The 111,786-nt window shown below is 47.5% G+C and overlaps 2 protein-coding genes and 1 long non-coding RNA gene across 13 annotated transcripts; 1 reads left to right on the top strand and 2 right to left on the bottom strand.

Moving 5' to 3' along the window:
* The first annotated feature begins 16,229 nt into the window (after nt 1-16,229).
* Nucleotides 16,230-32,838, top strand: RNF44 (ring finger protein 44). Of its 9 annotated transcripts, none has more exons than XM_031010677.3 (11): nt 16,230-16,484; nt 27,221-27,371; nt 27,544-27,733; nt 28,107-28,274; nt 28,716-28,889; nt 28,994-29,155; nt 29,339-29,463; nt 29,727-29,814; nt 29,901-30,022; nt 30,158-30,257; nt 30,455-32,838. In XM_031010677.3, the coding sequence occupies exons 2-11, from the start codon at nt 27,265-27,267 to the stop codon at nt 30,515-30,517; spliced, it is 1,299 nt and encodes a 432-aa protein (XP_030866537.1). In that variant the 5' UTR covers nt 16,230-16,484; nt 27,221-27,264; the 3' UTR covers nt 30,518-32,838. The 9 variants fall into 9 exon arrangements, with proteins under 9 accessions (XP_030866537.1, XP_030866534.1, XP_063563060.1 ...); XM_031010674.3 differs by lacking the exon at nt 16,230-16,484 and adding an exon at nt 21,806-22,014; XM_063706990.1 differs by lacking the exon at nt 16,230-16,484 and adding an exon at nt 21,808-22,014 and having other exon boundaries at nt 28,725-28,889.
* LOC115934563 (uncharacterized) lies at nt 20,537-21,603 on the bottom strand. Its single transcript, XR_010134013.1, has 2 exons — nt 21,271-21,603; nt 20,537-20,673 (listed from the first exon to the last, which is right to left on the bottom strand). It is a non-coding gene; the product is annotated as an uncharacterized lncRNA (long non-coding RNA).
* Nucleotides 32,839-49,556: 16,718 nt separating the features above from the next.
* FAF2 (Fas associated factor family member 2) lies at nt 49,557-111,435 on the bottom strand. 3 transcript variants are annotated; one of them, XM_055386317.2, is made up of 12 exons: nt 111,162-111,262; nt 106,468-106,520; nt 80,488-80,556; nt 73,216-73,350; nt 70,680-70,756; nt 67,375-67,513; nt 65,624-65,709; nt 65,433-65,524; nt 63,042-63,219; nt 60,621-60,792; nt 59,563-59,706; nt 49,557-52,865 (listed from the first exon to the last, which is right to left on the bottom strand). In XM_055386317.2, exons 2-12 carry the CDS (start codon nt 106,471-106,473, stop codon nt 52,683-52,685), a joined length of 1,281 nt encoding a protein of 426 aa, XP_055242292.1. In that variant the 5' UTR covers nt 106,474-106,520; nt 111,162-111,262; the 3' UTR covers nt 49,557-52,682. The 3 variants fall into 3 exon arrangements, with proteins under 3 accessions (XP_055242292.1, XP_004043102.1, XP_018883731.1); XM_004043054.5 differs by lacking the exon at nt 106,468-106,520 and having other exon boundaries at nt 111,162-111,435; XM_019028186.4 differs by lacking the exons at nt 59,563-59,706; nt 106,468-106,520 and having other exon boundaries at nt 111,162-111,279.
* Nucleotides 111,436-111,786: the final 351 nt, after the last annotated feature.

The raw sequence follows: 111,786 nt of genomic DNA, 5'->3' as shown, positions 1-111,786 counted from the left end.
GAAATGGAAACTAGGAGAGAAAAATAAGAAATTAAAGGATTAATCCAGGAGGTCCAATGTCTGATTAATAGAAGTCCCAGAAAGAGAAACAGAGAAGGAAAACAGGGAAACTATCAAATGAGTACAAACAATAGATTTTGTATAAGTGAATAACACATTTCCAGACTGAAAGAATTCCAAGAACAAATTTTAGAAAGAAAGGAAAAGAAAACCCAAGCCAAAGCATTTTGAGAGTACTAGGGATAAAGACAAGACCCTGAAATCTTCTGCAGAGAAAAACAAGTGACATACAAAGGACCCAGAATCAGAAGGTTATGGGGCTTTTCAGTAACAATCCTGGAGTTAATGGAGCTATGTGTGGGAGATTAATGGTGTCACAAATTATTTGATATTCCTTCTATTGAGAAGGGAAGTCTAATTCCCTCCTCTTGAATCTGAGCTGGCCTTAGTGACTTGCTTGATCAACAGAATGCGGCAGAAATGCAGCATTCAGAAGCTTTGCAGCTTACACCTGGGCCTCTTGGGCCACTTTGCTCTAGGAACCTGGAGATACTTTGTTAGAAGTTCAACTACCCTGAGGCCGCCATGTTATAAGGAAGCCCAAGCTAACCACGTTAAGAGGCCTGTGCGTTGAGGGAGAGCAAGATGTCCAGCCAGTCCCCACTGTCCAACCGCTAATCTTTCACATAATCCCAGCTGAGGCCCCAGACACCATGGAACAGAGTTGAGCAATTCCTGCTATGCCCTATCCAAACTCTTATCCTATAGAATCAGGAAATGAGATTTACACCTCTGGCTAGGGTGAAGGGATGAACTTATGATACCATGTAGAAAACTAAGCAAGCAACCGGGTGCGGTGGCCCATGCCCGTAATCCCAGCACTTTGGGAGGCCGAGGTGGGCGGATCACAAGGTCAGGAGATCGAGACATCCTGGCTAATACAGTGAAACCCTATCTCCATTAAAAAATACAAAAAAATAGCCAGGCGCGGTGGCTCACGCCTGTAATCCCAGCACTTTGGGAGACTGAGGGGGGTGGATCACCTGAGGTCAGGAGTTTGAGACCAGCCTGACCAACATGGAGAAACCCCGTCTCTACTAAAAATAGAAAAAATTAGCTGGGCGTGGTGGCACATGCCTGTAATCCCAGCTACCTGGGAGGCTGAGGCAGGAGAATTCCTTGAACCTGGGAGGCGGAGGTTGCAGTGGGCCGAGATCGCACCATTGCACTCCAGCCTGGGCAACAAGAGGGAAACTCCATCTCAAAAAAAAAAAAAATTAGCCGGGCATGGTGGCGGGCGCCTGTAGTCCCAGCTACTAGGGAGGCTGAGGCAGGAGAATGGTGTGAACCCGGGAGACGGAGCTTGCAGTGAGCCGAGATGGCGCCACTGCACTCCAGCCTGGGCAACAGAGTGAGACTCCGTCTCAAAAAAAAAAAAAAAAAAAAGAAAAGAAAACTAAGCAAGCAAAACCAGTGACCATGCAGGAAAGGAAGGCTGTACTAGAAGGAGCCCAGGAACATCATACACCAGTGGCTCAGGGGGGCCCGTTCCTATGGTCGATGGACTACAACCTTACCGTGCGCGCTGGGGAAGCGTGATGGGCTGTAAGATAATAAAATCCTCATCTTTCACTTTAAGAAATTAACAGATAGGCCAGGCTCGGTGGCTGACACCTGCAATCCCAGCACTTTGGGAGGCCGAGGCGGGTGGATCACGAGGTCTGGAGTTTGAGACCAGCCTGGCTAACATGGCAAAACCCCGTCTCTACTAAAAATACAAATATTAGCCGGGCATGGTGGCGGGCTCCTGTAACCCCAGCTATTTGAGACGCTGAGGCAGGAAAATCGCTTGAACCTGGAAGGCAGATGTTGCAGTGAGCCAAGATCGCACCACTGCACTCTAGCCTGGGCAACACAGCAAGACTCCATTTCAAAATAAAAAAAAAAAAAAGAAAGAAAGAAAAAGAAATCAACAGATAATGACTTAGCCCAGGAGGTCGAGGTTGCAGTGAGCAGAGATTTCGTCACTGCACTCCAGCCTGGGCGACAGAGCAAGACCCTATCTCAAAAAAAAAAAAAAAAATCTAAGAAGGTAATAATAAAAAAGAAATAAACAGATAATGTCTTAAAAATTATGAGGCCAGGCACAGTGGCTCATGCCTATAATCCCAGCACTTTGGGAGGCCAAGGCAGATGGATCACTTGAGCTCAGGAGTTTGAGACCAGCCTGACCTACATGGCAAAAACCCATCTCTGCAAAAAATACAAAAATTAGGCCAGCATAGTGGCACATGCCTGTAGTCCCAGCTACTTGGGAGGCTGAGGTGGGAGGATCACTCGAGCCCAGGAGCTTGAGGCTGCAGTGAGCCATGAGCACACCACTGCACTCCAGCCTGGGTGACAGAGTGAGATCCTGTCTCAAAAAAAGAAAAAAAGCAAAACGACAAAATATTATTAAATAACAGGCCAGGCACAGTGGTGCACGCCTGTGGTCCTGTGGTCCTAGCTACTCATGAGGCTGAGGTGGGAGAACTGCTTGAGCCCGGGAGTTTGAGGCTGCAGGGAGCCAAGACCTTCCCACTGCACTCCAGCCTTGGGCAACAGAGCAAGAATCCATTGCTAAAAGAAAAAAAAAAGAGAGAGAGAGAGAAAGAAGGAAGGAAGGAAGAGAGGAAGGGAGGAAGGGAGGGAGGGAGCGGGGAAGGGGAGGGAGGGGAGGGGGCCAAAGGAGGTGAAAGTAGTTGCTTCTAGAGAGTGGATACTGGGGATGCGGGGTGTGGGTCAGGAAAAGGTCGGCTTTTGTTATAAACCTTGTAGTATCATTTGATATTTTTGTTTGTTTGTTTTAAGGCTAGTCAAGTGAAGCAGTTTGAGTGGAGAAGGAAGAAAGCAATCTAACCTGTTGTGATAAATTAGTTGTAAACACCACTGCACTTGGACCAGCCTGTTTAGGTGTTTTTTGTTTGTTTGTTTGTTTGTTTTTTGAGACGGAGTCTCGCTCTGTCGCCCAGGCTGGAGTGCAGTGGCGGGATCTAGGCTCACTGCAAGCTCCGCCTCCCGGGTTGATGCCATTCTCCTGCCTCAGCCTCCCAAGTAGCTGGGACTACAGGTGCCTGCCACCACACCCGGCTAATTTTTGTATTTTTAGTAGAGACGGGGTTTCACCATGTTAGCCGGGATGGTCTCGATCTCCTGACCTTGTGATCCGCCCGCCTCGGCCTCCCAAAGTGCTGGGATTACAGGCGTGAGCCACCGCGCCCGGCCTGTTTAGGTGTTTCTTGAGACAAGGTCTTGCTCTGTCACCCATTCTGGAGTGCAATGGTGCTATCCTGGCTCAGGGCAGCCTCAGACTCCTGGGCTCAAACGATCCTCCCATCTCGGCCTCCTAAAGTGATGAGATTACAGGTGTGAGCCACCGTGACTGGCCTATTTGATATTTTTAAAAATTAAATGCCCATATTGCTGTGATAAGGTGAGCACTGTTATGCGGGAGTCCCAAGTAGCACAAACAATATGAGAGATGGCCTGGGCCAGGGAAGAACCAGGTGTATTCCAGGAGTTCAAAGAAGGTCCCTGTGGCTGGGTTGCAGGGAGAGAGGTGGGGAATCATGGGAGGGAGGCAGGTTCAGAAATTTGGCAGGGCCAGAGCATGCTCTACCCTATGAGACACAGGAAGGATGTTTCATTTTATTCTAAGAAAAACAAAACAGGTCATTTCAGAGGGGGATTTTTTGTTTGTTTTGAGATGGAGTCTCACTCTGTCTCCCAGGCTGGAGGGCAGTGGGGCGATCTCAGCTCACTGCAACCTCTGCCTCCCGGGTTCAACTGGTCTGCTGCCTCAGCCTCCCAAAGATTACAGGCGTGAGCCACCACACCTAGCTAATTTTTGTATTTTTAGTAGAGACGGGGTTTTGCCATGTTGGCCAGGCTGGTCTCGAACTCCTGACCTCAGGTGATCCACCCACCTCGGCCTCCCAAAGTGCTGGGATTAAAGGCGTGAGCACCCACTGCACTTGGCCCATTTCAGAGTTTTAAGCAGGGGAGTGGCAGGGAGTAATTTCCTCTTAAGACCTTTCTGGCTGCTGTGTGTCGCCGGGCTGAACTGGGGGCAGCAGGGCTGGAGAGGAGGCAAGAGCAGGGCTGTAGTTTGGAGATAGAATATTTGGGATTCATAGAATTTCATCTTCACAGCAACTCATTTTGCAGATGAGCAAATGGGCTCTTGCTGGGAGTGTTCCGCTGAGGCCCTCACAGCTGAAAGTGAGTGGGATTCACAGCCACTCTCCGAGCCCAAGGCCCTCGCCTCTCCCTGAGGCAGGGAGAAGGAGGCAGCCCTCCCGTGGCCCCAGGGCCCCAGCAAGAGGAGAAAACCCCAGTTCAGGTGTGGACCCCAAAGCTTCAAAATGTTTGCCCTGTTGACCTACTCATCCAACTAACATAGAATAAGAAGCTCTTTTTGCAGAAAGTTGTTGACCGTGAGTGATTATTTATAATCATGGGAAGCTGGAAGTGACCGTAACATGAAACACAGGCAATGATGAAGAAAGATGTGGACAAGCCCTGGGTGGGATGTTCGGCAACCGTTAAACATTACAGCAATGAATAGCAAGAGACCCGTGGAGGAAGCACCTCCTGCCTCTCAGAACTTGAGCCGGGCACTACGTAATGCTCACAAAATCCCTTCGAGGCTGGGTGTGGTGGCTCACACCTGTAATCCCAGCACTTTGGGAGGCCAAGGCGGGCAGATCACTTGAGGTCACAAGTTCAAGACCAGCTTGGCCAACATGGTGAAACCCCGTCTCTACTAAAAATACAATAATTAGCTGGGTGTGGTGGCACGTGCCTGTAATCCTCAGGAGGCTGAGGCAGGAGAATGGTGTGAACCCGGGAGGTGGAGGCTGCAGTGAGCCGAGATCGTGCCACTGCACTCCAGCCTGGGAGACAGAGCGAGACACTGTCTCCAAAACAAAACAAAACAAAAACAAAAACAAAAAACCTTTCTAGATTGGTACCATTTTACCCACTTTACAGATGGGGAAAACAAAGCTCAGAGAGGTGAAGAGCCTGGCTTGAGTTTACAGAGCCAAGGAGCAGCAGAGCTTAGCTGGGCAGTTCACTGCCCTTCTCTAAGCGTTCCCTCCCCTGTGAGAATAATAACCCCCGGGTGGGCAGCGGGGAATGAGTGGGAATAAGAATGTGCCACCTCAGCGCCTGGCACACAATAGGCGCTCAGCAAGTGCAAACCTTCTTCCTTCTGTGGGGTTGTCCTCACCTTATGGCTGCTCCTCCCACTGCCATCACCATGGAAACAGCTTCCTCCCTCCCTGGTGACCATCCACGCTCCCCAGGGTCTGAGACTGCTTGCAGAGGTCAGAGCTAAATGGGCAGGGCCAGGGCTGTGTGTGGAGGAGCCCTGGGGCTGTTTCTGATGCTACCTTCCATGTGACTCTAGCCAGGGGAACCTTGGGAAGTTGCTGTGGAAAATGCTGGCTTGCCAAGAACCCCGGAGATGACAGCTGGGGACAGCCCACATGCTGAACGGCAGGGCTGCACTCAGCCAGACTGATAAATACAGATGTGCCCCACCGCTCATGGAAATTAGTAAGTTGTCAGTCCTCAGAACCCCCAGCAGTGCTGAGCCACAGTCCTCAGTGAGACAGGGACAGTGATGTGGGTACAGCTACACCCTGGAGAGTGACATCATAGCGCTGGAGTCAAGGGCAGGAGTGAGGTGGTCATGGAGGCAGGGTCCAATATCAGGATAGGGATCCCTCGGGGGTAGGGGTGGCACTGGTGGTGGTAAGTAGGGATGGACATACTGATGATGTGTGTGCTGATGAAGGTGGAGACGCAGGTGGCGGTGGTGGAGGTGACAGTTGGGGGAGGGAGATGGTGGTGGTGGCGGGGGGCTGGCGGTGAAGATGCAGGTGAGCTGGGCATTAGCGGTACTGCTAGACTGCAGGTGTCCACTGTGTAAGGAACAGCCAGGGGCTGGATGCCTCCAGCCCAGGCATCCCTCTGAGGCTGTAATCTGGGACCTACCTCCCTCATCACTTTTCTCTCTCATGTTCTGTCCTTCAGAAATGAGTCAACTGCCATGGGGCAATTAGTCACTAGATATGCAGCCAGCAGGTATCAAGATGGATTCATCATCATTACAAAGTTCCCCTGGGTCCAGCCTGCAGGACAGGAGATTCCTGCCCTCAGGGTCCCTCCTCCCAGTCCCAGAGGAAAATGGGAACTGGCAAGGAAGGGCCGTGTGCCGAGGCTAGCACTTTGCCCCCATTACCATTTAGTCCTCAGCAAACTGAGGTCCAAGAGGGGAAAGGGCGCGGCCCAGCCAGTAATGGGACCAGAACCCAAGCCAGGCCTGTGCCTTCTCTCTTTTCTAGGCTCCTGGGTTTTCCTTCTTGAGCTGCCCGATTTTCCCACAGGTCATGCTGAGCCCACAGACATGTGATGTTGAGAGAGAACAGCCCGAACCAGGACCTTCACCCAGTCCCCGAGGCGCCTCCCTCTACAGCCCCTTCCCCATACACGCCACGCTTCTCCCTCATGGAAGTGTCTCCCAACTCCCCCCTCCCCATCTCACAGGGCAGGATGGAGGGCCTCAAGAAGCCTGTGGACCCTCACTCAGAGCAACAGCGACGCCCCTTTGCATTTGTGTGATGCACACACAGTCTCTCCCCTGCATGTGGGCCCAGCCATCTCCCTGGAAGGAAGAGCTGGATTCATCAATCCCCTTTATGCACACAGGCATGAGTGCAGGAGGCCAGGGTTCCTGCCCAGCAGCTCCAAGGCTGTCAGAGGCAGAGCGGGGGTGCCACCCTGTCTGCCTCCCAGGCCAGTGCTCTTTCTTGCCTCATCCCTGCCTCGCCTGCCTCCTGCTCTGCTGGGGTTGGCCCCGGGTTTCTCGCAGTCCTGCCTCCTCGTGATCATGATGGGGCTGGCGTTCTACAGTCCAGAGCATCTGCCTCTGGATTCAGTCACTTGGGGAAAAAGCACAGTGTCTGTGTGGGCCGGGGAAGGCGCAATAACGGCCTGCCCCAATGCTAAGCCTTCCCCATGATAGGTCACTCCCAGGCTCAAATCTCCTCCATGGCTCCCACTGGCTGCAGGACACACTGCCTGCCCCTCAGCCTGACAGGCGAGGTCCTTGGAGGTCCTGGGTCTTGCTTTTTCCACACAAGCTGCTCTCTCCCACTCCTGAGGTCCAGTGGTGTTGAATGCTCCTGTTCTCGGTCCACACCCTGCATTTTCCTTCCTCCTTCATTTGCCTAAACCATTCCCTCTGCCCAGAATGTCCTTCTTTGCCTTCTGCCTACGTGCAAATCCTCTCCATTCTGTAAGGCCCAGGTCAGCTGTGGAGCTGTGTTCAGGCAGTTGGTGGTCCCCACTCTGGGCTCCTAATTTCCTGGTACCCCAGCAAGGGGCAGGAGCAAGGCACAAATGGAAAACGAGTGAACGGAGTTGCCCCTGGGCTGGGACTTGCGGACAGGCACCCGCTTCTCCCTGCTGGGGCAGCCTCAGGCCAACGCATGGGTGTGAAACAAGGTCCCAGTCACTGCACAACCGCACCCCCGGGCTGTTTTCTCTGTTTGCTCCTTTTAAAAATGGGAGCTATTAACCAGGCGCGGTAACTCACGCCTGTAATCCCAGCACTTTGGCGGGCCGAGGCGGGCAGATTACGGGGTCAGGAGATCGAGACCATCCTGGCTAAAATGGTGAAACCCCGTCTCTACTAAAAGTTCCAAAAAAAAAAAAAAATATTAGCCAGGCGTGGTGGCGGGCGCCTGTAGTCCCAGCTACTTGGAAGGCTGAGGCAGGAGAATGGCGTGAACCCGGTAAGCGGAGCTTGCAGTGAACCGAGATCCCGCCACTGCACTCCAGCTTGGGTGACAGAGCGAGACTCTGTCTCAAAAAAAAAAAAAAAAAAAAAAAAGAGAACTATTGGCTAGGTGTGGTGGCAGTCCAGGCCAATACCAACAGTTCTCATTTTTTAAAGGAGCAAACACAGTCCAGCACTTCGGGAGGCTAGAGTGGGAGGATCACTTGAGCCCAGAAGGTTGAGGCTGCAGTGAGCCGAGATCGTGCCACTGCACGCCAGCCTGGGCGACAGAGCAAGACCTTGTCTCAAAAAATAAAAATAAAATAAAGTAATTTAAAATGGGGACTATCTATATTCCAGAAATTACTGCTTCCTTGTTCTCAAGCCCTCCGGCCACTGCTGTTGTTTCCCTGCTCTCAAAAAAAATGCCTGGACCAGCCTGACCAACATGGTGAAACCCTGTCTCTACTAAAAATACAAAAATTAGCCAGGCATGGTGGCACACACCTGTAATCCCAGCTATTCGGGAGGCTGAGGCAGGAGAATCACTTGAACCAAGGAGGCGGAGATTGTGGTGAACTGAGATCGCACCACTGCACTGGAGCCTGGGCGACAAGCAAGACTCCATCTCACAAAAAAAAAATTAGCCAGGCGTGGTGGCATGCACCTGTAATCCTAGCTAGTCAGGAGGCTGAGGAAGGAGAATCGTTTGAACCAGGGAGGCACAGGTTGCAGTGAGCCGAGATAGCACCTTGCACTCCAGCCTGGGCAACAGAGTGAGAATCCGTCTCAAAAAGAAAGTGCTTAGGGAAGGACCAAAAAGGACACAGAGGAGAATCAGGGAGACTCTGGCCCCCACACCATGAGATGTGTAGTCTCCAGGAATCCTCACTGGTCCCACCTGGCCCAGGAGGTGCCAGCTCTTCAGCCTTGGCTGAGAGGAGGCTTCAGCCGCATCTCAGAGCAGTCCACGGCGCCAAGATTTTCTAGAATTTGGAACCACTGGGAGTGAGGATACCCGGACTGCCCAGGGCCTCCAGGAGGGTCAGGGTGGGGAGGTGGGTCCTCCTTCAGTGTGGGGAGCCCCCGGGGTGCACTCAGCCACGATGCTACAGAGCTCCCCCAGCACCACCACCGCTACACGGCCAGCTCGCCATGCACTTTCACTTCTGCTTTGTCATTTACTTCTCACAGCTGTTCCCAAGCAGGAATTATCCTATCCTATTATTCCAAGGAAACCGAGGCTCATAGATGCCCAGAGATGGGTGAGCCAGGGGCAGCAGGTTAGACCCAGGCTGCCTCCAAATCCAGAGGCCCCTGGGCAAGCCTTGGTCTGGGCTCCGTTGATCCAGGAGGCCGTGCCTGCACCCACAGAGCAGACTCCAGCCGAGCCTGGGTGCCCGGAGCAAGGATGTGGGACCTGAGCACCCAGCCCCCCGCCACGGGCCCTCCCAGTGCCCGTGGCCCAGGCCACCTGGCCCAGCAGACACATACAGACTCAAACAGCCCTGGGTTCAGATGGCAGCATTTCACATATTTGTTGTGCAACCCCAGGCAAGCCCTCTCCCCTCTCCAGGCCTCAGTTTCCCCTGCTGAGAAGCAGAGTGAGGATAAAAATCAAGGGGTCTACACACGGGCCATGACCTGCTTCCATCAGTGGGACCTCGGTGCTCACTGGGACCCTGCCTTGTGCCTGGTGCCCAACCCAGCACAGGCCTGCCTGAGTGATGCAGCGTGGCCCCGACTCTCAGCTGGGTCCCCACCTCCTCTACTAGGGCAGAGAGATGTGCAGGGCCCGGACTGGGCAGAGCTGGGGCCAGACTGGGTCAGTCCCTGCCTGACACTTCCTAGCACTGGCTGAGGTGGCACTGGGCTCGGTCATAGGCCACGTGCCCACCTTTGCCTCAGGGCTTTTCAGGACCTTTCTGGAACTCTTCTCATCCCCATTTGATAAATGAGGAAATGGAGGCCCAGAAGAGTTAAGTAGCCCACCAAGGTCAGGGTGGAGCTGGGATGTGAACCGAGCAGCTGGGGTAAGAGCCCAGGTCAGCTTCCCCGTCCTCAACCCCTGAGCATCCTATGAAGGGGCCAGGCCAGTTACCTCGTTTCCCTGGGGTGCCTGCCTCCCTTCCATCCTGTGAAGAATCATCCCATGAGGACTTGGATGGGAAGGGGGCCATCAGCCCCCAGGGAAGGAGGTATTATTGTCCCATGTTTACCAAAGAAACAGGCCTCACAGCAGGCTGGGACCTGACCCGGCTCTGCCCCATCTAGCGTGCGACTTCCCCTGTCCAGCTTCAGGGGAGACTTTTAAAGACCCCCAAGCTTGCCTTGGCTCTAGGGATCCCCCCAATCCCCACATATCTCTGGCCCAGAGACCCCCGATGAACTGGATAGTCCCTACCTGTGTCCCCTTCGCCACGGAGGCGGCAGGCAGGCGCCGGACAGGCGCCGGCGCACAGGTGGGCACCCTCTATGGCCTGCAGCTATGTGGCCAGCAGACTTTGGCACCATCTCCACCTCCACCGAGCAATCATTAACCCTGCCAGAGACCACACCTCCCAGGAGGGGGCTGACTCCTAATGAGGTAGAGTACAGCTGGGGGCCCCGGACAGGAGGAAGGGACCAAGGCGCCAGAGCTCCTGGTGCTCCTGGGGCTGGAGGCCCACACCACAGGAGAAGGGGCCTGACCGACCCTGAGCCCAGAGGACCTGGGAACAAGGCCCAACCCTGGGGCAGGCTGGAGGCGGGGACGGTGACAGTCAGAAGGTGATGCCAGAGCCCCCGTCCCCTCCCTGCTACGAGTATTCAGTGACAGGGCATCTGTGGACAAGTGGGGGATTAAGTCAGGAGAGGGAAGTGGTAAAACAGCGTAACAATCAAACACTGCGTGGCCAGACCAGCCCCTGTGAGGTTCTCGTGGAGGACTGGGGGCTAGCTGAGCCTGGACAACCCACTTTCGAGCTTGTTGACACTGATCTCACCCCGCATTGAGACCCTCAAAAGGCATCTGCCCGTCCCCAGGGGCTTCATCCACTCCCAAGTTGCCTTTTTTTTTTTAATTATTTATTTATTTTTGAGTCAGAGTCTTGCTCTGTCACCCAGGCTGGAGTGCAGTGGCACAATCTCGGCTCACTGCAACCTCTGCTTCCCGGGTTCAAGCAATTCTCCTACCTCAGCCTCTTGAGTAACTGGGATTACAGGCATGGGCCTCCACACCTGGCTAATTTTTTTTTGTATTTTTAGTAGAAACAGGGTTTCACCATGTTGGCCAGGCTGGTCTTGAACTCCTAACCTCAGGCGATCCGCCTGCCTCGGCCTTCCAAAATGCTGGGATTATACGGATGAGCCACGGAGCCCGGCCCCCAGGCTGGCTTTAAGCACTGCCTGATGTGGTGGCCTCCCGAAGGGGCTCAGCTACAAGTCCTCCTTATCCTCACTTTGGCCGAGCCATCACAGTTGACACAGAAAGGGGACCCGGGGCACAACTTTCTTAAGGCACACCATTGAGTCGTCACCATTGGGTGGCCCTCTTCTTGTGGGCAGAGGACATGTCTAATTCACAATAGATATATAGTCATGCACCATATATCTGTGTTTTGGTCAACAACGAACCACACATATAATAGCGGTCCCATAAGAGTATAATATCACATTTCACGGCACCCTTTCTGTGTTTACATGCACAAATACTTACCACTGAGTTACAGTTGCCTGCAGCGTGCGGTACAGTCCCAGGCTGCATAGGTTAGCAGCCCAGGAGCACAGGCGGTGGTACAGAGCCTAGGTGTGTAGTAGGTGGTACCGCCTAGGTTTGTGTAAGTCACTGTATGATGTTCACACAATGACGAAATTGCCTGATGACACATTTCCCAGAAGGTGTCCCCGTTGTTAAGGGTTGTGTGACTGTATATCAGGCAGTTGCTATAGTCAGGCATTTTAATAGTTTGCTTCCCAACTCTCCAAATGTAAAACATATTAACAAAATTTATATGCCACCAGCATAAAAAGGAGAAGAAACCCAGATGAAGGGAAGTCAAGTGAGAAAAATAAGGGTAATCTACGCCTGAATTGAGGCCATAAAATACTTGTCTTGAGCTGGGGGCACTGGTGTGCACCTGTAGTCCCAGCTACTTGGGAGGCTGCAGCAGTAGGATGGCTTGAGGCCAGGATTTCTGTGCTGTAGTGCACTATGCTGATGGGGTGTCCACACTAAATTCAGCACTAATATGGTGAATCCCAAGGAGCAGAGGACCACTGGGTTGCCTCAGAAAGGGTGAACCAGCCCAGGTCAGAAACAGAGCAGGTCAAAATTCAGGTGCTGATCAGTAGTGAGACTGTGCCTATGAATAGCTACTGCACTCCAGCCTAGACAACATAACAAGAGCTTCTCTCTCAAAAAATAAACAAATTATATATATATATATATATATATATATATATATATATATATATATATATTTGCCTTCAAGTTCTGGGTAATTGTAGAGATGGGTCATGAATCAGGTTCTGAGCTTCCCCGCAGGCAAAGCAAAAAGGGAACTGAGATCCATTGAGTCCAGCATCCATCCATTTTAAAACATTTGCATAGGCTGGACATGGTGGCTCGCGCCTGTAATCCCAGCACTTTGGGAGGCTGAGGTGGGTGGATCACCAGGTCAAGAATTCGAGACCAGCCTGGCCAAAATGGTAAAACCTTGTCTCTACTAAAAATACAAAAAATAGCTGTGCACGGTGGCAGGTGCCTGTAATCTCAGCTACTCAGGAGGCTGAGGCAGGAGATTCACTTGAACCCGGGAGGCAGAGGTTGCAGTGAGCCAAGATTGTCCCACTGCACTCTAGCCTGGGTGACAGAGCAAGACGCCATCTCAAAAAAAAAAAAAAAAAGACCAAAAAGACCACTTTGCATATAGCCAGGCTCTGGGAGCTATGATGCAGTTCTGAGTTTTGATACCCAAGAGGCTTTTCCTCTTTTTGAGAAGTGTTTCTGAGGAAAGGATGCTGCAGACACTGGGTAGCACTCGATGCGACTATTACAATGCAGGGGTTAAGAGACCAGAGACCAGGCTCCTCTGGGGTCAGACTGCTGGGTTCAATTTTTTTTTTTTTTTTTTTTTTTTTGAGTACCATGTTGGCCAGGCTGGTTTCAAACTCCTGACCTCAGGTGACCCACCCATGTCGGCCTCCCAAAGTACTAGGATTACAGGTGTGAGCCGCCGTGCCCAGCCACAATTTCTAATTTCATTTTATTTTTATTATTATTTTTATCTACTGTATATTCACGATGGGTTCAATTTTGGCAGGGCAAGTTACATAACCTCTCTAAGACTATTTCCTTATCTGTAAGTTGCAGGTAATACATGATGCCTACCTGGGCAGGTGATGGTGAGGATGTAATGAAGTCACCCATTTGAAGTCCTGAGCACAGTGACCAACACAATAAGGTCTCAATGAATGTTAGTTTTCATGGTGGCATGGTGGTGACTATTGCATTACTATTACTAATATCACCTCATTTAATCCTGCCAATAACTCCAGGGATGATTTTTTTCCCCATTACAGATGGGAAAATAGACCTTAGACAGATTAGATCACCACCCGAGATTACAGAAAGTGGCAGAACCGAGATATGAGCATATCTGTGCAACAATTCTTGCCCCTGACTTTCCTGCCACAGCCGTCAGATTCCTCTCTGAAGGAAGTAGGCACTAGTCATCGCTGGTGGCTTAACTGGTAAGAAGAGAGGCAGGTGACCCCACCCAAGGCTCCAGGCTCCCCGCTCTGCCTCAGACCATGGGAGTCAGCCTGGTCGCTCTGCTGTGCCCCAAATAGGGCAGACCCCAACCCAAACCCCTGCCCCCCCTCCCTGCCCTTACGGCTGAGGCCGACAGCTCTGAGTCACTGCTCTGGTTGACAGAGGTGTGTCCTGGCCTGCCCAGACCTTTGGACCCATCACGATGAGGCACGTGTGGCCACATGGTGCCCTGCCCATCTCGAGGGGCACCATCCACCTGCCACAAGGCAGCCTGGGAAGCACACAGGGATCTGGGCTGTGACGATCCAGGTCCAGGTCTAGGTCCAGGGTTGGCTTCATGGAGCAGCAGGCAGCCAGGCAGAGTGGGACTAAGAGCCCAGGATATGGACTCAGGTGACCTGGGTCCTAATCCCCACCACCACTTACCTGCTGGGGGCTTGGGCAAGGTACACCATCTCCCACACTATTGGTGTCCTTGTCTAAAATGGGCCTAATGCAGACTCCACCTCATAGGCCTGTTCTAAGGAGTAATGATGTAATGCATGACAGCACTTAGCACAGAGTAAGTAATGGGGTGATGTGCACGAGGCGACAGTTTAGATACACATCAGGGTTCCTTCACAGCCACTGTCTGAAGTGTGTGCCTTAAAATTTTTTTTAATCAGAAAAACTTCTCGGCCGAGCGCGGTGGCTCACGCCTGTAATCCCAGCACTTTTGGGACACTGAGGCAGGCAGATCACTTCAGGCCAGGAGTCCAAGACCAGCCTGGCCAACATGGTGAAACATAGAACATGGTGAAACCCCATCTCTACTAAAAATACAAAACTTAGCCCAGCGTGGTGGCGTGCACCTGTAGTGCCAGCTGCTCAGGAGGCTGAGGCACAAGAATCGCTTGAACCTGGAGGTGGGGTGGGAGGAGATTGCAGTGAGCCGAGATTGCACCACTACACTCCTGCCTGGGTGACAGAGTGAGACTCTGTCCCCACCCCCCCAAAAAAAAGAAAAGGAAAAAAGAAAACTTCTCATTACCTGTCTTTGCTATGTGCACCCACTGCATACTCAGAAATTTATCAAGTTGAAATCAAGTGTTGGCTTGCCCTGAAGTTAGGCAAGTCTCTCCTTCCCTCTGAGCCGCCATTTCTTTACCTGTAATACCTCTGACGCCCACCTAGTGCACAGCCTCAGAAGTGACCCGGAGAGTCTGGGCTGAGAGTGACTCTGGTGTGAATGCATTCAATCCCTCAACTTCCCAATCATCCCCGGAAGTTGCACTTTGCAGGGTACAAAGTCCCTTCATTGCTCTTACAGACAAGGAACCAGCCCAAGAATATTCCCGTGATGTCACAGACTCACAGCCTCCCGCCCTAGAAAGAACTTGGGGCTGGGCGCGGTAGCTCACGCCTGTAATCCTAGCACTTTGGGACGCCGAGGCGGGCGGATCACGAGGTCGGGAGTTCAAGACTAGCCTGGCCAACATGGTGAAACCCCATCTCCACTAAAACACAAAAAATTAGCCGGGCGTTGCGCCATACACCTGTAACCCCAGGTACTCGAGACGCTGAGGCAGGAGAATCGCTTGAACCCGGATGGCGGAGGTTGCAGTGAACCGAGATCGCGCCACTGCACTCCAGCCTGGGCGACAAAGTAAGACTCCGTCAAAAAAAGAAAGGAAAGAGAGAAAGAGAGAAAAGAAAGAAGGAAGGAAGGAAGGAAGGAAAGAAAGAGAAAGAAAGAAAGGAAAAGAAGAAAGGAAATAAAAGAAGAAAGAAAAAAGGAAAGAAAGAAAGAAAAGAAAAAAGGAAGGAAGGAAAAGAAAGAAAGAAAGAAATTGGGGACCCATGAGACCAACTTCTCCCCACCCCAGAGCCTCCTTCCAGGGCACTCATTCCCTCTAAAGCTCTCCTTTAGGTGGCTGTTCTGTCAACAAATGGCAGCTTTAAAAACTAAGTAGACCCGGAGGCAGCCGCTCCACCGTCTAATCAGCCCTCCGCAGAGGAGCTAAACCTGGGCTAAGCAGACGACCTGGTTGTGCAGCTTGTGGGAGGCGCGGTCTGCAGGGACTACCACCATCTGCATGCCAGCCAGAGCGCGGCCCGCGGCGGGGTGCAGCCCTCGCTGGCCTAATGCGCCCAGGAGGCGGGGACGGTGGGGCTACCCTCCGGGGCCGGGACCCGCGGCCTGAGCTGGTGCCGGCCATGCCCTGGTCCAGGTTGGCTCTAGCGATGGGGACACAGGGGTTGCGGGGAACGTAATCCCTCCCGATGTCTCGGCCGGCCGCCTCGTTTTGTTGTCACTGGAGTCTCCCATCCTCCTCCTGAAGAAGGTATCATCAATTCCATTCCGCAGACTTGAAAACTGAGGGTCAGAGAATGGCCCAAAGTGGGGAACCAAGATCTGCTGACCCCAGACAGCTATTAGCTACCCCCGCGCCCACCGGGGCTGGGGGAGGGGACACACTCTTCGGGAAGCGAAGATTCTCTGAACGACCATGGGGTCGTATTGTTTCCCGTTTCACAGGCGAGAAAACGAAGTCACTCCTCCAAGGTCACGGAGGCTGCCAAGCCCCAGGCGCCGCGCCCTTACGCACCCCTGGCCGACTGACGCTGGGCGGGCGCGGCCGAAAGAGGCTCCGCCCCGCCCGCGCCACCCGCGCTCCCGCACGCGTGGTGCGGTCCAGGCAGCTCCATTCGCGCGGGGCCGGGGCGGGGGTCCTGGAAGCTGCGCAGCCGGTGTGGGCCCCGCGCGCCCGGGTGGAGAGGTCCGCGGACGGTTCCCCTGCACCGGGCCGGAGAGGGGCCGCGGCAGGCGGCGCACGGGCCGCAGCCGCACCGCGAGCCTGGGCTGCAGCGGGAGCGACGCGCCGGCCGCCGGGTGGGGGTGGAGCCCCGCCGCGGCCCCAGGTAACGCCGGGCCCGGACCCTGCGCCGAGCGCCCCGGGCGCAGGGCCGGCGAGCACGCGGCGGTAGGGGGCGGCCGCGGGCCGGCGGAGGAATGCACGCGGGGTCTTCCCGCCAGGCCTCTGCCGGCGCCCGCACGGCGGGAGCTCGCAGTCCCGGGCCCGGCAGCGGGAGCTGCGCCGCTCTTCTCCCCGTCCGCTAGGTCCAAACGCCCCAACTCGGGGAGCCTCGGGGAACTCCGAGCCCCCGCGTGCCCTTCGCCCCGCGCACGTCCCGACCGCCACCCCCGGCGGGTCCCGGCTGCGGCTGGGACCCAGGCGTCCGGCACCGCGAGCCGGAGACGCGCTGCAGTTCTTTGGCCTCGCCATGTCCGTCCTAAACATTTCCCCGACGCCCCCTGTGCCAGCCGCCGGGGAGCCAGAGCGGCCTAAGCCCTGCCCTGGAGCGGCTGCAGGTCCGGGGAACAGACCGCTGCACTTCAGCGCCGTCCTTACTGCATTCTGGATGTCGGAACGCCGCGGGGTCCGGAGAGGGTCCGTGTCTTGCCCAAGGTCACACAGCTTCCGTTGCCTGAAAGCCACTAAGCTCGAGTCGAGCTGGTGCCGGGGGCTGGGAAGTGGGGGAAGGAGGACGAGTAAGATGGAGGGACAGTGGGGGATTCGGGTAGACTTGTATTCCTGGATCTTCCAGGGACCGCACTCCTGCAGCCCTCGGTTTTCATCACTGAACAATGTGACGGTTCCTGCCCCCTTTGCAGAACCTGGGGGTTCCAGCAGTGAGAACTGCGGGGTGGGGAGGAGGAGTCAGAAAGGGGAACGCCCCCACGCCACACCCACACAGCGCACACCTCCAAATGCGGACCCAGACCCGAAAAGTCGGCCGGCACACACACACAGAACCACTGTTGACCCACCGAGAAGGATGCTTTCACCCAGCTTCACACCTGGACAAACAGCCTCACAGACCTTACTGACTTCCCCAAGGTCACAGGCTAACCAGAGGCAGGGCGGGCTGGCCTCAGGGGCTCTGTCTCACCCCTCAGTGTAGTCCTTTCGCCCCAGTGGCCTAGTTATTATCGATCACCCGATTTACAGACGAGAGATTGAGGAGAGGAGCCATAGAACTCACCCAAGGTCTCAAAACTGGAGCCTGAGTGCTGAGGGCCAGAGCCCCAGACGGGGAGCACCTCTCCAGACGCCCTGCCCTCGCCGCCATCTGCACGCACAGCCACTTAAGGGAGCCAGAACTCGGGGCTCAGGACTGTTGAGGCTAGCCCTGAGTGGAAAGGACTTAGCAGGGCTTTGTCTACTCCGTCCCTGGTGTGTGAGGCTCTGGGCCCTGCTCTGATGCTCTGGTGTCTGGGAGGTGTGAACCCTGAGCTGGCTCTGCCATGCTGTGCTGTGTCCCTGGCTGGTACCCCAGCCTCTGTGTCCCGCCAGCTCCATCCTGGGAAGGTGACTGGGCCCTGCCTCTTTGGAGGGAGGTTTGAGGGGCCTTGGAAGGAAGAAATGGGGTACTTTCTGACTCCGAGGGAGAGAGGCAGCCAGTTGTCCAGGCTCTGGGGTAGGTGAGAACCCTAGTCGGGCAGGGCCCCAGCAGGAAACATGGCCACGCCCTCCTCTTCCTGCCTCAGCTTGCCCAAGCCCCTCCTCACTGCAGAGGAGGCCTGGGGGAGGAAGCCGGAATGTGGCATCAAGTGCTTTGTGCTGGAGGGATCAAACTTTGGATCCCTCTCAGGCTCCTGTCCACTCTGATCTGGAGCCATCCACTAGTCCCTGAGCCTCTGTGTTCTCCCCTTTCCCTGGGGACATCTGCATTTGGTTGTTCAGCAACCACAGGGCCCCTGTGTTGGCATTCATGGTTCACAAACCACACTTAATGTGAGATGAGAATGGGATTCCAGGTTTGCCCCTTGATGGCTGCATGACACTGGGTGAGTCCTGTCACCTCTCACCTCATCTGTAAAATGGGGCCAATGCTGGTGGCCAGCTCTTAGAACATGATGAGGAGAGGATCAGGATAGGACTTGCCCAGAGCTTGTAGAAGACTCTAGGACCCCCATTTCCCCCATAGAACCTCACAGCAGATGCCAGAGCAGAGGTGGGCCACTCCCATCTGAGGTTTCACACTTCTGGGCTCTGTGGCGAGGGTCTGCCCCTCCATGGCTCTGAACCGCTTTCCTCTGTGCGATGAAAGTAAACAACGTCTCCCTTTGAGGGCTTGGGGTGTGGGGAGAACAAGGCTCGCACAGTAGATGTGCAGGCCACGTCCCCACAGCAGGGTTCCAAAGCCTAAGATCCATCAGTGACCCTGAGGAGGGATTTGAAGAAAAGTTCAGATTTCTGGCTTCATTTGAAAAACTGGAAAATTCTGGGAAAATTGTGCCTCCCTTCCCACTTGCTCCAGAGTGATTTCACATCCACGCGTGAAGGTTTTTCAGGTGGAGATGTGTTATTGGCCTCTGGCGCTGAGGGGAAACTCAAATGACTGGGGATTTACTGAGGGTTTCCTGGGGCAAGGACAGGGCAGGGGTTTCCTGGTCCTACAGGAGAAGAGGCAGATCCAGAGCCCCATTCCTGGGCATCTGCCACCCAGCGTGAGCCAGGTCCTGGACTGGGTGTTGTGGGCCCTGCTGGGAGCAGGGGCAGCAGTCACATGGAGATGGCCTTCTGCTCTCATGATGCAATGTGATGGTAATCCTAACACTGAGGAAGCCAGTGCAAGCCGGCAGGGCAGGGAAGGCACCATCCAAGGGAGTGGTCTTTGAGCTAGTCCCAAAGCATGAGCAGGATTTTGCCCAGTAAGTAGGGGATATTGAGGACATATTAAGCAGGGAGAATGCCACAGTCAGAGGCTTGGTGGCTTAAAAGTACAGGATTAGATTGTGGCTGGAGGGTCGCTTTCCTGGGGTGGGGATGGTAAAGGTGGTCTCACTGTGTGGCCTCAGACAAGTCACTTCACCTCTTTGAGCCTCAGGTCCTCATCTGTAAAATGAGGCTGGGGTACCCGTATATGCCAGTGAAGGCTGGACGTCTGCGCACTTAAAAAAGCCAAACCCCTTCAGCCAGGAGGGGAATTACTGAGTGAGACACACAGCGATTGTGACAGGACTGTGTGCAAATTAAATGGCATGAGGTAAAGGCTGGGGTGCATCTAGCTCTGCGTTCAAAAATGGGGGATTCAGCACAGCTGGAGATGTCACAAGCAGCTTCCTGTAAAAGGCGAGATAGGAACAGAGCTTCAAACGGCCGAAAAGTGAAATGGATTGGCAGAAAGGAAAAGAGAGGGCATCCCAGGCAGGCAGTCTAGCCTGAGCAAAGGCAGGAAGGTGGCAGGGAGAGAAAGCCAGAGGAAGCACCACCATGGTGTGAGAGGAGGGACTGGGGAGAGGGGAGCCTGAAAAGTTTGGGCAGGAAGAGCTTGTTAAGTGCAGCCCCAAAACCAGGCTTCCATGCAGTTGGCAGTAGGGAGCCACTGTAGGCCCTATCCATAAGGACAGGCAGGCAGTAATCTAACAAATATGTAGGTACCTTCGAATGTGGGGAGGGTTTTTTTTTTTTTTTAGACGGAGTCTTGCTCTGTCACCCAGGCTGGAGTGCAGTGGCGCAATCTCGGCTCACTGCAACCTCCACTTCCCGGGTTCAAGCGATTCTCCTGCCTCAGCCTCCTGAGTGGCTGGGATTACAGGTGCATGCCACCATGCCCAGCTAATTTTTGTATTTTTTGTAGAGACAGGGTTTCACCATGTTGGTCAGGCTGGTCTCAAACTCCTGACCTTGTGATCTGCCCGCCTGGATCTCCCAAAGTGCTGGGATTACAGGCGTGAGCCACCGTGCCTGGCCATGGGGAGGGTTTTCAAATTGCTTTTATGTGGTGGGGAAAACAAAAGTTTGAAGGAGACATTGGAGGTAAAGGAACAGTTGATGATAAGGAACTGGGTAAAGACATAACCTTGTATAGCCACACTTATTCTCATGCACATGTAATTTTTAACTGTGATGGATAGAGTTTGGCGTTCCGGGGAGCATCGATAGCACTGCATCATGACCTTGCTCTTGTGTTGCTTAGAGATCTGCCAACAGCCGGCTCAGTTCCATCTTCAGTCATTGTGTTGCACAGTGATACGATCGTTGCTGGTCTAAACATTGCCATAAACATGTCTGTTCCCCAAGCTGAAAGGGGGTTTCTGATTCTAAGGGAACAAAAGGTTTTCTGGCTTAAAAGGTTTAAGACATAGTCTTTATAATAGCTTTCTTTAAAAATTTCAGTGGGTTATAATGCATAGGGTTTTTAAAAAAGAGCTAATGTGCAATATATACAATAGTCTATCCTCCTGACCCAACTTCTCCCTTCCAGTTCTCCCTAAGGACAACAATTGTTAATCAGTTTCCTGTATACCCTTCCAGAAATATATGCAGATGTGGCATATGTCCAATTAAAGAAACCTGATACATACTGTTAGACCTGTTCAGCATCTTGGTTTCAATTTTTATATAAAATTTAGGATTATGAAATATACCAAAGCAGCATAGAAAATGAGCCCCCCATCCCCCTGCCCCATGGCCCACCACACAGGTTAACAGATGTTAACATTTTGCATTGGCGCCTTGTTTATGGCTGTCTTGGAGGTAGCCCTGTGTCGCCTCCAGCTGCCTCTTTGTGGTAACTGCCCAAGAGTCGTTATTGATTATATGCATGCACCCAATATTCATTATTCGACCTGTTCCAGCTCTTGGATATTTAGGAAATTACTGATTTTCTGCTTATATAATTGTGGTGGAGGTAATACCCCATTTTGTATAAATTTTGCCCGGGTGGGTGGGCTTCGAGGCAAAGGAGAACGAGGCTCGGCTTTGGATTAGGTTCACATGCCTGCTCCGCCACACTTCTAGTTGTGTCATCTGGAGTAAGGGAAGGCCCTCACTTTCCCCATCTGTAAAATGAACTGGCTATAGTAATCCCTCCGTCTCATAGCTGCTGAGAGGAATAGAAAACTAAAGTATAGACGCTTCACTGGGCTTAGTTCCCAGTTTCCCTGGCTAGGGAGGTCTCCGCGGGGACACCAAACTCTCAAGCCCAGCCTAGCAGCTAGAGCGCCCGGCGCCTGCAGTTTTGCTTTAAACTACAACCTGTTCCCCGCCTCTCTTCCTCCGCCGCCACGCTGGGGGCGGGGCGGTTAAATATCTCTGTGACGTCAGCGCGAGCAGGGCCAATCTCCTTGCCCGGCAGACGTTAGCTCGTTTGCATGGGTGGTCCGCCATTGGTCTGTTGGGCAATCTGGGCCGTACCAGCTTTTTAAAGACGCCGTGTAGTATAAACAAGGAGAAGTGGGGCGGCCGGGCCATGATGTCAGCGCGGTGCTGCAGCTCTTGGGGGTGACGTCATCTCCGGGAAGGTGGCCGGCCCAGGGTTGTTAGAGCCAGCATAACCACTTGGGCCGGTTTGAGGCCGCTCTCGCCCCGTCAGAGGTCAGACCCATTGCACTTCAGTATCTCAGGCGGCACCCTGTCCCCGAGGAGGGGACCATGACACAGTAAGTCCGTACTGCCGGTTCTCCTGGCGGGACCCATTTCTTCGGCAGGGAAACTGAGCCTCAGAGGCGCGAGTAGTTAGCGAGTTTGCATAGCAAGTTCGAGTTGCAGCCGATCGGTTTTGCCCACCCTGGAGTCTCCCCATCTTTATGTCAGGATATGTGGCCCCGCCCCTTGCTTTTGACTATGGCTGCGGTCACTTTAAGTGCGAAGGTGGGGGCGAGGAGGAGGTTAAAAAATTCAAGATGGTGGCCCACTAGTCACGTGCGTGGTCGCGGCGAGTGATTGGCTCTCAGGGCGGAGCTCCCGGCGCGGGGCGGGGCCCCCGCGGGCTTGCAGCGGGCTACTGTTTGCCGGAGCCTCCCAGCGCGCCCCCGCGAGCCCCCTCCCGTCCGGCGCGCGACCCCGCCGCTTCGAATGTTGTGAATCAAATGTGGGGTTTGTTACATTCCGCTGCCGCCGCGGACAGTTCTTAAAGGGCCAGCCGCCGGCTGCCGCGCAGACCCAGCTGCGTCCTGCGCCGCCTCCCGCTCCCTGAGGGCCTGGGCCGAGAGAGACTGATCGCGCGTGGGCCTCGCGAGGCAGACGCCGTCGGGCGGACAACAAAGAGAGAGGCCCCGGAAGGAGCCGGGCTGCCCCCGGACCCGGGGGTGGGGAGGGGAGCACATTGTTCCGCAGGGCGGGAGCTCTTAAAAGATCCAGACAGGCACCCCCCCCTCCCCCGCCCCCTGCCCAGTTTGGCCGTCCTAGATCGGGAACAAAGGAGTCAACGTGTGGCCGGGCGGCCAAAGGTGAGTCGGTGCCAGGGCCCCCAACTTCCTATTCCCCCACCCATGGACCTTCTGTTCCCCTCCCCTGGGAATGGGGGCCGTGATCTAGCTGGCTCCGTAGGGGTTAATCACGGGCGGTCCAAACTGCGGGCAGCGAGACCCCAGGGATCAGGAACCCCCCCAAGGCCCCCCGTGGCCGGGCCGTATCTCCCCTCTCCTGCAGCTGAGCGCTGCGGTTGGAGAGGAAGGAGCCGCCCCCCTCCCCCTGCGGCCGCCACTTCCTTTGTTGTTGCTTTTGTCTCACGCCGAGCACATGGTCCGGGATCCTCGTCTCTTAAAGTCGCAGCGTTCCGGCCCCTGCGCTGCAGTCTCGCCTCCCGCCCCCGGTGTCCCTCCGAGAGCGGCGCAAAAGAGTAGGAAGCGGACGAGGGAGGCCCCTCTCGGGGCAGATGTCCGCGCCTCGGCCCCCCAGCACTATGCCTGGGGAGGGGTGGCTGGGTAAGCTTCCCAGAGCCCCACAGCGTGCACTTGGCCCGCGTTGGGGAGCCCCCCCCTTTCCCAGGACACTGGTTTCCTCCCCCACTAGTGTGACCACCTGGTTTCTTCTGGACTCTTCTGGTTTTATTTGGGCGCTGTGGGAAGGAAAGATTTCCACCCCCATTTTACAGCTGTGCCAACTGAGGCTCTCAGAAGCAAAGGGATTTCCTTGACCAAGGTCACCCAGGGAGTCTTCTCTCCTAGTCTGGTGGTCCGGCCCTCAGCGGCCTCCAGGCACCACACGTTGGGAAGCTCTGCTTGCGCTGGGCAGAGCCTGCTTGTTTCGGGTGGGGTGTGGGGAAGTAGGAAGGGGGGCTTCTCTTCCTGGCTGAGTCTGCTCATGCCCCCAGGGTCTGACTTTGTTTTTATCTGCAAAAGGGAGTGTCTCTTCCTGCAAACAGATCCCTGGGGCTCTTAGACCAAGGTCAGGGTAGGTGCTTGGGGCACTGGACTTAAGGGGTTGGCCGGCTCTCATGGGTGGGTGTGGGGGGGTGATGTTAACTGCAAGATGCATTGCAATGCCTGGGGCGGACGGGGCTCAGCGACGGGACTCTCAAGACCCGTTCACACAGAGCTCCGTGATAGGACAGCACGGAGTTGTGGACGGGCAGAGCAGTTGTTAGGGGAGGCCACCTGGCCACCCTTGCTATTTGACCTTGAGCAAGTTGCTAGCTCCAACTCTGGGCCTTGCTTTGCTTCTCTGTACTACAGAGCTAAAGATGGGTGCCTGAAAGAGAGTGCTCTCCCAGCCTCCTGTATGGCTTGGAGCCTCGGGATTAGGTGATTTCCTCCAGCTACTGATGCCACAGGAGTTATGGGTTGGGGGAGTTTGGGCCTAGGAGGCCAACTAGGACCAATTCCGTTCTCTCTGGTCTTGTGGCTTAGAGTAACTTACTTCCTTTCTCTCAGCTCCAGTTTTCTCAGCCATGAAGTGGGTGTAACCCTTCTACGCCACCCCTGTTCCTGGCAGGGCTTAAAGAACCAGGATCCACTCTTAGCAGCTGAGGTATTCCCCTAGAGTGGCATATCTGCCTGCTCCCCCGGAAGTGGCACCCTTCAAGCTCTGCTTGAGGTTGGAAATGGAGGTCAGCGTGTCGTATTCTCTAATAATGATCATTCACACCCAAGCTAAGTTCAAACTTCACAAGTTGCTTCTGCTGTTGCCTTGGAGCAGTCCTTGATGGGAAACTGGGAGGTAGTTATTGGGCTATTCCCATTTTACAGATGAAGATACTGAGGCTCGGGAAGGGAAGCCCTTGCCCACGGTCTGTAGGCAAGAATCTCGCTAGAAGTCACTGTCATGTGTGAGTCTGTGAGGGCTGACACTCTTACTCACGGCTGGAGGCCCTTCTGTCTCCTGGCTTGCTTTCACAGCTCCTTACCACCTTCCCTGCCCTGGGGAGTGGGTGCCTTTGTAGGGGGCTGGCCACAGAGCAGACACCCACAGGCCTGGGCCTCTGCAGGAGTGCCTTGGGCCTGGCACTACTCAGCCATCTGCAAGACATCCTGACATAAGAGGAGCAGTCAAGGCTGCTGGCTTGGTGGCTAGTCATGGGTGCTTTATGGCCAGACTGCTTAGGTCATGCCCCTGCGCACTCACGATTCCAGCTGACTGGCCTTGGACCTCACCTCTCTGAGCCTTGGTGTCCTGACCTGCCAGTGTTGCTGGAAGGACTCACCAAGTTGGCGCTGGGGAAACAGCATGGTTATTATGGTGACCGTTCTGCACCAGCAGAACTATGGGCTCCCCAGCTTTCTGAGGTTAGCTAGGGTAGAGATTCCCAAACCTAGCTGTGCTGTGACAACTTCTGGGGAATTTGTTAAAAATCTAGGTGCCCTTGTTCCCCATCCCTCCAAAGTGTCTGGTCCAGGAGGACTGGGATGGGCCAGGCATCTGCTGTTCCAGTTATTTGGGGATTTCCTGAGTCTCCCTTGGCCGTTGTTTGCTTGGCTGGTTTGTCGGCAGGAGTTCGGGAGGCTGTGTGTGTAGACATGCCTGTCAGGGTGTGCACTTGGCCCAGGCCAGGGGTCACAAACCCAGTCCCCGATGGTGGGCAGGCAGAGGTTGGGCCTGGGTGACCTGGAGGGAAAGCTCTCGCTCCCAGTGAGGGGGCCAGGCAGAAACAAGTGGGACCAGGCTTGCCATGAGAAGCCAGGTGTTTTGTAATCTCCCAACTGTCAGTTGTTGGCATTGCTGCCACACTGGGTGACCTTGGACCTGTGTGATTGGCTCTGTTCCGTGCACATTTCTCACATCAGGCCTGCCCTGAGCTGGACACAAGGTGGTGCCTGGCCCTGCCCACACCCTCTGCTGGTCGGGCCCCGGTCTCCCATGCGGGCTAGTAGGGCCCAGGCTTGTGAAGTGCAGCACAGAGGAAATGGTTCTTGCCGCTGTTGGCAGGAAGGAACTAGGTGTTGAGCTGACAGTTACACTGGCTCCCTGGCTGTGTCGACAGGGAGGTGACATTGAAAGGTGGGTATCAAGGATGCATAGGAGTTTTGTTAGATGGGGAAGGGATGGAACGAGCCTCCCTGTGGCAGGAACAACAAAGAGCTGGTCCTGTTGGTCGCATCCTTCAGCTTTGCAGGGCCTGACAGGTTCTAGAGCTTTTCCTGCCAGGGCTTCTTCCCAACTTTGAGTTGAGCGGAACCCTGAGGTTGAGCCAGGTCCCTCGACATCCTCCACCTGGACCCTCATCTCTGACCGGAGGCAGGAGACCCTGCCCCAACCCATTCCTATTCAACTTCCTCTCTCGGGTTCTTCCTTCCTTTTTTTCTCAGCAGGCACCACCTCCCACTTTGAGGGCTGGGTTGGGGGCCCCAGAGCAAGGGTCTGGCTGCATGCCAGACTCCACAGTCTCCCCAGGCTGGCTTCCTTCATCACCTTCCATGAAGCCTGGGGCTGGTCCTCTCCGTCGGCAGCAGAGCACAGGGAGAGGCTTTCTTTGGCCCACCTCCCAGCTTTAACACTTTACGGTGTGGCTTTGGGCAAGTTTCTTCTTGCTGAGCCTCAGTTTCCTCCTCTGTAAAATGGGCCAGCTATACATTCCTTGAAAGGTAGATGAAGTCACTCGTGGATAGGCACAGTGGGAGCAGGTTAAGGAAAGAAAGAATAGTGTCTTGCTTTGGACTGGAAGCCCCCGAGGGCAGGAGCGGGTTAGAACCTCTTGCCTGGCACCAGTAAGAGGAGAACTGGGTCCCAGGCCTGTTTGGAATCCCTGCTGGAACCAGCCAGAGGGAAGGGAGGATGTGGGCCCTCCTCAGGAACCCCCAGCTGCCGCCTGGAGGCCAAGTTGTAGCCCCTGGTGTAAGGCAGAGAAAAGTCTGGCCCTAAGCCCCTTTCCAAGACAGGGTGCCGTGAGACCCTGCCCAGAGGGAGCCTACCAGGAACCCACTGGCTTGGAAGCATGCTGGCCAGCTCGCTGAGCTCCGCAACTCAGGGGGACTGGGTCCCATTTCACACAGCAGGAGGGTGAGGCCTGGGTGCTGGCAGGCTGAGCTGTCCTGGCGTGTCAGCACTGGACCCCAGGGCTCGGAGGAGGGGCATGGCTGAACACCATTGGTCCCTGGGGTCACACTGCAGAGGTTTGGTTCTGTCTCCTGACCCCTCATGGCACAAGCGCCTGGACTTCTCTCTGCCTCAGTTTCTTTCTTTTTTTTTTTTTTTTTTGAGACGGGAGTCTTGCTCTGTCACCAGACTAGAGTGCAGTGGTGCGATCTCAGCTCAGCTCACTGCAACGTCCGCCTCCCGGGTTCAAGCGATTCTCATGCCTCAGCCTCCCAAGTAGCTGGGATTACAGGTGTCCACCACCATGCCTGGCTAGTTTTTGTATTTTTAGCAGAGACGGGGTTTCACCATGTTGGCCAGGTGCCTCAGTTTTCTTGTCTCCTTGCCTCCTAGGGTTGTGAGTCCCGGCCCAGCCCCTCCACCCCCCTGCCCCCCCGATGCGACCATGGGCTCTGGCAGTGACTAGGTGGCCACCCTCCGCCCCCGTGGGCCAGCGGCGATTCTCTGCGGGACCTGGCAGCACCCCGGGCCAGCTCTGGGGAAGGTAGGAAGGAGCCTCCCAGTCCTGGTGCTGGGGCACGGGGGCCAGCAGGGGTGGGGCGCAGGGCCCTGAGCTGCCTTCCCTCCCCGTGGGGGGAGTCACCCTGGCTTCTCTCCCTGCTCTGTGCACGAGTGGCCCCCCTCAGTCCTATCGGGGCCTCCTCTCTGTGGTGCAGCCCTGGCCTCGAGGGCCCCCTGGCCAGCCCGCCTGCCCGGGATGAGCGCTTACCCTCCCAGCAGCCGCCGTCCCGACCTCCACACCTCCCCGTAGAGGAACGCCGAGCCTCGGCTCCTGCCGGCGGGAGCCCCCGAATGCTGCACCCAGCCACCCAGCAGAGCCCGTTCATGGTTGATCTCCACGAGCAGGTAGGCAGAACCCCATCCCCTGTGCCCCTGGCCCTGTGAGCCAGTCTGAGAGGCAGAGGCAGCAAGGCCTAGATTTCACCTAGCTTGCTTCATTTCATGTTCCAGGGAGGCATTATTGGCCCTGCTTTACAGGTAGGTAAACTGAGGCCCGGGGAAAGGGCCACACTGGGTGACTAGCAGAGCTAGATTCCCACGGGGCTTTCTCTGCCCCGGGGGCCTGGGAGTAGAGGCACAGTCTGGTCTGCACTGAGGTAGGCCGCCGTGGAGAAGGGAAGGGAGCCGGCAGCTGGATGTGGCAGGATGATTTCTCCTGAGAGTAGCCCTCGCGGCCAGCTTCCTTCTCACACTTTCCCGGCGTTCTCTCCACCCACAGGTGCACCAGGGACCTGTCCCTCTGTCCTACACGGTCACCACAGTGACGACCCAAGGCTTCCCCTTGCCTACAGGCCAGCACATCCCTGGCTGCAGTGCCCAGCAGCTCCCAGCATGCTCCGTGATGTTCAGTGGGCAGCATTACCCCCTCTGCTGCCTCCCGCCCCCGGTGAGTGAGTGTTTCCAGCTCCTCCTCCACCAGCTGCAAGCCCCAGGCACAGGCCAGCGGCTTAGCGGGCCCAGGGCAGCCCTGAACTGGGCTGAGCTATCCAGCCATCCAGGCTGTCAGAGCGCCTGCCTGGCCTCCCCAGGAAAGCATACGTGTGTTCACATTTGGTGATAGAGTGTTTCAAGGTTCAGGGACCTTCCAGTACCCCTGTACCTGCCTCACACCTTGGCAGAGGCCCAGGAGTTGAGGCTGTGGGCCTTAACAGTGGAGTGTCCTGCCTGGGTGGCCTAGGACAGGGATGGGCCTTCCACAGGGTTTCTTGTGCAGACCCTGGAGCTGCTGGGTGTGTGCCCAGTGGGGGCCTTTTGCTGGGTGGCATGGCGTAGACCTGGCCCAGAGCCCAGGAGAACATTCTCAGCCCCCTGCCCCCTCTCTTGGCAGCTTATCCAGGCGTGCACCATGCAGCAGCTGCCTGTGCCCTATCAGGCCTACCCCCACCTCATCTCCAGTGACCACTACATCCTGCACCCCCCACCACCGGCCCCACCCCCCCAGCCCACCCACATGGCGCCCCTGGGGCAGTTTGTGTCTCTGCAGACCCAGCACCCTCGGATGGTGAGTCGGCATGGGTCTGATGCTGGAGGGAGATGGCGTGGGGGGAGGCGGGGTGAGGACAGCCTCGTCTCACTGACTTGCTGACCCGGCGCTGGTTCTTCCAGCCCCTACAGCGGCTCGACAACGATGTGGACCTGCGTGGGGACCAGCCCTCCCTGGGTAGCTTCACCTACTCCACCTCTGCACCTGGCCCAGCCCTTTCCCCGTCGGTGCCCCTGCACTACCTGCCCCACGATCCGCTGCACCAGGAGCTGTCCTTTGGTGTGGTGAGTGCCACCCCGACCCCCACCTGGGCTCCAGGGCAGCTGGGAGGCAGACCTGCCGGGCTGACCTGCATCTGGGCTCCCGGGCAGCTGGGAGGCAGGCCTGCTGGGCTGACCCCCACCTGGGCTCCGGGGCGGCTGGGAGGCAGGCCTGCTGGGCTGACCTGCACCTGGCCCCTCTTGCAGCCATATTCTCACATGATGCCACGGAGACTGAGCACCCAGAGATACCGCCTGCAGCAGCCACTGCCCCCGCCGCCCCCACCCCCACCCCCACCACCCTACTACCCCAGCTTCCTGCCCTACTTCCTGTAAGTATCCGCACATCCGCCCCAGGTCCCTGATGCCCTGTTCTCCTGGAACCTCCAGTGGTTAGACCTAAACACAGCTCCAGGGGCCCCAGGGCCTCTGAAGCCATCTGGCGTTCCCCCCTTAACCTGACAGGCACGCCAGCTGGGCTCCCTTCCCCGCTGCAACGTTCTGGGCTCTGTTTGCAAGGAGGGAGTCAGGAGAGCGGCTCTGTGTGCCCCACTCCTGACCTTGACCCTGGGCCCCCACACTTGTCTTTCTCTAGCTCGATGCTGCCAATGTCACCAACAGCAATGGGGCCCACCATCAGCCTGGACCTGGACGTGGATGATGTGGAGATGGAGAACTATGAGGTCCCATGGAGCCCCATGCTGGGAGGTGGGGTTTGGGAGACCTGCAGCCCTGGGCGCCGCTGACCCCGTCTCCTGCCCGCATGCAGGCCCTCCTGAACCTGGCCGAGCGGCTGGGAGATGCCAAGCCCCGGGGTCTCACCAAAGCAGACATAGAGCAGCTCCCGTCGTACCGCTTTAACCCGGACAGCCATCAGTCAGAGCAGACGCTGTGAGTAGCCTGCCCCACCTCCCACCCCTCTGAACACAGCTGGCTGCCATGGGACGCCCCTCTCAGGGGAGTCACACTCCACTGAGCCTTCCCATGGCCCTCAGCATGGAGGTGACGCTCCGCGCCCCTCCACAGGTGTGTGGTCTGCTTCAGTGACTTCGAGGCGCGGCAGCTGCTCCGAGTCCTCCCCTGCAACCATGAGTTCCACACCAAGTGTGTTGACAAGTGGTTGAAGGTAACACTGCCCAGGCCGGCTCCTGGGTATTCCTCATGCAGTGACGGGGGGATGGGCTGGCCTGGGCTGTTTCCCTCCTTGTCCTTGTCATCATCTCGGAAGTTCTGGCTCCAGGGGACCAAGTCCTCCCAGGCGGCTGCACAGATGTGGTGGGTTGGGGCTGGTGAGAGCAACGCCTGACGTGCATGTTCCCACAGGCCAACCGGACGTGTCCCATCTGCCGGGCCGACGCCTCCGAGGTGCCCAGGGAGGCTGAGTGAGGCCACGCAGCCGCCTGCCCGGGAGAACCCTGCCTGAAGCTCTGGAAACTTGTGGGTGGGGGCCCAGGGAGGATGGGGAGGGAGAGGCCCAGGCCTGCCCCTTCGCTCCCGCCTGCATCTCCAGAGCTGGTGCCAGGGTCAGCCCAGTGAGGAGTCCCTGCAATAAGCCCCTGCATTTGCCAAGCTCCAAAGACTCCCTCCCTAGTCTGCCTGCCCGCCCGCCCGCCACGGAGCTGCCTGAGTGTCTGTCCCTGATCGGGTCTCCCTCCTGTGCACCCTCAGGTCCCTCCTTTGCCTGCTGGCACTGAGTGCCAGGGGTCCGCTCCTTCAGTGGGGCTGGTGGAGATCCTTGGCCCCAGGATGTGCAGACAGAGCACCATCCTGGGTCAGAAGGTCTCGTGCTCTGAAATGGTGTGCCCTCTGCCCAGGTGGCACTGCCAGGTGCGTAGACAGACGGTGTCACGAGCCATTTCATGAGCCCCAGGGCTGAATCCCCCCTCCTTGACCCCAAACAGTGGACTCAGGCAGCTGGCTCTGTGTTGGCTGCTGTGAGGGCTGGGTCTGGTTCCCCAGGGGACCCTCATCCCAGGAACAACATTCCAGCCCCACCCTCAGGCTAGAGGGCATCCCAGCCTAATCCCGAGCTGGGGCACACGTATCCTGAGGGGCTTGGGCCATACGGGGAGAGGGAGCCCTGTGTTCCCGGTGGTTGTCCCTCCCAGGGATGCAGCCAGACCCGTGCCCAATCTCCTCTCCCTCTGTCGTTTTGCATGAACGTGAGGAGCAGCAGTTTTTGTTCATTCATTTGGCCCAAAATCGCGTGTAGGATTTGGGGATGTGGATATTTAAGACAATTTCTTTTTTCTTTTGGTTTAATAGGGGCGGGTATAGGGACCAACTGGGACGGAGTGCCCAGGGGGCCGAGCACGGTCATGCTGGCCGGCCTGCATGCATGCGTGTGCTGGGCTGGGCTGGGCGGCCGGCGGTCGTGGGGCAGGGTTGGGGGTCTGTGCTCAGCTGATAACTGCCATGCACTGTACTGCACACGTCCCTAGAGCCTACCGGGACCCGACGCTTTTCAGGGCATTTCTCCCTCCAGCCAGGGCCCGTCTCCCACCTGCCTGGGCGAATCTCCTCCAAGGAAGTCCCAGGAGGATGGGGACCAGGAAGGCTGTGGACCCCCATCTCCAGGGGGCCTTCCCAGCCTGATCCCTGTCCTCCAAGTTCTGGAGGAGGCCGCTGTAGGGTCTGGCTGAGCTTCCCACCCACTTTCCCTGGTCCCAATCCTTTCTTGTCCTATACCCAGCTGGGGTTGCTGCCCTGAACGAACTGCGTGTGGGGCCGGCACATCCTAGCAGGCAGCCCCTGGCGCCTGCTGCCTCAGGGATGCTCCAACCACCCTCGTTCTCCCCGCAGCGGCCCTGGCTCCCACCTCCCGCCCCAGCCTGCCGTGGGGCCCGTCAGCCTGGTCCCACCCCCATGGAGAACCCAAAGTCTTACTGTATATAACTCCAGGTGACGTTTCTATATTTATAGCAGTGTTGAAAACCCACGTGTTCTACACAGAACCACCCTCTCCAACCCCTCCCTTCCCGACCCCAACAAAACGTTTTCAAACCCCTTACAGTTCCTGGGGCAGGCGGAAACAGGCTCACAGATTGTGTGTCGGCTGCAGCAGTGATTCCAACAAGCAGCTATTGGGGGGGAAACACAGCATTTTAAAAAATCATCATTAAAAAACAAGATTTATACAACAATTACTTAGGATGTTTGTGATCTGCCGACCTTGCTATAGATGCCATGTTACCAATGATTTCCTGTGGTGGGGGCTTGCCATTGTTTACTCTTTTATTTACCAACTTCTGGCCTAGGCATGACAGTGGGCACCTTCCCCCAGCCCCGGCTGGGCCCAGCGCCTGTGTTCTGTGTTAGAAAGGTTTTATATATATATAAAATTACATATATATGTAGAAATATATGTAATTTTGGGGGCCCTGTTCCTTGCACATTTTACAGTTACCTCATTTTTCCCATGTATGTATTTGAGAAAATGCTAATATATAGAGAAAAAAATGGTTCTTAAAGCTTAAATGTGTGGTTTTTTCCATTCCATGGGATTCACATTGGTTTGTAGCATTTAACATAACTAGTATGTTGTATTATATATATGTGTATACTGATTGAAATTTTTAACAGATTTGTACTTTTTTTAAAATGAAAGTTGCTAGTTCTGCTTGACCAAGTAGTGCAATCATTATTTTTTTTAATATTGTTGCTGATTTCAGAGGGATATTCACTAATAAATGTATGATGTATACCAACGACCGCCCACGCTGCCTTTGGCTGCCCGTGTCTTTTTGGTGGGAGGTGGGATGGGGATGAGGCTTAACACCTGTAATCCCAGCACTTTGGGAGGCCGAGGCTGGTGGATCACTTAAGGTGAGGTGTTCGATACCAGCCTGCCCAACATGGTGAAACCCCTTCTCTACTAAAAATACAAAAAAATTAGGCCGGGCGTGGTGGCTCATGCCTGTAATCCCAGCACTTTGGGAGGCTGAGGTGGGCGGATCACGAGGTCAGGAGATTTGAGACCATCCTGGCTAACACGGTGAAACCTTGTCTCTGCTAAAAATACAAAAAAAAATTAGCCGGGCATGGTGGCAGGCACCTGTAGTCCCAGCTACTTGGGAGGCTGAGGCAGGAGAATGGCGTGAACCTGGGAGGCGGAGCTTGCAGTGAGCCAAGATCGTGCCACTGCACTCCAGCCTGGGTGACAGAGCAAGACTCCGTCTAAAAAAAAAAAAAAATTAGCCAGGTATGGTGGCACAAGCCTCTAGTCCCAGCTACTCGGGAGGCTGAGGTAGGAGAATTGCTTGAATCCAGGAGGTGGAGGTTGCAGTGAGCCAAGATTGCACCACTGCACTCCAGCCTAGGTGACAGCGGACTGTGTCTCAAAAAATAAAAATGAATCTCAAGGTAGGTTCTTCTGTCCTGACTGGATCAGGAGGCTCAGGCCTGTCATGAGGAAATAAGGTCTCCCTCATTTCACAACTTGGTTTTTTCAATAGGAACAAGTCTCACTATGCTGCCCAGGCTGGTCTCAAACTCTTGGGCTCAAGCAGTCCTCCCACCTTGGCCTCCCAAAGTGCTGGGATTGCAGGTGTGAGCCACCGCGTCCAGCCTGCAACCTTGCTTTTCTCTGCGCGGTACGCTTGGTAGCCCTTGCTCAGTCTCCTCTAATTTAGCATCACCTGAGGCGTGTCCCACTACAGCCTGCTAAGTTTTTGTATTTTTTTGTAGAGATGGGGTCTCATGTTGTTTCCCAGGCTAGTCTTGAACTCCTGAACTTAAGTGATCTGCCTGCCTCAGCCTTCCAAAGTGCTGGGATTACCTGCGTGAGCCACCGCACCCGGCTTAAAACACAATGATACTATTTCTAATGGCTCAAAGAAAAACGAAATACTTAGGACTAAATCTAACAAAACGTGCAAGACTTGCATGCTGAAAACTACAAAACTGTAATGAAAGAAGTCAGACCTACATAAATGGAAACAAACCATGTACTTGGATTGGAATATCCAACATAGTAAAGGTGGCATTTCTTCTCAGATCAGTCTGTAGGTTTAATGCAATTTCTATCAAAATCTCAGCAAGGGTGGTGGTTTGTTTTTTAAGATGCAGACATGCCTAGGCTGGGCACCGTGGCTCGAGCCTGTAATGCCAACACTTTGGTTTGTTGTTGTTGTTGTTGTTCTTGTTTGTTTGTTTGAGATGGACTCTCGCTCTGTCGCCCAGGCTGTAGGGCAATGGCGCGATCTCAGCTCACTGCAACCTCCACCTCCCGGGTTCAAGTGAGTCTCCTGCCTCAGCCTCCTGAGTAGCTGGGACTACAGGCACGCACCACTACGCCCAGCTAATTTTTGTTTGTTTGTTGTTTTTTTGTTTTTTTTTTTGAGATGGAGTCTGGCTCTGTCACCAGGCCGGAGTGCAGTGGCATGATCTCAGCTCACTGCAACCTCTGCCTCCTGGGTTCAAGTGATTCTTGTGCCTCAGCCTCCCAAGTAGCTGGGATTACAGGCACACACCACCACGCCCAGCTAATTTTTGTATTTTTAGTAGAGGCGGGTTTTCACCATGTTGGCCAGGATGGTCTTGATCTCCTGACCTCAGGTGATCCGCCCACCTTGGCCTCCCAAAGTGCTGAGATTACAGGAGTGAGCCACCACACCCAGCCAATTTTTTGTATTTTTAGTAGAGAGAGGGTTTCACCATGTTGGTCAGGCTGCTCTCGAACTCCTAACCTCAAGTGATCCACCTGCCTCGGCCTCCCAAAGTGCTGGGATTACAGGCGTGAGCCACCATGCCTGGCCCTGTTTTTGTGGTTTTTTTTGTTTTTTTCTGAGACAGATTCTCGCTCTGTCACCCAGGCTGGAGTGCAGTGGCAACGATCTTGGCTCACTGCAACCTTTGCCTTCTGGGTTCAAGAGATTCTCGTGCCTCAGCCTCCCAAATGGTTGGGACTACAAGTGTGGGCCACTACGCCCAGCTTTTTATATTTTTAGTAGAGACAGGGTTTCTCTATGTTGTCCAGGCCAGGCATGAACTCCTGGCCTCAAGTGATCCGTCCGCCTTGGCCTCCCAAAGTGCTGGGATTATGGGTGTGAGCCACCACGCCTGGCCTAACGCCAACACTTTGGGAGGCAGAGGTGGGAGAATCACTTAAGGCCAGCCTGGCTGGTCTCAAACAAGACACTGTCTCTACAAGAAAAAAAGGATACAGACATGCTTATGCTTATTCTAAAATGTATATGAAAAGGCAAAGGAATGAGAGTAGCTAAAACAATTTTGAAAAACAAGAATAGGTTGGGCGTGGTGGCTCATGCCTGTAATCCCAGCACTTTGGGAGGCCGAGGCAGGCAGATCACCTGAGGTCAGGAGTTCCAGACCAGCCTGGCCAACGTGGTGAAACCACATCTCTACTAAAAATACAAAAATTAGCCAGGCATGGTAGTGGATTCCTGTAATCCCAGCTACTCAGAAGGCTGAGGCTGGAGAATTGCTTGAACCCAGGAGGTGGAGGTTGCAGTGAGCCGAGATCGCGCCATTGCACTCCAGCCTGGGTGACAAAAGCAAAACTCCGTCTCAAAAAAAGAAACAAACAAGAATAGGCTGAGCATGGTGGCTTTTGCCTGTAATCTTTGGGAGGCCAAGGGAGACCGATTGCTTGAGCTCAGGAGTTTGAGATCAGCCTGGGCAACATATGTGGCAAAATCCCATCTCTACAAACAAAACAAAAATTAGCCGGGCGTGGTGGCACATGTCTGTACTCCCAGCTACTTGGAAGGCTGAGGCAGGAGAATCACTTGAGCCCAGGTGGTGGAGGTTGCAGTGAGCCAAGATCATGCCACTGCACTCCAGCCTTGGTGACAGAAGCAGACCCTGTCTCAAAAAAAAAGAAGAAGAAGGAAGAAGAAGAAAAGAAGAGGAGGGGGGGAGGGGGAGGGGAGGAGGAGGAGGAAGAAGGAGGAGGAGGAGGAAGAAGGAGGAGGAGGAGGAGAAAAAAGTGGGAAGATCAACTGTACCTGATTTTAAGACTTACTGTCATCGCTGTATTAGTCAAGACAATGTGGTATTTGCAGAGGATAGAGAAATACATCAATGGAACAGAATTAAGAACCCAGGAATACAGCCACACAAGTATAGCCAACTGATTTTTAAACATTCAGTGAAGGATATTCTTTTCAACAAATAAACCCCACAACTTACACAAAAATTAACTTAAAATGGGTCATAGATGTAAAGGTAAAACATAAAGCTAGAAGACTTTCAGAAGAAAACAGGTGAAAACCTAGGGCTAGGTGAAAAGGTCTTAGACATCACACCAAAAACAATCCATAAAAGAAAAATATATAATTGGACTTTATCAAGATTAAAACTTTTAATTTGCAAGCCACATATCTGACAAATAACTCACATCTCAGATATGTAAAAAACCCTCAATTTCAACCTGAGAAAGCTGAAAAAAGAAACTCTCAAAAACCCAAAAGATCAACATACATTTTACTAAAGAGATATTTCATGTACTCACAAAAATATGTTCCACACCTTTAGCCATTAGAGAAATGTAAATTAAGCCACAATGAGGTATTTTTTTACACACCTATTAAAAGGAACTAAAATAAAAAATAGTGACTATTGGCCGGGCATGGTGACTCACGCCTGTAATCCCAGCACTTCGGGAGGCCGAGGCAGGGGGATCATTTGAGTCAGGGGTCCAAGACCAGCCTGGCCAACATGATGAAACCCTGTCTCTACTAAAAATACAAAAATGAAGGCCGGGCGTGGTGGCACATGCCTGTAATCCCAGCTACTCAGGAGGCTGAGGCAGGAGAATTGCTTGAACCCAGGAGGCGGAGGTTGTGGTGAGCCGAGATCGCACCACTGCACTCCAGCCTGGGCAACAAGAGCAAAACTCTCTCAAAAAAAAAAAAAAATTAGTCGGGCATGGTGGCGCCCGACGGTAATCCCAGCTACTCAGGAGGCTGAGGCAGGAGAATCACTTGTACCCAGGAGACGGAGATTGCAGTGAGCCAAGATTACGCCACTGCACTCCAGCCTGGGGTACAGAGCAAGACTCCGTTTCAAAAAAAATAGGGGATGGGAAGAGGGTGGCATGACTTTTAAAGAGGCAGCACGAGGAAGATCTTTGCACTGATGGAACAGATCTGTATCTTGATCATAGTGTGGGCTACACACATCCACATGTGATGAAATTTACAGAGCTACATACACACACACCACACACACACACAAATGGGTGCATGTAAAACTAGTAAAATCTAAATTGTAGCAATGCCAATTTTCTGGTTTTAAACAAGATGCTGCCATTTGAGGGAAACTAAGGGCACACAGGTCCTTTCTGTAATGTTTTTGCAATGTCCTATGAATCTTAAATTATTTCAAAATTTTAAAAAGGTCATTTGTGCCAAACCATTCATTCAGCAGAACTGGCCAAGTGCTTCTGCCCAAGCCGGGCACTGTCCTGGGTATCAGGACTACCCCAGTGGACAAGATGGAGCTGCTGTCTCCAGGAAACTGGCCCTCCCAAAGGACGGCGGGACAATATGGAAGTCAGCAATTATTTCAGAGCATAACGAGGGCCGTGAAGGAAAAGTAACAAGCCACAGAGGGTCTGTGGACCCTGACACAGGAGTGGCCTTTCAGAGGAAGCAACCTTGAGATGAGTGAGGCCTGAGTGGTGGGAAGGAGCCGGTCAGGAGATGAGCATTCCACACAGGACACAGAATGAGCAAGGCAGAGGAAGGGCAGTGCTTGAGCGGGAGCTGGGAGCCGGCGAGGTGGCAGAGGGGACAGGAGCAGGGCCAGGTCCCAGGGCCTCACAAACCCTGGCATTTCATTTGCATCTCGGCATCCAGAGTTGAGGTGTGTTTCTATTTGGAGAAAACGAGGCTTAGAACAGCCTGGGTCTAGGCCCAGCTAGAAAATGGGAGTATCAGGTAGTTCTGTAGTCCCCATTCCTGCATTCCCCAAGTCAGAGAACCCACTTTTGGAAAGCCTGCTTGGAGGTCCCCTGGCTTGGTTGGCCTCTGCACCTCGGAGGCCCCCTCTTCAGCCTATCCCTCCTGCCTCCTGCAAGCTCCAGGTGTGCCCTCCCTTCCCGCCACCACCATTGCCACTGCCACTGCCCTGCCGCAATAGGAAGCGGAAGGCCTCTGGCCCAGGAGGGATCTTTTGGGGGCCGTCAGCAACAGAATACGTTTTTCCTTTATTGAATGAGGAGACTGAAGTCAGACTGAATCCAGCCCTGAATTTAAATCTCCTTTGCCATTTCAGAGGAAGGTGCAGGCTCTCAAAGCGGTAAGTTTGCAAGCTGGGCTCTCCCTCCTCTCCCGTCTTCTCCAGCCTCCCCGCGGGAGGGATGGAGGTGATGGAAGAACCAGTATCCTAATCTAGTCACACTTTGTCAGTTCCCACCTCTCTCCTCCCTTCCAGCCATGCTCCAACCCTTGTGGTGCCCCAGTGCCCGTTCCAGCATGCAGGGCATGTGCTCCCTCTGCCCAGGGCCACTCACACTCTTTGTCCTGCCATGCTGCCACCTCACCCCTGCGGGACCCTTCTGCTTTCTTTCTCTTTCTTTCTTTTGCCTTCTTTCCTTTTTAGAGGTAGGGTCTCGCTCTGTCACCCAGGCTGGCGTGCAGTGGCGCAATCATAGCTCACTGCAGCCTTGACCTCCCAGGCTCAAGCCATCCTCCCGCCTCAGTCTCCCAAAGTGCTGGGCTTACAGGTGTGCGCCACCATGCCTGGGCTCTTCTGTTTTCTTGACAGTAAAACTGTTATTACCTTCCTTCTAGTTCCCATTGAAGAAACAGAGGCTCAGAGAAGGAAGATGACTTCCCCAAGGTCACAGAACCAACAAACAGCAGAGCTGGGATTGAGACCCAGGTCATCTGCCCCTGCACTCTTTTGCCCTTTTATCACCTGCTTTGCCTCAAATGCCTTCATGTGTCTCCTCCTCCTGGCAAGCATGCTCCTTTTCCAGAGCCCAGCGCAAATGTCCTCTCCTCAAGCGAATTGCCCTGACCCCTCCCTCAATCCCGAGCAGCCGCGCTTCCACCCTGGGCTCCAGTGCACACCTGCAGGTGGCTCTTCTCTGTGCATCTCACCTGTCAGGATGGATCCTGCTGACTGCCTGCACTCACTAGACCAAAGGCCATCATGTTTGCCATGTTCCCAGACCTAGCAAGAGGGAATGGACACGACGGGCATCAGGTGACTGAGTAAGCGAGCAAGTGAGTGCGCCGCTGGGAGAGAAAGTCTGTGCGGAGCTGACTCCACCCCTGGGCCCAGGTGCCCTCAGACAGGCCCTGCCCTCTCTTTCCAGTGCCCCAGCATAGTGAAATGACCTGTTACCTTTCCCGTTTCCGATTATTCTTTTTTGCATAATGATGACTCCTTACACCCCTCCTCACTGCAGATCAGACAAGCTGGTTCACATCCATGGGCCTCTGCTGCTGTTTCTACCTGAGATGAAGGCTCTGGAGAGAGGGCACCCTGGAGAGACCCTCATATTGAAGATTCGTGGCTGATCAGTGCCCAGCATGCTGGCAGGCCTGCCCAGGGGCAAGTGCCAAAGTCCCGCTTGGCTAGATATTAGCCACATCTGCTGAGCATGGATTTCTTTTAGCATATCTATAAACATTTTCTGTGATTTTTTTTTTTTTTTTGAGACACGGTATCACTCTGTCACCCAGGCTCGAGTGCAGTGGCGCAATCTTGGCTCACTGCAACCTCCACCTCCTGGGTTCAAACAATTCTCCTGCCTCAGCCTCCTGAGTACCTAGGATTACAGGCGCCTGCACCACAGCCCGCTAATTTTTGTATTTTTAGTAGAGACGGAGTTTCACCATGTTGGCCAGGCTAGTCTTGTACTTCTGACCTCAGGTGATCCACCTGCCTCGGCCTCACAAAGTGCTGGGATTACAGGCGTGAGCAACCGAGTCCAGCCCACATTTTCTGTTATTTTAACCAAAGTATATCCATGAAAAAAGCTGGAAGCTGGCTGGGCACGGTGGCTCACTCCTGTGATCCCAGCACTTTGGGAGGCCGAGGCAGGCGAATCACCTGATGTCAGAAGTTCAAGGCGAGCCTGGCCAACATGGTGAAACCTCATCTCTACTAAAAATACAAAAATTAGCCAGGCGTGGTGCGGGCACCTGTAATCCTAGCTACTCGGGAGGCTGAGGCAAGAGAATCGCTTGAACCCGGGAGGCAGAGGTTGCAGGTGAGCCGAGATAGCGCCGCTGCACTCCAGCCTGGGTGACAGAGTGAGACTCTGTCTCAAAAAATAAAAAAATAAAAAAAAGCTGGATGCAAATATGCCAAAATATTAATGTTAATCATTTTGGATGGTGGGAATAATGGTTATTTTTTCTTTGTATTTTTCTGCAATTCTCTTTCTTTTCTCTCTTTTTTTTTTTTTTGAGACAGAGTCTCACTCTGTCACCCAGGCTGGAGTGCAGTGGCACAATCTCGGCACACTGCAACCTCCGCCTTCTGGTTCAAGCGATTCTCCTGCCTCAGCCTCCTGAGTAGCTAGGATTACAGGCATGTGCCACCACACCTGTCTAATTTTTTGTATTTTTAGTAGTGACAGGGTTTCATCATGTTGGTCAGGCTGGTCTCGAACTTCCGAGCTCAAGGGATCCACCTGCCTCAGCCTTCCAAAGTGCTGAGATTACAGGCGTGTACCACTGCGCCTAGCCCTCTTTTTTCTTTTTAGAGACAGGGTCTTGCTCTGTTGACCAGGCTGGAGTGCAGTGGTGCTCACTGCAGCTTCAAACTCTCAAGCTCAGGCAATCCTCCTGGCCAGGTGCGGTGGCTCATGCCTGTAATCTCAGCACTTTGGGAAGCCAAAGCAGGCGGATTACTTGAGGTCAGGAGTTCAAGACCAGCCTGGCCAACATGGTGAAACTCTGTCTCTACTAAAAATACAAAAATTAGCTGGGTATGGTGGCAGGTGCCTGTAGTCCCAGCTACTCGGGAGGCTGAGGCAGGAGAAGGACTTGAACCTGGGAGGCAGAGGTTGCAGTGAGTGGAGATCACACCACTACACTCCAGCCTGGGTGACAGAGTGAGACTCCATCTCAGAAAAAAGAAAAAAAAATCAGTTCTCCTCTTCAGCCCTCCAAGTAGCTGGTAGTATAGGAACAAGCCACCATACTTGGCTGATTTTTTAATTATTATTATTATTTTTTTTTGAGGTGGAGTTACACTCTTGTTGCCCAGGCTGGAGTGCAATGGCGTGATCTTGACTCACTGCAACCTCCGCCTCCTGGGTTCAAGCGATTCTACTTCCTGACTCAGCCTCCCGAGTAGCTGGAATTACAGGCATGCACCACCACGCTAGGCTAACTTTGTATTTTTAGTAGAGATGGGGTTTCTCCATGTTGATCAGGCTGGTCTCGATCTCCCGACCTCAGGTGATCTGCCCGCCTCAGCCTCCCAAAGTGCTGGGATTACAGGCATGAGCCACCGTGCCTGGCCTTACTTGGCTAATTAAAAAAAAAAAAAAAAATTCTGTAGAGATGGGGTATCACCATGTTGCCCAGGCTTGTCTCGAACGCCTGGGCTCAAGTGATCCTCCCACCTCAGCCTACCAAAGCACTAGGATTACAGGTGTGAGCCACCACATCTGGCTTGCCTACAACTTTTTAATAAAGCTCTGCCCTTGTCTTTTTTTTTGAGATGGAGTCTCACTCTGTCGCCCAGGCTGGAGTGCAGTGGCACAATCTTGGCTCACTGCAACCTCCGCCTCCCAGGTTCAAGCGATTCTCTGCCTCAGCCTCCCGAATAGCTGGGATTACAGGCGCCCACCACCATACCTGGCTAATTTTTGTATTTTTAGTAGAGACTGGGTTTCACCATCTTGGCCAGGCTGGTCTTGAACTCTTGACCTCGTGATCCACTCACCTCGGCCTCCCAAAGTGCTGGGATTACAGGCATAAGCCACTGCGCCCGGCCAGGTATTTCTTTATAGGAATGAAAACAGACTTACACACCTCCCTTCTAATCCCCATGGTGACAGAATTACCTATAACCCATGTCTGATAAAGCCCTTCAATGGCCCTTGGGGCAAAGGGTGATTTCCTTAACCTAGTTCACACAATCTGTCTCTGGGAACAGAGACAAGGGGACTTACTCTGTGTCAGGTACCAGCTGGGGAACTTTTACATTCAAGAAAGTTTCGTAAGAAGCCAATGAAGATGGTAATTAGGAGGTCACAGGTGACCATAAGAGATGGTCAGTGAAGGTGAAAGTTCAATTACAGGAGGCTAAGGAGGAAGTGGAGGCTGGTTGTGTAAACGATCCTGGCAGCAAAACTTGTGGGTAAACTGGGATTGAGGTTTTGTAAGGGAGGAGACTCCAAACAGTTTGAGAGAGAAGATGAAGAGATACAAGTGGTTTAGAAGGGGATGATTGTTGGTGAAGGTTCTGAACATGGTGACAGGTGGGAGGCTGAGCACACACTCGTACACCGCTGGCAGGAAGAGAAATGACTTTTCTGGACTACAATTTGGAGATAACACAAACATTAAAAAGAGGAAAAAATTGTATCCCTTTTTGACTAAGCAATTCTAGGATTGTTATTTTTTTCTCCTAAGGAAACTAGCATGGATGTTCACATTCAGGTGTGGGGATGTTTATCAATTTGCTATTTTAGAAAAGAGAAAAAAAGTTTAGCATGTCACAAGATAATTTTCATCAATATATGGTACATCCATTTAGTGAAATGCTGTACAGCCATTTAAAAAGATACAGAAGAGGCCAGGCATGGTGGCTCACACCTGTAATCCCAGCACTTTGGGAGGCCAAGGCGGACGGATCACCTGAGGTCAGGAGTTTGAAACCAGCCTGACCAACATGGTGAAACCTCATCTCTACTAAAAATACAAAAATTAGCTGGGCGTGGTGGTGGGCGCCTGTAATCTCAGCTACTTGGGAGGCTGAGGCAGGAGAATCGCTTGAACCCAGGAGGCGGAGGTTGCAGTGAGCCAAGATCGCGCCACTGCACTCCAGCCTGGGCGACAGAGCGAGACTCGAAATAAATAAATAAATAAATAAATAAATAAATAAATAAATAAATAAGATACAGAAGAATGTGTGAACTTGAAATAATACAGTATTTATATTATATCCCATTTCTGTCTCATTCTGTCACCCAGGCTAGAGTGTAATCTTGGCTCATTGCAACCTCTGGCTGCTGGGCTAAAGTGATCCTCCCACCTCACCCTCTTGAGTAGCTGGGATCACAGGCCTGTGCTACCATGCCCCACTAATGTTTGTATTTTTTAGTAGAGACTGGGTTTTGCCATGTTGGCCACACCGGTCTCAAACTCCTGGCCTCAAGTGATCCACCCACCTTAGCCTCCCAAAGTATTGGGATTACAGGCATGAGCCAGTGTGTCCTGCTTGAAAAGTTTTTATATGCAATGAAAAGTCTAGGAACATAAACATCAGAATATTAACAGTGGAGACCGGGCACGGTGGCTCACGCCTGTAATCCCAGCGCTTTGGGAGGCCGAGGCCGGTGGATCACTTGAGATCAGGAGTTCAAGACCGGCCTGACCAACATAGTGAAACCCTGTCTCTACTAAAAATACAAAAAAATTAGTTAGGTGTGGTGGTGGGCGCTTGTAATCCCAGCTACTTGGGAGGCTGAGGCAGGAGAATCACTTGAACCCAGCAGGCAGAGGTCACAGTGAGCCGAGGTCGTGCCACTACACTCCAGCCTGGGTAACAGAGTGAGGCTTTGTCTTAAAAAAAAAAAAAAAAGAATTTTAACAATGGACATTCCTGGCCAGTGTGGCATTATGAATTTTTCCTTGTCTTTTTTGTTTCTTTGCATGTTCTAAGTTTTCCTACATGAAAAGGAATTAAACTCAACCAGGAAAACAATTGATAAATCACCCCCCCCAACCCCTGCAACACACATACACACACACACACACATACATATACACACACACACACTTTAGTAAGAACAGGTAACCTGGGCAGCAGTGAGATCCTATCTCTACAATTTTAAAAATTAGCTGGGCATGGTGGTGCCTAGCTACGTAGGAGGCTGAGGCAGGAGCATGACTTGAGCCTGGGAGTTCGAGGCTGCAGTGAGCCACGATAATGCCACTGCACTCCAGCCTGGGTGAAAGAGTGAGACCCTGTCTCAAAAAAAAAAAAAAAAAAAAAAGCAGGCCGGGCACGGTGGCTCACACCTGTAATCCCAGCACTTTGGGAGGCTGATGTGGGTGGATCACGAGGTCAGGAGATCGAGACCATCCTGGCTAACATGGTGAAACCCCGTCTCTACTAAAAATACAAAAAATTAGCCAGGCGTGGTGGCAGGCGCCTGTAGTCCCAGCTACTTGGGGGGCTGAGGCAGGAGAATGGCGTGAACCCGGGAGGCGCAGCTTGCAGTGAGCCTAGATCGCGCCACTGCACTCCAGCCTGGGCGACAGAGCAAGACTCTGTCTCAAAAAATAAATAAATAAATAAAATAAAAATAAAAAGGAGGAACAGGCAAAACTATGGTGAATAGAAGTTAGAAGAATGATCTCTGAAGGCACTATTGACTGAGCAGGCTCCCAAAGGAACTTGCCTGGGGCGATGGAGGTATTCTGCATCTTGATTTTGGTGTATACATAGTTAAAAAATTATCAAACTGTGGATTTAAAATTTGGGCATTTGTAAAGTATGTTTCATTAAAAAGATATATCCACAAGACAAAAGGGAAAGAGGAAGTAACTAACAACAATAACAATTTTTTTTTTCTTTTGAGACAAGGTCTTGCTCTGTCGCCCAGGCTGGAGTGCAATGGCGCAGTCATGACCCATTGCAACCTCCACCTCCCAGGCTCAAGCCATCCTCCCACCTCAGCCTCCTGAGTAGCTGGTACCACAGGCACACGCCACCATGTCAGCTAATTTTTCCATTTTTTATGGAGACAGGGTTTTGCCATGTTGGCCAGGCTGGTCAAACTCCTGAGCTCAAGCAGTCTTCCCACCTTGGCTTCCCAAAGTGCTGGGATTACAGACGTGAGCCACCGCACACAGCCCACAAAACAATTTTGAGGTGAAAAAGGAAGATAAAGTTCTGTGATGTCAATTTTCTTCAGGAGGCGGGCTCTCACAGTAATGAGCTTGGAGTGAGGATGCAGGTGGGCTTGCATTTGAGAAAGGCGGACATGCCGGAGCCGTTCCTACGCGGCAGCGGTACAGGAAGTGTCCTAGAGCCAGATTCAAGGAATGGCCACCCACATTCAGGACTCCCAAGTTTGCTGTGATGTATGCTGGGGTTCTCCAGCCTGAGGAGTAGGGGGAGAGAAATCAAACAGTTGAGTTTACTTGAGGAATTGTGGCAGTCAGTACTGGCTCATGAGGGAGACGGGAAGGAAGGCAAGGAGTTTCTAGTGGGAAGAACTGAGGCAACTGCACAGGGACAGAATGGCTTTGCGGACGGAGCAGGGACAGTGGGGGCTGGAGAGAGAAAGGCTGTGTTCGGAGGGATTGGTGCTGAGGTCTCGAGGGCGAAGCAGTTCCAAGGGAGGCATGGCCCCGCTGGGAGAGGGCTGCGAGGAAAGCAAGCTAACACTGACTAAGCAGCCCAGTGCCCGATGCCAGGCACTCCAGTCATCAGCTCACTTAAACAGCACCCCAACTTTACAAGGATGTGCTACTGTAATATTTATGGGTGAGCAAACAGGTTCCGAGGTCAACAAATATCATTGTCAGCAAGCAGCGGAACAATTTCAAATCTAGATTTGACTCTGAAGTCTGCACCACACTTTAACACAACTTAAATCAGAAACAGCAGAGCCGGAATTTCAGGGAATCCATGTATGCAGATGTGGGAGTCATCTAGGCTGCCAGTGGAAGTAAAAACACCTGTTGTTTTGAGTAAGACTTTCAATAAACATAAAAATAAAAAAGGAAAAAAAATCAGTTGCCAACTTCTAGAGAATGGCTAGTAGCAAGCAGAACAGGACAAAGTAGTCCAAGCAGATGGCATGCTCTTCAGCACCGTCCTTCAAGACCACGCACCAAAGTGGCAGAAAAGAAATACAGACCCTGGCCGGGCACGGTGGCTCACACCTGTAATCCCAGCACTTTGGGAGGCCGAGGCGGGTGGATCACGAGGTCAAGAGATTGAGACCATCCTGGCCAACATGGTGAAACCCCATCTCTGCTAAAAATACAAAAATTAGCTGAGCATGGTGGTACACGCCTGTAGTCCCAGCTACTCGGGAGGCTGAGACAGGAGAATCGCTTGAACCCGGGAGGCGGAGCTTGCAGTGAGGCGAGATCATGCCACTGCCCTCAGGCCTGGGCGACAAAGTGAGACTCCATCTCAAAAAAAAAAGGAACGAAATACAGATCCTGCCTCCTGGTGTCAAGATTCATGGGAAAATGAGTGGCCTTTGCTTAAGGGTTTTTTGAAATGGCATCTTCAAGGGAAAACCAGGTTTCAGTTAAAAGGGAAGAAACCTGGGAGTTTTGGGGCATCATTCTGTTAGTGAGGACAGACAGGCAGGGGAGGGCAGAAGGAAGACTGGGAGGGGCTCAGCAGTGCAGTGGCCGAGCTCACAGGCATGAGGGACCCTGGGGGCCCGAGGTTCCCTCAGGATAAAAGTGCACATGGAGCTCTGCCTGCCACGCCAGAGAGAGGTGTGAAGAAAAAAATGCCAGGCACTCAGCCACGTCTAGGGTAAATCTTCAGTAGTAAGCTACAACTGTTTTGTAAACAGCAACAGGAGGTATTCCAAACACCTACTACGTGCCAGGCATTCTGCAACAGCAATTCATTTCAACTTCACAGCAATGCCACAATCAACCCTATTTTACAGATGAGATGTAGGTCTAGGGAGTTGAAGCCAGTCACTTGGCCACAGTCATGGCCAGAGCCAGGATTTAAACCCAAATGTTGGCCAGGCGCGGTGGCTCACACCTGTAATCCCAGCATTTTGGGAGGCCGAGGCAGGCAGATCACTTGAGGTCAGAGGTTCGAAACCAGCTTAGCCAACATGGTGAAACTCCATCTCTACTAAAAATACAAAAATTGGCTGGTCATGGTGGTACATGCCTGTAATCCCAGCTACTTGGGAGGATAAGGCAGGAGAATTGCTTGAACCCGGGAGGCGAAGGTTACAGTAAGCCGAGATCACACCACTGCACTCCAGCCTGGGCAGCAGAGCAAAGACCCCATCTCAAAAAAAAAAAAAAGTGTAATCTGGCCTTGGAGTTTTGAGTCCTCTGATTCTGTTCATTGATAGCAAAACTTTGTGGGTTTTTTTTGAGATAGAGTTTCACTCTTGTCGCTCAGGCTGGAGTGCAATGGTGCAATCTTGGCTCACTGCAACCTCTGCCTCCTGGGTTCAAGCGATTCTCCTGTCTCAGCCTCCCAAGTAGCTGGGATTACAGGCATGCACCACCATGCCCGGCTAAAACTTTTATACTCAAGTTTCTTTTCTTTTTTTGAGACAGAGTCTCACTCTGTCGCCCAGGCTGGAGTGCAGTGCGAGATCTCAGCTCACTGCAACCTCCGTCTCCTGGGTTCAAGCAATTGCCTCCTGAGTAGCTGGGACTACAGGCATGTGTCACTACGCCCGGGTAATTTTTTTATTTTTTAGTAGAGATGGGGTTTCACCATGTTGGCTAGGCTGGTCTCTAACTCCTGACCTCAGGTGATCTGCCCACCTCAGCCTCCCAAAGTGCTAGGATTACAGGCATTAAACACCATGCCCAGCTTATATTTAAGTTTCAAAATCAATTGTGAAATGTTTTTAGTGGCTTCTCAGCTTAAACTCTTGCACACTTTATTAAACTGAGCAATAGAGTTCTAGTTTACACTTAATGCACATTAAAAAAATCAGGGCCCCAAATCTTTGGCTAGTAACACGGGGACAACTCTGAAGGTACCAAGAATCTGTACCCACAAAACTGAGTATCTGCACAGGACAAAGGCAGAAAACTGAGGCTTAAATTTCCTCTCAGAAATGAAAACATGAGGCCAGGTGCAGTGGCTCATGCCTGTAATCCCAGCACTTTGGGAGGCTGAGGCGGGCGGATCACGAGGTCAGCCTGGCCAACATGGTGAAACCCCCTCTCTACTAAAAATACCAAAATTAGCCAGGCATGGTAGAATCGCTTGAAACTAGGAGGCAGAGGCTGCAGTGAGCTGAGACCACACCACTGCACTCTAGCCTGGGCAACAGAGCAAGACTGTATAAAAAAAAAAAAAGGCCGGGCGCAGTGGCTTACACCTGTAATCCCAGCACTTTGGGAGGCCGAGGCAGGAGGATCACGAGGTCAGGAGATTGAGACCATTCTGGCTAACATGGTGAAACCCCGTCTCTACTAAAAATACAAAAAATTAGCTGGGCGTGGTGGTGGGCGCCTGTAGTCCCAGCTACTTGGGAGGCTGAGGCAGGAGAATGGCCTGAACCTGGGAGGCGGAGCTTGCAGTGAGCCAAGATCACACTACTGCACTCCAGTATGGGCAACAGAGCGCGACTCTATCTCAAAAAAATAAAATAAAATAAAATAAAAATAAAAATAAAAACATGAGGCCGGACGCAGTGGCTCACACCTGTAATCCCAGCACTTTGGGAGGCCGAGACAGGCGGATCACGAGGTCAGGAGATCAAGACCATCCTGGTTAACATGGTGAAACTGCGCCTCTACCAAAAATACAAAAAATTAGCCGGGCACGGTGGCAGTCGCCTGTGGTCCCAGCTATTCAGGAGGCTGAGGCAGGAGAATGGCGTGAACCTGGGAGGCGGAGCTTGCAGTGAGCCGAGATCCCGCCACTGCACTCCAGCCTGGGGCGACAGAGGGAGACTCTGTCTCAAAAAAATAAATAAATAAAAATAAATTAAAAAAAAGAATAAAAACATGAGCAAAAATACTTAGGAGAATGCCAACCATCCAGAATCTGTAAATCAGAAGAGGCTTTTTCTAGACACTCCTTTGCAAGGACACAAGTTGGTTCCAACAAATGTGACAAATTCCTTAAGAAAATGTTATTGCAAGAAAATATTCTTACAAAATACACTCCCATAGAAGGGGAACAAACACTTAATGACATCTACATATCAGGAGCCTCATATACATTTACTTGATTGAATCTATAAACCTATCCTGAGGTGGATGGCATTATCTTCATTTATAGTTGGGGAAATTCAAGTTCAGGGAAGCTAGAGAATTTGCCCGAGGTTGCAAACCTGACAAACCAGAGAGCCCAAATTTGAACCCAGGCCTGTCTGCTCTCTCTCTCCATCATACTAAGTTGCTATTTTTCCACAGGGATACAACAGAGAAGACCTAACTCCATCCTTCTCTTTGACTCTCCCTTCCTTCTTGGCAATGCCATGCCATGCTGTTCTCTCCCGGTGTTTTTCAACCTCTCCTTCACACATAGAAAATTATCTACCACATCTGTCCCACACAGAAAGATCCACAGCCTGTTATGAAGTTTTTGTTATAAAACATTTAATGTTAACCTACAATACAATGTAAACTTTTATGAAAAAATTTAAAGTACACTAGATTTCTTCAGGAAATTATCACGTGACTATTCAGGCGCAGTACAAGTTGGGGCACTGCATCCTTTGTGGATGGATTTCCGTTGCTGCATTCCTCACGAGTCCTAAAAAACCAGTTGTAGAGCGGAGCTCCTTGTTCAAGCACCGGATAATGATGCCCCTGATTTTGCATTCTGGGGGTTATCGCTCCTTCTCAGTCATTTTCTGAAACTCTTTGCTTGGCCTTGGCACCATTAGCAATTTTCACAACTGCTCAGTTGAAGGTTCTAGGTTCTTTTCAGCTTAGTTTTTAAGAGACAAGTGTTATCCTCTGGCCATCTCTTATTCAAATATCATGGTGGAGGCAAGCAAGGAGAAAGAAGTATTTGCTAGAGGAAATTCTGCAGAAGTGGAAGAAAAGACCAGAAGGGCTCCACTGAGGGTATAAATATTCAACTGACTCCAATCGAGTGTCTTTGCTTGGTCACTTCCCATGGTTATTCAGCTCAATCTACAACTTCAGTCGTGGGAGTGCAGAACAAAACTTGAAACAAGTGCTTGTAGTTGATGACTTGCCATTTGGAAACAACAGCTGAAATATCCCAGAGGTGATGTGGAAACAAGAGCAAATGCTTGCAGATCACCGGCTTCTCAGTGTCTTCTCCCTCGCAGGTCTCATCAAAATCCCAAAAGTCCTTAGGAGTAACACAGATTGTACTAGCATTAAGTGACAAAATGTGCAGCCTGTATTTGACTGAGGAGGAAACGAAATGGCACCTAGGCAGCAGCGCTAGGGTCAGCAAGGAGACCGGCCTAGGGTCTCAGTAAAGCAGAACTGTTTCAAACGGGACTAGACCGGGGCATGTGCTTCCGGTGAATCCTCTTGAAACCTAAAGTAAATGGGAAGGCCGCCCTAACAGTTGTACTGACATAAAGGGAGACCCTTCTTAATATTCTGGCAGCTGACTTCCTTCACTGAACAACTATTATCAAAAGGCGAGAGGCATAAAGTGCACACTGTAGAGTAAGAAGAGACTGAATTATGATGGAAAAAAAAATCGTTAACTTCCCCAAAGAGGTGTGGACAGTGTACCTAGCCTCACAAAGGTCCTTAATACCCTCCCGTGTGCTGCCAGGGAACAGCTGTGAATTCCAGATGGGGAGGAAGGCTCTGACTTAAGTGGAAAAATTCCTCTGCATGGTTGTCAGCAGGAAGGTTTCACGTAAGGTTATCCTTATGTGGAGAACATGGGTTATCCTGCTGTTCACGCCAGATACATTTTACTGACAACAGTCAGATGGTGATTCCACTCATCTGGCCTTGGGACAGCAGAAAACGAAGTGGAAGAACAATAGCTGGCCAGGGACAGAATTAAATTTTCCTAGAGATGGTGCTCTAGACAGCTATGCCAAGGCCACTGGGAATTTCTCAGGCTCTCCAAGTTAATTTCTGTGGGGTGCCTTACTCTGCCATGTGGGATTTACCCCAACAACTGAGGACTGCAGTGGATAGTAACCATATAATTGCTACCAAAAACAGTGGTCCTTAGGTTTTAGTTAAGAGAGAAAGCCTTGAGACTACAACTCCAGCAAGTTAGGCTTTATGTTGATCTGAACCCCCCTGCCCTCACAGCATTCTAGGAACTACAGTAACGTCAGTCGGTTGCAGTGGTACAACGAGCCTGCACCAGTCTAGCTACAGAACACTTTGGAATACTTGTCAGAGCGCACTGGCATCTGTTAATACATGGCCTGACCCATGTACCCATTACCATAAACTCAACCACAGACGAGACATCCAGAGGTTAAAAAAACCCTATTACTTCAACATAGCAATAGAGAGAAAGGATAAAAGCTGCCTCCAGAAGGTGGCTGCATCAGAAATGAAAATGTGCCTTCCAATAGATTACACAGGCTGGGAGTTCTGTCTTGGCTCCCTTCAAGGCCTCTGGTTCTTTCTATCCTTAAAACAATAATACACTTCCACTGAGACAGGCAGGGCACTCTCCTGTGGTTCTGCTGGCTCCACCACAGGCCCTGCTAGTCCTTTGGAAAGGCACCAGGCTTGGCAATTCAGGAAAGCCCAGGGCTGGGAGGAGCAGCATGCACATGTCAGAAGAGGAATGAAGAGCTGCTATCCTTTGGTTCAGACCCCATAACCACCACCTGGTACAGACTCCAAGGAAAAGCTGCAGTTGTGTGTAAAGGTGAGTTCTACCACATACATAGGTGTATCTTTACATATACAGCCTTTGTGGGGCCACAAACCCAGATTTCCTCCCACTGCTCCAAGTGGGGTGCACAGGTGGTAAGAAAGGACAGCAAGAGTTGGACCAAAAAGAATGACCTCTCTGGGAACGTGAGAGGGACAATGGCAGAAATAAGCACAAACCAGCCCGGGGCACTTTTATTACACTATTGTGGGCTAAGGAGCCCAGGGCATAAACTCATGGGTTTAAAGAATTGGCTCTTTATCAAATAAAGGAAAAATATATATATATACCTATGTCAGCCTCATTCCTTTGGTCATTACAAAACAGAAATAAAAGTTATTGAAAACTTGTGGGCAGTTCAAGGAACATCTCTGCTTCTCTGCTCTGTGCTTTCTCTTCCCTCTCTTCCCCAGAGGCAGGAGAAGCAAGTCCTCAGGAGATGCTGCAAGTAGCTGGTTGATGGAGGTTTTTCACTTTTATTTTTCATAAAAGCAAGAATGAATGAGAACTAGTGGGAATGTCCCCTTCCCAGCTGGGACAATGGATGGGTCGAAGGTGAAGAGTCTCTGTTCACTGGAAGGTGCGTGCACAGAGGCCACAGGAAGGGTGGGCTTGCCGAGTGGGTACGTTTGTTACTAACTTTGCGCGCACACACAGGTTGTGACTCTTACGGGCAGCATGGTTTCTGATCCTTCCTAAGGATGCAGCAGTCTTTTAAAAAAAATATTGTATTATAATAATAATAATAATATGAATTTCTCTCTCTTGTTTTTTTTTTCTGACTTGTTGTTGTTGTTTTCTTTTTTCCCCATTTCTTTTAGGGACTGGGGTAGGAGGGGACAGGAAGAAAAAAATGTCATTCGTCAGTTAGGTCCTGAACAAAAAGAACTTCTGTGTGGCTGAGTCCGGCCTCCTGTAGCGTAGGGGGATTGGGCCACTCCTCTGAAGGGATGCAGGGCAGCACTCGCCTGGGAAAATTGGCTTCAATCTGAAACTTTTCTGGGCTTTCCTTCAAGGAGAATAAGAAGTCATGGATTACCTGCAGAGGTCATATAGAAAAAGAAGGGTGGTGAGAAAAAGAGAAATACACACACACACACACGCACACACACACACACACAACTCTGAAATCAAATTTCCCCCAACTCTCCCCAGGATGACTCTATAGGAAAGAATCACATTACACTGGAATTCTAGATCTTTTCATTTCCCATGGCATATACATGGGGCAGCCCTTTTAAAAGAAATTACACAAGCCCAACACTAGTCCTACTCTGAATTAATCTGTCTCTTCTTTGAGGTGTCTGATAAAATGCTAACTTAGAAATAATCACAAAGTTACAGAAAAGTTGGAAGTATAGGACACTTAATTTTTTTCTTTAACTCAGTTGAGAGTGAAGTGCTAACTGTAAGACACATAGCCTCAAGTATTCTGAGGTGATCACGGACTAATAGGACAATCTTCTATATAACCACAACTTGGCTCTCAAAATCAGGAAATGTAACTGACACATTATTTCTATAATATATTATTATTCAGGCCCTATTCAAGTTTTGCCAATTATCTTTTATATAATAGCAAAAGGATCCAGTTTTTTTTTTTTTTTTTTTGAGACAGAGTCTCGCTCTGTTGCCCAGGCTGAATGGAGTGCAGTGGCGCCATCTCAGCTCACCGCAAGCTCCGCCTCCCAGGTTCACGCTATTCTCCTGCCTCAGCCTCCTGAGTAGCTGGGAGTGCAAGCGCCCACCACCACGCCTGGCTAATTTTTTCATATTTTTAGTAGAGATGGGGTTTCACCGTGTTAGCCAGGATGGTCTCGATCTTCTGACCTTGTGATCCTCCCGTCTCGGCCTCCCAAAGTGCTGGGATTACAGGCGTAAAGTGCTGGGATTGCAGGCGTGAGCCACCGTGCCCAGCCAAGGATCCAGTTTTAAGCCCATCAATCAACGTGTGGATAAAGAAACTGTGATATATATTTATGATGGAATACTTCTCAGCCATAAAAAGGAATGAATTAATGGCATTCACAGTGACCTTGATGAGAGTGGAGACTATTATTCTAAGCGAAGCAAGTAGAAATGGAAAATCAAACATTATATGTCCTCACTGATATGTGGGAGCTAAGCTATGCGGATGCGAAGGCATCAGAATGATACAATGGACTTTGGGGACTTGTGTGGAAGAGTGGGAAGGGGTGAGGGATAAAAGACTACAAATAGGGTGTAGTGTATACTGCTTGGGTGATGGGTGCACCAAAATCTCACAGATCACCTCTAAAGAACTGACTCATGTAACCAAACACCACCTGTTCCCCAATAACCTATGGACAAAAAAATACAATACAATAAATGTGTTGCACCTTATATGAATCTCCTGTCTGTGGGAATGCCCTCCTTACCCTGCTCTGGCTCTGACAAGGCACAGCTAAAATCCTTACTGAGAAGGGAGGCAGTATTAGGAGAGTCCATGATGCTAAAACTTAAACTGTGTGTGAGATGCCTGTGGAACAGGCCACTGTCATCTCTCCCTGTCCCTGCTCTGTGGCCTCTCCATCTAGCATTCTACTTCTAACAACAATTCTGCCAACCTCATTCAGATCAACCCCAAAGATGACGAACATGCCATTCAAGTTATTTTTCCTTTTTGGGAGGAATCTATTCCATTTTCTTTTTGATACACCTCTCAAAATGATGAATTCTCTGGGTTTTATACCCCTCTGTGTAAAGCAGTCCTTCATTTCTTAAACTTACTGCTCTAGGGAACTTTTTGTTTTTTTTCCCAGACAGGTCTCGCTCTGTCGCCCAGGCTGGAGTGCAGTGGCGCAAACACGACTCACTGCAGCCTCGACCTCCCAGGTTCAAGCAATCCTCCTGCCTCAGCCTCCCAAGTAAGTGGGATAACACATGTCCAACACCATGCCTGGTTAATTTTTAAAATTTTTTGTAGAGACAGAGTCTTGCCATGTTGCCCTCTTCAGGGATTTTTAAAGGGCTATAATCCAGAATTTAAATAGTAAATCCATGTTCCTCTTATCTAATCCATTCATGATTTTATAAACTTCTCATATTTTAGTCTATCAACGTAACTCGTTTTCAGTTTCCTTCTCTCTTTGCAATTCCCATTAATGTTCACTCCTTCTTAACATGCATCAATTAGACTTACACCAAGTATTCTTGGTATGAAACCAATATGAGTGAAAAAAATACCTTTTTTTTTTTTTTTTGAGATGGAGTCTTGCTCTGTTGCCCAGGTTGGAGTGCAGTGGCAGGATCTCGGCTCACTGCAACTTCTGCCTCCTGGGCTCAAGTGATTTTCCTGCCTCAGCCTCCCGAGCAGCAGTGACTACAGGCACGCACCACCATGCCCAGCTAATTTTTGTGTTTTTTGTAGAGATGGGGTTTCACCATGTTGGCCAGGCTGGTCTCGAACTCCTGACCTCGTGATCTACCCACCTTGGCCTCCCAAAGTAGGCTGGGACTATGGGCATGAGCCACCAAGCCCGGCCAGAGACAGAGTTTCATTAGGCTGGTCTCAAACTCCTGACCTCAGGTGACCCACCCGTCTCGGCCTCCCAAAGTGCTGGGATTACAGGCGTGAACCACCACGCCTGGCCAAAAAAATACTTTCTGATTTCTTTTTAATCTCTGCTTGAGAATACCTAACACTTGTACAAACTTGGCTTTTGTTTTTCTTTTTTTTTTTTTTTTTTTTTTTGAGATGGAGTCTCACTCTGTCGCCCAGGCTGGAATACAGTGGCATGATCTCGGCTTACTGTAACCTCCGCCTCCCAGGTTCAAGCCATTCTTCTGTCTCCGCCTCTGGAGTAGCTGGGATTACAGGTGCATGTCACCATGCCTGGCTAATTTTTGTATTTTCAGTAGAGACTGGATTTCACCATGTTGGCCAGGCTGGTCTCGAACTCCTGGCCTTAAGTGATCCGCCTGCCTTGGCATCCCAAAGTGCTGGTATTACAGGCATGAGCCACCGCACTCGGCCAGCATTTTTTATTACTAATGGCAAAGGGTTGATAACCATCAGGAAACAGATTACATTACTACTAGAGGTCCCTTTTGGTTTGCAATGGACAGAAAAATTAGTTCTGGGCTTTATCTCTTACACATTTGTTTAAAACAAAGTCAGCTGCCTCTTTTATGACCACTCATGGGACCTGGAGATTTTTCTGCAGCGTACCCCTTTTATCTTAGCATCGCACTACTTTCCAGAGCTGAGCATTACCTACAAATCTGTCACTCCTGGAGATTATTTACAAAGGACCAAGTTCACAGGAAGGTGATACAAGGTCTTTTTTTTTTTTTTGAGATAGAATTTTGCTCTTTTCACTCAGGTTGGAGTGCAATAGCATGATCTCCATTCACTGCAACCTCCGCCTCCCAGGTTCAAGCGATTCTGCAGCCTCAGCCTCCTGAGTAGCTGGGATTACAGGCCCATGCCATCATGCCTGGCTAATTTTTGTATTTTTAGTAGAGATGGGGTTTCACCATGTTGGCCAGGCTGCTCTCAAACTCCTGACCCCTGGTGATCCGCCCACCTCAGCCTCCCAAAGTCCTGGGATTACAGGCATGAGCCACTGCACCCGGCCGACACACGGTCTTTAAGGGTACTAAAAAACACTACAGCATTATTTGGTTTTATGTAATTATCTCTGTGAATGTTAAATTCCAGGCCAGCACCACCAGGGCACTGCTATATTACACACTTCTTTCCATCTCTAAGACCCATTTATGACCAAGCATTTCTCTTAGACTAATCTCATGTGGCCATGATACTCTTTTTTATTTTTATTTATTTTATTCATTTTTTTTTGAGACACAGCCTCACTCTGTCACCCAGGCTGGAGTGCAATGGCGCAGTCTCGGTCCACTGCAACCACTGCCTCCCGGGTTCAAGCAATTCTCCTGCCTCAGCCTCCCGAGTAGCTGGGACTACTGGCACCCGCCACCACACCCAGCTAATTTTTGTACTTTTAGTAAAGACGGCGTTTCACCATATTGGCCAGGCTGGTTTGGAACTCCTGACCTTGTGATCTGCCTGCCTCGGCCCCCCCTAAGTGCAGGGATTACAGGCATGAGCCACCACGCCCAGCCGATACTCTTTTTTAAAAAACAGCTTTTAGTGATGAACCCATTTAAAAGTCTTCAAGGATCAAATAGTTAATGAATGGTTGGTTCCCTTTTGGCCACAAGCCTATTCTGTTCCACAGTTCTAACAGATTTTTCCTCCAAAACTCTCAGGAGAGTAAATCTTTGTTAGGTTTTTCATTCTTTTTTTTTTTGAGCCAGAGTTTCACACTTGTTGCCCAGGCTGGAGTGCAATGGCATGATCTCGGCTCACCGCAACCTCTGCCTCCTGGGTTCAAGCGTTTCCCCTGCCTCAGCCTCTCAAGTAGCTGAGATTACAGGCACACGCCACCACACCCGGCTAATTTTGTATTTTTAGTAGAGACAGGGTTTCTCCATTTTGGTCAGGCTGGTCTTGAACTCCCGACCTCAGGTGATCCGCCTGCCTCGGCCTCCCAAAGTGCCGGGATTATAGGCGTGAGCCACAACACCTGGCCTAGGTTTTTCATATATAGTTTTATCTATCAGAATTTTTAGGGTAGAAATTCCATGTAATTCCTGTGTACAATAGCAAAATTGCTAGTGAACATGAAAGCTAAAATACATACACAAACCCATAGTTAAGAAATGGGACACCAGGGGAAGGAAATTAACGCTAATAACCACCTACTACATGGTGGATACTGTGTTGAGGCACATCCATGTTATCTCAATTTAAAAATCCAAAGTTAGAGACATGGGGCCAGGTGCAGTGGCTCATGCCTATAATCCCAACACTTTGGGAGGCCAAGGTGGGTGGATCACTTGAGGTTAGGAGTTTGAGACCAGCCTGACCAACATGGTGAAACCCCATCTCTACTAAAAAAAATACAAAAATTAGCCAGGCATGGTGGTGGCTTCCTGTAATCTCAGCTACTGGGGAGGCTGAGGCAGGAGAATTGCTTGAACCCAGGAGGCAGAGGTTGCAGTGAGCTGGGACAGTGCCACTGCAATCCAGCTAGGGTGACAAGGCGAAACTCTGTCTCAAAACAAACAAAGTTAGAGACATAAGCACTTCCCCCCAATATAAATAAATGCATAAACGAGAGAGAAATAAAACAAGGAAGCTATTTGCTTCTCTCTTAACAAAATGTTTCATAACTTTAATTCTGTATTAGTTCTCTGAGTCTTACATTCTGTACTGGCCAATAAGCTCCATGAATTCCAAAACCATGTCTCACTCATCTAAATGATCCCTAGAGTATCTAGCTCACTGCATGACATACCTATGTTCAGTTTAAACTTATCAGAGGGCAGATTACAGTTCTAGTTCACTAATGGGAAATCTGAGGCCCTGTAGAATTTTGCAACTTGCCCAATGTTGTCCAGTTAAACAAGCAGAAGCAATGAATGTACTACCCAGCCTCACCTGACTACAGTGCATCCTCTTTTAATTATGAGGTTTACCCTTGATTATTCTGAGTGATCAGGGAAACTGCAGAATCCACTATAGCTATAAATTTGGAAAGGCAACATACTGACTCTCAGTTTAAATAAATTTTCTTTTGGTTACAAATACCAAAAATAGTAGTTAGTATTTAAGCACTTACTAGGAGCCAGGCACAATGTTAAGAATTTAATTCTAACAACAATCCTACTAGGGAGTGCCTATTATTATTATTATTTTTTTTTTACAGGGTCTCTCTCTGTTGCCCGGGCTGGAGTGCAGTGCTGCAATCTTGGCTCACTGCAACCTCCGCCTCTCGGGTTCAAGTGATTCTCCTGCCTCAGCCTCCCGAGTAGCTGGGATTACAGGTACGTGCCACCACGCCCAGCTAATTTTTGTATTTTTAGTAGAGACGAGGTTTCACCATGTTGGCCAGGCTGGTCTCAAACTCCTGACCTCAAATGATCCACCTACCTTGGCCTCTCAAAGTGCTGGGATTACAGGCATGAGCACGGGGTCCAGCCGTGCCTATTATTAAACCCATTTTACAGATTGAAGAAATTGAGGCTTAGAAATTAAATAAATTGACCAAGGAAACACATCTAGTAACCCTGGAAGAATGAAAATTTGATCCTCATGCTGTGAGGCTCTTGAGTTTCTGCTTTTAATGACTTCCATGTGGAAATGACAAACACTATCACATGGCTATCATATACATAAAGTAGCCTCAGAAAATGGGGCTTCCTTTGGGCTGAGTAGAAAGAGAGAGACAACTGCATCCAAACTGCAAGTGCACTTATATTCAGATAATGTCACTTCAGTGCTTTTAGGTCACTGGAGACAGAGCTTTTCCTACAGAGCAGGGGTTCTGGTGGGATTCTGAAGCCAATGCAGGAAGACAGCATGGAAGAGCCTCCCATCTTCAAACACACAAGTCTTTTGAGGGACTTATGTAAGGTACCTTTTTTTCTTAGCAGAGCCGAAACATAATTAAACAAAAACTTAAAAATTGCTTTGAGTTGGAAGCTAGAACTGAAGGAGCCTACAGCAGTCCACAGTACTCTTCCTGGTGTCCACGGATGGCATACCCATCTCTCTCTCTCTCTCTCTCTCTCTGTTCCCTGTTCATCAGAGCAGCAGATACACCAACACCACTCTCAAGAGTCAGTAAAAGCTCCAAATCTATAGCCCAGATGCTACATACACTTCACAGAACTTAGGTGGTCCTTACTGTTAGAGACTGTGAAAAGTGGAATCGTCTCTCTACTCGAGAATCATTAGGTAATTTGAAGATGATCTTGACACTTTCAGGGTCATCAGGGGAAGGTTCAGGGGGCAGGCATTCCAACTTCCTTTCCTTTTCCTCCTGTAAATTCTGCAGAGACACAAAGCAAAGGTGAGGCTACAGCTCAAGAAATAAATACAATGACCATGTAGCTTTATTACGCAGTCGTCAGAAGAAAAATTAATGACTAAGTATTCTGAGAAAAATCTCTCAGGAATAGTCAAAAACAACCTAAATTTAAAGTACAATTGCATCTCATGTATTCTTTATTATGTCTAGGTATTTATTTGAGAAAAAGGGGAAAGGGAGCAGGGTGCCATGGTATGTGCCTGTAGTTCCAGCTACTTGAGAGGCCACAGCAAGACTTCTTAAGCCCAAGAGTTTCAGGGTGTAGTGCGCCATGATTGCACTGGTGAATAGCCACTGCACTCCAGCCTGGGCAACACAGTGAGACCCTGTCTCTTAAAAAAAAAAAAGAAATAAAAGGAAACGGCTAAAAGACACTGGTTATAGGTAAGCGGTAATACATAATCAAATAAGATAATGCATATCTCAGTCTGATTGCTAGGGAACAAAAACAACAACAACAAAACAAAACAAAAACAAAAAGATAATGAGTAAAGTGCCAAATCAGCTAATACTGGTATTAAGAATGAATATTTAGGGCCAGGCATGGTGGCTCACACCTGTAATGCCAACACTTTGGAAGGCCAAGACAGGCAGATCATGTGAGGTCAGGAGTTCGAGAGCAGCCTGGCCAATATGGCAAAGCCCGTCTCTTTTTTTAAATTTTTATTTAAAGAAGAATGAATATTTAAATGGTATGAAAAATTTAAATCACCCCTAATCCCAACATGTTGTAATTTTTTCTTTCCTTTTTCCTTTTTTTTTTCCCTCTTAGTCTGTTTAAGGTGGCTATCATTTTTTCCTTTCACACTTAAGACCAAGATGGCAAAGTCTCGGCAGTTTGGGACCCACAGGGAGCAAAGCCACACGTCCATTACCCGCCGCCGTCTCTCCTCTGCCAACTTTTGCTGTTGCACCTCCTCCTCCTTCCGCCGCTTACGCTCCCGCTCCTCCCGTTTCTTTCTTTCTTTCTCCTGGTCAGCCCTGAGAGAGGCCAGGTAGGCCTCATCCTGCTGTTGTCTCAGCACTTGGGTCTGGTTTCTTTCTTCCCTGTGAATAGATCAAAAGCAAGAGAAGAAAAACAGCACTCTCACAAAGTTCTGTGTTTTCTTATATTGAAATCTTCTCTGTGTGTGTGTGTGTAAAAATGTTGATATTCTTAGCAGATGACGATTTCACACTGCCATAAGGGATTCCAAAAGCAGAGCGTGGCAGAATCTGAATAAGCCACCTTTTTTCTCAGTTTAATTTGGCAGAAAAGGAAACAGCAAGCTTTCCTCTCCTCTTTTAAAATAAAACGTTTCCCCTAATTCTAACAAATGTGACACAGTACTGTTATTATGAAGGGATCATCAATATCATATTTTACAAGTAAATACCATTTTGGGTGACTGCATTTTTGTACTGATCTCATAAAACCAAAACACACACATATATATCCATACACACATTGTAGCAGATCTGAAAATGTAGAGTTTTCAGAGTTATTCAGAGAATCACTAATCAAAGATAAAACATTATAACATTTGGCATATCTCCTATTTTCTCTCCAACAAATTTCTGTTTTCTCTTAGCCAAAATATTTAGCCCATCAAAATAGTTGAACAGATTTTATCTTTAAAAATTAAGATAAAATTTACATGCAGTGAAATGCACAGATCTTAAATGTACAATTCAATGAATTTTGATAAATGTAACCATGTAATCACCACTCCAATCAAGACAGAACATTTCAGTTACCTCGGAAAGTTTCCTGTTCTATGCATTTTTTTACACAGTTAAAATAACGCTATATTTACAGGATTTTGATCTTGCATTTTTCTTTTTTTTTGGAGACAGGGCTAGCCTGTCACCCAGGCTAGAGTGCAGTGGTGCGATCATGACTCACTGCAGCCTCAACCTCCTAGGCTAAAGCAATCCTGCCACCTCAGCTTACAGGCGTGTGCCACCACGCCTAGCTAATTTTTGTATTTTTTGTAGAGATGGGGTTTCACCATGTTGCCCCGGCTGACCTCAAACTCCTGAGTTCAAGCAATCTTCTTACCTCAGCCTCCCGAAATGCTCGGATTACAGGTATGAGCCAACATGCTCGGCCTGATTCTGCATTTTTCTAATATGTAACAAGCATGTCCCCATGTTATTAAAAACTTTCCATAAAATTTAAGTTTGTTTAACTTTCTTGAGGGCAAGTTGGCATTACAAATCAAGAGCCTTAAAATATACTTATATTGATTGTCTCACCCAGAAACTGCACTTCCAGGAATTTAAATTTTAATCTAAGGAAACCATCACAAATTGCAAAAAATTATCTCCCTATATGCTAATTATAATAGTAACAAACCGAAAATAATCTAAAAATCCAACAAGAGTGGCCTGGTTAAATTATGATGTATTTAGATAATGGAATGTTATGCAGTAATTTTTAAAATGTGGCAGAATATTTAATGATGAGCGAAAAGGCCGTGATATATTCTTACATAAAGAAGGGTTGTAAAAAAGTATTATCCCAATTTTACAAATAAATGTGTACGTATATAGGGGTGTGTGTTGTGTATAAAATTAAAAAAATTTATAACAATGTTCAAGTGGTGGTAGGATTATCAGTGATCTTAAATTTCTTCCTTGTGCTTTTTTGTGGTTTTAGGATTTCCTATAATTAATGTACATAACTTATGTAATGGAGAGGAATTATAACCATTCCACTTTTTTTTTTACATCGAAGTTCTTTATATTATATTCAGCTATTCTAAATGCCACAATATACATTCTTGAGCACAGAGGCCTGTCTTTGTTTATTCATTCATTTATTGTTTTTTAAAGACAGGGTCCTGCTCTGTCATCCAGGCTGGAGTGCAGAGGCACAATCAGAGCTCACTGCTGCCTCAAACTCCTGGCCTCAAGCAATCCTCCTGCCTCAGGCTCCCAAGCAGCTGGGACTACAGGCATGTACCACCACGCCTAGCTAATTTTTTCTTATTTTTTGTAGATATGGGGTCTTGCTTTGCTGCCCAGTCTGGATTCAAGTAATCCTCCTGCCTCAGCCTCCTAACGTGCTAGGATTTCAAGTGTTAGCCACTGCACCCAGCCCTTGTCTTTATTTTGAACATCTCTAAGAACAGATTACCTGATATAGAGTAATTTAGGTCAAAGTATATAAATATTTTGACAATAAATGGGCAAAGCTAAAAGCTAATAGTGGCCTGATGCACAGAAGAAGTCAGGATTGGTAGAGCCCCAGAGGTCAGCCCTCCAAATTTACAACTGGTCTCTCTCTGTTCCAGAAGGGAACTCCCTTGTACCTTTCTAGGCGTTCTGACACCAGGTAAGTCTGGTTAGCATCCATGATAAATGTCAGTTGGTTAATGAGGTCATCAGGTTGAATGAGGCCTTCTAGCCGTCCCACCACAGTCATCCTTCGATCCTTCAGCATAATCATGGCCAGGAATGGATAGGTGTTCTCTCGTAAAGCCTGTGAGACTGACAAAAAGACCCAACAGATCAAGGGCAGGACTTGACGGTGAAAAAGATCAACCCTTAGACTTTCCACAATGAGTGAGAGAGAACTGTTTTAATCCTGGTTGGGGAAGACGGGAGGTATCATTTAGTCTCTGCTTTTTCCCCGCCTCCTAGTTTCTTTCTATTCTTTTTTTGAGCCAGGGTCTCACTATGTTGCTCAGGCTGGTCTCCAACTCCTGGGCTCAAGTGACCCTCCCCACCTCAGCCTCCTGAGAAGCAGGGATTACAGGAGTGTGCCACCATGCCCAGTTCCTCCCAGTTTTGTAATCTTTTGTTTTTGTTATCAATTTGCATGCCTATCCCTAGGTGCTTGACTAGAATAGGACAGGCTTTCCTGGTGGCGGTGTGGTTGTTGTGATGATGCCAGGGAAGGCTGCAGAGTTTAAGGATAATGTCTACTTGATGGTAGGAAAAGGATCTATAAAGAATCTGGCACAGTTTTTCCCTGTACAAGGGCTCAAACCTAAAAGGGCACAAGGCTGCAAGTCTCAGCCTGATGATACTGATAATAATCTCCATCATCATTTTTTTTTCTCTTGCCTAATCCTTTCCTTATCCTTTCTCCCCAAGTAACTTTTCTCTACCCTTAAAAAGGTTAGTTTTTCTGTTCCAAAGAAGCTTATTAATAGAAAGTTGAGGCTGGGCTGGTAGCTCACACCTTTAATCCTAGCACTTTTGGGAGGCCGAGGTGGTTGGATCACTTGAGGTCAGGGGTTTGAGACCAGCCTGGCCAACAAAATGAAACCCCATCTCTACAAAAAATACAAAAATTAGCAGGGTGTGGTGGTACGTGCCTGTAATTCCAGATAGTCGAGAGGCTGAGGCAGGAGAATCGCTAGAACCCGGGAGGTGGAGGCTGCAGTGAACTGAGATCGCACCACTGCACTCCAACCTGGGTGACAGAGTAAGACTTGGTCTCAAAAAAAAAAAAAAAATTGGTTTCCAAATGACCAAGATTTTTACCATAACAGAGTTTTACCTATGTTTTCCTTATGGTGTGAAATAAGAGATTTTATAAACTTCTATTAAGAAAAAACATCCTTACCTTCCTTCTATTCACAACCTCCCTTCTGCCCCCTGCAAAGCCATATTAGAATGGCAAAACGCATGCAGGAATTTGGATGTTTAAAAACAATTAGGCTTAAGATTCAGACTCTGGGATGCAGGGACAACATCTGCCACATCTTTGGTTCTCAAGACATGGCACAGTATGTGGCATGCTAATATAAACTCAAAAGTTGCTGGATAGAAGTAGCCACAAAAATGACTACATTTTTCCTCACTGGATGCCTTCGCATCTTTTACTAACCGTCTAAAAATACTTATCTCCAAAGAAGAGTTATTGTCAGCAAAGATCTGAAGTTTCCAAATCCGTATCAGCACTCAAGGTACTCAAACAACTGACTCACTATGCAAGGGCTCTGTTAAAATTGTTGATGAAAAGAATAAACTCTTCAGTAAAAAGCCCATTAAGATTAAAAGCAAGCTGCTAGCCAAGACTGGGTATTTCTATGAACGTGGCAGGCTTTGGCAATGCTGAATGTGAAGAACGGGCTTTAGAATCTGGCAGACCCGATTGTACGCTACAACTTGCTAATTATGGCGGGGCGCAGTGGCTCACACCTGTAATCCCAGCACTTTGGGAGGCTGAGGTGGGCTGCTCACTTGAGTCCAGGAGTTTGAGGCTACATGGTGAAACCCCATCTCTACCAAAAATACAAAAAAATTAGCTGGGCGTGGTGGTGCATGCCTGTAGTTCCAGCTACTCAGGAGGCTGAGGCAGGACAATCGCTTGAACCCAGGAGGCGGAGGTTGCAGTGAGCCAAGATCGCACCACTGCACTCCAGCCTGGGCGACAGAGCAAGACTCCATCTCAAAAAAATTTTTTTAATTAATTAAATAAAAACAAAAAAAAAATAAAACTTGCTAATTGTGTGATCTTCAGCCAGTGGCTTGAACTCTCTGAGCCTATTTCCTAAACCATAAAGCGAAGGTAGTATGACCCCCCATCTCTCAGGACTGCTGAGAGGATTAAATGAGACAATATAAAACAGCAACTAGCATCGTATCTACCACAGAACAAACACACTTGTAATAAATGGCATGGCATGTCTTTCCAGACTATTCCAGAGATACTCCAACAATCTCAATGAGGCAGAAGAAACATAACTTACCCCTGTATCCCTCAGGTTTGTTTGTAGAGCATGCCCAGAAGAGCATCCTAGTGTTTATTAGTGAAATAACTTCAGGTGCACAGAGTGTGTTGCTGTGGAAAGGTATGAAAAGGACATGAGAACAACTTGCTGACTACAAACTGTCACCAGAAAGAGTCAGAAAAGAGAAGGAAAATAATCAATCCACTTACCGACAAAACTCATCAGAGTCCTGGTGATCATCTCCATGAAGATAAACCAAAAGAAAGCGAAGCTCCCTTTTGGCATCGTTAAGTGCCTGTGAGAAAGAGAAGGTCACTCACTATTAAGAAGACTGTGCCTTGAGCTTATATTTAAGCTAAGGGTCCTAATGGATACAGTTATGTATTTAGGAACAAAAGGAAAAATAAGGAAAAAAGGTGAGCAAGAAATCAGAAAATTCCTGAGCTCCTACCTTCACACCCCTGGCATTGTTCTCCCTATAGAAACTCCAGGCTAACAAGCTTTAATGAAAAGGTTTTAGTGTTGTTAGGATTCAAACTTAACAGACACATGAGAGTAGACAGGCTTACAAACACAGGTTCCCAACAAACCACAGAAAAGTCAGCTGCACCCACAGTCTAAGGAAGATAAAAACAGGAGAATCTGACCATATGAAAGGGAGGTGAGAATTTTTCTACTTCACAGCTACAACATCCTTGTAAGTAAAAAATAACTGCGAAGACAACCCTGATCTCAGGCCACATATCGAGTAGGAATGATGGACTGTACGATCCAAAGGCATTCTAAAGAGCATAGGGTGTAAAAGACTTTCAAAGACAAGGCTAGCGCCCAAGACTCCTGTGCGTGCTCCTGCATGTGCGTGCTCCTGAGCACATTACACTGTACGACTGCTGACATGGTCAAGGGTGGTCTACCCTCACGATCATAGCAGAGAGGGTACACGGGAGGTGCTCATCTCACTCATCTCTGTATCTCTAGCACTGAGGACATTGCCTGGCATACAGCAGGTTCTCAGTTTTTGTTGAGTGTGGTGGGAACAGCCAGTGAGGAGACTGACTATGATAAAAAGCAGATGTGGGAAAATGAAAGCAGGAAGCAAGGGTGAGCATTTTTCTTTCTCCAGACAGATTCAGGAATTCTGGAGGCTGCATAATAGAACCCCCTTTTGCCTATTCCCACAGCATTCCCATAGTTTTCCCTATTCCTGTAGTGTTAATTCTATGTATTTCTCTGGCAAACTAGAGATATACCAAATACCCACAGAACTCTAATTTTTCCTCCCCTGAATGGTGAGGTCTTGAGTCAAAGGTCTACATGGCTGAGGTTGAATGAGATGTGCTACCCTGAGTCTATGGTCTATGTCCTTATTCAATTCTGTGAGAGATCAAAGAAGATGTAGGCTTTGCCTTCAAGGGGCTTTCAGTCTGGTAGCAGAGATTAGACACGAACACAAATGATATAGGAAAGAATATAAAATTGCTATCAATTTTTAAAAGCTATGGAAGAACAAAGGGAAAGATTAGTATTCTAGATGATGAGATAGGGCAGGACAGGGCACAACAATCAGGGATAGCTGTAAGTGGGGAGTGACATAATATAGTTGAAGGACTGGCAAGATTCCAATTAGCAAAAATGTGAGGAAGGCATTCCACGCGGATGGACCGGCAAAAGCAAAGGCACAGAGGTAGGCAAGTACAGACTATGTTCAGGGAATGAGTCAGCTGGAACTGAGGGTATGGCAAAATAAGTTATGCAGAAAAGACCTCAAAAGAAGGGCAGCATTAGATCAAAGAGGGGCCAGCTAAAAGGTTTGGTCTTTTTTATTACCCCCCCTGTAAGCAGTGAAGAGCTAATTAAGGTTTTTGAGTACAAGAAGGACATGATCAGTGCTGGGCTATGCTTTCCTTTGAGGATAGAATCATTTCGGTAAGTTGGCATCTATATGGTTTGTGGCACTGACCTGGCTGTACGTTCCCTGGTAGAAGACAGGGTGTGCCCTCCCATATTTCTCTTCAAAAGAGTGCATAAATGAAACAATGTCCCCAACGGGGTCAGTGACCCGGCTGCGAGGGTCAGGCCGTATAAAACGAAGAGCAAACCTGGGGAGGAAGGAATAAATATCACATGAATCCAGCTTACTATAGTGCATATGGAGTGGGCCAATTTGTACAGATTCCTGTAACAGAGCCAGAGGCACGGCAACAAAGGGAGGTGAACGGTCTGTGAGTGGACCATCAAATCCGAGAGTAGAGTCTGGTTCAAAAGCCACAAAGCAGCAAGTGTTATTCTATTGCCTGTTCAGGAAGAATGCAAACTACTGGGATTATAAATTCCAACACTGGCCTACATAAATCCTGAGTATTTTTTGTAGAACAATTTAGGGCTAGAAGGGTTTGGAAGGGAAGACACAGTATCCAAAAAGATCATGTGTCAGGCTATGCACCCAGACTCTCTAGAATGGCACCGTCTAAATACTGTAGCCACTAGTCAAATGTGGCTATTCTGAATTTAAATCTATTACATACAATTAAAATTCAGTTCCTTAGTAATGCTAGCCACATTTCAAGTGCTCAACAGCCACGTGTTTAATGGCTTTCATATTGAACAGCGGAGATACAGAACGTTTCTATCATCACAGAGAGTTCTACTGGACAGTGCTCTAGAACAGAGGTCACCTTCTGGTTGTCCTACTTGCCCCTTCTTCTCCTTTCTGTTTTCCTGGGATTTTAAATATTGAGTTCACAACCCCAAACTATTCAAATTATGGACAGGAACTTCAAATCTGAAGTTGCGGTTATGACTTACTTGCTCTTCAAAGGGGCAAGTACCTTTTGCTTGATGATTTATGGTTGATGGCAACCATGGAGGAAGTTATAAAACTGCTCCACAGTACCCTGGCAGATGTGGAGTACTGGCAGCTCTTGTAAAGTGAAGAATACATACCTAATGGTACCACACATCTGTTTCTAAAGGGCCTACCCTATTTGTATAGTACCATTTATTTATCCTTTAGGTTTCCAGAGAAGGCAACGGGACAGAGGCTAATGTGTTACCTAACATTAAACAAGTTGGTTGGATGATACAGCTGCATTAAAATTAGTAATACATGCCATGCATATTTTCCCTAGAAAAGCAAACAATATTCATTTACTTGAAACGTTTTCAGCACAGACAAGGTGATTAAACTATGATACTTTTCCTTAACAAAAAGTGAGTCAATGCATTATCCCAACAAATTCCCCCTGCGTATACAACTCTACTTGGAATTTCTCCCGAGTAATCAAACCAAATTCATTGACACCAACATTCCAGAGCGAATTAAAAGCACAAAATGTAGTAAGTTGTATACGTGGGGGGAATGGTTAGAAATTCGTCAGAAGACTGATGTTTTAACTACTTTCTTTGAAATTAAGCATTTTAGAATTCTCTCTTAAAGGCTTTATTTTTTTTTCCTCATTACACAATATTCCCACGACCTACACAATTTAGGACAATCAGCTTTTTTTATTTTTTAGAAAAAAAAAAAGAGATGTCAACTTAGTTTTCATTATGATTTTAAAGATTTTTACATGTTCATTCTAAATAAAATGGGGATGGAAAGAGTACTAAGCAATTAATTAGTGATCATGAAGAATGTTGCTAAAGCAAGAAAGCCATTAAGTAGACAGCCTTATAAAACACCAAGGGTCCAATATAAAAGGTACTATCTGACCCTTGTATTTATGCAGCTGCTGGACCCACAACTTCAGCCTCTGCTCCCTAGAGCAGGGTAAAGGCTGTCCCATATTTGAAGGGAAGTACAGGTTCCCTGTACTTCCAGGGAAGGCCCAGACTACATATCCCAGCTCCATCTGCTGGCCTGGATGCCCTTGAACATTTTAGTTCCCCATAAAGCCTAGACGTGGCTCTGGATCAGATAACCCAAGCCTGACGTGCTAAGAAGTTGTGCCCCACTCATTTTCGTTTCTTTTTCTTTTTCTTTTTGTGAGACGGAGTCCCACTCTCTCGCCCAGGCTGGAGTGCAGTGGTGCGATCTAGGCTCACTGCAAGCTCCGCCTCCCGGGTTCACGCCATTCTCCTGCCTCAGCCTCCTGAGTAGTTGGGACTACAGGCACCCACCACCGCGCCTGGCTAATTTTTTGTATTTTTAGTAGAGACAGGGTTTCACAGTATTAGCCAGGATGGTCTTGATCTCCTGACCTTGTGATCCGCCCACCTCGCCCTCCCAAAGTGCTGGGATTACAGGCGTGAGCCACAGAGCCCGGCCAGTTGAGCCCCACTCATTTTCTGGCCTTGGACCCTCTGTAGCTTCCAATAATAAGCTCTTTTAATGGTACATGAAGGAAGCTAGAAGAAAGGTGAAGGTATGAAGCAAGTGGGTATATACATAAAAGGGTTCCAGTGTTTGCAACCTAGGGGCTGCCAGGGCAAAGTGAAAAGGTACTGAAGCTGCCAGGCATGGTGGCTCATGCCAGCAATCCCAGCACTTCGGGAGGCCAAGTCAGGTGGATCACTTGAGGCCGGGAGCTCAAGATCAGCCTGGCCAACAAAATGAGACTCCATCTCTACTGTCTCTACTAAAAATACAAAAATTAGCCAGGCGTGGTGGCGCATGCTTGTAATCCCAGCTATTTGGGAGGCTGAGGTATGAGAATCGCTTGAACCCAGGAGGTGAAGGTTGCAGTGAGTCGAGATGGTGGCACTGCACTCTAGCCTGGGTGACAGCGACAGAGCAAGACTCTGTTTCAAAAAAAGAAAGAAAAGGTGTAACAGGAGTGGCTATGTCTAGGGAGGTCCAACTATCGTGGGAGGAATCAAGGGCAAACTGGGTAATCTCAGAGCAAGAGAATTTGTTGGGATTGTGAGCAGTCAGGTGGAGGAGAAGTAGTTGAGGAAGAAAGTTCTAAGGAGTGTGAAGCTAGGAGATGATAGTGGTTAGAAAGGAAAGGGTGTGGACATCAACTAGGAAGTGCAGAGGTGACAAATATGGTGGGGGGAGGAGGGGGAGACAAATAAATATAGTCAGACTGGTTTTTGCAAACAAGAGGTAAGACTAATTTAAAAACAATTCCATTTCACAATGCCTGCCAATGCTTCAACAATTTAAAATACTTGTAAGCTGTATTAAAAGACAGTTTGGGAAGTGTATTCGATCTCATGACAAATTGGTAAGTCAACACTGATAGAGCATAAAGCTTATTTTGGCCTAAATTTCAGCTCCAAAGTCTTACTATTCTACTAATACATAAATCCAAAGGTACATACCTAAATATATCAAGTATCGTGTAATAGGTAAACCGGAATGGAAGCATTATCAAGTAATAACCCCATCCAAGCAGCCCCTGAAAGTCCAAAAACAAAGTTAGAGACAATTCTCTCAATCCCTAATATTTTATCAAATGGCTAGGTCAGATTTTCTCACTCTTTTTGGTCCTTCCATGTGATTTGTTCCTCTAAAATACAGTTCCTTCTTCCTGGCCACCTCATCCTTCTAAGTGCCACCATCTTTGGTCTTATTTCATCTTACTATCATTTTTTTTTGCAGAATTTTTGTATTAAATCTGCTTTAAGGTCCAGAGCTGTATCTCCTGCCTGTAATCCCAGCACTTTGGGAGGCTGAGTGGGGCAGATCACCTGAGGTCAGGAGTTTGAGACCAGCCTGGCCAACACGGTGAAATCCCATATCTACTAAAAATACAAAAATTAGCCAGGCATGGTGGCATGCACCTGTAGTCCCAGCTACTCAGGGAGGCTGAGGCAGGAAAATTGCTTAAACCCAGGAGGCGGAGGTTGCAGTGAGCCGAGATCGCGCCACTGAACTCCAGCCTGGGGGCAGAGCAAGATTCTGTCTCAAAAAAACAAACAAACAAATAAAAACCAAAACTGCCTTAATACTTACTTTTGGCAGCTACTTATAGACTTGTCAAATTCAATTGCAAATTAATGTCCCCCAAATGATACACACTCATTCTTTCCTTTTTAGATTTACACATCAAAATATGGTATACAGAAATAAGCCAGGCTTGGTGGCTCACGCCTGTAATCCCAACACTTTGGGAGGCTGAGGCGGATGGATCACCTGGGGTCAGGAGTTCGAGACCAGCCTGGTCAACATGGTAAAACCCTGTCTCTACTAAAAATACAAAAATTAGCTGGGTGTGGTGGCTCACACCTGTACTCCCAGCAATTTGGGAAGCCAAGGCAGGCAGATCACTTGAGGTCAGGAGTTTGAGACCAGCCTGGCCAACATGGTGAAACCCCGTCTCTACTAAAAATACAAAAATTAGCCAGACGCGGTGGTGGGCGCCTGTAATCCCAGCTACTCGGGAGGCTGAGGCAGGAGAATCGCTTGAACCTGGGAAGCTGAGGTTGCAGTGAGCTGAGATCACACCACTGCACTCCAGCCTGGGCAACAGAGGGAGATTCTGTCCCAAAACAAAACAAACAAACATAAAAACCTAAAATAATGTATATAGAAAAAGCAAGAAAGATAATCACTATTACTAACCTTGGACATTGGTATATAAACGTTAAATAATTATATTAACCACAATGACAAATCCCCATATAGCTGCTTATCTTAGTAATAATGCTAATTATTATTGCTGTTATTAATTATTAAAACTAGCATACATCCAGGGCTCTATAATTTATAAAGCATTTCATAGATGTCACATTGTGTTAACCTGAGACACTTTCTGTGTCTGTGGCCAGGAAGCTTTGGAGCCCCATGGCTGACATGGGAATCTGCTACTGTACTTCAGAAAACCACAGAGCACTACTCAGAAACATGTTTTAAAACATCAAGTAGGCCAGGCGCAGTGCCTCAAGCCTGTAATTCCAGCACTTTGGGAGGCTGAGGTGGGCAGATAACTTGAGCTCAGGAGTTCAAGACCAGCCTGGGCAACATAGCAAGACCCCATCTCTACAAAAAATACAAAAATTAACCAGGATGGTGGTGCACACTTGTAGTCCCAGCTACTTAGGAGGCTGAGGTGGAGGACTGCTTGAGCCCAGCAGGTCTAGGCTGCAGCGAGCCAAGATCATGCCACTGCACTCCAGGCTGGGCGACAGAGTGAGACCCTGTCTCAAACAGAACAAAACACAACAAAAATCAAGTACTCCACAAAAAGGCTGATGATGGAGTAAATTCTAACTGCTGCAATGTTAAAGGGAGTGTTTTCTTAGGATTCTAAATGCAAGTATAAAAGTATAAGAGGTGAGTATAACCCCAAGGGTAAGAAAAAGAAAGTCCAAGCAGTTCTTTAGAATTCATTATCAGTGTACACATCTCACTTCCTTCAACAGACTGTGAGAAACTGAATTTGAAATGGGAAGACTGGCTCTTTATTCAAGTCTGGATCCCCAGTAGCAAGATACCAGGTTATTGGAGTACTCTTAAATGTCTGTCAAATTTAAGTGAACCACCTCCTTGCTACTAGCCCTTCAAGGCTAATTTCAAAGACGTGGCCAAAGCTCCTACAAAGATTCCATGTACTTCCTCAAAACTGGTTTAAGATTAAGTAAACTGAAGCAACAAAGAACTTGAGTAAACAAATTGTAACTTAAGAGGCAGAAAACACTCTCCAAATAACTGGCAAAGAAAAGAAAAAAAAAAGAGTAGTTTCTGTAACAATTCCTTGAGGAATCAAGGCAAAATAATATACCCAACGGGCCAAGTCTAACTAACAGGTTTACATTCTAAATATTTGTTTTGCTCCTGTCACAGGGAGATCAATATAACCAAGTGGATATACTTATAAACAAAAAAGGGAGAAATTCCAGCTATGAAATAACTTGCCCTTGGTTGAGGTCTTGAGACAACATAGCTGTAGATCCTGTGGTCAGCTGTATTAACCTGCAGGGGTCGTGATGGAGGTGGGTTGAAAACACTAGGTACGCCCTCTTGCTCATTCAATCTGTCCTGTACAGCAGCCTGAGAAGGAAAACAGAGTGGCAAGAGTTTCAGCGATGCTCAAATCAACCAACAACAAGAGGTGAGGCAACTATTGCGTGGTATTCCAAAACAGGATGGTCATGAATACACCAAAAGGTCACTGAGGAGTGCACCTTCATGGGCCTGTTAACCGGCTGTACTTGGAGGCAACTGGAGTCGTCACCCCAGAATGCATCCACGGTAGAGGAGACGAGGAAACTTGTCTGGAAGCTACATTTATGCAGCAAGCGTACTGCCTGGATTCAGATGGTATGTATTATTTAGGGTGGCTGGGATATAAAGTGCTTCACTGTACAATCCCAAGAAAAGCCATCCTCAGAGAATACAATGTAGGCAGTACCCCTGGAGTTATGCAGTGAAGCAGTCCTGACGAGTGGCATCTGACGAAGGGGCTTGCAGCAGAGAAACTTCGGTCTGATCCTAGCTCCATCTCTCGGAAAAGTTGCTCAATGTATGAGCCTCAGGTCAGGCGCGGTGGCTCAAACCTGTAATCCTAACACTTTGGGAGGCTGAGGTGAGAAGATTGCTTGAGCCCAGAGACCAGAAATTTGAGACCAGCCAGGGCAATGAAACGAGACCCTGTCTCTAAAAATAAAAAATAAAGAAGAAAAAAACATATGAGCCTCAGTTTCCTCATGTGCAAAATAAAGGAACAATATTTCTGAGTTAATCTGAAAATTTAACGAGTTGGCCACACATAAAGATCCTAATACAACTCCTGTCAGACTACTGATATTCAGTTTAAAAAATTCATTCCCTCCTTAACTCTGTCCTTGAAATAGATATTTGTCTCAATGTAGTAAAAAAAAAGTTGACCTTACCCAAAGAGATGTCTGATCTTTCCCTTTTGGGAGGTAATCTATGCCAGACCTGATAAGCATGTCTTTGTTACTAGATTTTAGGTTGCAGCTGCAACACCCAGTAGTCTTAGGGTGAAAGCCGGCCATGCCAGAAAGACCAACCATGTGGTTTAGGGTGGGGAACTTTGGACAACTTGGTATCAGTTGACTTGAAGACTGAGTTCAACCATGTGGGCAGCCAAGCAAATCAATCGTGCCTATGTAATGATGCCCTAATAAATTCTCTGGAAGCACTGAAGCTTCCCTGGTTGGCAATACAGTAGTCCCTTCTTATCCACAGGGATATGTTCCAAGACCTCTAGTAGATTCCTGAAACCATGTATAGTACCGAACTTGAATGCTGTCATTGGAAGCTATTTCTCTTCATGTCTTCCACTCAAAAAATGCCTTTTCCATCTTAACTATGCACTTATCATGCACTGTGGCTGCAATTTTTGCAGAAGTGTGACAATAAAACTACTATGAATTTCTTTTTCTTTCTTCACAATTTCACAAACACAAGCTAGATCTTAGCAACCTCCGCATATAATTTTTTTATTTCCTCATTAAGCCAGGAACTTTAACCTTTTTTTTTTTTTTTCTTGAGATGGAGTCTTACTCTGTTGCCCAGGCTGGAGTGCAGTGGCATGATCTCAGCTCAATGCAACCTCCGCCCCCAGGTTCAAGCGATTCTCCTGCCTCAGCCTCCCGAGTAGCTGGGATTACAGGCTCCTGCCACCGTGCCCAGCTAATTTTTGTATTTTTAGTAGAGACGGGGTTTCACCATCTTGGCCAGGCTGGTCTTGAACTCCTCACCTCATGATCTACCCGCCTCGGCCTCCCAAAGTGCTGGGATTACAGGCATGAGCCACTGCTGGCCAGGAACTTTAACCTTTTCACTTAAAGGACACATTTCCTGGCTTCTCTCTAGCATAGCTGAGTTGCCAGCATCACTACTGTTGTGCTTTGGGGCCAATATTAAGTAAAATAGGGGGACCTGAACAAAAGTACTGTAATGGCACAACAGTTGATCTGATAACGGCTACTAACTGACTAACAGGTGGGTCTTGTATACAGCATGGAGACGCTGGACAAATGGATAATTCACGTTCCGGGTAAGGTAGAATGGGACAGAGTGAGATTTCATCATGTTTCTCAGAACAGCATGCATTTTAAAACTTATGAATTGTTTATTTCTGGAATCTTCCACTTAATATTTTCAAACCACAGTTGCCTATGAGTAACTGAAACCACAGAATGTGAAACTGTGGGTGGAGGGGGCTACTATACTTCATGCATATTGTTATACATCTATGCCAAGAAGGTAATGTGTCCCGACTCTGCAGGAGCGTAGTATGCAAGCTTCATGTCCAAAATCGTTTTAGACTCTGCCCCTTTTTTTTCTTTTTTTTTCTTTTTTTGAGACGGAGTCTAGCTCTGTCACCAGGCTGGAGTGCAGTAGTACAATCTCGGCTCACTGCAACATCCCCCTCCCAGGTTCAAGCAATTCTCCCACCTCATCCTCCAAGTAACTGGGATTACAGGCACGCACCGCCACACACAGCTAATTTTTGTATTTTGAGTAGCGATGGGGTTTCACCATATTGGCCAGAATGGTCTTAAATTCCCGACCTCGTGATCCACCCACCTTGGCCTCCGAAATGGCTGGGATTACAGGCGTGAGCCACCACGCCCGGCCAACTCTGCCCTATTTGTCTCTTCCTTTAGCTGCTTTTAATCTATATGTTCCCTATAATAAACTATAACCATGACTATAACAACTTTCAGTGAGTTCTAGTGAATTAGCAAATCTGAAGACGGTTTTGCGACACTCTGAAACTGCAGGTGGTTTCAGAAGTGAAGGTGGTCTTTAGGAGGGCAGTGTGCCCTCTGAACTCAATTACTGGCTTCAAACTTTGAAATTTGGCTAATATCAGGTAGTCCCCTAGTTTTACAATTCAATGAGGAAAGAATAATCTTTCAACAAATGATGCTGGGATAATTGGATATCCACATGCAAAAGAAAGTGGATTAACCCCTAGATCACACTATACATAAAAATTAACTACAAATACATCAAATACATCAAAAACCTAAATGTAAAAGCTGAAATTATAAAACTCTTAAAACAAGGGTATAAATCTTCCCAACCTCAGATTAAGCAAAAGTATCTTAGATACGACAACAAAAGCACACGTGACAAAAGAAAAAAGTAGATAAATTGGACTTCATCAAAACGAAAAACTTTTCTGCATCAAATTACACTATCATGAATGCGGCAAGATGGCATGTACCTGTAGTCCGAGGTGTCAGGAAGGCTGAGGCAGGAAGGCTTCTTGAGCCCAGGACTTCAAGGTTACAGTGAGCTATGATCAGGCCACTGCACTCCAGCCTGGGCAACAAACCAAGACTCCATCTCTCAAAAAAAAAAAACAAAACAAAAAAACAGGCCGGGCACAGTGGCTCACACCTGTAATCCCAGCACTTTGGGAGGCCGAGGCGGGCGGATCACAAGGTCAAGAGATCAAGACCATCCTGGCCAACATGGCGAAACCCCGTCTCTACTAAAAATACAAACAACAACAACAACAACAACAACAAAACCACAAACCACTATCAAGAGAGTAAAAAGATAACTCACAGAAAGGGAGAAAACATTTGCAAATTAAATATCAGATAAGCACCAGGCATGGTGGCTCACGTCTGTAATCCCAACACTTTGGGAAGACAAGGTGGGAGAATCACTGGAGCCCAGGAGTTTAAGACCAGCCTGGTCAATACAGCGAGACCCCATCTGTACAAAAAATAAAAAAATAAAATATTAGCTGGATGTGGTGGTGTGTGCTTGTAGTCCTAGCTACTCAGGAGGCTGAAGTGAAAGGATCACTTGAGTCTGGGAGGTCAAGGCTGCAGTTAGCCATAATAGTACCACTGTACTCCGGCCTGGGCAACAGAGAGCAATCCTGTCTCAAAAAAACATAAACTGGCCAGACGCAGTGCTTACGCCTGTAATTCCAGGAATTTGGGAGGCCGAGGCGGGTGGATCACTTGAGGCCAGGAGTTCAACACCAGCCTGGCCAACATGGAGAAACCTCGCCTCTACTAAAAATACAAAAATTAGCCGGGCATGGGGCACCTGTAGTCCCAGCTACTCAGGAGGCTGAGGCAGGAAAATTATTTGAACCTGGGAGGTGGAGGTTGCAGTGAGCCGTGATCACGCCTCTGCACTCTAGCCTGTGCCACAGAGTGAAACTTCATCTCAAAACAAAAACATAAACAAAAACAAACAAACAAACAAACAAAAAAACTTTCGCAGCTCAACATGAAAAAGATAACCAAATTTAAGAACTGGCAAAGGACTTGAATAGACATTTTTGCAAAGAAGATATGCAAATGTTCAATAAGAATATGAAAAAATATTCAACATCATTTTAGCCACTAGGGAAATGCAAATCAAAACCACCCTAGATCACTAGGGTGAGTATGATCTAGAAGACAAATATTAACAAGTGTTGGTGAGGGTGTGGAGAAATTCAGACCTTCCTACAACGCTGTTGGGAATTTAAAATGGTATAACCACTTTGAAAACAGTCTGGGAGCTCTTCAAAAGGTTAAACATAGTGTCACCATATGACTCAGCAAAGTCCATTCCTAGGTATAGACCCAAAGGAAATGAAAACACATATTCACACAAGAACTTGAACACTAGGGCCCGGTGTGGTAGCGTGGGCCTGTAGTCCCATCTACTTGAAGCTGAGGTCAGAGGAATGCTTGAGCCCAGGAGTTCAACTGCAGTGAGCTATGATCAAACCTGCACTCCAGCTTGGATGACACAGTAAGACCCTGTCTCTCTCTCTCCCTTTTTTTTTTTTTTGAGACGGAGTCTCACTCTGTCCCCCAGGCTGGAGTGCAGTGGCATGCTCTCAGCTCACTGCAAGCTCTGCCTCCCGAGTTCACGTCATTCTCATGCCTCAGCCTCCCGAGTAGCTGGGACTACAGGCGCCCACCACCACACCTGGCTAATTTTTTATATTTTTAGTACAGACAGGGTTTCGTCGTGTTAGCCAGGATGATCTCGATCTCCTGACCTCGTGATCTGCCCGCCTCGGCCTCCCAAAGTGCTGGGATTACAGGCGTGAGCCACCGTGCCCGGCCCAACCCTGTCTCTTAGAAAGAAAAAAAACAAGGCCAGGTGTGGTGGCTCATGCCTGTAATCCTAGCACCTTCGGAGGCCGAGGTGGGTGGATCACAAGGTCAGGAGATCAAGACCAGCCTGGCCAATATGGTGAAACCTCGTCTCTACTAAAAATACAAAAAATTAGCCGGGCGTGGTGGTGCGCACCTATAATCCCAGCTACGCAGGAGACTGAGGCAGGAGAATTGCTTGAACCCGGGAGGCGGAGGTTGCAGTGAGCCAAGATCACACCACTGCACTCCAGCCTGGGCAACAAGAGCAAAACTCCATCTCAAAAAAATAAAAATAAATAAAGATAAAAAAACAAAAAGCAAAACTCTCCAGATCCTCTGTTCCATTTCCTATGCTCATCTCATTTGTCATTTATTTATTTTTTTAAATTATACTTTAAGTTCTGGGATACATGTACGGAATGTGCAGGTTTGTTACATAGGTATACACATGCCATGGTGGTTTGCTGCACCCATCAACCCGTCATCTACATTAGGTATTTCTCCTAATGCTATCCCTCCCCTAGCCCCCCAGCCCCCCACCCCACGAGAGGCCCCGTGTGTGATGTTCCCCTCCGGTCATTTATTACAAACTGAAATTCTCTAGAATTAAGTTCCATAAGAGTAGGGACTTGGCTGGATGTGGTGGCTCACACATGTAATCCCAGTACTTTGGGAAGCTGAGGCAGGAGGATTGCTTGAGCCCAGGAATTCAAGACCAGCTTGGGCAACACAGCAAGACCTCGTCTCCACAAAAAAATTAAAAATCAGCTGGGCATGGTGTTACATGTTTGTAGTCCCAGCTATTTGGGAGGCTAGGGCAGGAAAATTGCTTGAGCCCAGAAGTCAAAGGCTGTAGTGAGGTATGCTTGTGCCAATGCATTCCAGCCCAGGTGACAGAGCAAGACCCCGTCTTAAAAAAATTAAAAAAGAGTAAGGACTTACTTTTGTTCACTAATATAATGCCAGAGCCTAGAGTTTAATTGCTCAAAAATGTGTTGAATAATGAAATCATATTAGGAATACGTTTTATTAAAAAAAAAAAAAACTGGAAAAAAAAAGGGAACACATTTTTAGGAATCCAGCACCCTTTTAAAATAGCATATAATAATTAAAACAGTAATTTGGGATCAAGAGGGTGTTTGACAAAATTCAACATCCACTCAGTATAAACTATTAATATACTAAGAATGGAAGGGAAAAGCCAACAGATATTTATTTCCATGTTATATGCTGGGAATACAGCAGTTAAAACAAAACAAAAAAATCTCTGCTCTTAGGGAGCTTACATCCTTGGAGATCTATCTCAAAGTAACAACTAACATCACACTTGCTAATAAAAAATCAGAAGCATGGCCAGGCGCAGTGGCTCACGCCTGTAATCCCAGCACTTTGGAAGGCTGAGCGGGGCGGATCATCTGAGGTCAGGAGTTCAAGACCAGCCTAGGCAACATGGTGAAACCCCGTCTCTACTAAAAATACAAATTAGCCGGGTGCAGTGGTGTGTGCCTGTAATCCCAGCTACTCAGGGGGCTGAGGTAGGAGAATCGCTTGAACTTGGGAGGCAGAGGTTGCAGTGAGCTGAGAGCACGCCACTGCACTCTAGCCTGGGAGACGGAGCGAGACTCTGTCTCAAAAAAAAAAAATCAGAGGCATTATAGTGAGGACAAAATGCTATTATCATTATCAACTGACAGTGTTTTAAAGTTCTTGCTAATTCAATGGTCAAGGAGAAGAGTTGCAGAGAACATGACTACCTAGACAACCCCAAAGAATAAACTATAAAATATGTAAGAAGAAGGTTCACATCAAGACATCTGGTTAAAAACTAAATATACAAAAACCAATTGTCTTCCCAACAAGATACTAACAAACAGTAGGGGGTGGGGCACTATATTGAGGGATTTAGTCACAAATTTTTCTATGATTTTATAAACTTTCTCACATTCTTTACCTTCCTGCACTTTTATTTTTAGAGTCATAATTCTGAAAAAAATCTACTGAAAAGATTCCTGCTATGGAAAAACATACGGTTTTGATTCTTAATCAGACCAGAGAAAAAGAAATAAGCTCAGAACACATCCTATTATACCTCTATGTTCCAGTTATGCTGTTCCAAGGTATGGCGACACTGATCCATAGATTCGATGCCAGTGAGATCCTGAAAAGAAGGATGAAAACAAGTTACTTAGAGAAAAACCAACAGTATACATGTGAGTATTTTTACACCATATACTGCTAGGAAAATACACTAAAAAATGTTAAAAGTGAGTGTTAAAGTATGGTAAAACTTCACTGATTCAGAATTTACACAGTCAGCTAACTGTTCTAGATGCGTAAAGAACTAAAAAAATGATAATTCCTTTTAAAACTTCAAGGCTTTCAATTAAGAGGAGTACTGACTAAGATCAATATTCTCCTCTCAAATTCAAGTTTAAAAAATTAAAGATTTTTCAACCTGTGGGCTAAGCAAAATATTATTTAATGCTAAACAGCTATTCTGTTGATAGTACAGGTTGAGCATCCCAAATCTGAAACCTAAAATGCTCCAACATTTTTTGAAACATTTTGAGTGCTGACATGTCTCAAAGGAAATGCATAGTGGAACATTTCAGATTTGAGATGCTCATTCAGTAAAACGTAAATATTCCAAATTCTCAAAACAATCCAAATCTGAAACACTTGTGGTTCCAAGCATTTTAGATAAGGAATACTCAACCTCTACATAATGATGTAATGCACCTTTCCTGTAAAACGTCATGCCTTTCATTAACTTATTTCATTTTATATACTGGTATTAACCTAGTTTATAATATGAACTGTGTAAAACCTAACATACCGACCCCCCTACCCCCCGCCACTTTTTTTTCGAGACAGGGTCTTGCTCTGTCATCCAGTTTGGAGTGCAATAGCGCAATGACTGCTCACTGCAGTTTCAACTTCCCAGGCTGAAGCGATCCTCCCGCCTCAGCCTCCTGAGTAGCTTGCACTGCAGGTGTGCACCACCACACCCAGCTAAATTTTGGATGTTTTTTGTAAAGATGGGGTCTCTCTATATTCCCCAGGCTGGTCTCCAACTCCTGAGCTCAAGCAATCCTCTTGCCTTGGCCTCCCAAAGTGCTGGGATTATAGGTGTGAGCCACTGCAGTTACAGTATTTTCTCACTATTTCCGTTCAGATGTCCAATATTCAGCAAATCTAACAGTTCATGTATACATCTCATGCCCAGAATTTCCATAGAGCTAAACTCTAGCATTCCTTCAAAGTCTAATATAAAAGCCAAAACCATCCATCTATCCATCCATCCTTTCATTTGTCAAATGTGTGCTACATGCCTATTCTGTACAGCACTAACTTACTATGTTGGAGGGACAGAAAATGAATAAGATGTAGTCTCTATCCTCAAGAAACTCCTCTAAACAACTAGTAAGCTTCAGGGCAAAGAGACTGATCTCAACCTGACAAGAATGTAGTAGTATGGACTGATGAGTCTGAAAACTGAAGTTCTTGCCTAATTCTGCACCCCATGGCCACGGACAGGCACATTTTAACTCTGAATTTAGTTTCCTTTATGTGCAATGTGAAGGGTTTAATGTGGAATGCATTTCTTTTCCAGAGCTTAAAAAAATGAAACAAAATTCAAAAACCGAATTTTGGATTTTTAGGTATACAAGTTTTCATTTTTTATAATTATACATGTAGTACAAAAACTTGCAGTAAAAAATGTTAATGTTTAAAATGCTGAAATAGAAAAGCTCCTCTAAGAACCACTGGCTTTGACAGTTCTGAGTCTGGATTTTAGGTCCTGACCATTACAGGACTCTTCTTATTTGCCTATTCCCTTCTGGCTTCCAATAGGACCCCCTTAACTTTCAGTGTCCTACATTACAACTCACTAAAGGACTGGGATGTCCAGGGTTCCTCCTTCTCGCTGTGGATTCTCTTTAAGAATTGGACTCTAGGCCAGGCATGGTGGCTCACGCCTGTAATCCCAGCACTTTGGGAGGCTGAGGTGGGCGGATCACTTGAGGTCAGGAGTTCGAGACCAGCCTGGCCAACATGGTTAAAACCCCACCTCTACTTAAAAAAAAAAAAAAAAAAGGGCGGGCGCGGTGGCTCATGCCTGTAACGTCAGCACTTTGGGAGGCTGAGGCGGGCAGATCATGAGGTCAGGAGATCCAGACCATCCTGGCTAACACAGTGAAACCCCACCTCAACTTAAAAAAAAAAAAAAAAGGCCGGGCACAGTGGCTCACGCCTGTAATCTCAGCACTTTGGGAGGCTGAGGTGGGCGGATCATGAAGTCAAGAGATCAAGACCATCCTGGCTAACATGGTGAAACCCCGTCTCACTAAAAATACAAAAAATTAGCCGGGCATGGTGGCGGGTGCCTGTAGTCCCAGCTACTCAGGAGGCTGAGGCAGGAGAATGGCGTGAACAAGGGAGGTGGAGCTTGCAGTGAGCTGAGATAGCGCCACTGCACTCCAGCCTGGGTGACAGAGCAAGACTCCATCTCAAAAAAAAAAAAAAAAACAATTAGTTCGGCATGGTGGTGCTGCGTGCCTGTAGTCCCAGATACTCTTGGGAGGCTGTGGTGGGGGAATCGCTTGAACCCAGGAGGCAGAGGTTGTGGTGAGCCGAGATCATGCCAATGCCCTCCAGCCTAGGTGACAGAGCGAGACTCCATCTCAAAAAAAAAAAAAAAAAAAAAAGAATTGGACTCTAATCTTACCATCTTCCCAGTGTGCAAATGACTGCTCCCTCCTCTAAATACCAAAATTGTTTTCTATGTCTCTTATGTGCCTATTGTTTCCTATCTTATGATGATTTACATTCATTCGATTGCCTTCTCAGAGGGTGTAATGTAAGTTCTCCGAGAGCAGGGAACAATTCACTGTAATATTCACTAGTACCAGGCACACACTATGGGCTTAAATCGTAGAAGAATCAGTCCGAGTTAAAAGGACCTTTTTGTATAAGCTTCAGTCATCATAGCTATAAGCTGAAATCCTCTAGATATTATCACAAAATCTCACTTTACATTAATACACTGTTTTTTTTGTTTTGTTTTTGTTTTTTGCTTTTTTTTTTAAGACAGGTTCTGTCTGGCTCTGTTGTCCAGGCTGCAGTGCAGTGGAACGATCTTGGCTCACTTGCAACCTGTCTCCGGCTCTCAAATGATCCTCCCATCTCAGCCTCTGAGCAGCTGGAACCACAGGTGTGCGCCACCACACTTGGCTAATTTTTCTATTTTTCTTGGGTAGAGACAGGATTTCACCATGTTGCCCAGGCTGGCCTTGAACTCCTGGGCTCAAGCGATCCTCCCGCCTTGGCCTCCCAATGTGTTGGGATTATACACGTGAGCCACCATACCTGGCTACTGGGGTTTTTTAACTTCAAATGTTCTGACTAGATACCAAGCTGGTTGTTAAAACATTACAAATTTGTAGAATTTTCCTGAAAATCAGTAAGTCAGGAAAGAGCTCAGGAAGCAGTGTTTGTTCTTAAAGCTCCTCAGCTGATTCTAATGTACAGCCGAGCTGGGAAATCTGTGGTATTGATAGTAATTCTTTTTTTTTTTTTTTTAGACGAAGTCTCGCTCTTGTCCCCCAGGCTGGCGTGCAATGGCACGGTCTCGGCTCACTGCAACCTGCGCCTCCTGGGTTCAAGTGATTCTCCTGCCTTGGCTCCCCAAGTAGCTGGGATTACAGGTGGCTGCCACCACGCCTGGCTAGTTTTTGTATTTTTAGTAGAGACGGGGTTTCACCAGGCTGGTCTCGAACTCCTCACCTCAGGTGATCCACGCGCCTTGGCCTCCCAAAGTGTTGGGATTACAGGCGTGAGGCACCATGCCCGGCCGGTATTGATATGTAATTCTAAGTAGGAATAGAGATTATAAATCCCTCACTAAAATAACTTTTAGGCTGCGCACAGTGGCTCACACCTGCAATCCTAGCACTGTGGGAAGCCAAGGTGGGTGGATCACTTCAGCCCAGGAGTTAAGACCAGCCTGGCCAATATACAGAAACTCCATCTCTATAAAAAATACAAAAAAAATTAGCCGGGTGTGGTGGTGCGCCTGTAGTCCCAGCTACTCAAGAAGGATCATCTATTCAGGATCACCTGAGCCTGAGGAGGTCAAGACTGCAGTAAACTGCGCCACTGCACTCCAACTTGGGTAACAGACAGACCTCATCTCAATAATAATAATAATAACCTTAAATAAATGGTTATAAACATTGCAGGAGAGAACAGAGTGACTGCCATCTTTAATATACTGAAACACTTAACCTAATTTATAACCAAAACACTTTTTAAGTAGTGAAGCAGGGTGAGCTGGAAACCCAACTGAACAAGCCTGCTTTCAATTACTACTGATCAGTACTAAAACTATGCCCTAGAAATAACTGATGCTGGACACACCTGGGACAGGATTATTCATTCATATATCAACATACATTCACTATATATCCAGGATACAGATACAGTCCCTGCCCTCTTTAAATTTTCATCCTAGTAAATGGAGACTGGTCAAAACAAACCACACATACTGAAGAAAATACACTAACAAAATTTTCATTTTGTTCTAGAAGATTCCTTTAGATTGGGTGCTCAAGGAAAGCTTCCTCAAGGAGATAATATTTGAGCAGAGATCTGAATGAAAGATAAGGGGCCAGTCATGGGGAAATATCTGGGAAGAGTATTCCAGGCAGAAGGCCAACATATGCAAAAACTGTGAGACAGATAAAAACCCACAGACCTTTACAGCAGAGTGAACCTTAATGTATGTAAATTTAAAAAATCATTTAAGAGATCAGAGGATCTCCGGATGGAACACAGACTTTGACAAAAGAATCTAATTGTCTAGAAAATATGTGAAACAACCTCACCAAAGGGGGATGGGGGGTCCTAAGAAACTTTGGAAATGAAGTCTATAAGACTAAAGGCAACAGGAACTATACATAAGTACTGTCCTCTACTTGATAAGATTTTTCTCCATGGGAATACGTATTAATTCTGAAGCCACTATATCTGCATATGTATCCCAGATTTGAACAATTAAGTAAAAAGATGGTGAATGATGAAAGCCAGTTTTCTGACTGTAGAAGTGAGAGGTGACAGATAACCAAAGGAAGAAGGCTAGAATGGATAGAGTGGTAATGGATAGAATTGGAAACATCAACTCATGTTTAGCTTAATATAGATACAGATGACTGCATACAGAAAAACTCAGTTTAGTATACATACATGTACATCCCTTGCTCAGTCAGCTGAAAGGTCCTACAAGCCACAACATCCCAGTAGCAAGCACACCTAATACCTAGATCTTGGTTTCTAATACCATTCTCTAATAAAAAGAATCAGGGCTCCTTGGAGAAGTGGCTGATTCTAGGACTGGGGCCGGAAATATATAAGATGTGCCTAGAGAATCTTGTGGTCAAAAGGATAAAGGAGGCTGGGAGTGGTGGCTCATGCCTGTAATCCTAACACTTTGGGAAGCCAAGGTGGGAGGACTGCTTGAGGCCAGGAGTTCAATACTAGCCTGGGCAACACAGCAAGATCTCATCTCTACGAAGAAAAACAAAGGATAGAGGAGTCAACTGAAAAAGATCCCAGTGACTAAAGCTCGAACAATTTTAGCAATAAAATAAATACGCATGATATAAATACATGGCTGAATAAATAAACTGCGGAGAATAGAAAAATATCCTGTGCAGAAGAATTCCAAGTAACTTATGTAGATATTTTACCTTTACCTTCAAGGAAGTAGAACATAACTTTTCATTCCTTCCCAGGAGGGGCTAGGCATGATGACTTCCTTCCAAAGAGTACAGAACGGAAACAGGGCGGGGGGATTAACAGTGGAGAAACCTGACCAACGCTACTGCAGCTAGGTGATCAAGGCCAAAACATCGACAGTGATAAAGCATGCTGAGAGTACCTTTGATTTGATGTAGTGAAAATCGCGCTTTACCTCTGTAATCTTCCTGCCAAAAACCCATAATCCCAGCCCCAATTATGAGAGAAACATTAGGCAAATATCAATTGAGAAATATTCTACAAAATACCTGACTGGTACTCCTGAAAACTGTCAAGGTCATCAAAAACAATAAAAGCTCAAGAAACTGTCACAGCCCAGAGGAACCTAAGATGTGACTACTAAATGGTATGTAGTACCCTAAATGGGATCCTGGAACACAAAAAGAGTATCAGGTAAAAACTAAGAGAATCAGAATAAAGAATGGACTTTTGTTAATAATAGTGTATCAATATTGGTTCATCAATTTTGACAAGTGTACCATACTAATAATGCAAGGTGTTAGTAAGAAACATTCAGCGTGAGATTTTTAGGAATTTTCTATATTATCTTCACAATTTCCTGTTAATCTAAATCTCTCCTAATGACAAGTTTATTTAAAAAGTAAAACAAAACTTGAAGGAGGGAGGAAACAAGAAGGGAGGAAACATTGGAGACAGAACCAGCTTGGCAAGTTGACAGATAAGGTCTGAGAAGTAGGCAGGGGAAAGATCATTCATTTCAGGCAATATTTTTCCATTTTACCTGTATAAGAACCATATGAGCCCTATTTTTCTTTCTTTCTTTCTTTCTTTTTTTTTTTTTTTTGTAGAGATGAAGATTTCACTATGTTGAACAGGCTGGTCTCAAACTCCTGGCCTCAAGCAATCCTCCCACCTCAGCCTCCCAAAGCATGAGCCACCATGGTGAGCCTGTACGAAGGAACTTTTTAAAAAATGCTACAAGCCGGGTGCAGTGGCTCATTACCTGTAATCCCAGCATTCTGGGAGGCCAAGGTAAGAGGATCACTTGGGCCCAGAAGTTCAAGACCATCCTGAACAACATAGCAAGACCCTGTTCTCTGCTTAAAAAAAACAAAAACAGGCTGGGTGTGGTGGATCACGCCTGTAATCCCAGCACTTTGGGAGGCTGAGGCGGGCAGATCATGAGGTCAGAAGTTCGAGACCAGGCTGACCAACATGGTGAAACCCCATCTCTACTAAAAATACAAAAATTAGCTGGGCACGGTGGTGTGCGCCTGTGATCCCAGCTACTCAGGAGGCTGAGGCAGGAGAATCGCTTGAACCCGGGAGACGGAGGTTGCAGTGAGCTGAGATAGCACCACTGTTCTCTAGCCTGGGAGACGGAGTCAGACTCTGTTTCAAAAAAATAAAAAAAAAAAACTCAAAACAAATTAAAACCCTACAGATGTCTGGACCCTCCAATCCAAACAATTTAACCAGATTCTCTGAAGGTAGTGCCTAGGAAAAGGTCATGTTTATTTCCTATAGGGAAAGGGAACTTAACACGGGTGATTAGAATGTACAGATAGGGGCTGGGCATGGTGGCTCACACCTGTAATCCCAGCACTTTGGGAGACCGAGGGGGGGCGAATCACGAAGTTAGGAATTTGTGACCAGCCTGGTGAAACCCTGTCTCTACTAAAAATACAAAAAATTAGCTGGGCATAGTGGCGGGTGCCTGTAATCCCAGCTACTGGGGAGGCTGAGGCAGGAGAACTGCTTGAACCCGGAGGGCAGAGGTGGTTGCGGTGAGCCAAGATCGCACCACTACACTCCAGCCCAGATGACAGAGTGAGACTCCATCTCAAAAAAAAAAAAAAAAAAGAGGCCGGGCGTGGTGGCTCATGCCTGTAATCCCAGCACTTTGGGAGGCCGAGGTGGGCAGATCACCTGAGGTCAGGAGTTCGAGACCAGCCTGGCCAACATGGTGAAACCCCGTCTCTACTAAAAATACAAAAATTAGCCAGGCGTGGTGGTGGGCACCTGTAATCCCAGCTACTCGGGAGGCTGAGGCAGGAGAATCGCTTGAACCCGGGAGGCAGAGGTTGCAGTGAGCTGAGATCGTACCATTGCACTCCAGCCTGGGCAACAAGAGCAAAACTCTGTCTCAAAAAAAAAAAAAAAAAAAGAATGTACAGAGAGGGATGAGAATCACTAACCCAGACCCTTCATTCTAAATTTAGTGCCAGTGACATGTGACATGATCATATGCACATTTTAAAATAAGTAATTCCTGTTTGCATATGAAGTAATTGTAGAAGGCATGAAAGACAGCAAGACACCAGCAAGATTATATAGATGAAGTCCAGGGAAAAGAGAATGATGGCATAGAATAGAATGACAGCAGTGAAACAGAAAATGGACATATTTGGGGTTTATTTTAGAGGTAGGGCCAAAACGATCAGGTGATAGATTAAACGTGGGGGTGGAAGAGAAATATTAAGGTGTACTCATAGGCTTACGCAAATGGAATTATGGTGTTATTTACAAAGAACGAGGTAAGCTATTTGCCTTTGTGAGAAATTTTTATGTATGGTAAAGTAAATCTATCTAAAAGAAACAAGAGATATATAATCCCTCATTGCTAAATTTGAGTGGCTTTAAAAAAGTAAAAAGAATGGGAAAAAGTGGAAATAGACTACCAGATGAAGGTAAAAACACTATTTCATCACATTAAATGCGTTGTGTGAGAACTACCTGACCTCACTGCTAGTCAGCAGGATCGTTTTCTAGTGATCTCTTAAAAAAGCCAAAGTAAGCTAGTGTGCTGAACTCATTTGGCATTCACTGTCTGGAAACAGTTGCATTCATAACTCAGACAGGGTTGGTTACCTGGGTTTTCTATCAGTTTTTGTGTGTGTGTGTGTTTTTAAACCTAGTATAAGTTAGGTAAAGTTTATTTATTCATTTATATGTTTGGAGACAGAGTTTCGCTCTTTGTTGCCCAGGCTGGAGTGCGATGGCGCGATCTTGGCTCACCATAACCTCCACCTCCCGGGTTCAAGTGATTCTCCTGCCTCAGCCTCCCGAGTAGCTGGGATTACAGGCATGTGCCACCACGCCCCGCTAATTTTGTATTTTTAGTGCAGACGGGGTTTCTCCATGTTGGTCAGGCTGGTCTCGAACTCCCGACCTCAGGTGATCCGCCCGCCTGAGCCTCCCAAAGTGCTGGGATTATAGGCGTGAGCCACCGCACCCGGCTGGCAAAGTTTAAATATTAGAGAAAGATTAGAAATGGGGTAGGGTGAGAGGCTACCCTGTGGTGGTTCCAACCATTAGTAATACAACTGGTTTACATTTACAAATTTCCTTCCAGTTCCCCACACTCCAAGGAAAGGTTTAGGGCTTAATTCAACCTCTTTTACAATTAAATAAAATTATTATAGGGGAAACTGTCTAATGGTCTTTTCTTCTCCATTCTAGACTGTATGCATGCTGAGGAAAATCCATTCATCTCTGCCTTTGATCTTTACAGGAATCTTCTGGTGTTTTCTCTCCTGGCTGGAAAACCAACTTTTCCACCCCACCCTCTCACATCACTACATACAAGTCAAGGTTTGAGGAGCCTTCTCTATTTTCTCTTACCTGTGTGAGACTCCTCTCTTTCAGATATTTATAATTTTGCACATTATTTTACGAAATACTCCCTTCTAACTCTTCATAAACTTAATACACTCTTCATAACCATGGTTATACAATACTCTAACTGGCTACAACAATTTACATATAGATGTTACGGCTGCTTCCAATTTTCACTATTAAAACAGCACTATGATGAACACTACTATTTATAAAGTTTGCCTCTATTTAGGATTTCTTCTGGATCTAGGTAAAACTTGGAGCCAAAGAATATACATTATTTTTAAAGTTCTTGACCCACAGTGCCAAAATGCATTTGAAAAGGACTATTCCAATTTACACTGGAAGGGCTGGATTCAACATAAGTCAAATGCTAAGTATGTCTCAGGCCAATATTCATTGCCATTTCAGTGCCAACCTAAGTTTTGCAATGCCAGCTTTGTTCAGAGAGAAAGAATATTGCAGTTTTGGCTGGAGACATTCCATTAGCTTTGCTACCAATTCTCTGCTCAGCAATAAAATAATGTTTGGCTATCAGCATTTCTGGAAGAGAGGTAAAACAGAGAAGCAGAGGAATGTTAGACTTAACATCAGTCACAGGCTTCAACTTCCTACTAAAGTAATTTCTTCAGAACTCCAATTATAATTCTTTTTCTACAATTTTTTATTTTTATTTTTAGAGATGGAGTCTCGCTCTGTCGCCCAGGCTGGAGTACAATGGTGCGATCTCGGCGCACTGCAACCTCCGCCTCCTGGGTTCAAGTGATTCTCCTACCTCAGCCTCCCGAGTAGCTGGGATTACAGGCACATGCCACCACGCCCAGCTAATTTTTGTATTTTTAGTACCGACAGGGTTTCACCATGTTGGCCAGGCTGGTCTCGAACTCCTGACCTCAGGTGATGCATCCACCTTGGCATCCCAAAGTGCTGGGACTATAGGTATGAGGCACCACGCCCAGCCTAAAATTTTTTATATTTTTTACAGACAGGGTCTCTCTGTCACTCACTCTGGAGTACAGTAGCATGATCATAGCTCACTGTAACCATCTGCTCCTGGGCTCAAGTACTCCTTCTGCCTCAGCCTCCCAAGTAGCTAGGACTACAGGCACGTACCACCATACCCACCTTTTTTTTTGTTTTTTTTGGGGGCTAGATTGGTGGGGTCCCACTAAGTTGCTCAGCCTGGTCTTGAACTCCTTACCTCAGGTGATCCTCCCACTTCAGCCTCCCAAAGTGGTGAGATTACAGGTGTGAACCAATGTGCCCAGCTCCATAATTCTCTTTTAAAAGGAACTTTCTTTTGAGGAGGGAATCTATTTACTTCTATTTTTTTTTTTCTTTTTGAGACGGAGTCTTGCTCTGTCGCCCAGGCTGGGGTGCAGTGGCGTGATCTCGGCTCACTGCAAGCTGCACCTCCCACGTTCATGCCATTCTCCTGCCTCAGCCTCCCGAGTAGCTGGGACTGCAGGCGCCCACCACCACGCCCGCCTAATTTTTTGTATTTTTAGTAGAGATGGGGTTTCACCGTGTTAGCCAGGATGGTCTTGATCTCCTGACCTAGTGATCCACCTGCCTCGGCCTCCCAAAGTGCTGGGATTATAGGCATGAGCCACTGCGCCCAGCCTCTATTTACTTCTATACTCCCAAGACCCAGTGCAATGCCTTGGCATAAAATAGGAAATGTCTGAATAAATGAATGAATCCTTCCTCAGTCTAACAATCAACTTTTGTTTATATCTCTCTAGTTTCTTTTCTTTTCTTGAGACAGATTCTCACTCTTGTCGTCCAGGCTGGAGTGTAGCGGCAAGATTTCAGCTCACCACAATCTCCGCTTCCAGGGTTCAAGTGATTCTCCTGCCTCAGCCTCTCAAGTAGCTGGGATTGTAAGTGCCCACCAACACACCCGATTAATTTTTGTATTTTTAATAGAGACAGGGTTTCACCATGTTGGCCAGGCTAGTCTTGAACTCCTGACCTCAGGTGATCTACCACCCTCAGCCTCCCAAAGTGCTGGGATGACAGGTGTGAGCCACCACACCCAGCCTTCTAGTTTCTTAAACACTGATCTTCTCATTATTACACATTTATTCCTACTCTGTGTCAGGAACTAACATAGCTATCTTCACATTTTCCTCAACAATCCTGTAAGACAGATATTGCTATCTTGCCCATTATCAATTGAGAATACTGAATCTTTGAAAAGAATTATGTGAAAGTATCCCATACCAATTTGGGTATACAGTAAGTGCTTAATAAAGGTCAGCTAAAACTGGCATGCTCTTTAGAACTCTGGTTTACATTAAGATCTACTGACATCTGGCTGGGTGTGGTGGCTCACGCCCATAATCCCAGAACTTTGGGAGGCCAGGAATTTGAGACCAGCCTGGCCAACATGGCAAAACCCGGTTCTGTATAAATACAAAAAAGTTAGCCAGGTGTGGTTGTGCATGCCTGTAATCTCTAGCTACTCGGGTGGCTGAGGCACAAGAATCGCTTAAACTTGGGAGATGAAGGTTGCAGCGAGCTGAGATGGCACCACTGCACTCTAGGCTGGGCAAAAAGAGTGACACTGACTCAAAAAAACAAAACAAAACAAAAAAAGTCTACTGACATCTAAGGTGGCTTGAGATAGCATTGTACAAATTAGCTGCAATGGATACAAAAGTTAACTATGGCACCCCCTTCTCTCTCTAATCTTTCAGGGCCGAGTGTCTAATGTCATCAATTGCTACCATAAATCCCCCACTGGTCTGGGACAGACAGGTGACCAAAAAAAAAAAAAAAAAAAAGGAAAAAAAAAACAGCCACTGGGCAGGCCCATCCCAGTCTGTCTTACTGAGAAAAATCCCTTGCTCCGTGATCCTTTCCCTCCTTCCTCCTCCCTTCAGAGATGACTCCCCTTCCATAAACTGACTTCCCAAGGATTTTGGAGAGCACTGCATTTAATTACAGAAGTTAAAAATGTAATTACCTGATAGTATCAGTGGGAGAAAGGCATTATTTACTTTTGGGGCATCTTACTAGAGACTGAACCCCAATCAATCTCTAGTAAAATGCACAGGGGAGACTGGGGAAGTGTGTGAACTATTCTATACTACTTTCCTACTTCAGCTTTGGTCAAACATCTAGTAAAATGTATACGGGAGATTGCAGAAGTGTGTGAACTACTTTCCTACTGCAGCTTTGGTCAAACTTCCTCCTCTCCCAAGTCAGAAGACAAGAAGGTGTCAGTCACTTGCAGACTAGCTTTTGAAATACTGTGATCCCGATCTATCTCTTGCTAAAGCATGACTCAAAGAAGGTATCACAAACAATAATAGATGGTGTGTAGTATTTTAACCAGATGGCTCAAACAGCTATTTGGATAGGGATTGGGTAACCAGGGTGTAATCTCCTCATTTTCCTAAGTGGAGTTTATCTTTCCATATCTCATCTGTTTATACTAACAAACGCTGCACGGGGTTGGTGTGAAATCTCAGCTGAGATTTAAGTACTCTCTAAATTCCAATTGGCTTGTTGGTTTTAGCTTGCTAAGAATGCATATTTTAGGTCTTGTTTTCAGTTATTCCCAGAGAGAAACTTGGCAAAAACTAGGAATCTTTGTTCTCTCCTTCCGACCACACAGACAGCTTTGCTTTGCTTTATGTAATAGGCAGTATGCCTTCTCTGATAGTAGCAGGAGAAATAAAATCTGAAATCTGTTCAGGAAATTAAGTGATCATGGCTAGGCTCTGATCTAAAGTAATTTAAACTCTTACACACACTCAGATCTTTATTATTCACATTTAATTACTGATACTCCAAATTAAGTACCAGCAGCTCCCATTTACTAAACATCTATTACCGTGTAATAAAATAGATACTGTAAGTATTGAAACCCTTATTTTCATCACTGAGAAAGCCAAAGATTCAAAAAGTTACATGCCTTGTCTAGGAACATCTAGATAATGGTAAATGGTGGAGCGAAGACTGAAATCTAGATTAATTACTTCCAAAGTCCAGATTCTCTCTCATGCCAAAATGCCTCCCATTATTACTTGAAATCGTTTTCTTTTCTCTTATTTTTTGAGATGAAGTCTCGCTCTGTTGCCCAGGCTGGAGTGCAGTGGCACGATCTCGGTTCACTGCAATCCCTGCCTCCTGGGTTCAAGTGATTCTCCTGCCTCAGCCTCCCAGGTACCCATTACAGGCATGAGCCACTGTGCCCAGCTAAAATAGCTTTCAGTAAATCCTTAATTCAGAAAATTTCAATTTCTGGGCTGGGCATGGTGGCTCATAACTGTAACTTCAGCACTTTGGGAGCCCAAGGAGGGCAGATCACCTGAGGTCAGGAGTTTGAGACCAGCCTGGCCAACATGGTGAAACCCTGTCTCTACTAAAATACAAAAATTAGGCAGGCATGGTGGCAGGTGCCTGCAATCTCAGCTACTCAAGAGGTTGAAGCAGGAGAATTGCTTGAATCCAGGAGGTGGAGGCTGCAGTGAGTCAAGATTGTGTCATTGCACTCTAGCCTGGATGACAAGGGCCAAAATCCAACTCAAAAAAAAAAAAAAAGAAAAAGAAAGAAAAAGAAAATTTCAGTTTCTTTACTGTATATACTAGTAGCTGAATATCAGCCCACAGACGTATATAAAACTGTTCTGCTTCAGGCACAAGATCAACAAACATGTTGATACAGTTTTTCTCTATGGACAAAGGGTTTGGGGTCAAATAAGACTAGAAAATGGTACATATCTGGCCAGGCTCCATGGCTCACGCCTGTAATCCCAGCACTTTGGGAGGCTGAAGCGGCCAGATCACTTGAGGTCTGAAGTTCAAGACCAGCCTGGCCAACATGGTGAAACCCTGTCTCTACTAAAAATACAAAAATTAGCTGGGCGTGGTGGTGGCGCATGCCTGTAATCCCAGGTATTCAGGAGGCTGAGGCAAGAGAATCACTTGAGCCTGGAAGGTGGACGTTGCAGTGAGCTGAGATCATACCACTGCACTCTAGCCGGGGCAATACAGCGAGACTCTGTCTCAAAAAAAAAAGAAAGTGCCTATCAAATACCTCTTTTCAAATACCCCTTTTAGAAATCTGCAATATAATCTTGTAAAGGCTTTGAAAGGTTCTGCTTCTAGAAAAAAAGAAAATTTAACCTCACAACTTCACATAAGGGAAGGTCTTTAAAAAAAAAATACTAATATCCCTCGAAGAATTTTCACTTAGAATCAGTTTGGCAGCCTGGCAACACAGTGAGACCCATCTCTACAGAAAATAAAAACATTAGCCGGGCATGGTGATACATGCATGTAGTCCCAGCCACTTGGGAGGCTGATGTGGGAGGGTCACTTGAGTCCGGGAGGTCGAGGCTACAGTGAGCTATGGTTGTGCCACTGTACTCCAGCCCAGGTGACAGAGCAAGACCCTGTCTCAAAAAAAAAAAAAAAAAAAAAAAAAAAAAAAGAATCAGCTTGGAAACACCAGAAGTGGAACCAAATGGTCTGTGCAAATCAAGATATAACCATACCTTAACCTTAAATAATAGATTCTCAAATATTTGATAACTGATTAGACCCAAATGGCATTACACAAGCGTGGATGTTTACTGTATAAATATTCGAATATACATAAATACCACATGAATAAACATTTCCAAAAAACCCCCCACAATATTCTTTATCCAAGCAATTAAAATAGGTGGGGGCTGGGTGTGGCAGCTCACACCTGTAATCCCAACACTTTGGGAGGCCAAGGCAGGAGGCCTTAAGGCCTTAAGGACAGCCTGGGAAACATGGTGAGACCCTGTCTCTACAAAAAAAAGAAACAGAAAAAAAACAATAAGTGGAAGAAGTGGCTGAGCTTTGTTGGAAAGTTAGAGACACAAGCAATTTTAATTTGTGCAGCAGCAATAGAAAAATTTAAGGCCCGGCGCAGTGGCTCACTCCTGTAATCTCAGCACTATGGGAGGCTGAGGCAGGCAGATCACTTGAGGTCAGGAGTTCGAGACCAGCCTGGCCAACATGGTGAAACCCCGTCTCTACTAAAACTACAAAAATTAGCCAGGTGTGGTGGTGAGCACCTGTAATCCTAGCTACACAGGAGGCTGAGGCAGAAGAATCACTCAAACCCGGGAGGCAGAGGTTGCAGTGAGCCAAGATCACGCCACTGCACTCCAGCCTGGGAAACACAGCAAGACTCTGTCTCAAGGAAAAAACAAAAACAAAAACATGCAATAACCTTTTATTCTAATTCTACCACACACTAGCTTCGTAACCTCAGGCATCTTTCTTAGGTTTAGCTTCCTCACTGGTAAAATGTAAATAAAAATAGTGCTTAGTTCCTTGGGTTGTGCAGATTAAAACAGGTTAGCTAATATTACTATTGAGAAACATGAGGTCTTCCAGAATCTGAGTGAGCAAAAAAAAGAAACATGAAGGACACATTAAGGAGACATTTGTAAAGCACTGTGAGATGAGTCTGAACTAGCTTAAAAGGTTCTGAAGTAATACAATTAGATTTTGGGGGAACCAAATAAATTATCTTTCATTAATTCCTTTTTTTTTTTTGAGATGGAGTCTCACTCTGTTGCCCAGGCTGGAGTGCAGTGATACCTCTTGACTCACTGCAACCTCTGCCTCCCGGGCCAAGCGATTCTCCTGTTTCACCCTCCCGATTACAGGAGTCTGCCACCATGCCTGGCTAATTTTTTTTGTATTCTTAGCAGAGATGGGGTTTTGCCATGTTGGCCAGGCAGGTCTCAAATTCCTGACCTCAGGTGATCCACCCGCCTCAGCCTCCCAAAGTGCTGGGATTACAGGCATGAGCCACCAGGCCCGGCCCCCATTAATTCCTATTCTAGTATTGATTGTTTCACTTAACAGACTTAATTCCACTAAAACAAACACAAACAAAAAGTATGTTGGCTATATTCAACCTTTCCTAAATGTGACTTTACCGCTCAGATTCAAGCAGAAACATTGTTTCAAGAGAAATGAAGGTATTTCTGTTACCCTCTTTGTGAAAAACACTATAGGAAAGCAAACTTTATTGGTCCTCCAAAAATAATCTAATAATTTGACCTTGTCTGTTCCCTGCCCATCCCTCCCCCCTTCTAGGCTGACAAATTCTGCCATTATGTTTCAAAATAGCTTGAAATCACACCCCTAGAATTTCACATGCGTAAGATGTGTATATATTAGCAAAATTTAATGTCGTCACAAAATGTTAAAAATTTATCACTTTTCAATCTTAAAACTTGACATGAGAGGATGCTCTAGGATTTAGATTCAACTACTTATTAAACATCTATTTTATTTTTTTGAGACGGAGTCTTGCTCTGTCGTTAGGCTGGAGTGCAGTGGCGCGATCTCGGCTCACTGCAACCTCCGCCTCCCGGGTTCGAGTGATTCTCCTGCCTCAGCCTCCCAAGTAGCTGGGACTACAGACATGCGCCACCACGCCCGGCTAATTTTTGTATTTTTAGTAGAGATGGGGTTTCACCATGTTGGCCAGGATGGTCTCAATCTCTTCACCTCATGATCTGCCTGCCTCGGCCTCCCAAAGTGCTGAGATTACAGGCATGAGCCACCGCGCAGTCTATTAAATATCAATTAACCAAGCACTATAGTATGTGTTTTCTGATCCACTCTTTTTTCTTGTTTTGTTTGGAGACAGAATTTCACTCTGTCACCCAGGCTGGAGTGCAATGGTGCAATCTCGGCTCCCTGCAACCTCTGTCTCTTGGGTTCAAGCGATTCTCCTGCCTCAGCCTCTCAAGCAGCTGGGACTACAGGCGCTTGCCACCACGCCTGGCTGATTTTGTATTTTTAGTAGAGATGGGATTTCACCACACTGGCCAGGCTGGTCTCGAATTCCTGACCTCGGGTGATCCTCCCACCTCAGTCTCATAAAGTGTTGGGACTACAGGCGTGAGACACTGCACCTAGCTTTTCTGATGCTTTCTTATAACACCCCTGTGAAGTTTAAAAATATTAATCATTAAATGTAAGACCTAAAACTATAAAAATCCTACAAGAAAACCTAGTAGTATCATTCTGGACATTGGTCTTGGCAAAGAATTTATGACTAAGTCCCCAAAAACATTTGCAACAAAAACAAAAATTGGAAAGTGGGACCTAATTAAACTGAAGAGCTTCTACACAGCAAAAGAAACTATCAACAGAGTAAACAGACAAAATGGGAGAAAATCTTCGCAAACTATGAATCTGACAAAGGCCTAATATCCGGAATATATGAGAAACAATTCAACAAGCAAATAATAATAATAATAATAACCCCATTTAAAAAAAACTGGCAAAAGCCAGGCGGAGTGGCTCATACCAGTAACCCCATCACTAGGGGAGGCCAAGGTGGGAGGATCACTTGAAATCAGAAGTTCAAGACCAGGCTGGGCAACACAGCAAGACCCTATCTCTAAAAAAAATAAAAAAATTAGCCCAGTGTGGTGGTGTACACCTGTAGTCCCAGCTCCTCTGGAGGCTGAAGTGGTAGGAACACTTGAGCTGGGACTCTCAGGCCACAGTGAACTATCATCACATTACTATACTTTAGCTTGAGAGATAGAGCAAGAACCTGTCTCAAAAAAAAAAAAAAAAAAAAAAAAGCTGGGCACAGTGGCTCACACCTGTAATCCCAGCACCTTGGGAGGCCAAGGTGGGTGGACTGCTTGAGGTCAGGAGTTCGAGACCAGCCTGGACAACACAGTGAAACCCTGTCTCTACTAAAAATACAAAAATTAGCTGGGCATGTTAGTATGCGCCTGTAATCCCAGCTACTCAGGAAGCTGAGGCAAGAGACATTGCTTGAACCCGGGAGGCAGAGGTTGCAGTGAGCCAAGATGGCACTACTGCACTCCAGCCTAGGCGACAGAGTAAAACATTGTCTGAAAAAAAAAAAAAAAAAGAGAAGAAAAAAAGGGGAGGTGGGTGCAAAAGTACATGAACAGACACTTCTTTCTTTTTTTGAGTCAAAGGGTCTTACTCTGTCACCCAGGTTGGAGTGCAGTGGCACCATCTTGCTTGGCTCATTGCAACCTCCATCTCCCAGGTTCAAGTGATCCTCCCACCTCAGCCTCCCAAGTAGCTGGGACCACAGGCCCACACCGCCATGCCTGGTGAATCTTTTGGATTTTTGGTACAGTTGGGGTCTTGCAATGTTGCCCAGGCTGGTCTCAAACTCCTAAGCTCAAGTGATCCACTGCCTCAGCCTCCCAAAGTGCTGGGATTACAGGCGTGAGCCATCACACCCGCCTCAGACACTTCTCAAAAGAAGACATTTACAGGGCCAGGAGGCAGAGGCTGCAGTGAGCTGAGATCATGCCACTACACTCTAGCCCGGGCAACAAAGTGAGACCCTAAGGGAAAAAAAAAAAAAAAAAATATATACACACACACACACACACACACACACACACACACACGGCCAAAAATAGTCAACACCACCGCTCATTAGAGAAATGCAAATCAAAATCACAATGAGTTACCATTTTGTACCAGTCAGAATGGCTATTACTAAAAAGTCAAAAAATAACTAGATATTGGCAAGGCCAGAGAAAAACGAATGCTTATATAACACTGGTGGGAATGTAAGTTAGTTTAGCCACTGTGGAAAGCAGTCTGGGGATTTCTCAAAGAACTTAAGAAAAAAACCAGAACTATCAATTGACCCAACAATCCCATTAATGGGTATACACCCAAAGGAAAATAACTCGTTCTACCAAAAAGACACACACTCATATGTTGATCACAGCATTATTCATGATAGCAAAGACATGGAATCAACCTAGATGCCCATCAACAGTGATCTGAATAAAGAAAATGTGGTACATATACACTATAGAATACCACGCACTCATAAAAAAGAACAAAATCACATCCTTTGCAGCAACATGGATGTAGCCGGAGGCCGTCATTCTAAGCAAATTAATGCAGAACCAAAAAACCAAATACCACATTCTTACTTGTAAGTAGGAGCTAAACACTGAGTACACAGGGACACAAAGATGAGAACAATAGACACTGAGGACTACTAGATGGGGTAGAGTGGGAGGGGGGCAAGTGTTGAAAAATTAAACTAACTGTTGGACACTATGCTTACAATCTGGGCTATGGGATCATTCATACAACAAATCCCAGCAACAAATAATTTACTCACGTATCAAACCCACACATGTACCCCCTCATCTAAAATGAAAGTTGAAAGAAAAAACAAAACAAAACAACCACACCCGCACCCACACAAATATCTATGTCATTTTGCAGATACAGAAACTGAGGCCTGGAAGGATTAAGTAACTGTCAGAGATCTCAAATTGCCAAGTTCCTAATATAGACCTCCTTCCCCTACACTGCTGCAAAGATGAGAATATGGTTAACTTTCAATGCTCAAAAAACAAACAAACAAAAAAGAAGCTGAGGCAGGCAGATCACTTGAACCCAGGAGTTTGAGACCAGCCTGGACAACATAATGAGACCATGTCTCTACAAAAAATAAAAAAATTAGCTGGGTGTGGTGGCGTGGGCCTATAGTTCAAGCTACTTGGGAGGCTGAGGTGGGAGGAGTGCCTGAGCCCAGGAGGTTGGAGCTGCAGTGAACCATGAATGAGCCACTGCACTCCAGCCTGGGCGACAGAGTGAGACCCTATCTCAAAAAGAAAAAAAAAAAAAAAAAAAAAGGTTAACTGGAATTTTGGCTTTCTTCTTTCTTCTAAAAATAGGATACTTAATGCTGTTGGAATTGCTTTAACAAAGAGAAAGAGAAAAAAAAGAATCCAACAAAAAACTCTTTGGGATTGAGATTTCTGGTGAATTATTCATTGAGCAAATATTAATTGAGCATCTATCATGCAGCAAGCACAAAACAAAGAAATCAGTTTGAACCCCCCAAAACTCTGTGGAGTTAAAAGACATGTAAATTATTTTATTATTATGACAATTACTACACACCAGTAAACAAATCCTTAAGTCCTTCAGGGAACTTATCAAGAAAGAAATCAAGGTTCTGAGCTGAAAACTAGTGGAAGGAGAAATTTCAGGACAAGGGAAGAGCAAGGGAGGCATGAGAAGGAATAACATGTTAGGGAAATTAAAAAGTATCACTGGAATAGAAATAGAAAGGGTAAAAATATAAGGTTTGACAGTGAAGTCAGACCATGAGGTACAAAGAAAAATTTTATGCTACTCTAATCAATACCACTCCAATTATTTTTGTTAGAAATACTGTTCTGGGCCAGGCACGGTGGCTCATGCCTGTAATCCCAGCACTTTGGAAGGCTGAGGTGGGCAGATCACGAGGTCAGGAGTTTGAGACCAGCCTGGCCAACATGGTGAAACCCCATCTCTACTTAAAAAATACAAAAATTAGCTGGGCGTGGTGGCACGCGCCTGTAATCCCAGCTACTAGGGAAGCTGAGACAGGACAATCGCTTGAACTTGGGAGGTTGCAGTGAGCCGAGATCGAGCCACCGCACTCCAGCGTGGGTGAGAGAGTGAGACTCCGTCTCAAAAAAAAAAAAAAAAAAAAAGAAGAAAAAGAAAAATATTATTCTGAGGCCAGATGTGGTGGCTCACGCCTGTAATCCCAGTACTTTGTAAGGCCAAGGCAGGTGGATCACTTAAGGCCAGGAGTTCAATACCAGCCTGGCCAACATGGCGAAACCCCATCTCTACTAAAAATACAAAAATTAGCTGGGCGTGGTGGCACGTGCCTGTGGTCCCAGCTACACAAGAAGGGGAGCTGGAAAGATGGCTTGAGCCCAGCAGGCGGAGGCTGCAGTGAGCCAAGACTGTACAATTGCACTCCAGCCTGGGCGACAGATACTCTGTCAAGTAAGAGAAGAGAAGAGAGAAGAGGAGTGAAAAGAGAAGAGAAAGAGAATAGAAATATTCTGGAAAAAGTAGGAAGGCTGAATTGAGAAGACTTTAAATGTGGGCTACCAGTTATACAAGTTTAGTCCAGAGGAGAAATGAAGTATAAACTAAGGCAGTGGCAATGCATATGACAAGAGGGTTAACTAAGGACTGTGACTTTTTGTGACTTTAACTCCAATAAGAATTTACAAACACACATTTAAAAATATTCCCCAGTATTTAGTATGAAAAATTGTTCTCTTTCAAATTTATTCCAGGACTGTGAGAAAGTTTTCATAATTTCCTTGGTGGAAAAGTCCAAGGCCCACACACAGGCCCCCCAAGTGTTCACGGTGATTTCTGCTATTCATCACTTCTGGCACTCTCACTAACAGTAGTATTAAACACACACACACACACACACACCCCTGAAAACAGTTCAAATCAAATAATCAGTTTTATGACTATTTCATTTTTGATACTAATTTTAAGCAAAAATACAATGTTGGAGAAATGACAACTAGAATCCTTGAATATGTGAAATAATCCTCAGATGGTCCAAAATAAAAATGACAGAATTAACCTTTATGGCCGGGCACAGTGGCTCACGCCTGTAATCACAGCACTTTGGGAGGCTGTGGCAGGTGGATCACCTGAGGTCAAGAGTTCGAGACCAGCCTGCCCAACATGGTGAAACCTTGTCTCTACTAAAAATACAAAAAAATAAGCCAGAAGTGGTGGTGGGCGCCTATAATCCCAGCAACTCTGGAAGCTGAGGCAGAAGAATCACTTGAACCTAGGAGACAAAGGTTGTAGTGAGCCAAGGTTGAGCCATTGCACTCCAGCCTGGGAACAAGAGCGAAACTCCGTCTCAAAAAAACAAAACAAAAAATACTAATCTTTATCAATACCCATCTCAAAGACCTACTTCTAAAAGAATATCTGCTGTAAAGGTAATCTGCTACTCAGAGTAATCAGAATGTATACTACTTTGCAAGGTTCAGAAATATTCCTCTTAAATACTTAGAGGAGGTCATAAATATCGATACCCAGCCCACTCTGAAAAAATAACGCATTTTGAACCAACTTGATAATAAGTGTCTGTACTTGTCAAATAAAGAAGTACCCCAAAAAAGGGAGGCCAGCAAACACTACTGAGTAAGTATGTCAAAACCTTTCCAAGATATAACTATGTTCTTGAATAGATTCAGCAACATAAAGATGTCAATCACAATGTTCATTTACAAATTTCATAAAATTTCAACTTTAAAAAGTTGATTACAAATTTCTTTTAGAGGAGCAAATAAACAGGAAAACTCTGAAAAAGAGCAACAGAGTGGAGGCAGGAGTGTTCCTCCAGATCAAAATATATCATAAGCCTCTATAATTAAGCATAATATTGGCATATATAGGGGAAGACCAGTGGAACAGAAATTCCAGTTGAGGCTGGGTACAGTGGCTCACACCTGTAATTCCAGCACTTTGGGAGGCCAAGGTGGGCGGACTGCTTGAGCTCAGGAGAGTTCCTCTTTCATTGCTGTTTTAATTTGCAATTCCTTAAGGACCTCAAATCCTTAAAGATTTGAGCATCTTTTCATATGCTTACATGCCATCTGTATATCTTTTTTGGTGAGTTGTCTGTTCTGATCTTTTCCCTACCTTTTGATTGAGTTGTTCATTTTAAGTTTTAAAAATATATTTTGGGCCGGGCATGGTGGCTCACGCCTGTAATCCCAGCACTTTGAGAGGCCGAGGTAGGCGGATCACCTCAGGTCAGGAATTCAAGACCAGCCTGGCCAGCATGGCAAAACCCCATCTCTACTAAAAATACAAAAATTAGCCGGGTGTGGTGGCACACACCTGTAATCCCAGCTACTCGGGAGGCTGAGGCAGGAGAATTGCTTGAACCCAGGAGGTGGAGGTTGCAGTGAGCTGAGATCACACCACTGTACTGCAGCCTGGGCAACAAGAGCAAAACTCTGTCTCAATCAAACAAACCCAGTCAGTCTTCATGACTACTTACCTATGCTATGCAGAGTTAAGTATAATATAATCATATCTCTATAAGACAAAGACAGAAGTTCTCTTACCCAATGAGACCCATAACTAATCAATTAACTGAAGTCAAAGTAATAAAAATATTCATTTTAACATTTTACATGTTTTCATTTTTACATAAATGAATATTTATGTAAATATTTCATTTTAACATAAAGTACTCACATGAACATAAGTTTCTGATAAAAGCCTATCCTTTTCTTTAGGAAATGAATCCACTAGCACTCCTTGGAACTTCTTTAGTTTTTATTTTTAGTTTTTTGAGAGGGAGTCTCACTCTGTCACCCAGGCTGGAGTGCACTGGTGCGACCTCGGCTCACTGCAACCTCTGCCTCCCAGGTTCAACCAATTCTCCTGCCTCAGCCTCCTGAGTAGCTAGGATTACAGGCACCCGCCACCAAATCTGGCTAATTTTTGTATTTTAGTAGAGATGGGGTTTCACCATGTTGGCCAGGCTGGTCTCAAACTCCTGGCCTCAGGTGATCTGCCCACCTCAGCCTCCCAAAGTGCTGGGATTACAGGCGTGCACCACTGTGCCCGGCTATTTTTTACTTTTTTTTTTTGAGACAGGGTCTCACTCTGTCACCCAGGCTGGAGTGCAGTGGTGCAATCACAGCCCACTGCAGCCTTCACCTCCTGGGCTAAGGTGATGCTCCCACCTCAGTCTCCCAAGTAGCTGGGATCACAGGCCCACAGGCATGCGCCACTACGACCAGCTAATTTTTTTGTTGTAGTTTTAGTAGAGATGAGGTTTCACCATGTTGCCCAGGCTGGGATCTTTTTAGCATAACCCATACTGATTTGATTTCCTTAAGTGGAGTGCAACCTTAAACACTTGCCAAGCAGTAAGTGTACAATGTTGTATCTCAATGATTTCCCCCAAGTCATTTACAGTTAACTTGCCCACACCTAACTAAACAACAATTTTTTTTTTAGCAATTTCCCCAGACAGAGCCTGTTTAAAGCTTTTAATTTAGTTTTTGTATCAATGAAAACTCTTTTTGCACTGGTATTTTACAGGTTTATGTAGTGTTTAATTAAACGCACGTGACAAACATAACCAGCACACACTAGTTTGGGAGCAAATATAACTGCCTCTTGTCAGGAATACAACTCGACTGGTGAGACACTTGAGTGCATTACAGAGGAGAGTTTGCAGAAATGCTTGAACATATTACAGAATAGAGTTTAGGAAAAGGAGGATATCTGCTCCAATTAATCAGTGAAGTGAAGGTTAAGGTTAAGAGAGCTTCCACATTAAGCTGTGTATGCAGAAGACAAAAATACACAAAGATAAACAACAAACCTGGAATTAAAATGGGGAAATAAGATTTGATTACTTTTTAAAATACAATTGTATGTTGCTAACTTCCAACAAGCATGTATTATTAGATTTTTTTTTTTTTTTTTTCAGACAGAATCTGGCTCTGTTGCCCAGGTTAGAGTGCAGTGGCACGATCTTGGCTCACTGGTACCTCCACCTCCTGAGTTCAAGTGATTCCCATGCCTCAGCCTCCTGAGTAGCTGGGATTACAGGCCTGTGCCACCACACTTGGCTAACTTTTTTTGTATTTTTATTTTTATTTATTTATTTTGAGACGGAGTCGCACTCTGTTGCCCAGGCTTGGAGTGCAATGGCACGATCTCGGCTCACTGCAACCTCCGCCTCCAGAATTCAAGTGATTCTCCTGCCTCACCCTCCCGAGTAGCTGGGATTACAGGTGCATGCCACTATGTCTGGCTAATTTTTATATTTTCAGTAGATACTGGGTTTCACCATGTTTGTCAGGCTGGTCTCGAACTCCTGGCCTCAAGTGATCTGCCTGCCTCGGCCTCCCAAAGTGCTGAGATTATGGCACCCAGCCTACTAGATTTTTTAAAGTAAAAAATAAAAAGAATGCTGTGAACTAGATAATAGTATCTCCAATTTTTTTTTTTTTTTAAGAGTCTCGCTCTTGCCCAGGCTGGAGTGCAGTGGTGCGGTCTCGGATCCCTGCAACCTTCGCCTCCCAGGTTCAAGCAATTCTCCTGCCTTAGCCTTCCGAGTAGCTGGGATTATGGGCACTTGCCACCACGCCCAGCTAATTTTTTTGTATTTTTAGTAGAGACGGGGTTTCACCATGTTGTCTAGGCTGGTCTCGAACTCCTGACCTCGTGATCCGCCAGCCTCAGCCTCCCAAAGTGCTTGGATTACAGGTGTGAGCCACTGCGCCTGGCCAGTATCTCCATTTTATAGAAAATGAAAGAGGTTCAAAGAAGTGAGAACCTGTTCAAGATCACAGAACTCACCAGAAGCTGTTGAAAAGTTAAGTCATGTTTGCCTGGATTTTCAAAGCTCTTGTTTTCTCAACAGTGCCAAATTATCTGGCAAAAAACCCTCAAATGGACCACTGTGTGTTCTGTTTTAAATACATGAACAAAAAGCACCATGTGTTTTTTTTTTCCTTTAGGCAATATAGTCAGGTGAAGCCAAAATAAAGATTTTCAAAATGATTTATAAATTTGATTCCACAGCCCAGCGCTCAGGCTATCATTTAAAAGGATGAGGGTCATAAATTTCTTCCTCCTGTGCAAGCAGAAAAGGGATCATTTCTTCCTCTGCTGGCCTGCATAACTCCTTTAATTCCCCCTTCTCTCTGTCCATGTCATCCTTCTCCAGCTGTTCAAACAGCAACCTAGAGGCAGTAAACCAAGACACTAGGAGAGTCTGCTATATTTGGAAATTTGGGAAAATGAACACCAATAAAAGTAACCTTCCACATACCTGCATTAGCTCTCCTTAAAACCTATGTCCTTATTCTTTCCCATCTGAAATAGCTGAAAACAATTGTCTGCAATAGTTATTCATATTCAACTGGTTCCAAAATAAACAGAAGTGGAGAACTGTAGAAAAATCCTGGAAGACATCAAATGGGCTGAGAAACATGATATTAAATAAAATGCCTTGGGGAGTTCTAACCAAATAACGTCATAAAAAAAATGAAATACAGGAAACCTGAGATTTCCAAAATATTTTACTTTTACTGATTTCAATATACCAAATGAAGAAACATATTGAGAACCAACTCCTAGCAGTGTCATCCTGTTCTGTCCTGACCCCTGTGGAGATTCCAAACACATACTCCATACTGCTAACGAAGCAAACCTGAAACCTAGTGTCACTCCCTAGTTGAAAAATCCTTTGATGGCTCCCCTCATCTACAGATTAAAGTTTAAACATTGTGAACAGCTTTGAAAGGCCTCCAAAATCTGGCTTTAATTTACCTTTCTAGTCTTATTGTCCACTTTCAATACTCTTCAGTTCATCACCACAGACACTTCACTTTCCCATCTCCCTACCTTGTGCAAGCTATTTCTTTAGCTTTGAATATTCTGCCCAACACCTGTTGAAATTCTATTCCTCTTCCAAAGTAGCAAGGTATATTAGTAAGAACTCAGCCATCAAGTCCAGATCTAGACCCACTAGAATTCCACTACCTAGTAGCTTAATCACCTTGAGTAAATACATCAATAGATCTGTTTCCTTATGCATACCACCTACGGTACTTTATAAACTGCTGTAAGGATTAAACATAATAGTTATACATTAACACCATGCCTAAGGCATAGTAGATACTTAATAAATGTTACCTGCTGGCCAGGTCCGGTGGCTCATGCCTGTAATCCGAGCACTTTGGGAGGCCGAGGCAGGTGGATCACCTGAGGTCAGGAGTTCGAGACCAGCCTGGCCAGCATGGCGAAACCCTGTCTCTACTAAAAATACAAAAAGTAGCCAGGCATGGTGGCAGGCACTTGTAATCCCAGCTACTCAGGAGGCTGAGGCAAGAGAATAGCTTAAACCTGGGAGGCAGAGGCTACAGTGAGCCGAGATCGCATCACTGCACCCCATCCTGGGCAATAGAGCAAGCCTCTGTCTCAAAAACAAACAGACAAAAATTAGCCATGCACTTCTAGTCCTAGCCACTTAGGAGGCTGAGGTGGGAGGATCACTTGAGCCCAGGAGTTTGAGGTTGCAATGAACTATGATCACGCCACTGCACTTCAGCCTGGGCGACAGAGATATGTTGTCTCAAAAAAAAAAAAAAAGATATATATATATATATATATATATATATATATATATATGTACACACACACGTATATATATGTATATATACGATATACATATATACACGTGTATATATATATATATCTATATATATCGCATACCCATTATTCATGTGTGTACTTGACTTCTCCATTAAGTTACACAGAAGATGGTTGTGGATATAAATTATTTCTAAATCTCTACCACTTACTACTTGTGAAAGCTATTTGACCTCTCAGAACCTGTTTCTTCATTATTAAAATGAACAAGATGAACCCTTTACACTGTTACATTAGAAGGTTTAAAAGAGTTAAGGGGCCAGGTGTGGTGGCTCACATCTGTAATCTCAACACTGAGGCAACTCATCTCAACACTGTAATCTCAGCCTCTGAGGCAGGAGTTTGAGAGCAGCCTGGACAACATAGCAAGACTCCCGTCTCTACTTTAAAAAAAATTTTGTTTTTGAGACAGAGTCCCGCTCTGTTGCCCAGGCTGGAGTGCAGTGGCACGATCTTGGCTCACTGCAACCTCCACCTCCCGGGTTCAAGCAAGCCTCCTGCCTCAGCCCCGCTAGCAGCTGGGATTACAGGCACATGCCACCATGCCTGGCTAATTTTTGTATTTTTAGTAGAGACGAGGTTTTGCCATGTTGGCCAGGCTGGTCTTGAACTCCTGATCTCAGGTGATCCACCTGCCTCCGCCTCCCAAAGTGCTGGGATTACAAGCATGAGCCACCACACATGGTCTAAAATATTTTTCTTAAAAAAAGAGTTAATGTACATCAACTGCTGCTTGGTATAATGCTTGGCATCTAGTAAGTTTCAACAAATGTTTGTTTAATGGCAGTCTGGATAATGAATCTGATCCAGCGATTGCTTATAGAATAGAAAAATGAAAGATGCATTTCCCTCAATAAATCCAATTTCATAAGGCAATCTTAATACAGCTCGAACCTGCTACCCACCTCTCTTCTAATAAAGATCTCCACAGGTTTGGCCGGGCGCGGCGGCTCACGCCTGTAATCCCAGCCGAGGAGGGCGGATCACGAGGTCAAGAAATGGAGACCATCCTGGCCAACACAGTGAAACCCCGTCTCTACCAAAAATACAAAAAATTCGCTGGATGTGGTGGCGCGTGCCTGTAGTCCCAGCTACTCGAGAGGCTGAGGCAGGAGAATCGCTTGAAACTGGAAGGCGGAGGTTGCAGTGAGCCGAGATCGTGCCACTGCACTCCAGCCTGGGCAACAAGAGCGAAACTCCGTCTCAAAAAAAAAAAAAGATCTCCACAGAAGATAAAATGGAGGTTCCTATGCACTTTACTTCAGAAATGCTATCATAGATTTATATTCATGCTCTTCCAGTATGAGACTAAATATACCATAATTTGTAACTCACATTATTTCATTGCACTTAAACCACATGTTAGCTTACCCCTGAAGAGTTCTAAGGGGTAAAATGGTCTGCCAAAGTTAAACAACACTCTGAAATTGGTGGTCTACCTGGAAGTGTAAGCTGGTTGTCTGTTTAACTCATTCTCTAATAATAATTTGCTGGGTCATCAATTCAATTTCTCTACCAAAAATTCCAATCAAATGTCAATTACATCTATGACAGCATTTTTCCATTTATACACTTCCAACACACTGCTCAATTTAAGAGGGGAAAAAATAACCACTTCAAAATTTATTATAGTGAAGTCTATTCAAGGAAATTGCAAAAAAGTGAGAACTCGCCAAAAAAATATTTATTTTCTCAGCATTTGCATTCCACACTCAACTGTACACTGAAATATAAGTTGCACAAGACAGAATTCAGAAGCCTGGGAAGGGTTCTGGAAGACGGACATAGCTTTAAATCTGACACCATCATTTTCTAGCTGTGTAACCTAAGCATTTTATTTCTTAGTCCTGATACCCTTCATCTGTAAATCAGGGACTGTAACAGTATGAACCTCATAGGGTTGCTGTATTAAATGAGGTTAAGTATGCTAAGTGTTTACAAAGTACTTACATCTGAAATATTAAGTGGGATTCTACCCAGCAGCGCTGCGCACTAAGGTTCTTCATAAATATAGTTGAATAAATGAATATTTACACATTTTATATAAGGAAATAAGTGTATCAATAACTTTAGGTCTATCCTAAGTCAAATTAATAGCAGAAAATACTATTTGGGGGCATTTTGCAGTCTACAAGGCCCTTCTAACATCCATATGTCCATTTGATCTCCAGAACATCCTCAGGAGGTAGATTTTTTTTTTTTTTTTTCCGAGACGGAGTTTCACTCTTGTTGCCCAGGCTGGAGCGCAGTGGCACGATCTCGGCTCACTGCAACCTCCGCCTCCCGGGTTCAAGCGAGTCTCCTGCCTTAGCCTCCCGAGTAGCTGGGACCACAGGCGTGCATCACCACGCCCGGCTAATATTTGTATTTTTAGTAGAGATGGGGTTTCACCATATTGGCCAGACTGGTCTCGAACTCCTGACCTCGTGATCTGCCGGCCTTGGCCTCCCAAAGTGCTGGGATTACAGGCGTGAGCCACTGCGCCTAGCCTGGGGGTAGACATTTTTAAGACAGTCCTTTCAGAGATAAGGAAACTGGTAACAAAGTGCCAAGGTTACCCACCCTAGTGGTATCCTCCAACCATTCTCCAGCTCAGGGGTAAGTGATTAGTGGCAAATGTTCTTAATACAACATCTTGTATTAACATAACATTTCTGCAAGTTACCACCCTCCTCAAGCATAGTCAAGCACAGGAATCCAAGAATAAGCCAAAAGTAATAAATCCCGACAGACCACTGATGACACTTATCATCTTGCATTGTTTCCTCACTTGGTGTCCTCCCACACCTCTAGGGGGGGACCAGATCTGTGTGTAGGTGCCTCCTCCCCGACCGGAACCCCCAACACGAAACCTGGTATCCAAGAGGCCCCAGTTTGTGGGAGTGTATGTGGAAATGGCATGGGATGCTGGCAGGAGATTTTCCTGTCAGAGACCCGAAATGACGCCAACTCCGCGGTGGGGACTAAGCTTCTCCGGCAGATATAGACTCGTTGGGCGGAGAGGGTCCGACCGATAACCGGGCTGGGAAGGATGGCTGAGGACTGACGCCGCTAAGGCAAACCAGGGAAGCTGACACGCTGAGGGCACAGAGGTACAGACGAGGCGGGTCTGGCCGCAGCGATGGCTGGAAGGCTAGAGTCCAACAGAGGCTTGGGGGCCGGGGGAATCAGGGCAGTAGGAGTCTGGGGGGAGGGGGCCGGCCTGCTGGTCTGAGAAGGATCTGAACCCAATCTGAGGAGGGTTCTGAACTCCTCTAGGGGCCTACTCCCCATCCCACGGAGGCATTTGCTGCACCGAGTACTCGCTGCTACCTGAAACTGCAGCAGCTTCTCTGTCTGCTCCTGGGTTAGATCCCGCTCCTCAGGCGCCGCCATTTTGCCGCCGCCTCTACGCTCCTGACCCGTCCGCACCGTCACCCGCCGGAACTGACCTCAGCCACAACCACATCCGGTCTGAACGGCCGCCGGCGCGCAACTGCGTCTGCGCGCGCTGGCCCACTAACCTCCCGCCCCCCACCCCCCAACCTCTGGCCGCCGCCAGAGGGCGCCACGCTCGGGCCTATCCCGAACACCTCCGGAAATTGCCGAGGGACTGTCGGTACAAGTCGCTCTTACCATTTAGGCGACGAAAGGATCTGCTAAGATTAGGCGACGAAAGGAGACCTAAGATTCCAGTGCAGTCTTGCAGAGCCGAGAGGGCCCGAATGTGCCTCGAGAAGCTCCGGAGCATCCCGAATGGCATTCGGCTGATTTCGGCGGCTCTCCAACCATTTTCCGGCAACCTCAGATACTCTTGGAGGTTTCTCGGGAGATGCAGCCGTTCCGAAATAGCAGCCTTTTGATCGCTGGCCCCTGACCTAAAGTTTCCAAAAGCTCCTGACCATCTCTCGGGAGGTTCCGAAGGGCTCTGGATACTGGCGCGGCATTTCCGACGCCG

Source organism: Gorilla gorilla, chromosome 4, assembly GCF_029281585.2.
Source record: "Gorilla gorilla gorilla isolate KB3781 chromosome 4, NHGRI_mGorGor1-v2.1_pri, whole genome shotgun sequence".
NCBI lineage: Eukaryota > Metazoa > Chordata > Mammalia > Primates > Hominidae > Gorilla > Gorilla gorilla.
The sequence above is the reverse complement of the archived record's forward strand: the minus strand, read 5'-3'. Positions and strand labels throughout refer to the sequence as shown.

Coding starts and splice junctions, on each gene's coding strand:
- RNF44 (XM_031010677.3), top strand. CDS start 27,265: ATGCGACCATGGGCTCTGGCAGTGACTAGGTGGCCACCCTCCGCCCCC. Junction 29,464..29,726: donor AGCTTCCTGCCCTACTTCCT/GTAAGTATCCGC, acceptor GTCTTTCTCTAG/CTCGATGCTGCCAATGTCAC. Junction 30,258..30,454: donor GTGTTGACAAGTGGTTGAAG/GTAACACTGCCC, acceptor ATGTTCCCACAG/GCCAACCGGACGTGTCCCAT.
- FAF2 (XM_004043054.5), bottom strand. CDS start 111,224: ATGGCGGCGCCTGAGGAGCGGGATCTAACCCAGGAGCAGACAGAGAAG. Junction 60,793..63,041: donor GTGTCAGAACGCCTAGAAAG/GTACAAGGGAGT, acceptor ATCTATTCACAG/GGAAGAAAGAAACCAGACCC. Junction 52,866..59,562: donor ACTTTTCACAGTCTCTAACA/GTAAGGACCACC, acceptor TGACCTCTGCAG/GTAATCCATGACTTCTTATT.